Here is a 144179-nt window from a genome sequence, read left to right as displayed (position 1 = left end):
TACACCAAAGAGCTGAGTAAGATTCCACTGATTCAGCATCTGTCCTAGCTGCCCTAGGGTTCACTAGCATATATTTTCTAAAAAATAAATATTAGGGAAAGTATATGTGGTCAGATCCCATGCTGCATGCTGGGAGATACCGGTTTGGTCCTTGCCCTTGGAGCGTTCACTTTTCTTTTGGGAAAGAGAACATGTACCCAGATCACTAGGATCTGAAGGGAGTGTGAGATGGTATAGGCACAGTGTGCAGACAGTGAAGAGGAAAAGCTCCTTACCTGGCTAGGGGATGGGTGTGTTGTGGGGTGGGCAGTCAGGGACAGCTTGAGATCATGCCTGAGTCTTCTGTTTGTTTGTTTATTTGTTTAGAGACAGCATCTCACTCTGCTGTACAGCTTGGAGTGCAGTGGTGAGATCATAATTCACTGTAACCTCAAACTCCGGGGCTCATATGATCCTGTTTCCTTAGCCTCTTGGGTAGCTAGGACAGACACAGATACAAGTATGCCTGGATCTTAAAGGCTGAGTTACCAGGTTAGGGAAAGGAGGAGTTAAAAGTAGGGGGAGGAAGGGCATGGTAGTTGACGGAGATGTCAGGATAAAAAGTCAGTCAGGGAGAACTGTTAAGTAAGTACAAGAAATACTTTCTTCTTCCACTATTAAGTTCCTTCATTTAAGAAAGAACCCAGTGAATTGTGAAACGTTAAGAAATATAGACTTAATCTCTTTTAATTTTTTTTTTTTTTTAGCCTTTTCCACAGAAAAAAGAGAAGATGAGCTACATCATCATCAAGGTTTCTTCAGGGCTCTGATATTATGTGCTTTATATTTGTACAAATTTATAAGGCATATGTGAAAATTTGTTGCATGTATGTAATGCATAGTGATCAAGTTAAGGAATGTAGGGTGTATGTCTCCTGAGTACAAGACATTTTTGTTTAACTCTAATCACTCTACTCTACTATCAAACACTGAATTTATTTCTTCTATCTAATTGTATATTTTTACTCTTCAACCCATTTCTCTTTGTCTTTCCCACTATGTATTTAATTAACCTGAGATAACAGACCCTTACACTGTTTGTATTAATATATGGATATTATCTTCAGGAAAACAATAGCACTGTTTATTTCTAGACATAATTTTGTAAATCAAAACATGAGAATAGTGCACTTCTATTCCCTTTATGTACTCTGATTAAAATCAGTTTTACTGCACAAAGATTTGGTTTCAGAGGGATGTCCCAGGAAAGCCTTTTTTCCACACATCGAACTATGGTCCTGCTATCACATTCAGAGTTTGGGATCCTTTTAAAAACAGGAATAGAAGATTCAAACTTCTGTTACTACCAGTGAATGATAAATTTCCTTTGAAATGACTTTACACATTTAGGCTATCATTACTATGCTACTTTTAAACTATGATAGTAATTGAACCATTTTCATGATATGTCTTTGCCCCAAAGGGTACCAAGTAGGAATTTGATTAACAGCAACCAGCCAACGAAAGCCTAAAGTTCCAGCACTGGTGTGTTATTCCTTGTCTTCAGTGTGCCTCAGTATCCTTCGACATTTCTGCTCCACAGTTGTGACAAAGGAAGTTCTGTACAAAATGTGACCATTTTAGGCAGAAAAGGGAGGCAGAAAGGGCAAATACATGTGCCAGCGGAATGAGTCTCACTCAACAGCTTCTGCTTACATTTGTTGGTAGAACTTAGTCCTAGGGCTCCCTACCTGTAAGGGAGGCTGGGAAATATAGTCTTTAGCTAATTATACTGCAACCCTTAGCTACATCGAGTTCTGTTTATAAAAAAGAAAGAGTAAATGCAGCATTTACTCTTGCACTCCAGCCTGTGCAAAAGAGTGAAACCTTGTCACACACACGCACACACACACGAGTAAAAGTAAACAACCAAACAAACCAACAAAAAACAGACAAAAAATAGAAATGTGACTCAGTTTTAAATAAAAACAATTAAAAGTCTAAGTGTACAAAAGAGTGTAGTGTCTAAAAGTTAGGCTTATTTCCTAACTGTGCTACATTGTAACAGTGTCTTCCATATTTGTAGGCTGAATTCATTTGAGCTGCCATGAGGTAGAGAAATAAAACCTGGACCAGTAGTCAGGAGAAAGAGGTTCCACTCTCAAATCTGCTGCATTGTTACTTTAAGTGAATTTACCTTTTTGAATTCCAGACTGAATTAATGTTTTTCAAATTTTTCTTAAAGCTGTGAAACACTTTGTTCAAACAGAGGCCACCTGTAAAATACCCAGCACTACTTGGGTTGAAGTTGGATGTGGTGATAGTAGATCAGAAATCCCACTTGGTTGGCTGGGCACAGTGACTCATGTCTGTAATCCTAGCACTTTGGGAGGCTAAGGTGGGTGGATCACTTGAGGTCAGGAGTTCGAGACCAGCCTGGCCAACAGGTGAAACACCGTCTCTACAAAAATAGAAAAATTAGCCAGGTGTGGTGGCTCACACCTGTAATCCCAACTACTCAGGAGGCTGAGGCAAGAGAATCGCTTGAACCAGGGAGGCAGAGGTTACAGTGAGCCAATATTGCACCACTGCACTCCAGCCTGGATGACAGAATGAGACTGTCTCAAACAATAACAACAGCAACAATGAAGAAATCCTACATGGTTTCTGAGCCTTTTCCTGACTTTAACATTCCATATGTCATCATTAAGGCGAGACCAAACCCTAGCTGCCCTAAGAAACCATGTGGTACCACTTGGAGTACATCTAGGCATTATTAAATGTACTTTTCAAAACACTGTCTTTTATTTTGTTCAACAAATGAATTACATTTCCCTTTTCTTTCTGTTACTTATTTTTTATAGTCTCTGTTTGGTAAAACTTCCTACTACATTCTTTTCAAACTCTGGAAATAGTGTGTGGCTCCTGGGAAATTCTCAGAGGTTTAAATTTTTGCATTTTCCCAAAAATTTGTTTGGCTTCCTACATGGATTTTTTTTTTTTTTAAGCCCTCTGCCCAATACTTAAATCACATTTACAACATCATGCATAGCTCATGGGGGAGAATAGTAATGTTTTTGCTTCAAAGGTCATCATAACAGGAGGTCAGTGAAAAATCAAACATGACTTTAAAAACATAAGAGCAGAAAGACACCCACAAAACTGGGCATGTGGATTGAGTGCTAGATGGGTGGTCAACCCAACCCAGACACTCCAGCAGTAGTCCAACCACATAACAGACCGGAAAACTCCAAAGTTGCTAACTAAGAAGCTGGTTTTATTTTATTTAATTTTTTTCAAGAATTCTATTTCCAGTCACTGCTATCAAGAGGTAGAAAATGTGCTGATTTCTTGTGTTACTTCATATTGGTCTTTTATGTAAGGTGTTTTTATGAAGATATAAAATGCCTTCACACTTTGGGGTTTTATGAACCTAGAATAATACTCGATAACTCAGCATTTTCTTAGTGTACCAATTGAAATAATAAAAAAAAAACCTTTAATTTTTGCATACTACATGTTTATAAGTTAAAATAAAAATTTTAATGAGCTAGTAGTTCACATAGTTTCATTAGTTTAATTTTTACTATTCTGAATAGAATCTTATAAAATCTTATCACTTTAACGTTGCCTGTTAATTCAAGATTCAATGAAGTATTTTCTTTGTGTTGGAAATCAAAGTTTTGGAGTTAATCATATTTTAAACAATGAAATTTATAAAGTGTATGAATTGCTGAACTTTTTATATCCGTTCACATCAGAACATGTGGCAGGATGACAGTCTGGTTTTTGATCATTAAATTAAAAACCCAAATATTTGTTTAGTTATTGTAGCCTATTATTTGGAATATTTGATACTCACATCCATATATTTATTTTGGTCGTTCGCCTTTAAGATAGAGTTAGAGACAGTTCTTCTTTCACATGCAAAAAGAGTATGGGATAAAAAATGTCCTTTACTGTATGAGTTCATGTCCTTTGTAGGGACATAGATGAAGCTGGAAACCATCATTCTGAGCAAACTATCGCAAGGACAGAAAACCAAACACCGCATGTTCTCACTCATAGGTGGGAACTGAACAATGAGAACAGTTGGACACAGGGTGGGGAACATCACACACCAGGGCCTGTCGTGGGGTGGGGGGAGTGGGGAGGGATAGCATTAGGAGAAACACCTAATGTAAATGACGAGTTAACAGGCACAGCACACCAACATGGCACATGTATACATATGTAACATACCTGCATGTTGTGCACATGTACCCTACAACTTAAAATATAAAATAAAATAAAATAAGAAAAAAATATCTTTTACTTTGTTTTTGTTAATTGAGTTATAATTGAATATCTCTAGCTTAGATCTTTCCCCTTATTTCCAGACACACACATATATAGTAACTCCTTGGCATATGAAATGGAATTATTATTAGAGAAACATGAATAATCCAAATATTCACTTATCAAAATAATTTTACTGTAAGAAATTATGGCAAAGGACTTTGTAATATAGTTTTCAAAGCTGTGTGGCTTCCTGTTAATTTTCTATATGTTAACAGACTGAACCAAAACACCAAGGACCAGAGTCCTCCACTCCTGGGTACCCCTAGAAGAGAAGACTGACCCCCACTCCTCCTATTCTTACCTTCTTGGTATGCGCTGTGGAGCGCTGGCCAATAAACATAGCCGGGGGAAGGATTTCTCTGGCTTTTTTTCTGTCTCCCACCAGATTTCCCAGTAAGCAAGACAACTAGAACACATTTGGTTTTTTGTTTGTTTGTTTGTTTGTTTTTGTTTTGTTTTGCTGTGATTCAAGGCTAAATCAGAGTGGTTAAAATTCAAAAAGCAAATTTTGCAATGTGGAAAATTCAAGGATAGCCAACTATTTCAAAACTACAAAACTACAAGTCTAGAGTTAGCAGTAGCTTACAGTGCTGCTGGCTAGTTTACTATGTCTGCAGACCGTGCAGTGAGAGTGTGCCGCCCAGACTGAAATGTATGCTGTTTTGAGGGCTGCAAGGGTAAACTGTATACCATATAAACCAAGAAGTGTGCTCTAGTCAATTTTCTAGCAACTATCCCAGGTTACCCCAAACTGACCTCATCATGTTCTCTCCTCAACAGATTCATTTTTTAGTATTCCCTATCTCACCTGGATGACTGTAGTAACCTTCTGGCTCCCCTGAGTCATTTATACTTTGGCCAGAATGATTTTTCTGAAACACCAATCTGATGAAGCCACTCGCTAAAATGTCTAAAGAGGCTCTTGATTAATTTCAGGGTAAAAATCTAGACATGGCGTAAGAGGCTGTTGACCATCAGGGCCTGTCTTTTAGTCCAGCTTCTTTTCTCTCTTTACCCCTGTGTACACCCAGGCTTCAGCTGCATCTGAAGCCTGGAGTTTTCTAAAAGCACCTTCAGGCCCATGCTTTCATGCTGTAGCATCTGTGGTTCCTGCTGCTTAGAATTCCCTTCTCCATTATTTGGCCTGTTACTCATCTTCGAAAGCTTATTTGAGCATGACCTTTTCTGGGAAGTTTCCTAAGGAAACTTCTCTGGAGCCCTCTCATCCTCCAACATCTTTTAACATAGCATTTACCTTGGGGATTTGTAATCATGAATTCACCAGGGACATCTCTGAAAGCAATGGATGCTCCTTGTATCTAAGTGTTTACAATGTGTAGTTCAGTGCTGGACCCACAGTAGAAGCTCATTAAACAAATATTTGCTGAATGAGTGAATGGATGGTTAGAAACCATACGACTTGGCTTGGAATGGGCTGTTCAATAGTTAATCTCTTGGGGCATGTAGAATCAAGATCACAAAGTATATCCAGATGGACTAGATTTCTTGTTGTGTATGCAAGCCTTAAAAACTGAGGAGCCTAGTGTACATAAACCAACTAAAATTGATCTCTGGGATAGATAAGCAGATCCTAAGAGTGTCCAGCTACTAGTGGTAGTAACAGTGGTCGATGAAGAACCATTAATTACTAAGATGTATATAAAAATGAAGATATGATTGTAGTGCTAAGGATAAATTAATTTAAATATTTCCCATTCAATTATATTTAGGAATAATAAAAATTCTGAAAATAGTCTAAGTCTTTGCTTTTAAAAAAATGATCAAGTTTGAGGCTGGGTGCAGTGGCTCAGGCCTGATATCCCAGCACTTTGAGAGGCCGAGGCAGGTGGATTGCTTGAACTCAGGAGTTCGAGACCAGCCTGGGCAACATGGTGAAACCCCTCTCTACTAAAAATACAAAAATTAGCTGGGTGTGCTGGCATGCGCCTGTAGTCCCAGCTACTGTGGAAGCTGAGGCAGGAGGATCACTTGAGCCTGGGAGGCGAAGGTTGCAATGACCAGAGATTGCACCACTGCACTCCAGCCTGGGTGACAAAGCAAGACCCTGTCTCAGGGAAAAGAAAAAGAATCAAGTAAGAAAGTAATTTCATTTCAGCGGGGAAAGTATTTGGTTAATATTCTTCCTGAATGTTTATATATTTATATAAATTGTGTGAGTTTCCAGTAAGAGAAAAGCAGTCCTTGTTATTGTTTATCTAATATTTTTATTACAGGTTCTCTAAATATGAGTATGCCTTTGGGGGAAGACAGAGAAGCATGGAAGCCATGTGAAAAAACAAACGGATCCTAAGGTATAAACAAAGTGCAGATGATTGTCGGCCATGCTGCAGGGATTTCTTGTTTGTCTTCTCGGTGGTGTTAGCTAATTTTGTCTTCCAATCCCGGATTCCTTATAGGACCTGGACACTTTGAACCTCTCAGGACCCCTCAGATTCTAGCACATAAACTCGGAGCCAAATTCACAGCCAGCTCTCCTTCAAACTGCCTTATCTGTTTTAGAGTTAATCAGAAGGGCCTTTTAACAACTTTCCATTTGAGTCCTAAGAAAAGCCTAGGTCATTAGGCAATAAAGCCACAGTGCTGGCCCCTAATAAAGGTCAGTACATATCATTATACGACTGATCCAAATTTGAGTTCGTTCAGTTATTTAATATGTTCATTGTCCACAGTGTTCCAGTCACATTACCAGGTGCTCAGAGTGTAGTGTTAGAGACAAGATTCAAAGTAAGTAATTTTAAGACCAGTGTCATATGTGCCATTATAGAAGTATGGCTGAAAATGGAATTTATGTAAATAAGCATATGAGTTGTTCACTAAACAGGGGTGGGCAAGAAAGACCTTACAGAAGAGGTGAATATCTTAGCAAATATCTTAGCAGGATTTCAAAGAATGAGCTAGAGTTTTGCCGGCAGATGAGACAGGAAAGGGTGCCAGGGAGAAACAAAAGCATGGGCAAGGGCTCAGGAGGTGGGAAATAGTGTGATATAGTTTGAGGTACTGGAGTATAAAGTTAACAAGAGGAGAATATTTAGAAGGGAGGATGGAGAGGTAGGCAGACAGTGGATTATCAGGTTAAAGTATTAGAAATTAGCATTGAAGTTTCCTAGAAGCCAGCAGTACATTCAATGCAAGCAGGTGCCATGGTCATATTAGTTTTAGTTTAGTAATCAGTGTAGAAGATGGATGAAAGGGGGTGAGTCTGGAGGCAACAAGCATAGTTGGTAGTAGCAGTCTAGATGCGACCTGACAGGGGCCTTTACTAGCCCCGTGGTGAGCATTTTTTAATGCATTCGTCTTTCTTCTAGGCTGTGAATTTCTTATAATGAGGGTATGGTCTTTCTCACACTTGGTTCTTCATGCTTCTTGCCTACTATCATACCTGACATGCAGTAAATTATCATAGCAAGGCAAAAAATCCTTTAAACATGTACTCTCTATTACTCTGTTGGACTATGATGAGAGCATCTTATTGTATGACTATTTAAAATTATTTATGAAGATAATTTTTTTGTGTTGAAAATGCCACAATAATTTAATTGTGAGTTTCAATCAAGAAATTAAGAGGATATTTTGTCTATAAAAATAAGGTTTATTGTTCACATCTGTTTTATGTTTTCATATATATATATGATGAAATAGACAATTTACTCTGTAAGTCTTAAATATAAAAGTGATTCATTATTTCTTTCTGAGCCAGGAATGTACTTGATTATTTTCTCCAGCGGTAGCAATAGATGTATACAAATTAACATATATTTCTCATTCCATTCTTGTATAAAATAACATATGCAACCAGTTTGAACAGCTAGAGCATAATAAACTCAAACTCTTTATGGAATCACTCTTTCTCTACCACAGTTGAAATCTTAGGTAAGTTCTATATCTTTTTCATCCCCTTTTGGACAATGAAGGAAGTACTCTAGTCACTTATAGTCAGAACCCCATTTCAGTAATTAAAATGACTAGTCCATGCAATAATCAGTAATCTCAGTTTTCTGTAAATGCAAAAGCTCTCATTTCCCATATTGGTTCCACTGCCATTCCCCTAATCACTGGCTCTGGAGTTTTCACCATTCCTTGGTGGAGAAAGAGGGAAGAGAAGCAAGGGCAGGGATGCTAGTGGTCTGCATTGGCTTGTTGCATTAGGCTGGTGCAAAAGGAATTGCCGTTTTTGACATTACTTTAAAGTCAAAAACCGGAGTTACTTTTGCACCAATCTAATATGCTCTCAGCTGATGTGGGACACTCTTGTGGGTTTTGCAGAAATTCCCTCACTAGAACCGTCTAGTCTCTTTCTTTCTGTTTGGTTGCTTCAATAGCTCCTCAGCTTCTACAAATCAGTTAGTACCCCATAGCTTCTTTATGCCAAGATTGCCTCATCCTCAGAAACAAATCCTTTTAAAAGAAATTCTTACCCAGATGTCATCTAAAAAGCCCACACTGGGTCGTGGAAACACCAACCTGTGCTTTATTGTCCGTGGAAGTGCAGCTGGCTCCAAGGACAGCTGTATCTCTTTGCATTGCCTCTAAGTAGGCAACTCCAGCTATAGAGTCTTTTGCCTGAAATTTCTCAAAGGTAGACCAAACACATGGCTCCTTTGTCCTCCAAGCTTTAGGGAATAAACATGAAACTCTCTGTGAGGTGTTCTTGATGCCTCTCTTACAGATGAGGGAGATGGAAAGTAGCAACAGCCTCCAACAACATTCTGCAGAGAAATTCTTATGTCTCTCAGTTTCCTCAATATCAACTGTTTCAGACCCTTGAGTAGATGTTGAGTCATTAAGCAATTTCAGTCCACTTCTTTTGAGGTCTTGTTTAGGAGGTCCATCGCCTTATTTTAGAATGTGGGAGAACTTGCCACCTATTGTTTCCATTTTGATTTTGGGGTCTTCCCCCAAAACTTAGATAGAAAGAGTCTTTCCTTAATATCTGGTTACAGAGACAAGTGTAAGATATCTGTAAATCATGGCCATAAACTGGAATAAAGTGAGTTGGTTTATTGGAGATGCAAATGCTTAACCTAGGCATACAATAAGCACAATATCAATGCACAACAATACTGAGCATCATTTTAAAATGTAAAATCAAACAGAAATTAGTAAAATCAACAAAAATTGCTTACCGTCTCCTACATGCTGGTTTATTCCAGGTGTTTGATGTACAAAAATTAAGCGTATGATTCCTTTCCTCATGGAGCTAACTATTTAGCGAGAGAATAAAATGCTGAAATATGTTCAAAAGTAATCACAATACAGCTTAACATCACAATGGAAAGTTCTACAAACACTTCAGGGCACAGGGAAGATGGAGTATCTGAGTTTAAGAAAGTCTTTGCAAAGGACGTTTGAACAGGCTCTTGAATGAAGATAGGACTTCTCTAGGAAGAAAGGAGGAAAGGGCATTCCAGATGCACATTGGGTTATGTAAGGGTTGGATAGGGAAGGTTGGGATGGTGTCGTGTGGGAACTGTGAAGAAAGTGTAGCTGGTACACAAGGCTGGAGCAATTACAAGATAATTGGGAAATTGCAATGACTGTTTTAAGCCAAAAGGCTTAAACTTCCTACAGACAATAGGAAATTATAATTACTACTATTTTTTACTTTTCAAGTATTTACATAAAAATATCACATGCATTTTACATCAATATATAAAGATGATCATACATATTGTTTTTCTTCTTCATTTTTTAATTGACTCCTGCCTCCCACTTTTTTCTTTCCTTCCTGTCTTATCCCCCTTCTCTACCCACATCTTTCCTTCCCCAACTTGCGTTAACACTTATTTTGTATCCTTTCTTTGTTTTCTCCTTGGTTATATAATTATATTCAAGCATACAGTATACGTATATATTCAATATCCATATACATAGGGTTTTTTTGGCCATTGTTTGCTTTACAAAAGAATACTTTGCATATTTTTCTGCATCTTGCTTTTTTTACTTGACTATTCTTACAGGAAATGTCTCCAAGTCAACAGGGCTAGCTCATTGCAGGTTTTTAAATAGGGGACTGGCATAATCAGAATTTTATATCTGAGATACGATGCTAGAGTGGACAATAAGTTTAAAAGGGGATAGAAACTGGAGGAAGGAGATAAACTGAGACATTAATCAAGTGAAAAATGATGGGGGCTTTAGCCAATGCAGTCACAGTTTTGGCAAGGACATATCCTTAGCACCTACAAGTTTCAAATAAAAAATGATTTACTATATAATGCATCTCAGTAAAATGCCATTGCCCACCATCATCTGAGTCTAAACATTTGACATTAGATGCTCTAAGTGTGCTGCTTGAGGAGCATAGGTTCAAAATATTTACCATTAGCTTAGCTGGAGTTTTGGGAAAAGGTGCTTTATTATTCCATATACTTCCATATTTATTTCTCTACTTCCTCCTTTATTCTGCATATTTTCCTGCAAAATATCCCTAATCTCCAACTAGTTTTGAAACTCAATGGCTAAATCCACTGATGGTTTAGTTTAGAATTCACATCTACATTGTCTTTGAATAACAGCAACATTTTCCATCTTCCAGTTATACTATAATCCTTCTTTAGGTTGCTCAGTGTTGGATGCGATTATACTACTTTTTATCCAGATTGCAATTAATGCAATCATGTAACACATTACTAATGCCAACTAGTGGTCTTAGCATATTATAGTATAAATTTTCACAAGTTTTCTATATTTATAAATGCCTTTTCAACATCCAAACTGGGTAAATATTTCATTGGAACATCAAGTATATCACTATCAGTCCTGTTAAACAAGTCTGGTTATTCTGCGAATAAAACCCCGCTTGTCATAATCATGATAAAGATAACATGACCTTTCCAACCTTCTGCCCCCAGATATCATTTTCAACCTCAGTCTTGCCAGTAATTTTGTTTTGTTTTGTTTTGTCTTTGAGTTGGAGTCTCTGTCACCTAGGCTGGAGCGCAGTGGCATCATCATAGCTCACTACAGCCTTGAATTCCTGGGCTCAAGCGGTCACCCTGCCTTCGCCTCCCAAGAAGCTGAAGCCACAGGTGAGCGTCACCATGCCTGGCTAGTTTTTTAAAAGATTTTTGCAGAGACAAGGTCTCACTTTATTGCCCAGTCTGGTTTCTAACTCTTGAGCTCAGCTTGCTTTGATCGCCCACAATGCTGGGATTAAAGATGTGAGCTACTGTGCCCAGCCTGATAATTTGTTACTAATCATAAAGCACCTAGGATTCTAAGAATTTAATTGTTTTAAAAATTAATTTTAAAAATGTAAATATTTCAGAAAAATATGTAGAATAATAGAACATCTACGGCCAGAACTAATAATTGTTGACATTTTGTTTTACTTATTTCCCATTAACCACCAATGTTAATCCTAATCTACTCTTCCAGTCCCTATATAATCTCTATGATAAATTTGGTGTGCATCTTTCTTGTTCATGTTTATTTTGTATACACATAAGTATCATAAACAATTTATACCTTTTGGTTTTAAAATGTTTATAGTAGTTACATTACTACATTTATCATTTTCACCTTCCTTTCTCCTCAATATCATTTTCTGAGAACTAAACCATGTATAACTAAACCTATTTTAGTAGGACCAAGAGTATTTCAAGGATTATGTATATTTGTATATTTGTGTTTCTATGGACAAAAACTCAAAACTTGTCCACCATCAATGTTAGGGACTGAATGAATTTGTCCTTTTAAATTCACATGTTGAGGCTGGGTGTGGTGGCTCATGCCTGTAATCCCAGCGCTTTGGGAGGCCGAGGCAGGTGGATCACCTGAGGTCAGGAGTTTGAGACCAGCCTGACCAACACAGAGAAACCTCATCTCTACTAAAAATACAAAATTAGTCAGGCATGGTGGTGCATCCCTGTAATCCCAGCTACTTGGGAGGCTGAGGTAGGAGAATCACTTGAACTTGGGAGGTGGAGGTTGCAGTCAGCCGGGATTGCACCATTGCACTCCAGCCTGGGCAGCAAGAGTGAAACTCCGCCTCAAGAAAAAAAAAAAAAAAGCTCACATGTTGAAGTCCTCACCCCTAACATGTATTAGGAGGTAGGGTCTTCGGAAAGTAATCAGGTTTGGGTGAGATCATGAGAATGAGTCCCCCATGATATTATTAGTGCCCTTAAAAGAAGAAAAAGAGACATGACAAAGTTTTCTCACTCTTTTTTTCTCTCACTGCACAAAGAGGTTATATGAACAGACAGTGAGATGGCAGCCATCTCCAAACCAGGAAGAAGGTTTTCACTAAGAAGCAAATCCATCAGCACCTTCATCTTGGACTTCCTAGCCTACATAACTATTAGAAATAAATGTCTAGTGTTTAACTCATCCAGTCTATGGTGTTTTGTTACAGAAACCCAAGATAAGACAGCCAGGAAGTGGAATCACCAGATCATAGCATATGCCCATTTCCCATTTGAAATTTAACTGTATGTTGCCAAGTTACTCTTCAAAGTGGCTGTGCCAACTTACACTCTTGCTTTTTAGGATACCTATTATTTGACATTGTTATTCAGTAATGAGATGGATAAGAAGGCTGTCTTATTATTGTTTAAATTGTGTTTAAAAACTATTGCCAGATTGAGGTTGAAAATGTTACCTGGGGGCAGAAGGTTGGAAGAGGTCATGTTATCTATATCATGATTATGACAAATAGGGTTTTAAATTGTTTTTCTGATTACAAATGAATATATATGTGGATTTATATATGCATAATTTTTCCATGTATAAAATCCCAGTAGAAACTTTGATCTGAATTAATACTATATGATTGAGAATTGGAATTTACCAGAGATGGAATCCACAAAATTGGCATTCCACCATTTATCTCCAAAACATTTAAGTTTCCCAATTTGCCAGACAGTGTAAGTATTAGGAAGTCTTAGAGTTATAATTGACTATAACAGTGGTACTTCAGAGCTCAACTTGGGGAAGAAAAAATAATATTTAAGGCAGAAGACTATTTGACTATGAAATAACAAAATCATAATCAATTTGAATGGCAATTGAGAGAAGCTAAAGACAAAAAAAGAGATTAATTGCTTTTTTTCTTTTGAGTAATTTGTTTGAATTTGTATATTAAGTTCTTTGATACTGCCCAAATTTGAATAACTCTTTATGTGGTTATAAAGGAGAAACAAGAATGCAAAATACTGGTCTCAAGTGGTAACTGGGCATATCTGCATTACATCTTTGCTTTTCTTCTTACCACACAACTAACTGAAACAGGCACTGCAAAAAAAAAATTGGCCATTGTAAAAATAGTAAGTCTCCCATTGAATCAGTTCACATTCATGCGGAGTGCTGTGGACGAAAGGAAATAGGGTATGATTTGAAATGACATTTGAACTGCCCTTTAAATAATAATTAATTATTCTCTTAAATGAAACTTTTGTTTTAAGAGAACAATTTTTTTTTCTCCCAAGAAATAAAAAGAGCCTAGGGAGAATATAGGAAGTGCAGGGTGGTCCATATAAAATAATGGATCACTATAATTCTAAATGGAACCCATTTTTCATGAGCCCTACAAAATTGTTGCTGATTTCCAAATTCGAGTATTTCTTTCATAACGGAAAACTAAACCTTGGTGGGAGAATGCTGATTTTTGACTGATTTTGGATTTTAGGGAAGCATCATGAAAAAGAAATAAAGAAGCAAGCAAGAAAGAAAGAAAGAAAGAGAAAGAGAGAGAAAAAGAAAGGAAGGAAGGAAGAAGGAAGGAAGGAAGGAAGGAAGGAAGGAAGGGAGAGAGAAAGAAGAGGGAGGGAGGGGAGGGGAGGGGAGAGGAGGGGAGGGAATCCCAGAACTTTGGAGGCCGAGGCAGGCAGATCATGAGGTCAGGAGATCAAGGCCACCCTGGCCAACATGGCAAAAACCCGTCTCTACTAACAACAACAACAACAAAAACAACAAATTAGTTGGATGTGGTGGTGCGTGCCCATAATCCCAGCTACTCGGGAGGCTGAGGCAGGAGAATCACTTGGACTCAGGAGGCAGAGGTTACAGTGAGCCAAGATGACACCACTGTGCTCCAGCCTGGCAACAGAGCGAGACTCTGTCTCAAAAGAAAAAAAAAAAAAAGAATGAAAGGAAGGAAGGAGGAAGGAAGGAAGGAAAGAAAAAAGGAAGGATGGAGGGACAGAGGGAGGGAGGGAAAAAGAGAGACAGGGAGATGGGATGGGAGAGAGGGAGGAAAGGAGAGAGGGAGAAAGAAAGAAAGAAAGGGAGGAAGGAAAGAAGGAAGGAAGGGTGGGTCCCTGTGATTTTGGCACTGGAATGGCCTGGATTCAAACTGTGGCCCTGCCATTAATTTTTTCTTTACACTTGATCTTAGCCAAAAGTCTGAGAGGAAGAAGTTCTACCATTAGTTTTTTGGGTAAGTCACTTAAATAGCTCGAGTTTTTGTTTCCTTCATATGAAAAGTAGAGAGAACAATGCATATCTTATAGAGTTCTTGTGAAAATGAAATGAGGGACTCTATAAATTGAATAACTTATGCCTGCCACATGTAGTAGCTCATTCCCATCCAAATTTCCCATCTTTAGGAGTTTAAAAATATTTTTTCAAAAGTATAGAGTTAAAATGAAATATTTTTCATTGAATAAATTATTTTGTGTGAATTCTGGTACCATATCTCACTGGCCCCAAACAATAGTATTCAATCAAGTCATTAATCAAACTTCCTGCAAAATACATTTATTCCATATAGTTCAGACTTAACAGCATTTCTCAAATGTGCTTCCCAGAATTTTACTCTCATGAAATTCCCTTATAAAGAAGGTTTTCCTAATCTCATAAATTTGGAAAATGCTGTACTTTACCTCATTACTTCTCTGAAAAGTTCTCCAGTCAATATAGCTGTATAAATTTGTTTAAGCCTATGTTTTCCTATTTCATTTGGCCATGGAAATATTTTAGGTAATTTCTATTTATAGCGCACAGAATACATTTTGTGAATTGTTCATATAAATGATCTGATTTGTTCCGGCAATCCAGCATGCAAATATAGTCATACTTCTTTTGACGAAAACAATGTGAAGACTTGATTTGCCATTATTAGCAGGAACTTACTGTGTTTGGTCACCATGTTCATCATTTTCTAGCCTACTCCATTCTCTTGAGTTATCTAAGAATTCTGATATTTTTTACTTAATCCAAAATGTTTTTTTCTGCTTTCAAACACAAAGCAGACAATAAACTGAAAGCCTAATTTCCTTCTGCCGGAGGCTAGTGTTGCATAGTTCAACAGAAGCTGGTCGAGATGCCTCTCTTTACTAGCCTTGACACTGAATATGGTGCCTCATACTGGGGCAGTGATGTTAGAGTGTCATTGTAGAGTCACTGTGCATTCACTGCTCCCCAAAGAACAACACAGTCTGGAGGGTCTGGCTTCAGAATCAGCCTTGCTTCCTAACCACATAGACTCTCATGTTGAGTCTGGGCTGCCAGCTCAGACTCCCATTGCTCTCCTGGTGAGTTCCCTCTTGCAGCCTTGCTGTTCTTTTGGACCAGGAGACGATGTACAGAGTCAGCCTAGTCTATTTGACCAGTTTCTGTAACCTGAAATCTTGGGGAATAGAAGGTGGAGTCTTTGTAGCTTTCCTCACTGAAGGTCCCTCGTCTCCTGATTCAAATTGGTTGAACCACTCCCTAGAACTCTGAATGCTATAGGAATTCAGTGAGAATCAGACTCATTAAGTCAGATCTATTAATAGAACCTAGTATAACATTTCCTGGGACCATCGTTTATTCCTACACTTAATTTTCATAATTAAGAGGGGTCATTCACTGACTTACTAGATATTTATTGTGTCAACCATGTACCAGAAACTGTCTTAGGACTGGGATATAGCAATTAACACAACAGATAATGTTTCTGCTCTATTGGAACTTCTGTTGTAAGGTGGGGAAAAAGACAATGAACAAATCATATACATCAATTAGTGATGAATGCTCTGAAGGAAGGATAAGGGTATATAAAGTGATGGGGGTAGTGTCTTATATTACATAGAATGATATATAATATTTCTATAATCATTCTACATGAAATAAGGCACTACCCCCATCACCATCACTCTGTATACCTATATACCTGAGAAGCCTGCACTGAAGATGAAGGCTTCACTTCATCTTCAGTGAAGGCTTCTCAGCTAGAGTCTCATTTGAGCACAAAAGTGGCAGAGCAAGCCATGTGAACGTTTTGAGGAAATCTCTTCTAGGCAGAGGAAAATATGATTGCCAAGAGGCAGGAAGGTACTTGGAATACTTGAGGAATATCCAGGAATCCATTGTTATTGCATCAGCATTTGTAGGAGAATAATAGGAAATGAAATCAGAGAATCTGTGGGATGGGTCATAAGGAGATAATTTAGGGTCCTGTATGCTATGGTTAGGCTTCGGGTTTCATTATGAGTAATGGGAAGCCAAGGAATGTCTGTCAACAAAATTTTGACATGATTTTATTTCTGTTTTATAAGGATTACTAGATACCATGTAAATACAGTTACCTGTGAAAGGGGCATGGTTAGAAACAGGTAGACTAGTTTAGCAGCCCATTGCAGTAGTATAGTGACAGATGATCAAGCTTTCAATTAGGGTGTTAGAAGTGTTAAGAAGTAGTTGGTTAGGAATATATGTTGAAGATAGAGCTTTATGGGATTTATCAATGAATTAAATTGGAAGTATTAGAGTGTCTTAGACCATTTGTGGTGCTATGACAAAATATCTGAGACCGAGTAATTTACAAATAACAGAAATTTATTTCTTACAATTCTGGAGGCTGAGAAGTATAAGATTAAGGTGCTCACTTTGGGAGGCCGAGACGGGCGGATCACGAGGTCAGGAGATCAAGACCATCCTGGCTAACACGGTGAAACCCCGTCTCCACTAAAAATACAAAAAATTAGCCGGGCGCGGTGGCGGGCGCCTGTAGTCCCAGCTACTCGGGAGGCTGAGGCAGGAGAATGGCGTGAACCCGGGAGGCGGAGCTTGCAGTGAGCTGAGATCTGGCCACTGCACTCCAGCCCGGGTGACAGAGGGAGACTCCGTCTCAAAAAAAAAAAAAAAAAAAAAAAAAAAAAAAGATTAAGGTGCTGACATTCATGTCTGGTGAGGGTCTACTTGCTGCATTCTCACATGGTAGAAGGGGTTAATGCTGTGTCTTCACAAGTGGAAGACAGAAGGGCAAAAGAGGGCCTAGCTAGTTATCTCCAGCCCTTTTATAAGGTTGCTAATTCCATTCATGAGGGCAGAACTCTAGTGGTCTAACTACCTCCTAAAGACCTTACCTCCTAATACTTTTGCACTGGGGGTTAAGTTTCAACATGAACACAGACATTTAAACCACAGCAGAAAGAAAGAGAGGAGCTGAGGATGCTGAATTTTCTGGCATAAACAACTGAAATTGTGGAGATACCATTTATTCAAACAAAGTAGATTGGAGGAAATGTTGGTTTTGGGTGGTGAAGGAGTAATCATAAGTTTGGATTTGGGCATATTAAGTTTGAAATGCCTTTCAGATATCCAAGTAAATATGTTAAGTATGCAATTGGATATATTAGCCTGGAGTTGAGGAGAGACATTAGTGATGATGATTAAATTTGAATCCTTAGCATTTAAATGGTATTTAAAGCCATAGCATTGGATGAAATTACCTAGATGGTGTCAGTAGAGAATGGAAGCAAAGAGCATAGACATCTAAGGAATGGGATATTCCAGTGATTCAAGTTTACAAGATGAGTAGGTGACAGTTGAAAGGAGGAGAATGAGAGTAAATGATATTTCAAGAGTGAAGTAAAAAACATATTTCAAAATCACATTGACCACTGGCTTTGACAACATGGAGCTCACTGATTACATTAACAAGAGCAATTGTAGTTTTAGAGGTGTATGTAAGGGAGGAAGTGGATTCAGAAAGTAGAGACAACTCTTTCAGAAGAGATTTATGTCAGGAAAGCAGACAAATTATGATATATTTGGTGGGAGTTATGATGTCAAAGTACTTTTTTTTTCAAGTTGATAAATATTAATTCATTACCATGGGGAAATGGGAATGATTTAGTAGATAGTATAATAAGTTGATGATACAGGAAACAGAAGGGAAAATTGTACTTTACATAGGTGAAAGTCTTACTTAAATAGGTGAGAAAGCAACAGCCTGGGCAACATAGTGAGATCCAGTCTCTACAAAACATTTTAAAATTAGCCAAGTGTGGTGGTGTCTGCCCATGGTCCCAGCCATATGGAAGCCTGAGGCAGGAGGAACATGTGAGCCTGGGAGGTAGAGGCTTCAGTAAGCTGTGTTCATTACACTGCACTCCAGCGTGGGTGACAGAGAGAGGCCCTATCTCACTTAAAAAAAAAAAAAAGATACGATGCAAAACTGGTTAGGCTGGTATTAGATGGGAGTTTATACTTCTATCTGGGGTATGGATGGACATCAGCGTACAAGAGTACCAGAAAGCAGAGGGATATATTTAGTTGAAGGAATTATTCATTCATTCATTTATCTAACAAGGAATTATTCATTTATTCATTTATCTAACAATTGCTTATTAAGTGTTAATGTACTAGGTGCTTTTTCTAGGTATTGAGGATACAGTGAGGACCACAATAGTTACAAATTCCTGCAGTTTATTTCTAATGAGGGTTGACCAAGAATAAAGAAAACAAATGCATAATTTAAATTATATGGTATATTGTGCTAGGTGACATGGATAAATTCTAACTTAAAGTGAATAAATTAATTTGTAGACATACATTTTGCTATCACTATTATTGCAATATATTTTTTGAGATAATTATGTTAATTAAATAGAAAAATATGTTTAAGGTAAGTGTATGGTGACTAAACCAGTGCCCAATCAACATTCAATCCATGAATGACTTAAACTTACAAATGGCCTCCTTCATTACGTATTTACCAACATCATAGAACACTACTGGAATCCCAAAGAGAAGCAGAAGCCTGATCATTTTTTTTGAGTTCAGAAGTAAAATAGAGGAAGAATCGGTGGAAAATGGAAACACTTTAGGAGCACCAGGGACAGATTTCCAAAATAACATGTGAGGCGTGGTTGACCTAACTCGCTATTCGACATTTTTTTTTTTTCTCTCTTTATTTTTTAACATACCTGGATCAAATAAAAATTTGTTTGGGTTAAAAATGAAAATAACTCATATGTACAATACTGAGGTCAGAACACACAGCAAAAACCAGGCAAATTGAGAATCCTGCATTTTGGAATAATAATAGCTTTAAGCCAAGAGCCAGAAATCTTGGAATCCGTACTCAAGGCTGCTGTTGTCTACATATGTAACTTGTATAAATCTCTTAAATTCATTGAACTTTACTTTCCCTATGTTCAGAATGTGGGTAAAAATAACTGTATTGTCTAGCTCAAAAGGCTGTTAACCTCTTTTAACTAGAAAGATCAGTATGTTATGCACATCTGAAGATATATAAGGAATACAGTTAGATAGAATGAATAAGAGCTAGCATTTGGTAACACAATAGGGTGACTACAGATAAGAATCATTGTTTGTATACTTTAAAGTAGCTAAAAGAGTAGGATTAGAATGTTCCTAACACAAGGAAATGACAAATGCTTAAGCTAACAGATACCCCAGTTCACCGTTTGATGATTATACATTGTATGCCTATATCAAAACATTACATGTACCCCATAAATATATAACTGTTGTATACCCATGATAATTAAAAATAAGTAATTTACAAAAATCAAAACATGAGGAAATTGAATCTTAGGTCAAACAACTTGTCTAAAATGACATAGTACATAATGTTAAGACCAATGTTGAATCCAGGCTTCTCTGATACTAAAACCTAAGCTATTAACATGTTTTGCAGCATCCAACAAGCAAGGACAATCAACTGAGATGAAGAAGATATGAAAATACTTGGTAAATAGCTTTCATCCTCCTGTCAGCTTTAGTGTTCACTATCATGTTCACTGTTGGTTGGTTTCAGAGGAAGGGTAAAAAATAATCCCTTCAAACATTCTTCCCATGCAGCCAATGCTTCATTCTCCTCTGGATGCTGCCTTACTTTGAATTGCTTCATTCACCCGCTTTGCAGGCCACATATAGCAGAGGATGAACATTTAGTGGTTGATTACCAATTTCCTGTGAGTTAAATGGAAAAGCTGAATAATAAGAGTTTTTTTTTTTTTTGTCTTTTTCTATTATGCAAAAATCTGTGAGTTATGCAGGGTATAAGTTAGGTCATAGCAGTGCACTTAAAGTTTGCAAATATGCATTTACAAGTTAGCTTACTGCCAAAGTCACTTGTATTTGTAAACATCTAATGTTTTTTCTACTCAGCCTCTCTGTTACAGACGAACTTGAAAGACAGAAGTAGTATTTTCATGCTAATGTGCCGTAAAATGTCTTTGCTAAATAAGCAATCCTTCCATAGCAAGGTTTATTTGCAGTGATATGATTTAGAGATGTCCCTGATGACAACCTTTTGAGCCATATTAGTTAAATGATAGAACATCTCCAGTGTCAAATCTATAGCAATATATTATAATGGGGAAAAATGCCTGAGCAGCAGGGAGCCTTTAATACAGAACTCCATAGGCTACTTAAATAGTGTAATCTGGCTTTCAAGTAGAGCATTCTAAAGAATCTCTATGAACCTTGCTTTGGGGTTTCAGAGAATTGGAATGATATTGAGGACAAAGCTCTGTTCTGGATCTACCTGTCACTGAAATGCTCATGCTGCTCTTCCACAAAGCCAGGTTGGATCATTTTTCTAGGAAACATCAATTACTTCTGCTTTTGCTCAGAAATGGCACAGTTATTTTTAGATATATTTTCCACTGGTCTACAAAGTATTACAATTGCCATAACATATTGGGTAATGTCATAATGGTGTAAGGATTCCTGAGCAAAATATGCCTCCCCACGATACTGCCATACACATCTTTGAAAAACAGCAGGATAATATATCCTATAACTTCCTGTACCACTAGCAATGTGTCAATGTGAGTGGCGAATGAATGAATTAGAATTTTATAGATTTCCAACATAATTAAATTCATGGATACTTTTTTTCTGAGAGTCACCTGTGAAGTTTTGGGTTTGAAATAGCCTTATCTGAATAAAATGAACCTTGTTCTTCTAGTGGCTCATAAAATCCCAGGTAGTAAGTCAGCCACCTTTGGAAGTTGCATTAACACAGCAGTAGCTTAATAAATTATACTCTGCTGATTTGACTTCCACTGGTACTTAATTTACAACAGGAAGTGATCCTGGTGTATGGAGAATCAAGCTTATCACGATCTAGTTACTTGTTCTTATGCAATGCATATATGCAGCCGAGGAGTTTAAAATAATAGTTTTGTAAAAACATATATATGTAAGTAGAGTCTCGTGAGGGTAAACTTCTTGACTGAAGAATTAATGCCTAGAATCATGACAACTGTTTCTTTCTTGGAATCTCTTCAGTTTATCTTCCATGGTAATAGCTATGATATGCAGAAAATGAATCGTTGTGTCATTATAGCCTCTTAAGGAAAAATTTTCCCAATTGCTCCCTCAGCTGTCTTCAACCTACTGGTACATTTTCAAACCAGCTATGATAAAGAAGAAAGTCAAACACTTTGGTCTCTTGTTCAAAAACTATTTTGTAAATTGCCATCTTGGAAAGATTCCTCTATCCATCCATCTGTATATTCAGTTATCCATCTGTTTATTCATCAATTTATTATTTTATTCATTTAATAAATAGAGAACTCTCACTTTAGTAGTTTTTTGTAGTTTCCTGGACTTCACAAAATTTAAACCAAAAGTGGTCTACACCATAAAAATTACTAAATTTCAGCTTCAGCAGAAATATTTGTTAAAAATAACTTGCTTCAAATAGCTACATTGGGTCAGCCATCTCTGTTACTTTGTATCTAGTTAAGGCGCACATTGAATTATTATTCTGCAATAAAGACTGAAATTGGCAAGCTCATTTAGGTACTCTACATTTGTACTGTGACTGAATGCACTGTATCTAACCTTTGGATAAACAGAAGATTTTGGTTTTCAATCCTGTTGGTGTTTCAGCTGTAAAGTACACATGTATTATCTCTTTCATAAAACTGTAGAATTTATGTTCAGAATTAAACACCATCAATCAAGGATGGAGTTCTCAAGTCAAACTGAAAATAGCACACAATTTGGCAGGGAGATGGTGACATTTAAATTATTTATTAAACTTTTTGGTAGACTTTCTAACCTCAATCCCCAGCTCACTCTGTCCCTCTTGGGGTTTTCATTTTTAATAAGAAAAGCCATTGAAATAAAAGCAAAATTAATTCAAATTCTTTAAATTAAATTGTGAAAGGTGTTTAATTAAATGCATGGATGCAGTTTACTCAATTGATACACTTATTTATTTGAATTCACTGAGTAGGGGATTTTAAAGTCAGTTTTATTGAAGTGCATCAGGATATATGAGTCCAAGATTCCAAGATACTAAAGATTGTGCCAGGAGGAAGCAAATGTTGATATCAATTGCTCTTTAATATCGGGAGACAGTTTTCCATTCAGCTGATGTGAGGCAACTCATGTCCATTAATGAGTCTGGCTTAAACTCTTCCAGAGTTGTTTATTATCGTTGTCTGGACTTAGGAAATGATTTGAGATATTTGATTTCAGATCTCCATCAAGTTCTCATGGTACAGAGTAACATCTGATCATTTGATGTCGTCATCTTAGGCAAAGGACGATTAAGTGGAAAAGAAGATTCTATCCCATACACCCATATGATGTATTATCTTCAACTTGTAAAATATTTTATTTTTCATGATATTATACTGTGTTCCTTTAGAGAGTCTTGTATGTTTTGCAATAGCTTTTTAATTTCAGTCACCTAAGGGGGACAAATTTTTTATTTGCATATTGGTTGAACAGATACTGAATGACAATCATGAAAGTGTTTTGGATATTCTATATGTTTTTAATTAAGGACAATTACACAGAGATGTAGACATTGTTATAAGGCAGCTGGAGTACTGTGGATTGGTGGCATTCTGTGTTCAGTGTGGAACTTTACGTGTCAGTTTGTGATAAAACCCCAAGGCATCCATCAAAAAATGTTTAACAATCCACTGCTTCTGGAGGCCAGATAGTTTTCCGGAGGATTAATACCTCAAACATCTTAAATTGATGACTTCAACTATTTAGAGATGCAGATCTTATTTTTTTAGTTGTTGACTTTCAAAGGCATATTCTTTCTCTCTTCGGATAAATTCTTCAATAACAAAAAGACTTACTTGTATGGAAGGCTTATGGAAGGCTTACACATATTCTTTAAAGAGTTGGGCATTTAGAAACATGATCATTTGCATTTTCTTTGAAAGCTTAACCCCTAAATTATTGCCCTTTAGAGATAAAAACTTTTAGATTTATCATTTTTTTCTCTTTTCCTTGAAAACTGGAGCACACTCTTCTTTTTAGCATGTAGAATCTAAGGTAATGAGGAACACACCAGCACATTAAAACAAATGTGTGTCAAATCCCCAGGGAAAACAGATGTCATGCGTGCAATATTTCCTGCAGACATCTGAAGTCCAGCCTCATTGTTCTTTCAATCTGTTTTCTAAGCAAATGAAACAATGGGGAGTATATGTAAATCTTTCTGTATTAGAATTTAAGATATATTTCAACTGGAGAAGTTCAAAGCTTACCTTTGGTAAGTCAAGATATAGAGAATTTAGAATTAGGAAAACTGGATTAGGAAATGTGCATATTTCCACGATTATTCCACAACTCTACTTTTTTCCCATTCATTTTCACAATCTGTGAGGAAATAGAAGCCTGAAACGCTCTAAATAAGAATGTCATTTTATGAACATTTTAAACAACACGTTGAATATGAAAGATCATAAACTTAATGTAGTTTTCCTAATTTTGAGTATGATTTATGAGTTCTCCTATTGTAAGAAGACTTCGTGGTCAGCAATAATTTTGGGCTATTGAAAAGTCCAGACTTAAGACAAACATTCATATTTTATTTACAAAAAAGTGTTAGTGTGTGCTACTATGTGTGTATGAAAGTGTGTGTTTATATGTTGAGAAGAACTTAGGATTTGTTGAATAGAAAAAAATGTAACTAACACAGAAAGGTACAGTTACATTTTGTCTAGCCTCATCTAATTTTAGATTATGAAAGGCTTTGACTTGCAGGCTCATTTCTGTCCAGTTTTGAGCCAAGAGAACGAAGACTGAAAGAGAAATGAGTTTCACCCTCACCAGTGCAGGACGTTGGCACTAGTCTTACTGTCCCGAGCCTGTCCCATGCTTGGACTGTCCTGGGTCTGAGCAATCCAAGCGGCAGCCACATCTCTTGATCGGGTTGTACCTTTCCTTAACTGTGCTTGCTTTACTGAGTATCACCCAATTCGATTTGCTGGAACTAGGATCCTGCCACAAAACTCCAGGCCACAGGCGGTGTGACTTCTTGGATAGCTCTTGCCATCCCTCAGCCAATCTTTGCTGCTAAGCATAAGCTATCTCGTGCTTCCCAGATGCATATCTACCGTATATGAACACCAGTTGGGATTACATCTGAGATTGTGATGCTCTCTTAGACAAAACATGTTGGTTCCTGGAGGGCTGGATCTATAGCTAGTTTAATTTTCTTAGCCTCAGGTTAACGTCATTTCAGTTGACTTCACATTCCATGTCAGCCCAACCAAGGAGATCCTAGTATGCCTGTGGCGAAGCTACACAGGTGTAACAAAAACCATGCTAAATAAGAAAGCTTACACACATTTTGACTTACAATTAAAAATTACTCCTAAGGTAATTTGGATTATTATTCCTCTGTGAAACCATCATTCTGTGTGTAAAGTTTAGTTGAGATGTACCACTCAGAGGCCATTTGTTGTTGAATGTTTGCTGTTCCCTATTTGGGCACTGACAAGATGAGATAATGGGCGAGGAGCAGGTGTTTTTCCACCAGAAGGAAAAAAGCAAATAATAAGTATTTCATAATACCACATCCCTAATTAAAACAGCTGAGGTTTTAACAAGTTTTTGCTACTTTATTTTCCCTCTCAAATAAGTCAGGTGTTACCTAATCTAAAATGCCTAAACCTGGATGTCTTCTACATGTCTCTTATCTGACCAAAGACCAATTAAATAGCTAATTATTTTTCATGATTAACCTGCTTACACTGTAGCAGAATCACTTGTAATTTAAGGTGCTATATAATATTTAGTACTTATAAGTGGTCCATTTTAGTTTTGGATATATATGAAAGAATGAATGATCTGAATGCCATAAAATTATTTCTTTTTAATGTAAGTTGCTAGTAATCAGCAGATTTATTTTAATACAGACACATCATTTTCACTGTAAGTATTTATGATGTTTTATGTTACATGTAAAAGTAAAAACCCAGCAAAAAGTGAAAAAGTATATCTTATAATGTTTTAAGTGAAAGATACTTCTTGATACCTGTTTATGTGGGTCTTTTACAAAGAATAAACATGACAAATATTAGTTTGAAGAATAAAACTTTTATTTCCATAAAAATGTGAACACTTTTAAATGAAAACAAGTCTACAAGATAATCCTTTTAATTTAGGTCATGTATTTGAAGTCTGATGAAGTGTATTGAACAATGCTTGATTAACTTGAGCTTGCAAATGTACTCTCCAGTTAGCATTGAAAATAAATAGTTTTGGGTGTAGTGGCTGATGCCTGTAATCCTAGCATTTTGAAACACTGAGGTGGGAGGATTGCTTGAACCCAGGAGTTTGAGACCAGCCTGGGCAACATTGTCTCTACAAAAAACAAACAAACAAAAAAATCAGCTAGGCAAAGTGGCAGTTGCCTATAGCCTCAGCTACTTGGGAGGATAAGGCAAGAGAATTTCTTGAACCCAGGAGATGGAGGTTGTAGTGAGCTGAGATCATGCCACTGCACTCCAGCCTGCGCAACAGGAACAGGAGTGAAAACCTGTCTCAAAAAAAAAAAAAAAAAAAAAGAATTAGTTTTGTATTTTTCTTTTTCTGCAGGGATTTTAGAAATGTATCATTAATCTTGGAGAGTAGTAGTGTATGCTCTTTTAAAGCAATGTGCTCTTTTTAAGTGGACAAATTGGCTCAGGTAAAATAAGAGCCCGAAGAGCAATCCTCCGTAATTCAAATGTTGACCTTCACTTAAAAAGTCCCATGACATTTACATTTCCTGCTCCTTCTTACAAGAGTTTAATGTTGGAATTTTGTCATAACTTTGTGTGTGTTCCCTTGTGACAGATCCTGATGCTGGAGATCTAACTTCTTGTGGAGAGATGCAATTTGTGGATTCTCCTGGTATTCTGATGGTTTCTGATGGTTACCAACAATTTTTGAGTTTCATCTTTCTTTGACTTATCTTTAAACTCTCTTACTGTGCTGTGCATATGGATATGTTGCTAATGTAGGGTAGAGAATATAATGTGTGAGTTGGCCTTATGTTTCTCTATACTGATGGTGTGTTTTTCATGTCTTATGAAATAAGGATCAGAGAAAGTAAATTTATATGATTAAAACAGTAAACGTCTTCCACTCTTCCAAGTGTCTACTCCCTCCCTACTTTCCATCCCCAGGCACCAAAAGTTGAATGGGTGTAAGTAAAGGGGAGAGAAGGGTAGCAAGAGTGCCCTCCCATTATCAAGTTATTTTTCTCCTTTGGGTGAACTCTAGTTCTACTCAGATTTCCGTAGTTCTTTATACAGAAATAATATTGTTTTGTTTTATTTGTTTTTGTGGTCAACATTGCTTGTCTTAACTCTTCTCCAAAAAAATACCCTGGACACACAGGAAAATGGAACCTCCCTTAATTTTCTCTGTGGTTGCTGTGTTGCACACCGTGACCTTGGAGTATGGCCTAGTTTGACTGAGGAGAGCTTTTTAAGAGGCTTTTCTGTAGAGAGGGGGCTGGCATAAAGAGTGCCAATTTTGTGTTTATGTTTGGAATTGGGTGTAGGGAAGGATAAGAGCATATACAATGAGAGAAAGTGATTAAAAAGAAGTTTTTTTAAAAAATATGTAAGTGGTTAGAATGCTATCATGCTAGCCTTCTTTACATGGCTTTGCTGAATTGTCCAATCAATAAGTATATATCAAGGAAAACCTTAACAATGTAATCTAGAAAAGTTTGTTTTTGTTTTTGTTTTTGTTTTGGCATTGCCTTTAGATTGAATAAACCACACTATGGTGCGGAAGCAAGAACATAAAGATATTTCTCCTGAGGACTGGAGATACCCTCATGATATCCTAGCTCAGGATGTGTCCACATGAAGCTAATGAATTAACTATATTATTTGGTTACCTTTCTTCACTATCTGTTATTTAAACATACTGGAAAAGCAACCTGGGCAATTATGTCTTAGCCATATACCTTTTTGCTATATATAAAGAGCATGTAGATATTTCAATCCATGTCCCAAACAGACTCATCCTCAAATGCAATGTTGTCCTCTAAAATGAGGCAAAAGGGTAACCCAATATCAAATTGCAGTGCTGATATGGTTTGCCCCTGTATTCCCACCCAAATCTTACCTTGAATTGTAATAATCTCCACATGTCATGAGAGGGACTTCATGGGAAGTAATTGAATCATGGGGGCGGTTTTTCCCATGCTGTTCCAGTGATAATGAATAATTCTCACGAGAGGTGATGGTTTAATAAAGGGAAGTTCCCTTGCGCATAACCTCTTGCCTGCTGCTGTGTAAGAAGTGACTTTGCTTCCCTTCTCCTTTGCCTTCCACCATAAGTGTGAGACCTCCCAGCCACATGGAACTGTGAGTACATTAAACCTCTTTCCTTTATAAATTACCCAGTCTCAAATATGTCTTTATTAGCAGCATGAGAACAGACTAATACCAGTTCATATATTCCTCTCACACTTTTTCAATTTGATTGTAGTTGGGAAACATTCGAGGTAACAGCAAAATTAAGCAAATGACAAAGAATTGCAGATATAACAAGTTTTTTGGAATTTTATGGTGACTCTGAAAGCCAAATCTTGGAAATTTGATTTTTGATTTGTTGAACATATCATCACTTTGATATAATGTGCTAATGCTTTATATTATTTTCATGGAGTATTTAGGATAATTTTGTGGTATAATTTAATAACAATATCTATTGCAAATATTCATTCCCAATACAGAATTCAGTCTTTAAGCATGGTTGTACACTTGTAGAAGGGTCTTGTGTTTTATCCATTATTAGGAAATATTTTGTTTTCAGATTATTGGCTGCTTACCTAAGAACTATCCAGTCTTGTTGATATCCTAGCAAAACACACCCTGTTGGGTCTTATTGCTTAAATATTCCCACTTCTAAAATTACTACTACACCATTGGGGGTGAATGAATACACGATTACAATTTCAATTTGACAGTTTTAAAGGAAATGGCATAAGGATTTAATTAGACCCTCTCCATGTGCTTCATTGATTCTCAGATGGGTTTTCATTCTAGCATAAGCAGATGTGGATTCTAACATAGAAGTCAGAGCTTCTTGTACCTGGCTGGGTTATTCAAATCAATAAAACAGCCAACAGTTGCTTGAATATGCAAAATCTGAAAGCAAACTGCTTTGGGAATGCTGAGAAGTAGTTTCACCCTTTGTCTCCTTTCCTTTTTGAAATAGGATTGATGCCATCAAGAAAATAATGAGTTTTGTGGCTTTTTTTGTGTTTATGGTGTGTATTGAAAAGGGAAATTAGGCTTGAGTAAAATATTTTTATTTTCAGCACTAGTAGAAACTTCCTGATTTTATTAGAAGAAAAATATTATAGTTTTTTTCAACTAAACAAAATAACAACTGAAAAAGATATGAAAGCCATTGTTAAAATAAGTTTCTAGAGATTTTAAGATGGACGTTTATTACAACGCTTTAAATGTTGTCTTTGAAATATCTCTTATAATGCACATATCCTCATTTCAAAATTCTAGAAATTCCAATGTTTATCCTAACAAATAAAAGGTTAAATTTTCTGAGAATGGAGTTTGGATACAAATGAATAGTAGCAAGAAGATAATTGAAGTTGATCACAGATGTATGATAGGGCTTGCCACCATGAGTTGCCTCACTGAATGTGCAGTAGAGAGTGCCATCTTAGACTCCATAGTATGTCCAATGAGAAATATGATGTGGAAATTGTCCTTTCTTTAAGCTATCAGGCACTCCACACTTGGACCTATATAAAAGGACAGCTGTGACTCAGTTGTGTGGTGTTGATGCCATTTTCACCAAGCCTTCTAGTCCTTACCCTTCTATCTCCTTTCCTCCATTTATTTTATGGTTCACCTCCTTATGTGCACCCCAATAGCATTTTGTCTGCCTTTTAGAACCATAACTCTTTCATCTACTTTTCCTCTCCCTTCCTTCTGGCCTAGCTGTGTTAAGTGAGCTTGGGTTCTGTCAGGCTCTAGGCTACTAATAAATAGGCATCATTTCTCACCCCGATACCACACAGAGTTTGTCCATTAGTTTTATTACTTAAGGGGAATCTAGTGAGAAAGTGGTGTCATGCATTTTTCTGTAGAAAATATTGCATAGTATTGTATTGTGATGGAAATACACAGAGACACTGGAGAAAATTCTCAGGCAGAAATGATGTTACTGTCTGACAAGTTATGTGTGTAAGTATACGTTACATTTAGCTACATGTTTAGAGCTTCCCTCTCTCTTTAACTTCACTGGTATGCCATGATTGACTTTTATAGAAAAAGCTTAAAACAGTTACACAACATGAGAGTTCTAATTTTTAGCTATTTGCTTCTTAATCTACCCATTATTATTATTATATTCTTTTTGAAATATTAAAGAAAGTTTGTGCTTTTCCTTTGTAATCTGTTTTCTAGACATTGTGTAATAGCTAACAATTAAATAGAACTTCCAGTTTGTACCTTACAGTCTTAGGTGATACTTGTTCTCAGGGCTGTCTAATTCTCTCTCCTCACCCCTGTCAACGGTCAGTGTCCTCCCTCGTGGCCTTTCCCTTCTTGCCCTACAAAAATACAGATTTGCACCTTGATTTACAATGAGGTTGTATCCCATAAACCCATGATAAGTTGAAAATATCCTATGTCAAACATTTATTAACTGTAAATTAAATATGTAAGTGTAAAGACAATGTAAAGAATACATACATGCAGAGAAAACAGACTCATTTGTTCTCTAAATGTCCTTTTTACTTAATCTTTGTTCTACCTTGTATATTGTATGGTTATATGGTAGATATTGCTTACATATAATCTACTGTTTTAACCGTTTTTTGGTAAAAGGAATTCTCCCTTTCCTCTCTCCCTCCCTCCTTTCCTTTCTCCCTCCTTTCTTACTTTTCTCCCTCTCTCCCATCTAATTCTTTCTTTTTTTTATGTTCCTGCAGATCACATTTATTACACACCTACAATTATTTAGATACAATGCTGAATTAGCTCTCTTTAAAGAAAGGTGCTTGAATCATGACAACTGTGGGACTGGACCTGTGCTTACCACTTATAAACTGTATACCTGTAGTAAAGTAACTCAATCCTTAGGCACTTTTCACTTTTGCATCTCTAAATTTGTTATAATAATACTAATGACTACCTAATAGAATTGCTTTAAAGAATAAAAACAAGATAGCTCATAAAAGCCTTCCCAAGAGCGTGCAGATGGTCCCCAACTTCGGATGGTTCAACTTAGAAGTTTTTGACTTTATCATGTTGCAAAAACAATGTGCATTTAGTAGAAACCATACTTAGGATTTTGAGTTTTGATCTTTTCCCAGGCTAGCAATATGCAGTACAATACCCTTACATGACCTATTTGACACTTTGTTGTAAAATAGGCTTTACATTAGATGATTTTGGCTGAGTGTAGAATAATGAAAGTGTTCTGAGCACGTTTAAGGTAGGTTAGGCTAAGCTAGGTTACATGTATTAAATGCATTTGTAACTTAGGATATTTTCAACTTACCATGGGTTTACGGGGTGTAACCTCATTGTAAATCAAGAAGCATCTGTATTTTTGTAGGACAAGAAGGGCGAGGACATGAGGGAGGACAAGGATGATTGACGGGGTGAGGAGAGAGAATTAGCACTGAAGACAAGGATCACCTATGTCATCATGTTGCTTGAAAAATCTCTCATAAAGGTTTTTATGATTTTAGGTCCAACATTTAAGTCTTTAATCCATCTTGAATTAATTTTTGTATAAGGTGTAAGGAAGGGATCCAGTTTTAGACTTCCACATGTGGCTAGCCAGTTGTCCCAGCACCATTTATTAAATGGGGAATCCTTTCCTCATTTCTTGTATTTGTCAGGTTTATCAAAGATAAGATGGTTGTAGATGTGTGGTATTATTTCCAAGGGCTCTATTCTGTTCCATTGGTCTATATCTCTGTTTTGGTACAAGTACCATGCTGTTTTGGTTACTATAGCCTTGTAGTATAGTTTGAAGTCAAGTAGCGTGATGCCTCCAGCTTTGTTCTTTTGGCTTAGGATTGTCTGGGCAATGCAAGCTCTTTTTTGGTTCCATGTGAATGTCAAAGTAATTTTTTCCAATTCTGTGAAGAAAGTCATTGGTAGCTTGATAGGGATGACATAAATCTATAAATTACCTTGGGCAGTATGGCCATTTTATGATATTGATTCTTCCTATCCATGAGCATGGAATGTTCTTCCATTTGTTTGTGTCTTCTTTTATTTTGTTGATCAGTAGTTTGTAATTCTCCTTGAAGAGGTCCTTCTCATCACTTGTAAGTTGAATTCCTAGGTATTTTATTCTCTTTGAAGCAGTTGTGAATGGGAGTTCACTCATGATTTGACTCTCTGTTTGTCTGTTATTGGTGTATAGGAATGCTTGGGATTTTTGCACATTGATTTTGTATCCTGAGACTTTGCTGAAGTTTCTTATCAGCTTAAGGAGATTTTGGGCTGAGACGATGGAGTTTTCTAAATATACAATCATGTCATCTGCAAACGGGGACAATTTGGCTTCCTCTTCTCCTAACTGAATATCCTTTATTTCTTTCTCTTGCCTGATTGCCCTGGCCAGAACTTCCAACACTACGTTGAATAGGAGTGATGAGAGAGGGCATCCTTGTCTTGTGCCAGTTTTCAAAGGGAATGCTTCCAGTGTTTGCTCATTCAGTATGATATTGGCTGTGGGTTTGTCATAAACAGCTCTTATTATTTTGAGATACTTCCCATCAATACCTAGTTTATAGAGAGTTTTTAGCATGAAGGGCTGTTGAATTTTGTCGAAGGCCTTTTCTGCATCTATTGATAATCATGGGGTTTTTGTCTTTGGTTCTGTTTATATGATGGATTATGTTTATTGATTTGCATATGTTGAACCACACTTGCATCCCAGGGATGGAGCCAACTTGATCGTGGTGGATAAGCTTTTTGATGTGCTGCTGGATTCGGTTTGCCAGTATTTTATTGAGGATTTTTGCATCAATGTTCATCAGGGATATTGGTCTAAAATTCTCTTTTTTTGTTGTGTCTCTGCCTGGCTTTGGTATCAGGATGATATTGGCCTCATAAAATGAATTAGGGAGGATTCCCTCTTTTTCTATTGATTGGAATGGTTTCAGAAGGAATGATACCAGTTCCTTTTTGTACCCCTGGCAGAATTCAGCTGTGAATCTGTCTGGTCCTGGGCTTTTTTTGGTTGGTAGGCTATTAATTATTGCCTCAATTTCAGAACCTGTTATTGGTCTATTCAGGGATTCAGCTTCTTCCCGGTTTAGTCTTGGGAAGGTGTATGTGTCCAGGAATTTATCCATTTCTTCTAGATTTTCTAGTTTATTTATGTAGAGGTGTTTACCGTGTTCTCTGATGGTAGTTTGTATTTCTGTGGTCTCAGTGGTGATATCCCCTTTATCATTTTTTATTGTGTCTATTTGATTCTTCTCTCTTTTCTTCTTTATTAGTCTTGCTAGCAGTCTATCAATTTTGTTGATCTTTTCCAAAAACCAGTTCCTGGATTCATTGATTTTTTGAAGGGTTTTTTGTGTCTCTATCTCCTTCAGTTCTGCTCTGATCTTAGTTATTTCTTACCCTAGGCTAGCTTTTGAATGTGGTTGCTCTTGCTTCTCTAGTTCTTTTAATTATGATATTAGAGTATGAATTTTAGATCTTCCTGCTTTCTCTTGTGGGTATTTAGTACTATAAATTTCCCTCTTCACACTGCTTTAAATGTGTCCCAGAGATTCTGGTATGTTGAGTCTTTGTTCTCATTGGTTTCAAAGAACATATTTATTTCTGCCTTCATTTCGTTATGTACGCAGTAGTTATTCAGGAGCAGGTTGTTCAGTTTCCATGTAGTTGAGCGGTTTTGAGTGAGTTTCTTCATCCTGAGTTCTAGTTTGATTGCACTGTGGTCTGAGAGACAGTTTGTTATAATTTCTGTTCTTTCACATTTGCTGAGGAGTGCTTTGCTTCCAACTATGTGGTCAATTTTGGAATAAGTGCGATGTGGTGCTGAGAAGAATGTATATTCTGTTGATGTGGGGTGGAGAGTTCTGCAGATTTCTATTAGGTCTGCTTGATGCAGAGCTAAGTTCAATTCCTGGATATCCTTGTTAACTTTCTGTCTTGTTGATCTGTCTAATGTTGACAGTGGGGTGTTAAAGTCTCCCATTATTATTGTGTGGGAGTCTAAGTCTCTTTGTAGGTCTGTAAGGACTTGCTTTATGAATCTGGGCGCTCCTGTATTGGGTGCATATATATTCAGGATAGTTAACTCTTCTTGTTGAATTGATCCCTTTACCATTATGCAATGGTCTCTTTTGATCTTGTCTCTTTTGATCTTGTTGGTTTAAAGTCTGTTTTATCAGAGACCAGGATTGCAACCCCTGGTTTTTATGTTTTCCATTTGCTTGGTAGATCTTCCTCCATCCCTTTATTTTGAGTCTATCTGAGTCTCTGCATGTAAGATGGGTCTCCTGACTACAGCACACTGATCGATCTTGACTCTTTATCCAATTTGCCAGTTTGTGTCTTTTAATTGGAACATTTAGCCCATTTACATTTAAAGTTAATATTGTTATGTGTGAATTTGATCCTGTCATCATGATGTTAGCTGCTTATTTTGTTCATTAGTTGATGCGGTTTCTTCCTAGCATCAACCATCTTTACAATTTAGCATATATTTGCAGTGGCTGGTACCAGTTGCTCCTTTCCATGTTTAGTGCTTCCTTCAGGAGCTCTTGTAAGGCAGGCCTGGTGGTGACAAAATCTATCAGCATTTGTTTGTATGTAAAGGATTTTATTTCTCCTTCACCTATGATGCTTAGTTTGGCTGGATATGAAATTCTGGGTTGAAAACTCTCTTCTTTAAGAATGTTGAATATTGGCACCCACTGTCTTCTGGCTTGTGGAGTTTCTGCTGAGAGATCCGCTGTTAGTCAGATGGGCTTCCCTTTGTGAGTAACCTGACGTTTCTCTCTGGCTGCCCTTAACATTTTTTCCTTCACTTCAACTTTGGCGAATCTGACAATTATGTATCTTGGATTTGCTCTTCTGGAGAAGTATCTTTGTGGCGTTCTCTGTATTTCCTAAATGAATGTTGGCCTGCCTCGCTAGGTTGGGGAAGTTCTCCTGGATAATATCCTGAAGAGTGTTTTCCAGCTTGGTTCCATACTCCCTGTCACTTTCAGGTACACCAATCAAATGTAGATTTGGTCTTTTCACATACTCCCATTTTTCTTGGAAGCTTTGTTCGTTTCTTTTTACTCTTTTTTTCTCTAAACATTTCTTCTTGCTTCATTTCATTCATTTGATATTCAATCACTGATACCTTTTCTTCCACTCGATCAAATCAGCTACTGAAGCTTATGCATGCATCATGTAGTTCTTGTGCCATGGTTTTCAGCTCCATCAAGACATTTAAGGACTTCTCCACACTGTTTATTCTAGTTAGCCATTTATCTAATCTTTTTTTAAGGTTGTTAGCTTCTTTGCAATGTGTTCGAACATCCTACTTTAGCTTGGAGAACGTTGCTATTACGAATTGTCTGAAGTCTTCTCTCAATTTGTCAAAGTCATTCTCCGTCCAGCTTCATTCCACTGCTGGCGAGGAGCTGTGTTCCTTTGGAAGAGAAGAGGTGCTCTGAGTTTTAGAATTTTCAGCTTTTCTGCTCAGGTTTCTCCCCATATTTGTTGTTTTATCTACCTTTGTTCTTTGATGATGGTGACGTACAGATGGGGTTTTGGTGTGGATGTCTTTTCTGTTTGTTAGTTTTCCTTCTAACAGTCAGGATCCTCAGCTGCAGGTCTGTTGGAGTTTGCTGGAGGTCCACTAGGCAGTACCATTCAGGCCATAGGCATGGACAGGGACTTCATTACTAAAACACCAAAAGCAATGACAATAAAAGCCAAAATTGACAAATGGGATCTAATTAAACTAAAGAGCTTCTGCGCAGCAAAAGAAACTATCATCAGAGTGAACAGGCAACCTACAGAATGGGAGAAAACTTTTATAATCTACCCATCTGACAAAGGGGTAATATTCAGAATCTACAAAGAACTTAACCAAATTTACAAGAAAAAAAAAATCAGACAACCCATCAAAAAGTGGACAAAGGATATGAACAGACATTTCTCAAAAAAAAAAAAAGACATTCATGCAGCCAACAGACACATGAAAAAATGCTCATCATCACTGGCCATCAGAGAAATGCAAACCAAAACCACAATGAGATACCCTCTCACACCAGTTAGAATGGCACTCATTAAAAAGTCAGGAAACAACAAGTGCTGGAGAGGATATGGAGAAATAAGAGCACTTTGCACTTTTGGTGGGACTGTAAACTAGTTCAACCATTGTGGAAGAGAGTGGCAATTCCTCAAGTATCTAGAACTAGAAATGCCATTTGACCCAGCCGTCCCATCACTGGGTATATACCCAAAAGAGTATAAATCATGCTGCTATAAAGACACATGCACACGTATGTTTATTGTGGCACTATTCACAATAGCAAAGACTTGGAACCAACCCAAATGTCCATCAATGATAGACTGGATTAAGAAAATGTGGCACAGTATAATAATAATTTTAAAAAAATGGAAGAAAAAGAAAAATATCTCATAAGAAAGCTGTCTTAGTTTATGTAATCTTTGTATCTTTCCATGTTTTGGGGCATAATTCATGATGTAGCTACGCAATGTCTTGAAAAAGCAGTGGACTGAGAGTTGGAACATTGGTGTTCCAGTCTTGACCTTGCACTGACCAGCATGTGATACACCATTTTACTTTCTGAGACATCATCTTCCCTCTCACTAAACTTAGAGAATGAAATAAAATTAATGCATAGGACTCTTACAATTTTTAAAATGGTATATGATTCTAAGTTATTAAAATATCCCTGACTGGTTAAAGTATAATATTTTAATGTCAGTATTTCCAGATCTGATACAAAGACCATATAGACATTTTATCTATGTACAGTGGCCAGAGGAGTACAGAGAACAATTTGAAATATTGTGGTAGAATTGAGCTCTACTTTCTTAAGACTCCTCTGAGACCTGGGCTCGATTTATAGGTTCAGGCAAAGCTGTCAAGAACCACTGTATTCTATCATGTTTTGGGAGGGAGGTAGTCTTTTCTCCTCTACTGAAGAGCATTGCATTGGAAAACAGAAGTACTGGGATCTACCCATGGTTTTATCACTGTTTAGATGACTATGGACAAAGCCAATGACCGTCTTCTTTGGACATCATTTTTCTTGTCTGTAAAATGAGCCAGATATTCTAGAAAATCTTTGTGTTCTTCTCTTATCAAACAACCAAATTATAGTCCTAGTTAGGAACATCTGATAGATTTATGAGTTTAAAAAGTTTAGATTGGAAGCCTCTCCTTAATGTGTGAAAGCAGGTCAAATTACAAATTTTCAATGAAAAAAATCCTGTTGCTATCTCCGCTCCTAACCACATGTAATCATTTATCTTTCATGAAAAGAGTAATTGTTATATTATAGATATGGACTTAAGGTCTCTAATGTGTTTTGAATTACTTAGAAACCAAACAGACACACACACACACACACACACACACACACACACACACAGTGATCTTACAAACAACAAATTCTCTTCCAACAAGGACACTAAATTTAGTCTGGGGAAGCATTCCACATGCTTTTAAACATAGATCTAATGTCCAATATGCCTAATAGCTAAGACTACTGTATCATAACGCAGTTTTTTTTTTCTATTTTTCCTCCTTTGATAAGGTTTTACAATATGAGGGTAGACACTGGTTCACTTTAAGGACCAGTAAAAAACAGAAGATTTTACTCTTATTATATTTGGCCTTATATTTTCAATTGAAATATATTGCTCATTTACTCAATGTGAAAAAGCCACTCATTGTTTAAGAATCACCATTGATTAAATAATAATCAAATTACAAGTAAATAATAAGTTTTCAAAAGGGAGGAAAGAAATATTGACATACTAAAAGTGTATGTTAATTAAAAATTGCTTCCTGACTTTGGAATTCATAATTGTGAAAAATGAGTGTCTTGAATCAAGGAAATATGATCAATCACTGAAGTAACGGGGTAGGCATGCTTGAGATATTATCCCAAATTCCCTGATTCTCCTGGGAAGCTCTTCTGCTGGACCTTCCCTTTGAACTCTGGGATATTCTGGATACCAAGAGGCAGCAGTGCCTCACGTGCAGCATCTCTGCATTCGTATCTTGAGCTGCTTCGATGAGTTCCTCTGATTAAATGCAGTTTCACTATCCTACTCCCTGAAAACTGCTGGTGGAAATACTAAAACAATCACTCAGTTTCCCATGTTACAAACCCCCAGATCTTATTGTGTCGTGTAAATAAGCTGCTTCCCTCCCACAAAAAGTAAGACACAGAGCTCTTAGAAACAGAGCTGGGTTGAAAAATTTTTGAGAAGCAAAAAATCCCCCCCCAAAAAAGAAAACCCACAACAAATTAAGAAAAATCGTGATTTTGCCAATTCACCGGCAGAAACTTATTGCTACATTATTGGGGAAAATTAAATAATAATAGTTATAAGTATGAAATTAAAATTTGGAATCTACATAATCTTGGATTAACTAACCAAAAAGTGAAATTAAAGATACATTCTGACACAAGGACCTTATTACAGATTTGAATTCAAATTCTGGCCACTTTGGAAATAATATTGTAAATCTTAAAAGTACAGAATTGACTTGGTCTTATACTTGCTTCTATATTGATTGTTCAAGTTGCTAACCAAAAGCTGTATTTCCCATCATAGCTACATTGTACCCTGAATTTATGATACAAACTCAGAAAGTCCTGTTAATTTGCTTTACTTCATGACAATTACACTTACAAGCTACCTAGATACATGAGAAACTTCATCATCTCCTATTTCCTCACACTTACTTACTTGTAAATATTCAGACATGGTTAAGGGTGTTCTTCTTACCCATTTTTGCAGTTTCTGCTAACTGTTCATCTCCTTTCTCCTGAGCCTAAAACTTTCCCTTGAGATCCAGCTATCAAGCATTCTACCCTGACAGTGTCCTGGCCTTAAAGTCTTGTGCTGTCTGTTCAAGTTGGTTAATTTAAACAGATATTCACTGGATAATTATTATGGCCAGGGTGTTTGGGGAGATGACTTATCTTTTCCTTACCCACTTCAAACTCAACTTCTCTAATTCCTATTCTGCTATGAACCCATTAGAAAGCCACAACTGATCTTTTATAACTAATATTATGTAACGATGACTTTGTGTATTACCCCTGCCAGATAACTTCTGTCTTTAAATGGTAGTTGTCAAGGCCTTTAAACTAAAGTCTTAAAGTCTTAGATACCAGGAAACAAGGCAAGGAGAGTTGAAGGTGCTCAATGCTTCTCAAATTACGTCATGAAGAACTTTTTTCGTCCAACAGGAACAAAAGTGGTAGATCAGGAGCTAAAGTTAACTTCACTTTAATTTAAAAAATAACATAAAACAAAATAAGCAAGGGTGTTTAAATATTAACTTTATTTTCTATTACTAATTCTACCTTCTCTCTGGTTTTTTGAAATTATTATTTTTATCAAATGACCACAATAAACTTATTACATGTTTTTCAGAAATTACCCTTGAAACAACAAAAATGTGTCTAGAAATGATTGTTTAGCACATTAAACTTCCAAGTTAGGATTATATTTGTATACCTTTAATCAATCAATCTTTATCAATCTGCAAATGATATCTACAGGAGATTTTTCTATAAGTATTTATCAAATGCTGTGTTGAAAATCAGATGGAATGAAATACTGGCATTTGGTTGAATTGATCCAGTAAATCCATGTACTATAATAAGTCAATCCATTTATAGATGTTTAGTTGACACAAGAAATTTTAAAATTGTGAATGAGAGACTCATCAGTAAGAATTGGGGAAGTATGAAATACTTCTCTTTAAACAAATGTCATTTATGTCATGATTGAAGATTTGTTTAAGGAGAATAGTTTGGAGAATTTTCTTCCATGCATGAAGTGAGTTGATTGTTTGTTTCAACTGCTACCCTTAAAAGAAGTAGAGCTACATAGCTCTATAGTTCTTTTCTAAAACATAAATTATTGTGTTATGATTTATAAAGTCTGAAATAATACAATTTCTCTTTAAAATCGCAATGCATTGTGCTTCAGTGTTCAAGCAACAGATGAGAAAACCAGAACTGATTTGTTTTCATTTTCAAAAAGTACCTTGAGAAATCATTGATTTTGTTTATAGGATAGTTTACCTGATTTTAAAATTAAATTCAAATTATACAGATGGATTTCTTCTCTAAACATAAATATTTCTTATAGTTTGCCCTTTAAAATGGAATAAAGTATTTGTATAGGCAAAGAAGCAGACAAGTTGAAAGAAACCCCAGAAAACTCCTCAAAGCATTTTCCTTTCATTGAGGAAACTGAATATACCTTACCATTGCTCAAGTAAATGCTTGAAGATTTTCCTAAATCAACATGGTTATGAATTGTCTTACTGAGAATAATAGCACTTTTTACCTTCTTTTTTTTTTTGTCATTTTACATTTTGTGGGAAATTTTAGCTTCTCGGTAAAATGTATTTTCATTGGAATAAAAATGGGACTTTCGGATGCCTGTCATTTTCTAAAATGCTTTGAAGTTTAAGTTTTATATGTATATTAAGAGAGTTAAGTCCCTCTGAATAGAGTGCATTAATGATAAATTTAAGATTTCAAGAATCAACCTACAAAAACCATACTTGTTACTGACATCACACAGTCAGCTTTTGTGCAAATTTCATTTGTGACAACTATTTATTATACTTAAGTGGCAGGAAAAAGGCTCCAACACTGAGTTTTAAAAATAGTGGCGGGCACTGAATATAGATGGCCCTGGACCAATCAGATAAGGTGATAAGGCAGTGCTAAGAGGCCAAAGCAGTTGTGGCAAATGAAAGGAGTTAAGAAAGTACTCATGGCTATTCAGCAGCTCACTTTTTTTTTTTTTTTTTTTTTTACAAGAGTACAACACCTCTGTGGGAAGCCTGAGAAAAGGTGCTGTAGTAGACAGAATTCTAAGGTGGCCCCTAAGATTCCCTCCTTCCAGTGCATAACCCCTTCTCCTTGAGTATGAGCAGGACTAGTGAATATGATGGCATATCACTCTGGTGATTATGTTAAATTATATGGCAGAAAGGATTTTGCAGATGTAGTTAAGGTCCCTAATCATTTCACTTTGACTTCTTCGGGGGAGATAAACCTGGGTGAAACTGACTAGTCAGGTGAGCCATTAATAGAGATCAGAAAGATGTGAAGCATTAGAGAAATTCTCCTGCTGTCCTGAAAGAAGTAAGTTTCTGTGTGGTGAGAGGGTCTATGCAAGAGACTGCAGGAAAAGGAGCTGAAGGTGGGTTCTAGCAGCTGAGTATAGTCCCTGACAAACAGCTAGCAAGAGAATAGGGTTAGTGATCATATAACTGCAAGCAACTAGTGAGCTTGGAAGAGGACCCTGGAGTTGAAGGTGTGATTGTAGACCCTGCCACTACCTTGAGGTGAGCCTAGTGATATCCTGAGCAGAAGACCCAGCTAATTCGTGTCCAGACTTTCAAGCAGGAAAACCTTGAGATGATAAATTTTGTGTTGTTTTAGGCTATGAAGTTTCTGGTAATCGTTTACATAGCAATAGGAAAATGAACATAGGTGAGAATGAAGCTTTTATGTGGACAGTACAGTTGTAAGGTCAAAGACAGGAGTATGAATGGCACTGGACTCTAGAGGCTTCAGCTAGCAGTAATCTAGAGTGCAAATCAGTTTCTCCTTTTCATGCTTTTCTCCCTCTCATCAAGTTTATGTATATATAATAATATATTTTGTCTTTCTCAATATGTGTTATATCTTTGTGTATTGCAAACTCTTATCTATAACTCTTTATTTATTATTTATTTTTGAGAAGGGTCTCTCTCTGCCACCCAGGTTGGAGTGCAGTGGTGCAGTCATGGCTCACTGCAACCTTAACCCCGAGGCTCAGGTGATCCTCCAACCTCAGCCTCTCAAGTAGCCGGGAATACAGGCAGGTGCCCCACACCCAGCTAATTGCTGTAGAGACGGGGTTTTGCCGTGTTGCCTAGACTGGTCTCAGACTCCACCTGTGTTGGGCACCCAACGTGTGGTGAGGGTGATCCTCCCACCTTGGCCTCCCAATGTGTTGCTATTACAAGGCATGAACCACCACACCTGGCCTATAACTCTTAATCCACCTTCTTACCCATATCTGTGTCACAGATTAAGATTGGGTGACATGAGTCTTCCATTAAATTAAATTACTGAGAAAAAAAAGTGTATTCAAGGTAAGAAATAATTGAGAGGGTACTATGATAATTGTTTACAGTTACCCTTGGGGTAAAAGGGATTTGACTTTCTCCATGCCTATGATGGGAAATCCATTATTAAAATTTATTTAATTTTTAAGACTTTATAGGTTGATAAACATAAAGGAACATCTATAAAGTGAAGTGCTACACTAAAAATTGGTAACACTTTTTTTTGCGAGAAATAATTTGACATCTTAAGTTAATAGCCCTAGGAATGTGCACAACTGTTAGCATATTACATTTTTTGAATATATACTAAAAATTTAATATGTGAAAATTGTTATGCAGGAAAGTGTTATCTGCAATATTTTATGCAATATTTAGATTTACCCCGCCTTTGGAAATGAAAACCTAAATGAGGTTGATTTAGCAAACTTTTAGTATAAAAGCCCCCAGTGGCATATTATGCAACCATTAAAAATATGTTAAATGAGATAGTAAATCATATGTAGTAATTTTGAGTATAACAAGTTAAGGGAAAAAGAACTATACAGAATGTATATATAATATGATTACACTGATTTAAAAATTATAAAATGCAAGTGTGGTTCAAATTCTGGATGGAAATGTATATTTGTGTTTGGATTGATGGGACTATGGTATTTTTATTTTACTTTTTGTTCCACATTTTTATTATTTTAGAAATATCTTTAGTGAAATATCTGTAATGAATATAGATGATTTTTTCTTTCTTTCTTTCTTTTTTTTTTTTAAGATGGAGCTTTGCTCTTGTTACCCAGATCCGGGTATAGTGGTGCATTCTCCACTCACTGCAACCTCCACCTCCTGGGTTCAAGCAATTCTCCTGCCTCAGTCTCCTGAGTAGCTGGGATTACAGGCACCTGCCACCCTGCCCGACTAAATTTTTTGTATTTTTGGTAGAGATGAGGTTTCACCATGTTGGCCAGGCTGGTCTCGAACTCCTAGCCTCAAGTGATCCACCTGCTTTGGCCTCCCAAAATGCTGGGATTACAGGCATGAGCCACCGTGCCTGACTGATGATTTTTTAAGTAATTGAAGCACAAGCCTTGCCCAGGATTTTTTTTTTCCCCAAGAAAATAATATCTGAGACCTTTTGCCTTCTAAGGATAAATCCATGGTGATGATTGTAATAGGCCGAATAAAAGCTGAGGGACAGTTGACCTGCTGTGATATAGAGGCACTTATTTCACATGTGCTGAGGAACCCTGTGGCAGAGAGATCAAACTGATGGCCTGTGGGCCATAGTCCATCTGTAGATATGCTTTGCACTGTGTTTTAAGAAAATTTAAGACCACATTTAAAAACCAGAAAGCCATGCAAAAATCATATTTTTCATATTTGCTTACAAATTTGGGTGATCTATTGTCATCAAGCTCATGTTCTCACATGGCAACAAAGGGCTGGAGTTGAGAATCTCATGCCTGCCACCTTACCACAGTCCATGGCTCCCAATGCCCTGCCTGATACTGAGACCCAGTATCAATTGCAGTTCATCATTGCACTTGCTCTCTTGTTATCTTTAAAGTGGAATAACATTTTTTTTTCTGTGCTTGTTTCTCTATCAAAAGTGGAAAATGAAAGATGGAGCTCAGAGGGCTCCTTGTTTCTGAAGCCCACTATGCTTTTTTCATTTATGAGCTTGTTGGCATTTGTGATTGTGACCCCCGGGAGATTAAATAAATAATTGATTGAAAGCACCTAGTATAACCCGGGCCAGATACTTAGCATATGTTAGTTTCCTTCTATCTATCCTTTCTTGTAGTTGTTTTGAAACGTTTGGACATGGAATAAAGTGGTTATTGCATTCCCGTGGACTCTTAAGTGGAGCAAACATCACAACAAAATGTTGAAATCAAGCAGGAAAGAACTAGATTACATTTCTAATAAAGCTGAAAATATAAAGAGGGAAGATAGTATGATAACCATGTAGGTGACCCCAGTTTTCTCTTTCTATCTCTACTGAAGTCAATGAAATTTCTCCCCAGAGCCAGGAAGGGGAGAAAACCATCCCCTGCTGCAGTGTCGGGTTTCAAATGGCTGTGTGTCCCTGGCCTCGGGCTGAGGTTAACTGTGCAAAGGAAAGTCACATTTCAGAACAGTTAAATCTTTTTTCTTGCTAAACCACACTGAAGACACTAATTCCATTTATTTCCTGCCTCTATAGAGGTGAATGAGCAAAAAACCACTCCTGCATTTTCAGTCTTCATATAAAGCCTAATTAAAGAAATATATAGTTTTTATTGAACTGCAAGAAAAAGGGACACGGTACACAATTAAGTTCACATTAATTATTAAAGTCATACATTTATTAATGTAACAAATATTACACATTAATAAGAAATATATTTTGTCACCAACTGCTGCATGAAATCTCTTTCATAATCTATAATCCAAAGGAGAAATGGAAAAAGAATGTGTAAAAAACATTATGTTCTAGCCTTAAGTTTATTACTGTTGGTACTAAGATATTTGCCATATTTCAATACTATTATTTCTAAGATGCAATTGTTCTGAATTAGTTAAACAATGAAGTGGGAGAAAAAGGTATAATTGTGATAATAATTGCTTATATGTAATGAAGTTTTACTAGGTAGCTAAAAATATTTGTCAGTCTGCCCAATGTTTTCCTCTGATAGAAGACTACAAGTTCAGTATGCAGAGAGGAGAGGGACTTCTTCCACCCTCATTTCCTATCTTCCCTGGCTGAGCTTGAGTTATTTTCCTCTTATTCTTTTTGGAGTGAGAGAGATGACATTAAAGCCAGCTTTCTGATTCATGGATCGCCTACTCAGAAAAGTCCCATACTCATTAAAAGTCCTTTGGAGAATAAGAAATGATTATTTATCCACCCCCTCATCCCTGGTCCTATTCTGTACTTCTTATCAAAACCCAATAACCTGCTACTGCAATTGGCTGTTCACTTCTACGTATGCCATAGGCTTACACAGTACACAGCATATCATAAGTCTCTTGTGACTAAGGTCACAAGAATGCTGTTTTGTTCAAATCAAGATTAAGATTGCATGATTTATAAGTAACAGTTAGATCTTATTGGTGAATCAATTTTTAAAATGTTAGTAATTTCATCCCTGAGAGGTTTGAAAAAAGAAAAAGTTAGTTAATGTCTACTGTTGAGGATGATAAAAGGTGAAGGAGGTGTTCTACTTTAGAAACCAGGAGCAAAAAGAGAGTGTGTAAGTAGAATAGGAGCCAAAAGAGAGTGTGTAAGTAGAATATGCAATCTGCCCCAGGAGGAACTATCAAAATCAAGCGGGAGTTCAAAGGTGAAAAATTAACACTTAGTTCGAAGAGTTAGGATCAACTTCTTGGAAAAGGTGACATTTAAGATGTGTTAATGAATGGGAGGAGTGTTAAGCAGAGGAAAGATTCTGGATGTCTGGGTGGTTAGAAGTTCAAGAAGGCACGTGAGCAAACAGACAGAGGGAAAGTGTAGCCCATGCTTGGGAATAGCACGTACTCCAACTTGGCTGAAACAATTTCTACCGAAGACCTGGGAATTAGACTCCCAGAAGTGGGTTAGAGTTCTGTCAAGGTGGCCTTGATAGGCCTTAAATGACAGGCCTGGAAGTTAATGATAGAGGTCTGGGCGTTATCACTCTACATGGAGTGTGTTTTTAGGTTGGTGCTACGTTAATTTAAAATTGTTTTATATTTTATTTAAGTGTATTGTAGTCCCATTTAGCAACCAGCTCTGTTAGATTGAATTCTCTGACTTCAACTTTTTTCTTTTTTTTTTAAAATAAATTTTATGTGTATATTTGAGGTTTACAATGTGATATTGTAAGATACATATGGCTGGGTGCAGTGGCTCACACCTGTAATCCTAACACTTTGGGAGGCTGAGGGGGGTGGATTACCTGAGGTCAGGAGTTCAAGACCAGCCTGGCCAACATGGTGAAACCCTGTCTCTACTAAAAATACAAAAATTAGCCAAGCATGATGGTGTGTGCTTGTAATCCCAGGTACCCAGGAGGCTGAGGCAGGAGAATCACTGGAACCTGGGAGGTGGAGGCTGCAGTGAGCCGAGATTGTGCACTGGAACTCCAGCCTGGGTAACAGAGCAAGACTCCATGTCAAAAAAATAATAATAAAAGACACATATCATATAGATAGTAAAGTAATTATTATAGTGAAGAAGTAGATTAACATATCTATCATTCCCACATATAAAGCACGTTTTAATTTGCACTTCCCGTATGATTAGTGATGTCAAGCACGTTACTCTTCTTATGAAAGGACCAGCCAACATCTACTTATTTAACAAAAATCCCTAATACATTTTATTAATTTTAGTTGTCATGTCTTAAATTCGATCTCTGAACTTGTTCATCCTGCATATCTGCTATTTTACGTCCTTTGACCTGCATCTCCCCATTTCCTATCCCCGTCCACCTCCGTGGTGGTAACCCCTGTTTCATTCTCAATCACTGTATTTGAGCTCTTCCTAAAATATATTCCACATATAAGTGAGTCCATGCACTTTGTGTATGTGTGTGTGCCTGGCTTCTTTTACTTAGCAAAATGTCTTCTGGTTTCATCCATGTTGTGGCAAATGTCAGGATCTCCTTCTTTTGTAAGACTGAGTAATATTCCATTGTGTGTGTGTATGTATGTGATCTATGTATCTATCTATCTATCTATCTATCTATCTATCTATCTATCTATCTATATTACATCTTTACCCATTCATCCATTGATCAGCATTTAGGCATTTAGGTTATTTTCATATGTTGGCTGTAATGAATATGGGAGTGCAGATATTTTTATGAGGTGGTGATTTCATATCCTTTGGGTGTATACCCAGAAGAGGGATTGGTGGATCATCTGAAAGTTCTATTTTTTTTTTTTTTTTTTTTTTAGACAGTGTCTCACTCTTTCACCTAGGCTACAGTGCAGTGATGCGATCACAGCTCACCGCAGCCTCAATCCCCTAGCCTCAAACGATTTTTCTGCCTTGGACTTCTTAGGTATCTGGGACTACAGGAGTGCACCACGACACGTGGCTTTAAAAAAAAAAATGTTTCAGTAGAGGCAAGGTCTCGTTATGTTGCCCGGGATGACCTTGAACTCCTGGGCTCAAGCAATCCTCCTGCCTTGGCTTCCTAAAGTGTTGGGATTACATTTCTGAGCCACCACACCCAGCCTGGAAGTTCTATTTTTAAGTTCTTTAGGAACCTCATACTATTTTCCATAATGACTGTACCAATGTACATCCCTGCCAATAGTGTACTAGGGTTTCTTTTTCTCCACGTCTTTATCAACATGTCTTTTTGTCTTTTTGTTACTAGTCAGCCTTATGGGTGGGGTATGTGGTGATATCTCACAGTGGTTTTAATTTGCACTTCCCGTATGATTAGTGATGTCAAGCACGTTTTCATAAACCTATTGCCCATTTTTATGTCTTATTTGGAGAAATATCTGTTCAGGCCCTTTGCTCATTTTTAAATTGGGTTATTTGTTTTCTGGAATTGAGTTGTGGAGTTGCTCAAAAATTTTGGATATTAACTGCTTATCTGATAGGTGGTTTGCCATTGTTTTTTTTCTAGTCTGTAGTTGCCTTTTAATTTTGCTGATTTCTCCTTTGCTGTATAGAGCTTGCTAGTTTTAAATAGTCACATTTATTTATTTTTGGTTTTGTAACGTGTGTTTTTGGTGTGATAGTCAAGAAACAATTGCTAAGGCCAATATCAAGGAGTTTTCCCCTATGTTCTCTTCTAAAAGATTTATGGCTTCAGGTTTTACATTTAGATATTTTATCTGTTCACGTTGATTTTTGAGCATAGTATAAGATAAAGTCCAATTTCATTCTTTTGCATGTGGAGATCTAGTTTTATCAGCATCACTTATTGAAGAAACTATCTATTCTCCATTGTATCCTTTTGGTGGCCTTGTTGAACATTAGTTGACCTTATATGTTTAGATTTATTTCTGGGTTCCCTATTCTGTTCCATTGGTCTGTGTTTCTGTTTTCATGCCAGTAGTATGCTGTTTTAATTATTATTGCCATATAGTATTATTTTATTTCATTTTTTGAGATGGAGTCTCACACTGTTGCCCAGGCTGGAATGTGGTGGCACCATCTCAGTTCACTGCAACCTCTACCTCCTGGGTTCAAGCGATTTCTCGTGCCTCCCCCACCCAAGTAGCTGGGATTACAGGCATGTACCACAACACTTTTTGTATTTTTAGTAGAGACAAGGTTTCGTTATGTTAGCTAGGGTGGTCTCGAACTCCTGACCTCAGGTGAGCTGCCCGCCTCGGCTCCCAAAGTGCTAGGATTACAGGTGTGAGCCACTGGGCCCAGCCGATAGTCCTATAATTTTAAATCAGAATTGTAATGCCTTCAACTTTTTGTTTCTCAGTATTGCTTTGCTATTCAGAAGGTGCTGTAGTTCCATTTGAATTTTAGAATTATTTTTTCTATTTCTGTAAAGAATGCTATTATAATTTTGATAGAGATTGAGTTAAATCTGTATATTGCTTTGGATGTTATGGGCATTTTAACAATATTAATTCTTCCTGTCCATAAACATAAGATATCTTTACATTTATTTGGATCTTCAGTTTTTTATCTGTATTTTATAGTTTTCACAGTACAAATCTTTCACCTCTTTTGTTAAATTTATTTATAGGTTTTAAAAATGTTTTCGCAAATTGGATTGTTTCCTTAATTTAATTTTCAGTTAGGTCATTATATGTGTGTAGAAATCCTACTGATTTTTGTATGCTGATTTTGCTGTAACTTTACTGAATTTATTTATTAGTTCTAGCAGTTGTGTTCTGAAATCTTTGGGATTTTTTACATATAGGATCATGCCATTTGCAAGCAGACATAATTTCAATTCTTCCTTTATATTTTGGATGCCTTTTTATTTGTTTTCTTTTGTGATTGTTCTTGCTAGTACTTCTGTTACTGTGTTGAATAGAAATGGTGAGAGTGGGCAACCTTGCCTTTTACCAGATCTTAGTGAAGAAGTTTTCAGTTGTTCCTCAATGATTATGATGTTAACTCTGAGTTTTAAAATAAATGGCCTTTATTGTTTGTGTTTTTGAAATTTTTATTCTGTTGAAGAAGTTTCCTTCTATACCTAAATTGTTAAGACTTTTTAGTAAGGAAGAATGCTGAACTTAGTCAAATGCTTCTCCTGCATCAGTTGAGATGATCATGTGGTATTTAATCTCTCATTCTGTTAATGTGGTGTATCACATTGATTGATTTACATATGCTAAACCAGCCTTCTATGGCAGGGATAAATTTCACTTGGTCGTGATGTGTAATATTTTTACTTTGCTGTTCAATTCAATTTGCTAACATTTTATTGAGGATTTTTGCAATGATATTCTTCAGAGACATTGGTCTGTAGTTTTCTTTGTTTTGCAGTGTCTTTGTCTTGCTTGAGGTATCAAGGTGGCTCTGGTTTCTTTCGTATGTTTCATGGTTATTTGCTTATAGTAAATGATAACTACCAATAATCAATGTATCCATTGACTTTTTATTTGATTGCTGAATTTCTTGGTTGTTCTCAACCGCAAGGTATCAGTAAGTATTACTTACTATATTAGCTCTTAAGAGCATCATGGAGTAAGTATGCTCATTTTATAACCAATCAGAATTAAGGTTGCAGAGATTAAGATGTTTGCTCAATTTCTTCCAATGAGATCAGACCCACACATTTTGATTTCAAGTCCTGAACTGTTTTCCACTGTTGTGATTTCTAGAACATGAAGGCTTTAACACTTTGTAATATCAAGTAAAATGAAAGAAAAAAGATGCATTTTGGTGATAATAAGAGAGAATCTCAAAAGAAGTTCTCTTCCTACACAAATCTAAATTTCACTTGGATCCAAGTGTTCAGCATGAGTCAGTCAATCTTTCTCATAGATTTTCTTTTGCCCATATACATTTTAAGATCTCATCTCATCCTGGATTTCCAGACAAAGATATGTGAAAAATCCTCTTTTAATAACAATATTGAATCATTATAATAGCTATTATTTATTATTTTATCATTTAATGTCTGCCAGTCACTTTATAGATGCTTTACACATATTATGTCTATTTCTACTGCAATTCCACAAACCCATTTTACAAAGAAGTAACTGAACTTTCTTCCCCTACCACCCCTTGGCTTTATTGTGGTATAACTGACAAAAAATGTACATATTTACAATATACAATGTGATGTTTGGATGTGTGTACACATTGTGAAATGATTACCACAGTCAAGCTAATAAACATATTCACTACCTCACAATCACACCCCACTTTGTGTGTATGTGGTTAGAACATTTAAAATCTACTTTTTTAGTAAATTTCAAGTATTTAATACAGTATTATTAGCTATAATCCCCTTGCTGTACATTAGCTCTCCAGAATTAATTCATCCTCCATAACTGAAACTTTGTACCCTTTGATGTACCTCTCCCCATTTCCTCCACCCTCCAACCCCTGGCAAACACCATTCTAGTGTCTGCCTCTATTAGTTTGACATTTTTGGTCTTACATCCACCTGAGATTATGCAATATTTGTCTTTCTCTGCCTGGTTTTTCCAATCTACTTCTGCCTTCGGATTCTGAGACCTTTCCTCCTGTCTCCAAAGCTACCGGTTTCCAGCCAGGAACATGCTTACTGAGTATATTCTACTACTTTTTCTTCTGAAAACATGATTTAGATCAAGCTCTAATCCTATAGCCTTAGGGAAGAAGACTCCTTCGAAATCGTTTCTATTTATTGCCTATCTTTTAAATCTCCATTGTCTGCCTGATTTTAGTCTAATTTCAGAGAAGCTATTGAAAGACAGCAGTGTAAGATATGCTTTTTATCTTGCAGGGATGTAAACTTCAGTTAAATCAAACACAAAATCAACTAAACGGGGAGTGGAGTCAATATGGGCCCCAAATTATGCATTCTAGAAGGTTGGTAAAGGGAAACAGCAGATGAGGATAAAATTGAACCTTGAAAGTTGGGTAGAATTAGGATGAGTGGAAAGAAGCGGGCATTTGGTGAGAGTGATAGAAAGCACTGTGAAAAAAGGTGCTGACCTGTGAATGCTGTTGTTTACTAAAATGCTTCTAGCTCTTCTTTGAATTCGCCCTTGGTTCTTCCTAATGACCAATCAAAAAAAAAAAGAGCAAACAATAAAAACCTGTTTTTGAGCCACTCTCTGTGGTCATGGTTTGAAAGACTGAATAGCTTAGGCACTTCAATGTCAGAAATCAAGCAACACACTAATAGGCCTAAAGGTAAAAGCTATTGTTATTGGCAGTTCAAGGACATACTTGTGCAAGACAGCCATTCTATCATTCTAACCTAAAATGCTAACCTCCATCTGGTTTGGGCTAATTTAATGTGTGGGTGGAGATGTGAGATTTACAATCCTTTGAAGAGTGTGGGGCAGTTAAGTATTTAACCTCAAGAGGGTGTGATTTCTATTGCATCACTTAAAAAAAAAAAGCAGTGGTAACACCACAAACATGTACATCACCTATAACTCAATTCTGGCTTGATGATAGTATCACATTTTTTAAAGCCGATGATACAGATATCTTGTGCTCAATCACCTGGGACGAATCTGTTATGAAAATGTTGAATTGCTTCAAATTGTTTTCACTTGTATCAGGTAGTTTTACATAAAGGTAGTGGAGAATCGAGAGAACATAGATTCACCACTCCTGAAAGAAATCCCCATTCCTCTCATTCTTTTTTTAGCTGCCTGCAGATTGCACCTAAGTCTTTTCTAATACTTTTTCTCACATTATTTACTTCAGCTTGTAGAGTGGTGCCAACAGGGTTAGGATTCAAATAACCTGGGGTTCTGTTAGAAATGCCAGTGTCCAGGCTTTCTTCTCAGGGTCAGATTGCATTGATATGAGTTGGGCACAGCCATGGATATTTTTTTGAAAGGCCTCTAGGTGAATCTAATGTGCATATAGGGTTAAGAATCATTGATTTAGGATCTTCATATGTAGAAAGGTGGATGGGTTTGAGTCATGTTATAAATAACATAATAGAAAAGGTTATCAAGTTGAGGCATTATGAAGCTTTCTAGGGAGAATGAGAACTATCCCAATAGACTACCAATTCTACACTGAAAGGTAGAAGGCTTGCAGGATCTCGCCTAATGATCATTAAAAAACCTGTATCTTGTCTCCTACTCCTGTGCCTTTCTACCAAGTGATTCAATACCTGTGATTATGTATGATTTACTCAAATATCACAACCTTGGGAGAGGTTTCTCTTGGCTATCCAATCCAAAATAGTCTTTCTCCATCCTTATTTTATCTTATTTTTTTCATAACACAGTATCCGAAATCAATGTGTTTATTATTTATTTATTAATCTGCTTTCTCACACTGGAAAGTGTGAGAGCAGGGATCTTAGTTATCTTGTTAACTCCTATATCACTAGCATCTAGAACAGTGATTTGTGTATGATTGTTGAATACAGGAATGATACAGTGAGAATTAAGCATTCCTACAAATATGTCAATCCCATCATGTGGTCTATGTCTAGATGGAGGCGTAACAGGGACACTTTTAATAGGATAGGAGGTTTCTCAGAGCAGCAGCTGCATTTGAGGCAGAAAATCAATTTCGACCCTGGTTGACATTTTCAAAAGAAGTGTATCTGGTAGCATGGAATCTTCTATCTGACAGGGCTTATGTCAAAATACTAGGATGTCTAGATGAGTGGCCCACTTTCTGTAGAGAGGGTGTGCCATTCAAAGATGCTCTGAACTGTACACGCAATTTAGTCCTTGTTCTAACAGACTTTCTGCTTGCACAAAGAAGAGAGTGACTATGGCTTTGTGAGTATACTTATGTTCAGCAAGGAATTTGCATGTGAATGCATATATGCACTTTTTATAAACTTGCTGGAGAAAGAAATGCGGAATGCAGATTCCCAAGTTAGCTAGTATGTGTAATATTTTTGGTAGTTGGGTGGAGGACGCCTATCTGGTATGTTCTTAAATATTTGAAATACAACCATTGTTTAAGACCTAAAATCCACAATAAGATGGAGACAATTTCAGAAAAAATGTAGACTGCTAATCACAATTTATGCAAAACATGTTAAGTGAATGAACCCAACCATTTGTCATGTACACACCATTGTGCTAAGGAATGCCTTTCCTCATGCTATTCGTTACTGAGGAAAATCACTGCCAAAGCAGTTTAGCTCATTCATTTCCATGTTTGGAATTAAGCATTTTTAACAGTTATCTACTTCCCATTGTCTGCTTGGGACAAGCCTTGTCTTGTCAGGACTTAGCTGGCTGCTGCCAGAATTGAGATAGGGACATCAGAATCGTGTTGTAAACTCAGGAAGATATAGACAAGGAAGCCTGCCTCTGCCCAGGAGTAAGAGGGGAGAGACAAAGAGGCAAGGTTAGTTTTATGTGTACATGGAGCTAATAACTGCTTGCTTTGTGCCATTTCAGCACCCTAGAAAGTATGTGTGCTGAAAAGTATGTTTCCTCTACTTCTTCCTCTCCACTCCCCATCCAAACACATATACAGAAACTTATAATGTCTTTAATAGGGAGATAGGCTTTTATTTTATAAATACAGAAGAGATAATACTGCAGGTAGAAGAAAATTATTGATTGATATTCTCATGGATTGAAATAACTGATAATAGATCTTTTCCTGAGCTGAAAAAATAAGGGAGCTAGTAAATTTTGGACTTGTACTATGTGCTCAGTTCTGTCTTAGAAAAATTAAGCATAATTTAAATATTTCATTGAACATAAAACTTAGATAAGAGTTTGGTAGGAAAATGATCTCAGGTGCTTGAAATCAGGTTGGCAATAGAAAACCCACCTAAATGGGAGCCCAGGCTTTTGTAGGCAAAATATGCTCACTTCAGAAATTTCCTTGGGGCTGGATTTTTTTTCAAAATGGGAACAGAGGATTAAAATGTGTGTAGGCTTCTATCCTTGAATCCCAAGAGAGTTTATAGTTTAAAAACATTAATAAAATTAAAACTAAAACTGTTAAAAATAAGTTAAAGTAGTAACAGTATGCCATCAACAAGTTAATGACTATTGCAATTATAAATTAATAGAGGTGGCTCCCTTTGACCTGCCCCACATGTCATATCAATTGATTAAATGTTCTGAGACAATGAAATGGAAAAAGACATCTTTATTATAATGCTTCAGGCAGGGAATATTTTTATTTTGCTATTAGGAGCACATCCACATGTCAATGACCAATTTCATTTGGAAAAAAGACACTTTTTAGGATATGCACAATTAGGAAAAATCTCCAAGGTGAACTTTAGGTCTGAACTAACCACCTCTGTTATTTTTAGTTGACATTAAGAATCATAAAAGATAGCATTTTTAGACTTTATTTTGATTCAGGGCAGGAGAGTTGTTGGTTCCATATGCTCAGAGGTGTCATGGGGTGGCACAGCCCTGCTGGGCTGACATTCTCGGTAGACATTGCTAGGAGCATGTTCTGTGCTGGGTCTCTGCACCTCAATGACAAGAAATAAAATGGAAAAGGTGTCAGCGAACTAGCAGATTTTCTCCCACGTTCTGCTAGCCATTCTGAGTGTGCTAGGGATGCTGTCTTCTTGAGAATGATTCAGCAGCCATGGACCTGCCTTCTGAGACAACTGTTTGAGCCTTAGCTTCTGTCTGGTGATGGGGTAAATCTGGAAGGGAAAGGTCTCATTTTCCCTTTTACTAGAAAAATATATTTCTATAAAAAAAAAAAAGCACCAATTTCCATAACCCCAGATAGGAAATGCGAAGCCCTGGATGAATGACAAGTATATTTGATATTAGAAATAGTTGATGATAAAATAAAATTGACCACATACCTGTAATTTGATTGGCCATATAAAAACTGGTTGCCTGGCAGGCAGAACTAAATCTGTAATCACTTGAAAAGTGATTGTTGAGTGGACCCGTAGACACATAATCTCATATCTTGTAGCCCATTAGGTCAGAAAGCTGTTACTTCTGGGGCCTAAACAACTTTGCAATGTGCCATGGCTCTGTACTTTTGAGGAATGGGGAGAATTTTCTTTGTATTCCACGAGAGCATGATTAATGTAATATTTAGCACATCTGTTGCAGGTTAACAATCATATTTCTCTGACTTCTGGATTTTTATTCTAGTCATTCTTTTATTGCAACATGTCCCTTTCAAATGTGGTAGATCAAAATAGAACATAACGTTTAAAAGTATTTATAATGTTGGGCATAGGAAGGGAACAGAGTAATGACCTTTGAATGTTCTACTTTTAAAATATACACTAATTCACTGTCAATTTCAGTAATCAAATTTATTGCTGGATCATACTTACAACTAAGATGATGTATTCCCACTTATACTAAAACAGCCTTTCAAAACCAGAACATCATTCATTCACACATACATTATGTCCCAGGCAGTCTGCTAGACTCAAGACTGGAAGTAAGGAGGTCCTTATATGGTCAATGTGGGATGTGAACAGGAATCAAGCAAACAACCCAGTTGCATTTGTTTTTCTGCTAAAAGGAGGAACAGGGTGGTAAGAATACTCTAGGAGGTATTCCAGTGGTCAGGGAAGCCTTCATGGAGAAAGTATTGTCTAATTTGAGGCCTTCAAGAACTACTTGTGGAGAGCAATGGATAAATGAGATGTAATTAAGGTGACGACAGTCACCAATTCTGCCCAATGATGTGTGATGTGTTTTGCTCTAACTTTAAAACAGAAACAGTAAAAGGACACCAAGTGCTAATAGATGATGTGATTTTCCTTGGTCCCACCTATTTTACATCCTGCCCTTTAAAAAATTACTTTTTGGACATTTGTGATTTTATCTTAGTTATAATTTGGGGAAATATTGACCCTCCCATTCACAACATATTACAACAGCTGCATCATTCTTTTAAAGATAAATCAGTGTCTTTTCAACAAATACTTAGTATGCTTAATAAACAACTTGCTATTATTTTTATTATTATTTATGCTAGGATGAAGCATCCTTAGGAGATCACTGAAACATTTTTATCTAGAAAGAACAATGTAGAGAAGTAAATTGGCAAAGAATTATGGACAGAAATACAAGTATTTACAGTATTTATAAGTTTCATTATGACTATATAAAATACAGCATCATTTGTCAGTAAATCAAAGCTTATACAAGTGGCAATTGTGAATACAGTTGGTTACAATATTAGAAGAACAGGGATTAGGAGTGTAACTGAGATTCCTTTTATGATAAATTATCTAGCTCCTGGCTACCATGTATGAGCTCTATTAACTGCCTATAAATTGTTCATCATAAAATCTAGTTCATTCTTGTTAATTAGGCCAAGGCTTTTATAAAGACTTTTTTCTCCTCTCTATGAAAGCCTGAGCTGGCAGGAGAGTAGCTACACCAGAACACTGAGGAAAAAAGGGACCCTTTGCTAAGCATGTTGCTATGCTCCTTAAAAACTAGTAATTAAAAAAGAAATTCCTGAATTAAAATTACTTTAAACTAAAATTACTTTAGCTTTTCTTACAAGTGAAAATAGAATCATTCTATTGTAGTCACAGAAGAGGGTTAAATACAGCCTAAATAATTATATCGTCTTACTGCAAATTCTCTCAATCAGTAATATGCAAGAAAGAAAGGACATATGCATAAAAGAACTAGATACACCCACTAGAATTGATTAATACCAAGCAAGTTCCAGAAAGACAAATAGACATATCATATTCTGCTGGCATGTCATTGCATGTCATTTTATTATGCATTTTACCCATGCAACTGAACTTTTATGCAAAATTATCTTTGAGGAAATCTTGTATTCGTTGCTGATCACCAATTTTTTTTTCTGTTGTGTTTTGCTCTTCGTGGTGCTCACATAAGTGATCAACTGGCAGGCAGTGAATGTTATGTTTATATTATCTCATATTTTGCATTGCTAACTGGCTCCCTTGATACCATTTAAGGTGCATCCCTAATCAGCTCTCACGTTTCACACTTCCCTTGCTATCTCTGGATTTTGTGAAGAGTAGACATGCGGTGCCCCATTATAGGATGCCAAAGTGGTTGTGACTTCAGGAAGTCCCAATAGTCAGAGTCACAGGCTGAGTCAAGCCGTGTGATTGCTCCCCTGAGATGCAGTTAGCAAGCCTTCCTGACAGAGGCCAGAGGCAAGGAACAGTCAAAGGCTGGAAAACTCTATATGTTTGCCCACACTCCCATGCTTAACACCCATTAAGGCACAATTAAGAATGGTCAGAAACACTATTATATTTGGAAACCCCAACAACAGCAAAAGTTGGAGAAAAGGGAAAATCAGTTCAAACCAAGAAAAAGTGGTTCTTGTATTTTTTTTTAAAACAATGAGATTGTAGCTTATGCAACGTTTTATTTTCCCTTGTAAATGCTAATATTAGCTAACATTTAGAGAAATTGTAGAACAATTAGGTAAAGCATGCTTCATTTCCAAGATCTTTTGGATACATTGGGGTTGTCTCACTCCTTTCCAATTCACGGGATCTTAACTCTGTACTCTTCCCTGGTTCAGCTTCTGGGTGATGTTGTCAGTTCCATGAGACCGTGGTGCAGAGTTCATTTGAAGTTAGCTGCTTAGGAAGACAATGCAATTCTCTGGACTGCATAGTAGTAAGGCCAACACAAGGGGCTTATTTGAATGGACTGTGGTTTGAATCAGTAACTTTAAAACCAGGCTGCAGTAATGCCCTGGAGGCCTTAACAATGAATGCCTTGGGGAGAATAAATTGCAATAGGCTTAAACGATCTTTCCTTTCTGATGCCATAGAGATTGCTTAAATTCTGCTTAGCTCAGTTTTAATTGAAACGATTTTTTTTCTTTTTGAAATACTTTTAAAAAGCCTTTATAACATGGTGTTTTGAATTTCTTTAAGAATCTCTTTTGTAAAAACAAACAAACAAACAAAAAACCTTTTACTTTTCATTACTGTCATCCCCATCATCATTATTATTATTTTAATCAAATGTTGAATTATGACACATAGCTAGTGGTCCCAGTTTTCACCAGATAATGGGGTTCTTTTATAGGCCTCTCTTTAAGCTTTGAATTGGCTAATGGAAATGAATAAATATCAGGTTTGGGAAAAGAAATCTTACCTTATGACAAAGTCTCTTCCAACCCACTGACCAGAAAGTAGCAATGATGAAAGCATGCAAAGGAGAAGAGGCTGGGCAGACAGGAAAAGACAGACTGCAGAGAAAGTGCAAATGGTTTTTAACCATTTCATTCCCCGAACAGCCTATGCCACTTAGTCTCATTTTTCTTTGACAAGAACTAGACATATGGCATCACCTAACTGTGAATGGGACTGGAAATGGTGTCCCTGTCTGGGTAGTCACCTTCTAGCAACAACTTTCACTATGGAGGGAGTAGAGGGGAGTATTCTTCTTTGGTGAACGGTTGGTGGCCCATGGCACAACATTTTGTATGTTACTTTAAGCTTAGAAAATCCATTTTACAGCTATAAACTCTTCAACTTCTAAGGCCACTTTGAGTTATGAGCAAATATTTAGTCAGCTCAATCAACTGACCAATTACTTGAGTGGTCAATCCACCTGGTTGGCTGACTGAACTAAGATTTGCCTGGCTGAATGAAATGGTTACTTTTGCATAAAAAGTTTGTGCTGCAGTTCTATACAGATAAAATCACGACTGGGCATGGTGCCTCGTGCCTGTAATCCCAGCACTTTGGGAGGCCAAGGCTGGCAGATTACTCGAGCCCAGGAGTTCAACACCAGTCTGGGTAAAATAGTGAAACCCCATCTCTACAAAAAAATACAAAAATTATCCCAGCACTTTGGGAGGCCGAGACGGGCAGATCACGAGGTCAGGAGATCGAGACCATCCTGGCTAACACAGTGAAACCCCGTCTCTACTAAAAAATACAAAAAAGTAGCCGGGCGAGGTGGCGGGCGCCTGTAGTCCCAGCTACTGGGGAGGCTGAGGCAGGAGAATGGCATGAACCCGGGAGGTGGAGCTTGCAGTGAGCTGAGATCCGGCCACTGCACTCCAGCCTGGGCGGCAGAGCGAGACTCCGTCTCAAAAAAAAAAAAAAAAAATTACAAAAATTAGCTGGGTGTGGTGGCATGCGCCTGTAGTACCAGCTAGTCGGGAGGCTGAGGTGAGAGAATCACCTGAGTCTGGGGAGGTGGAGGTTACAGTGAGTCGTGATTGTGCCACTGCCTTCCAACCTGGGTAACAGAGTGAGACTGTCTTAGAAAAATAAATAAATGGAAAAAAATAGAATAAAATTTCACCTGGTGTAAAATTTATCATTGTCACCACATTTATTTTTCTATATACTGTCATTTTCCTAATTTATTTTCCCAAATTTCTTCTAGAATGATCTTTCTGGATTACTCTTTCAGGTTGCTTCTTTCAGAGTTTAGCTAAGAGTATACAGACCAGCTTTGTCTCAGCGTCTTTTCATCACTACCTAATTTGCTTATTTTATTTTAGTTGTCAATACCTGATGAGATCAATACTACAGATCGATATCTAGCTCCCTTAAAAAAAAAAAAAAAGCAAAAAACAAAAACAAAAAAACTCCTGTAATGCTGTGTTGATGGTCAGACAATTAGCTATATTAAAAAGATGTCTTAAAAATCAGAGTACATTTCTGCATATTATTGAAGGGATTTTTTATTTTATCTCCAATTTATTTTTTAGGCTTTCAATCTGTATTTTACTAAGTTAGATTTTATGGTGCTATCTCAGGCTTACATGAAGCCTAGTAATATGCCTTTTATAAAGCTAACCTCAAGTTGGCAAAGGTCTCTATAGTTAGAGAAATTTGAAGTTGAACATCTAACATTGATTATGCACTTAAATTTTTTTTTTATTATACTTTAAGTTCTAGGGTACATGTGCATAACGTGCAGGTTTGTTACATATGTATACTTATGCCATGTTGGTGTGCTTAAATTTAAAATGCAGGAATTCAATAAAATGATCCGCTGACAAATATAATGAGTGCTTTTTCTAAGCTCTATAGAAGTTGCATGGAGAAATAGTGATTGCCTCCAATTACCTTACAGTCTGAGACAACCACAGCACCTGGTATAGCTGAATGACAGGACACATGTAAGAAGTGTTAACTAGCAACCAGAGATAGCCTACAGTAAGAGCTCAGTGGATAATATGGAAGATCAAATCTCTAGGTGATCAGAAGAGAGCTGGATCATCCTGGTCTGGAGAAGCTGGGAAGGAATCATAGATGGTATGAATCTTTAGGAGCCTCCAAAGGGAGAATACTGTTTAGATAAGTTGAGAGGCAAGGGATTGGACATCCCAACAAGAACATGCATTTAAATGGCATTGTAGAACCTAAATCCATATGATGTTTTAAAGTAACAGTTAATAAATTTTTCCAAAGGAAATGAAGGTTAATGAATGAAAATAGCAGTTGAAACATTAAAAAGATTGGTTGGTATCTGATTGTGGAGAGTATTAAATGTCAGTTTGGTAAGTGTGGCCTTTTTGTGTATTCACTGGGAAACCATTGAAACTTCTGAGATAATCTATTTATTGATAGCATCTTGAATCCTGAATTTGTCACTAGCTTCAGATTTATTCCCCAAGCTAGGATTTCAGAAGTTATTACAATTCAAAGCACATGAGGTTGGTCATTCCCTGGACTCCACCTTCTGTTTCAACTCCAACATAAGAGTAGAGAAGAAATGAGCTGCCATTGGGAGACTGCTTTCTTCTTCATTATCAAGACAGAGTAATGTATATTCATTTCTTCTTTTGGAACATGTGGTCCAAGAAGAAACAAAGTCCCACTTCAAAATGAATCTGAGGAGTGGTGTGGGAAGTATACAGATAACTCTTCTTTATACTTTAAAGGAAATTGTTTGCTGTTAACATAAAAATAAGACTCCTCACAAATTATTAACCTTTAAGAAGAGTGACCTAGACATCATTAGGTGCACTATCTCTTGTACGAATATGAAAAGAGTTGACTCCAGCATAGCACTTGACTAAAGAGAGCCAATGAACAGCTACCTGTGAAGTGTGTTGTACATCTGAGTTGTATGTATGGTTTATAATCAGCCATATGTCAAATGCAGTGGGTTAGCCATATTCGTTCTGAGTTTATCTGCACCATCTGCTATCATATTGACATCTACTTTCTTTAACATAGCACCCTATTTATCTTAGACATGTTCCGTTATTTCTCCTTTTCCTTCTTCATTTTACATCATTCCCATTGATATCTGCACCATTTCCCAATATCAAGCAAGGAGCTTTCAGTGAGAGAGTGGTAGATGGCAGGGATAAGTGGTCAGAGGACTCAAAAAAAGTCATAAGTTGTGGATCCTGCAAACCGTGTAAAAAAGTGAGCCTGGAGGTTACAAAGTATATGAGTGAAACAGGACAGAGAGTGAGAGTTTAGCATTAATGAAAGTATCAAAGGAAATGACGGAAAGCAGAGGGGAGAATGAGTACCATATGCGTATAGGATAATGGCAGAGCATTTCACAGAGATTAAGATGGCATTAATGTGATCATTATAATGACACTACAAATTTTTGGCAACACATTCCAACAACAGTAGTTCCATGTAGCCTTCTGAAATCAGGGGCAATAGGTGAGGGCGTCCTTTAACTTTGTTGTCGAATTGCAGTCAGGATTAATTTGCATAAGCCTCACTTTTTATGTGTTTGTTTGTTACCAAATAAATATGCCAGTTCATTTTTTCACTTATCCTCATAAGGTAACTGCAAGTTAGTTTCTTAGCATCATCAGGCAAGTGTCCTGGCTCCCAACTCTTAGCTAATTCCATTAGAAAATACTGACTTTAATTGTGAATTAAACATGAAATTTTTTTCTATTAAAAAGTCACCAGATTTTTAAAACAATATTAAGTTCACGAAGGACTTGGACTTCTAAAGAATAGAAAGGTGTAGAAAAGAGTAAAAGCATATAATTAATCAGGGTCAACAGAATTAACCTGGGTATTATTTGAGCCTTTGGTTCCTAAAGCTATGAACCAATGATGCAGAAACAAACACTCAGCTCTTAGAAAGAAAATGCATGGACACTGGAATGGGAGGACATGATTCCTTTTCTTTCAATCCCAAATCAAATTTAAACCTGAGATTTTGGAGCTTACTCATCAGAGGAGAAATATCATGAGCTATTTGCTCTCTCCACTGTAACACAGCTCTGGCAAGCCTGAAAGTTATGTTGAGATCGTCAAATCCATAGTCAAGGACCATCTTTGTGAATCATGAAACCATATGCCACTGGTTGTCTGAATTGAAAAAAAAAAAAAAAAGACAACAAAAAAACCCCAACTCTACACCAAGGAAGCCGGTGATATGATCAGACCGTGCCAAGGGCCATTTGACCATCTTACACCTTCTCAATCTATGCATTTTTAAAAATCTTTGCTACTGCTTGAACCATGTAAAATACCAGAACTCCTATAGTGCTAACAAGGAATAAAGATCTTGCACCAGATGGTGCCTCTTGTCTCCATCTATCTCTAGCCCAAACAATCTGCCAGAGTTTTGAAGAAAAATGCGATGTGATCGTGTTGCAAAGTATATGAAGAAACAGTATGAAAAGTAATCTGGCTCAAGCAATGGAACCCAGAAGGAAGGGGATTATTATCACTCTTTGAGCCTATGGATGAGGGCAATACTTTCTGCATTTTAGTCTATAAAACAAATGGTATATCAAAGTACAGCTGTAAGGTGAGTATCTCACTGAAATGCCTCTTCATATCTCTGCAACATATTAATATCAGTCAATATGGTTGAAATTTCAGAAAATCATCTGGATATTTTGTTTACATCACACAAAATAAATAATTTGATGATTTTTAAAAACCTTACTAGTTGTAAAGGGATAGTACACTGAACTTTTTATTTCATACTTTTTTTCTATATTGCCTTTTAGCACTGAATTTGGCCATCCTAGTGATGAGAACTTGGATACATTTTGTATATCCCTTTTGCAGAATATTCTTAAGAATTTCTTTAATATGCTTGGATGAGATTTGTGTGTATGCATGTGTGTGTGCGTGTATATGTATGTGATTTCTCTGCGTCTTTTTCAGAGTTTAGTGGCCATAATATTTTTAAGTATTTTCCTGCCCTCTCTTGCTTTGATCAAGGTGTTGGTACTTCTTTGTCACAAGCTGTTTGACAATTTTATCTAACATCTATAGGATTTAAAGTGCTTTAAGATCAGAGGATATTTAATGGGAGAGAAAAGACCTCTGTGGGTTTTTTTTCTAGATTCAACCCATCTCAATAAAAATTTAGTTTTATGTTTAATTTTGGTGCTTGTACTGTAATAATATAAATGTAAAGGCTAAAAAAAAGTAATGATAATCAGATAATCAGTAGCTTATTGGTGCTAATCAGAATGTGGTCTTCAGACCTGTACTTATCAGGAAATGGGTAGAGGTCTAGGATGAGACAAATCTAAAGATTGAGAGTCAGAATTTAGAAACTTTTATAGCAATATGACATAGCTGTGACATCAAAGCATGTGTTCACTTTTCTAGTGGTTCATTTTAGTTTTGTTTACAAAAGCATCAGTTCATGATGGATTGAAGGAAAGAAAAACTCTGTTCTCTACCACGGATAGTTTAAGAAGCACTGGTTAGAGTCCACAGTTTCATCATTTTATTTAAATGGATTGAAAGAGAGACAATTGATTCAACCAAGAAGTTATAGCAGTCATTTAGTTATGCTTTAACCATGACTCCAGAGCTTTAATGGTAGTTGTTGAAAGAAATGAATGCATCTTGGAAATATATAAAGGAGATGGAATAGGGTGCAGTCCTGAATCGAATGGGCTGTGTGACAAGGTGACACATGCTGCCCCAAAATCTTAATATCAGCCTGGACGGTGGTGTCAGCAATACACATAGAAAAGCTTCTTTGGAAAGAAGGCCTCGAAAACACTGTCCCAGAAAAGAATTCTAGTTTTTTAGTTTTGAGTTAGTGATGTCAAAACATCTATTTAGAAATTCACAGTGAACCATGAAAGACTGTGGACCTCAACTGAAGAGTTCAATAGTAGAAATTTAGAACAGATGGGAAATTCTTCCTGATACTTTTACTGAGAAAGAGAAATTCTCCTCTTCATATTTTTGGATCCTTAAGATAACACTATTTGCAACTTTTCTTCTTTCTCTTTACTAGGTAGATGCAATACATGGGAGCGGATGAAGTACAAGTGCCCAGACCACTCCCACTTTTGCAGATTATATTATCATATTCCAAGCACTGAAAAAATGCCATAGCTAATATTAGGGTTTGCTGCTAATAAAAGTAGCAAATTCCTGCCTACATATGATGTTTCTAAGTTAAATAAGTAAAACTTTTTTTGGTATCTCAGATTTGAAATTTCCCAGAGAAACAATATGAGAAATGAGTACTGTGTAACTCTCCACTTTACTTCCATAAAACCTTTTTTCTTCATTAACCTCTTTGTATAGTTTAAATAATGTTTTTAGTGCTAACAATAGCATAGTGTCACTGTGGTTTCTAATTGCACCATTAGTTGATTTTATTTCAAACTTTTTGTAGGTTATAGGATTTTTATGGATTGTGACATTGTTCCATATTAATAACTGTGTATATTTTTGTTTCTCTCTCTCCCTTTCTGTCATTGGCAGAGACAGACAGACAGACAGACACACACACACACACACATGCATACACACCTAACTACCAGATGATCTCTTTTGATTCCTTGGTCACAGGTAGCAAAACAAATATTGTTGATTCAGGTAAAGATTTCTGTCTCCAAATCTAGGAGATGCTGGGATTCACCTAAAATGTAGTGTATAATGTTTGTTTTAAGATATATATCATAGATGTCCTGACCTCACAATTGGAAAGAAATCCTTGTTATTATATCTTATTTTATCAAATACCTAAGTCATTGCCGTTTTAGCCTTACTGCCCAAGGAAGACACCCATTTCTACTTGCTACTGGACTGACTCTGAGAGGGTGGAGAGTAGAATGGTAGCTCTCCCTGAGTTTTGAAAAGCATGTTGCTTGCTGAGTGTGACCCAGACATTGAACAAATGGTAGAGGCCAAGACAATGTCTGCCAAATAATTTTCCCTTATAGCTCATTAACACATAGAAAAATTATAGGCAGAGTTATAATTTCTATTTTTTTCTTCACTTTCTTTTTAACCATCCTTCTAATACTTCACATTGCCTCTCCGTTTCATGTCTTTGTGTTCATCTTTCTCTAGGGGCATCATTTGGTGGGCAGAGAGTGCCTGCTTACACACTGCACGTCATTTGGACTGTCGTGTAGTGTGCTGAGTATTTCAATGCGATTGCATCTCTATTCATCTACTGTCAGAGGTGGCAATGTTGCAGACAGGGATATTTGTTATTGAAACAAACAAAGCATGTGGTGCTATAGATTTGTGTGCAAAACCTTCACAACAAAACTAAGTAGCTATTTACTTTAAATATGCCAATTAACTGTTACTAATGTACAGTGCACTTCTAGGTTAAGGATGATTGATAGTAACACGCAGTGAAATGTTCTTAAACTACAGTCAGGAAATGTAAATGTACAAAATGGAAAGAACCAGCAGCTGACAGCACTAGTTACATGTTTCAAAACAACACTTTCAAATCATTCCTTTATTGTTCTTTAAGCCTTTTTTCTATTCTGCACTTGTATAGCCTGGTAGCCAATGGTATACTAAAAAAGTTTTGGAAAAGAGCAAATGTTTTAGTATGAAGTAAACATTATGGGCCTAATCTCATTTGTTTCACTCAGGCAGAACACTTAGGAACTGCAGTGGGAGTTTTGCTTGAGTGAAGAGAATAGGCTTGTCTCTTTTAAATGTCTGACATTGAATTTGTTGCAATTACAAAACTAATTAAAAGGAGAGATGACTTCTCCTTTAGCTGCTATGTCCTGTCTTAGCAGACAGTCACTTCTTCATTTGCTCTAGACCAGCATTCTCCAATAGAAAGACAAAGAGAGCCACGAATACTAGCATATATTATTTCATAAATGATATATTATGTATCAGACATATATATATATATATAGGTTAATTTTCTAGGAGCCAAATTTAAAAAGTAAAAAGAAAGAGTACATTAACAACGTTGTATTTAACCTAATGGGTTCACACTATTATCATTTTAGCATGTAATCAATACAAATATTAACAAGATATCTCACATTCTTTTCTGTATAACTAAGTCTTTGAACTTTCATATGCATTTTATGCTCACAGCATATGCTAACACAAAGGAGCCTCACCTCAAGTGTTTAGTACCTTTCTAAGGCTAGTAATGTATGGGACAGCATAGCTCTATACGTCACCATTTGAGAATCTGTCTAGTATCTGTGATTAAAACATTTACTTTGGACAGTCAGGAAAAACGGGATATGAATCCTGATTTAACACAATGATCTGATTGCTGTTCAATTTTGCCAATTACTGTTAAAACCTACCATTTTGTTAGGGAGATTAGCTAAATTCATGAACTCAGCCAGCTGACTGATGATTTTATAAAGCTACCGGCTGTTAAATGTAAAAATGTTTGTGCCAGGCACACTATACAAACACTCTTTTAGTAAAATCTCAAAAGAGAAAAATGGAATTACTTTAAAAATACAAATATGATATTGATATGCATCACTTAGATGTCAGTTGAACATTTTCACAATGCATTTCATGTTTCTCACAATGAAAGCTGGGTGTGCATTGTTAGACAAATAATCAGTAAGTGTGGATATTGTCAAGTGAACCCTCTGAGAAGGAAAACTGGATCTACTTAACTCCAGTTAACTATCTGTTAACACCATCTATAAACTAAAAAATGTAATGCAAACATGATTAAGCAGAAATTAAACAGCAAACAAGAGAGGAGATTAAAAATGAGTAGCTAGTTTTGGAGCATAATTGATTTTTTTCCAAATCAGACAAATTGTGTTAATTTAGTGTCCCATGTGCTAGACTGTAAATGCTGTGGAGGTTAAATGACAACACAAAGTTGTGTCATGCTTGCTCAGACTTGGGAAAGACATTTATGTGAAGAGCAGTGTGTTAGTCTGTTCTCATGCTTCTGATAACAACGTACCTGAGACTGGGTAATTTATAAAGGAATGAGGTTTAACGGACTGACAGTTCCACATGGCTGGAGAGGCCTCACAATCATGGTAGGTAGAAGGTGAAGGAAGCACAAAGGCATGTCTTACATGGCAGCTGGCAAAGAGAGCATATGCAAAGAACTCCCCTTTATAAAACCATCAGATCTCATGAGATTTATTCACTCTCAGGAGAATAGCTTGGGAAAGACCCACCCCCATTATTCAATTACTTCCCACCAGTCCCCTCCCATGACACATGGGAATTATGAGAGTTACAACTCAAGATGAAATTTGGTTGGGGACACACACAAACCATATCATTCTGCTCCTGGACCCTCCCAAATCTCATGTCCTCACATTTCAAAACCAATCATGCTTTCCCAAGAGTCTCCCAAAGTCTTAACTCATTTCAGCATTAAGTCAAAATTCCACAGTCCAGTCTCATCTGAGACAAGGCAAGTCCCTTCTGCCTACTGGCCTGTAAAATCAAAAGCAAGTTAGTTACTTCCCAGATGCAATATGGATACCAGCTTTGGGTAAATATAACCATCCCAAATGGGAGAAATTGGCCAAAACAAAGAGTTCAGTTTCCATGCAAGTCTGCGATCCAATAGGGCTGTCATTAAACCTTAAATTTCCAAAAATGATCTCCGTTGACTCCATGTCTCATATCCAGGTCATGCTGATGCAAGAGGTGGACTCCCATGACCTTGGGCAGCTCCGCCTCTGTGGCTTTGCAGGAGCAAAGCCCCTCTCCTGGCTGCTTTCATGGGCTGGCATTGAGTATCTGTGACTTTTCCAGATGCGTGGTATAAGCTGTCACTGGATCTACCATTCTGGGTTCTGGAGGATGGTGGCTTTCTTCTCATAGTTCCACTAGGCAGTGCCCCAGTGGGGACTCTGGGTGTGGGCTCCAACCCCACATTTCCCTTCCATACTGCCCTAGCAGAGGTTCTCCGTGAGGGCCCTGCCCCTGCAACAAACTTCTGCCGGGACTTCCAGGCATTTCTATACATCCTCTGAAATCTAGGTGGAGATTCCCAAACAAACCTCAATTCTTGACTTATGTGCACTCATATGCCCAACACCATGTGTAAGCTGCAAAGGCTTGGGGCTTGCACCCTCTGAAGCCACAGCCTGTGCTGTACCTTGGCTCCTTTTAGCCACAGCTGAAGCTGAAACAGTTGGGATGCAGGGCACCATGTTTGGAGACTGCATAGCGCAAGGGGGCCCTGGGCCTGGCCGGGGAAACCATTTTTCCCTCCTAGGCCTCCAGGCCTGTGATGGGAAGGATTGCTGTGAAGGTCTCTGACATTCCCTGGAGACATTTTCCCCATTGTCTTGGTGATTAGTATTTGGCTTCTCATTACTTACGCAAATTTCTGTGGCCGCCTTGAATTTCTCCCCAGAAAGTGTATTTTTCTTTTCTACTGCATCATCAGGCTGCAAATTTTCCAAATTTTTGTGCTCTGTCACCTCTTGAATGCCTTGAAATTTCTTCCACTCATTACCCCAAATCATCTCTTTCAAGTTCAAAATTCCACAGCTCTGTAGGGCGGGGCAAAATGCCACCAGTCTCTTTGCATAGCAAGAGTCACCTTTATTCCAGTTCCCAACAAAATCCTCATCTCCATATGAGACCACCTAAGCTTGAACCTTATTGTCCATATCACTATGAGCATTTTGGTTAAAGCCATTCAACAAGACTCTAGGCAGTTCCAAAGTTTCCCACATCTTCCTGTCTTCTGAGCAGGGAAGTTCCAAACTTTCTCACATTTTCCTGTCTTCTTCTGAGCCCTCCAAACTGTTCCGACCTCTACCTGTTACCCAGTTCCAAAGTCACTTCCACTATTTTGGGGTATGTTTACAGCAGTACCTTGCTACCTGGTACCAATTTACTGTATTAGTCTGTTCTCATGCTGATAATAAAGACATACCTAAGACCAGATGATTTATGAAGGAATGAGGTTTAATGGACTCCCAGTTCCACATGGCTGGGAAGGCCTCACAATTATAGTGGATGGTGAAGGAAGAACAAAGGCATGTCTGACATGGCAGCAGGCAAAGAGAGTGCATGCAGGGAACTCCCCTTTATAAAACCATCAGCTCTTGTGAGACTTATTCACTCTCATGAGAACAGCACAGGAAAAACCTGCTCCTGAGATTCAATTACCTCCCACCAGGTGCCTCCCACAAAATACGGGAATTACGAAAGCTACAATTCAAGATGAGATTTGGATGGGGACACAGCCAAACCATATCAAGCCACTTCTAAAACAAACCATAATAAAATAAGTGATATAGTAAGCTATCCTCCAAAGTACTGAACTATTCAATAGGCCTGTAGCCTTTGATTAATCATGGAGAATTGTGGAAAGGCCAAAATATCTGCCTCTCCCTGCTTTGTCGTGGCCCCTTTGCTGGTGCATTTCCAGGCTACTGTATCCTCTGGCTTTCCAGTGGGTTCAGCCAGTCAGAAAGACCCTGGAGCGTAAAGGACTGTGGAAGAGAAAAGCCAGATTACTTGTCCTGTCCCTCTGTGTCTCAGGTGACATCTCTGAAAATGTTTCAAGTTGTGTCTCCTCTGTAGCTGTGACTCCTGCTCTACACTCCTGTCATAGTGCAAGCTTCACAGGGTGACCCTGACTCCTGGCCCTAGTTATCACCGGTTCCTCCCCTTTTCTCCTTCAGCCTAAGAAGTCCTAGTGGCTTCTGGTGATTTCTAATATCTAGTTTGCCCCAGTACTTCCTGATACAGTGAGCCCTTCTTCTTCTGTGTAATCAGTTCTCTGTATTGTCTCCCCTAATGGTTTAAATACTTAAAGTGGATTTCTCTTACGTCTGGTTGAACCATGAGTCATACAGAGAGAAAGATGGATTCACAAACAAAAATGAACATAGCTTCAAATGAATTATTAAACACATTGCTTATGTGCACCCAGAAGTAGGCAGTGATCACTAAGAGCCAACATGAATTTCCTACGAGCAATTATGACCAATTCGCTTTGCTTATTTAATTGGTAGTTGAAGAAATGCTGGCATTAGTACATGAGCAAGGCCTTTGAAGTGATTGCTCATGATGTCTTTGTGGTTAATAGACACATGTGGGTTGGATGATACAGATTTAGTCAGGTTTATAGGCTGTGCTGGAAAATACCTAGAGGGAACGATGGCTGCCTTTCAGTATTTGAAGAGGGATTAGATTAAATCTTTGAAATACTAAAGGCTAGAGCCAGGATCAATGTTTGAAGTTCAGGGAATCTGATTTTGGCTCAATAAATAGAAGTGCATTCTAAGAATTAGACTTCTTCCGAAGTGGAATTGGCTCCCTGTGAGGAAGATGATTTCTGTCCCTGGTTGTATCCAGATAGATTTAACCTGTGAGGAATGGGGGAAAAGGGATTCTTGCATTGGTAGAAACCTGAAATAGAAAATCCTGAAAGTTCCTGTCAATTCTGAAAGCTTAAGAATTTATGAATATGGTCATTTATGTCTGATAATAGCATGGCACTAGATATAATTTTGTCATTTGACAAGACCTCAGAAGAAGCACAAAAACTTATCCTGCCTCTGGGGGATCATTGTTCACATAAATGATTACTGTCTCGGTGAAGAACTAACTAATCCAGTTTCCTGCTTTACGGAAGCACAAATATACTAGCATTTAGTTTAAAGAAAATGTGTTTTCCTCATTTCAAGAAAATCAGCAAATGACAGGGCCGTAAAGCTTGAAGAAATACTACATGATATAATCATTGATGGATACATATTTTAAAAATAAAGATATGCATGCAAGAAATGTGGAAGGTTTAAGTGAGGAATGACATCAGTCCTGTGTAGGTTAGTTATTTGTCAGGCTGAAAATTGACTTTATGTGAAAGTTTGTATTGAAGATGATGAAATTTTTAGCAGATATTTTTATCACCTGCTTTGACAGAAAACAGTTGGACTTCAGCTATATCAATCAATCATTCAACAAGTTTCATCAAGCACATGCTATACGTTTAGCATCAGAGATAGCCATAGGCAAAATGTTTAAGCAGTATATATATGTGTGTGTATATGTGTGTGTGTGTGTGTGTGTGTGTATATATATATATATATTTTTTTTTTTGCTATTTTCTCTGCTCTTTTCCACTGCTTATTGTCATGTATTTGAGAGATTTCCAGTGGCCTCTATGTCGCCACCCTCTACTTCCTCTTCCTCTTCTTCTTCTTCTTCCTTTTTTTTTTTTTTTTGAGATGGAGTCTCACTCTGTCACCCAGGCTGGGGTGCAGTGGTGCGATCTCGGCTCACTGCAAGCTCTGACTCCCGGGTTCACCCCATTCTCCTGCCTCAGCCTCCCAAGTAGCTGGGACTACAGGTGCGGGCCACCACGCCCAGCTAATTTGTTGTGTTTTTAGTTGAGACGGTGTTTCACCGTGTTAGCCGAGATTGTCTCCATCTCCTGACCTCGTGATCTGCCTGCCTCGGCCTCCCAAAGTGCTGGGATTACAGACGTGAGCCACTGAGCCCGGTTCTCCACCCTCTACTTCTGAGGAATGGATCTGAGAGACTATTTTGCACTAAGATGCAAGCTACCACTATGTGTCACTTAACGATGAGGATACGTTCTGAGATATGCATCATTAGACAATTTCATCATTGTGCAAACATTGTAGAGCACACTTTCACAAATATATCTAAACCTAGAAAAGGTACAGTAAAAATTCGGTATTATAATCTTATGGGATTATTGTTGGTACCATAAGATATACACCGTCCATTGTTGACCAAAATGTCATTATGCAGCACATATCTCATATATACTAGGTAACTACTTGTTGAGTTGATGTATGAATGAGTGAATGAAGTATGAATGAATGAATGAGGTATGAATCAGTGAATGCATGAGCATATTTCTAATAAGAGGATGGTATTCATTTATTTCTGATGAACATTTTTGAGTACCTATTATAAATAAAAAGTTGAATGAATTACACATTGTTCCCACTTTCAAAAGTCTCCAGGATTGTGATGATAGACCCATGCACACAGAGCTAATTATAACACAACAGAAGTGCTGTGCTACTTAACACAACGCTATGGTAACACAGTGTATTAACACAGGAGTGCATGATGAATTCGTTAATTCTACTGCAGTGGAGATTGGGCAAAAGGAAGAAGCTGATGGGGGAAAACTGTCATAAAAGGAATGACATTTAAACTGAGAGAAAAAGAAAAAAAAATACTTCTATTGCTGAAAGGAGTAAGGGGAAGGACATTGTAAGCAGAAGAAAGAGTTTGTATGAAAACTCAAAGGTATTTGTGTTTTAACAGCTACAGATTTCCACTGACGTTAACTAGAAGTTAAAGCATCATTAGTGGGAATTTAGGGAGACCTTTAGACTTTGCCTAGGAAGTTGCTTATTCTCTAGTATAGGGTTAGCCTGGTCCATTACTTTGTTATATGCTAATACATTATAATGTTAGTGGCTAATAATTACTCTTAGTGGTCTGATAAATTCAAATAGTAGTGCACATTTCAAAACAGAAATATTTAACTTAAGCTATATACATTAATTCTTTCTTTTAAAACCAACTTCTGCTGGGTCATTTTTCAGCAAAGTATTCAGTTTGTAGAAGCAAAGTCATCTACAGCATGATATATAATAATATTAATGTATTGCTCTCAGGATTTTTTCTTTAAAAGCATGTATTTATAACTTCAGCTGTAGTCTCTCAACATTTAGATCTTTTAGCACCTGACAACTTTTATGACAACTCACAAAGCAAAGGCACCTCCCACATGACTAGGTTTGCTTTTTCTCTCTTAGGCAGAAGCATTGAAAAGAACAACTTTCAAGTCAAAAGAATCAAGGTGAAGAGAATGGATACACATGCCCATGTGAATTTGCTGCCCCAAGTCTACTGGAGGATCAAACTGTAGGTTTCAATAGCTATAGCCTGAAGAATCTCTGTAATGAACTAAAATAATTAGTAAGAGATCAGTTGCAGTGGAAGACATTATACTCTAGATTTTTCTAGGATTATTAAATTTGAAAATAATTTATTCCAAATTTTAACTTAGCTTTTAATTTTGATAGTGTCAAAATGTTGTTCTACTTTGGACAACTGATTTTTCCATTAGAGAGTCAATACCATCTTTGCAGGGTGGTTTAAAAACCAATAATTTAATCCACATTCTACTAAAACTTTTAATATAAGCATTTTACCCAGATGTGTTTTTTTCTTGTTTTAGAAAATCTGATTTTAATTGCTAAAACTCATTTTAAAATATTAATTCAATGAAAGAAATGCTTTGGTTTTCTACTTTTTTTATTTCTTAAACTCAAGGGAAAACATGGATGAAAAACAAAACATTGTTCTGCATAGTCTTCTTTAATGTCTCACTTTGGTGATGTATGAAATAAAAACCAAATTGTTTGAACCAGCTAAAAGTCTTAGGTTTGAATTATCCAGAATGCTTGTGTTTTGCAGTCATTTCTTGTGATGATTTTATTTTGTTCCTCTGGTATGCACCATCGTATTAACACATGCTAAGTAAGGGGCCGTTTTTAAACATACATGCTTTTGTTGCTAAATCTGCTTCTAGTTTTGTCTAGGCAAAAAAACATTCTGGAGTTTCTGGTAAGAATGGTTAAGACAGGATGAGCGGAGAAAGCAACTCAAAGGGAACTACAGGAGACAAACTGGGGTTTATTTAATACGTAAATGTCATCTTTTGTGACTCTGCTCTTCTGGTGGGGGTGTGTAACATTTTCTCATTTGAATGTCTCTGTGGTGCAAATATAGGCAATTTAATCAAACCCATCAAAGAGTCTTAGTCATTTATCTGCTTATTAAGTGTACTTATTACAGTGCAGTCAAGTGGACTGCATTTGACTTTTGGAACTAACTGAAATGATTTGTCATATAGTCACTACCAGTAAATGATCACCAGAAACTGAACAGTTCATGGTTACTTATTGGAAAGCGTTTTTAAGGAGACATTTCTTTCCAATGTTGCAACTGTATTAACACTGGTTGTAACAGGGACTCATGTCAGATTAGCTTCATTAAAGCATAAGAATTTATTATGAGGATACCTCACAGAGCACCAGGGCAGGAGATGCAACAACTGGGCCTCATGAGGGACTGCATCTAGGAATCTGGATAGGACCTCTCTTTCCCTCTCTCTCTCTCTTTTTCCCTCTCTGCTTCTAGGTGCACCCCTGCTTCAGTATTCTCTCTGCTTCTTCATCCTTCATTCCATCTACTTTCTCACAGCATCCAAATGTACATGTTCTCTCTTCTCTTTAGCCAAGTAGTCTTCAGCCTAGATTTCCAAGAAAGAAAATCAGATTGACACTGACTTGGGATAGGTGTTGACTCTTGGTTGACAAGACCATTCCAAAGATGACCCAGTTAAAAATGGAATCAATTCAGTACAAATACATACACACACACGCACACACACACACACACACCACAGCCTCTAGATTTTCAACAAGTACAGTATACTCACCAAAACTTTACTATGTAAGGCATTTAAAAATACTTTTGCAATATATTTTAGGAAATTTAATATAGAGAGGTAACTTGTATTGGAAAAAGAACAAGGGCTTAAGGAAATGACAGCTTTGCTTAGGCTTTTTGCACTCACATGTAGTAAGTTATGGGGCTATCGGAAGTTTTCCAGTTTTCCAGTTTCAGCTTTCACACCTGCAAATTGGGTATAACAATACCTGTCTTACAGGAGTTCTTCTGATAATGAACAATAGTATGTATGAAATGACTAGAACAGTGTATAAATTCATGCTAACAGTCAATAAAAGGAGCTATTACTACTATCTTTATGTTTTGTGTCATTTAGAGTCATACAATCAGCATTTTAAAATCAGCTGAGGTCATATATGTTGTTGGCTCAAAGAGGCTACCTTGAGGCACTCCCTGAGGAACTTCAAAATAAAGAAATGCATACTATTTTCTCAAAGTTAACTAAAAAATCAACTCATAGTGAAATAAAGAAAGATATACAGAGTCAGTTTAAAGCCATCTTTTCCAAGCTTCTTTTCTTTTCTTTTCTTTTTTGAGACAGAGTCTCACTCGGATCACCCAGGCTGGAGTGCAGTGGTGCAAGCTTGGCTCACTGCAACCTTTGCCTCCTGGGTTCAAGCGATTCTCCGGTCTCAGCCTCTGAGTAGCTGAGATTACAGGCATGTGCCACCATGCCCAGATGATTTTTGTATGTTTGGGAGAGATGGGGTTTCACAGTGTTGGCCAGGCTGGTCTCAAATGCCTGACCTCAAGTGATCAGCCTGCCTTAGCCTTCCGAAGTGCTGGTATTCCAGGTGTGAGCCACTGCTCCCGGCCCAAGCTTCTGTTATTGGTAAACTTTTTCCACAAATTGTTGATATCTGTGTCATACCTAAACAATTATTTAATGTTTTTCACTAAATTAACTTTATATAAATTCATCATTTTAAATTATTTAGCCTCATATTTGTAATACTATTTTTAAAATTAGGATTTGATACACTGGTTATATATATTTTCCTAATAACCATGATCATAAATGTGTAACTATTCATGTAAAAAAGAGTTCATCCTTTTACCATATAAAATGAACTTGAGGTAACACTGACTTCACAAGATGTCTTCAGAGCCAATACAATTGAGCTAAATCAGAATTAAGACAACGTATTTAAAGAAATAAATATGTCATTCAGAAAAAGAGAGTTGGTCCGCCCTGTAACAGCAGAAATGAGTCACCATGGTGACTATCAGCTGACAGCCTCAGCACTCTCTGGGCACCCTGCAGGCCCATGCAGTCAGCTCCACCATTTGGCAGGTCTTTCTATCTCCTGGAGACAGACATATCACAAGCCACTTAACTTCCCTATGATTCAGTTTATTTGTTTGTGAAATAGGGATATCATATAGTTCTCAAATATTTGACATGAGAAAGCATTAAAAGAATGTCCTTGCTATGGACTGTTTGTGTCCCCTCCGCATTCATGAACCCAATGTGATGGCATTTGGAGGTGAAGTCTTTGGGAGGTACTTAAAATTCTGTGAGGTTATGAGGGTGGGGCCCTATAATGGGATTAGTGCCCTTATAAGAAGAGGCACTCTCTGCTATGTGAGGATACAGCAAGGAAAATCACAGTAAGGGCCCTCACCAGGAACTGAATCAGCTGGCATGCTGATCTCAAACTTCCCAGCCTACAGAACTGAGAAATAAACTTTTGTTATTTAAGCCAGTCTGTGATATTTTTGTTATAGCAGTCCAAACTGATTAAGACAGTCCTCAATACAACTTTTTAAAATTAAAAACAAAACTTCTTACTCTAACCTTCTGTTGGGTAAGTCAACTTGACTTATTGGGCTTCATGAGTTATTTTTCTGTTGGCAGTTATATAAATTGGCAAAGAGGCCTTACATGTTCACCTTACGAGCTTTGTTAGATATCTCTGATAGTTAATTAAACTGCAAGTCCCACGGAAGACCCTCTTTAGTGTTAAAGGTGCCAAGGTAAATCCTATAGTGGTCTGGACTCCTGGGGGCTAATTGAATTTCTCAAGGTATCAGTGTGCAAATGCTTCTAACACTTGTAATATGCTATATAGTATATTAATCAGCTATTTACAGAAATCTAGCTACAAATATGACATTGCCAATAGGAAAATAAAGAGATTCCTGGGTCTCACAGTTTATCATCTCACCAAGGAATTCACAGGTGCATACACAATTTTTTTATATGTATGAGTACTTCTCCATATATTATCTCACAATAACCCTATGTAGTAGTTGAAAAAACTGAGGCAAGAACTTAAATGACTGACTGAAAGTCCACAGTGAATGATTAATGGTGGAACTAAGATGAGAGTTCAAAGTTCAGCATTCTTTACGAAGTGGTTGCAAACCCCAGGATTGTCTTCTTACAGTGCAGGTACTCAGACCCCTTAAATAGATATTCTACATTGGGTGGATTTTTTTTAAATTGAGTTGAGGTCTCTCTCTGTTGCCCAAGCTGGAGTGCAGTGGCATGATTATGGCTCATTACAACCTCAAACTCCTGGACTCAAGTGATCCTCCCACCTGAGCTTCCTCAGTAGCTGTAACTAAAGGGGTGCCTGCCACTGCGCCCAACTGATTTTTAAAGACATTTTGTGTGTGTGTGTGTGTGTGTGTGTGTGTGTGTGTGTGTGGAGACAAAGTTTTGTTATGTTGCCCAGGCTGGTCTTGAACTCCTGGGCTCCGGCAATCGTCCTGCCTTGGCCTACTAAAGTGCAAGGATCTCAGGCATGAGCCATTGCACCTGGCCAAAAATCTGCATTTTAATGAAACCTCAGGTGATTCCAATGTGGATCATCTGCTATGATAAACATCACATTAGGTTATGCAATGTTCTTATGAAGTAACTTGGGAGCAGTTGCAAAACAACACACAAACGTTTAAATTTTAGAGTATGGAGTTAATGCTGAGACACAAGTGATGAAGACGAGAGTGAGGGAGAGGACAAGATCTTCGTGCAGTCTGGCGCTGACTATGCACACAAAGGGGACATTTAGGTTGTCTGGAATTTCTTCAGTGATTTGGACAACGTTTGCTCATCACTTCTTTCAGCTCACACAAGAAATCCCAGGAGCATTTTGCCTTAAAATTCTTCTTATTCCTTTATTTAAAAAAATAAAAAATTAAAACTGGACTCAGTGTCTTAAATTAGGAAAGAATTCAGCATCAAATGTTTCTTTTTGCCCTTATATGGATTTTTTTTTAAAGCTCTGTCTAAAATACCATGTTCTTTCCATGTCATCTTCATTGTGAATGCAGGCAACAGGATTCTGCCCTTGGATGGCTTTCAGGGGAAGAGACGGAACAAAACAACAAAACATTTGTGTTTCTTTTCGATGGCACAGATTTTTATCATGTGAGGGTCAGGGTTGAGTTCAAAATGTTGCTCATTTGGGAGCAATGAATTTCTGTTTTTCAGATGATATGAAAAAATCATAGAGTAAGTGAAGCATAGGAAAACACTGACAGCTACTTTGCAACGATGTGAATTGAAAAACTGTACAGATTGCATTATATTTGAGTGAGCATTTTAGCATGAATACACATCTGTAATTCATCTCTTACCCTCAAAGTAGAAGCCTATGACTCTGGCAAGCAGGCATTTGTTCGGAACCCTGGCTTTCAACATAGCCATCACTGTGTACTGGGAGCCAGTATGGGATTCCCCCTCAGGGGATGGAAAGTGGCAGGAAGTGACCTCTCAATTGGACCATTGTCTGAGGAAATGTTCTAAACATCTTTCCCTCAGTCTGGTTGGAGACACATAATCAACATATTTGTGCCATGAGAAGGGAGTCCCTGTCAGGGCCAGTCCTTCTGCAAACAGCTCCTCCTTATTTGTTCTTCCCTTTTGTCTAGCTTTGGGGAATCTCTGTGATTCAGCACTTAGGTGAGTGGTTATTTCTGTCCCCCAACTCCTACATCCCTTCACCTAACTTGTGAATTGCCCTCTGATATCTTACTGATGACATTCCAGAAAGCAGCATATCCAAGACTATTACTGACTAGATACAAGGCAGGGACATTTGCTATCTGTGGCCTCTGCCATTTCTCACTGTATTCCTTCATTTTAATATAAGCATGTCTTTTCTGCTGGGTCGAGCATGTGTGTCTGGAGGATATGTACGTCACTCATAATTTTAAAATGGCTATTATTATCATTATTTGTAGAGACAGGATCTCACTTTGTTGCCCAGGTTGGTCTCAAACTCCTGGGCTCAAGTGGTCCTCCCACCTCAGCTTCCCAAAGTGTTTAGATTATAGGAATGAGCCACCACACCTGACTGAAATGGCTTTTAGTTCAGAGCTTCATGTACAATGGTCCTTCAATGAATGAATGAATACATAAAATAAATAAATAAACTTTGCAGTGTCAGTGATTATAGGGACAGTCCCTTTTCCCTCTGCCCTTGCTCCAAGAGGTCTTTTGAGTTACCTGTCCTTGAAACTAGATCTGACTTCAGCCCTGTGTCTTTGCTTCTGGCTTAACTGCCATCATGCCATTTTGTACACATTGTAAACTAAATGGAAAGATAAGAGTGTGTGAAATAAGTCATGGCCAGAGCTACTGGTCAAGATCATGACAAAGGCAAAATTTATGTTTAGTGTCTTCCACCATTTCTGCTCATGGTCATTGACTCCCTCTAAGCCCTGCTTTGACATCAAACTTTTACCAGGTTTACCAAAATACTCACTGAGCTTAGAAGTCACCACATCCAAATCGTTCTTTATCTATCATCATCAGAGCTTATCTGTATTCCATCTCAAATGCCCTTACTTTCTGCTAAGTGACAATATTTGGTAATAGATGAATGAAATAAACCAATCTTTCCTGTTGTAAGAACTAGCCAATATGGTACCCTTCTCAAGAATCAAAATGTCTCAACTTGGTTTAAAGACCCTTTAGTATTTGTGCTAAGTATATTGATTTGCTTTTAATAAAATCTCTTTTCTTTTCTTTTCTTTTTTTTTTTAAGAGATGGGGTCTCACTCTGTTGCCCAGGCTGGAGTACAGGGGCATAATCATAGCTCACTGCAGCCTCAAACTCCTGCGCTCAGGAAATTTACTTCTGCCTCCAGAATAGCTGGGACTACCAGCACACACAACCACACCTGGCTAAATTGCTCTTACAATCTCTTAAATTCATTCCTTCTTCTATATTTATTTACATGGTTGCTGTCTTGGTTCTGGCAATGCCGGTTCTGGTTTTCTTGCTTAGTCTCTCTCAGTAGCCCATCCTATGATCTGTTGCCAAATTGATCTTTTTAAAACATATCTTTTATCGTGTTACTTTTTCGCTAAAATTGCACTCATTGATCCACATTGTTTATATTGCCTGCATGGTGGACTTAAAACATATAGGCCACCTCTTTCCCCTTCCTCATGGTAGACATTAGTAATCAATCATTCTTTGTTTGCTTAAGAGCCCATGGTCTAAGAACACAGATTTCTAATGAACCACTATCAATTGCTGGGAGATAGTTTTCCAGATGAAACTTCTTTCTGACACCTGGATCACAATGGGAAATTCAAAGCCAAAATCCATACCCAGGAATTCAACATAAGCTAATCCCATTATGCCTTTCATTGAATGTAGGTACAAAATCTTCCTCCTCTGCTCCAGCAAAATTCTGAACATAACTATCTGCTGAATATACTCTATTCTGACCAGACTCTGGGCTACTCTTTCTCAAATTCCACTGCTGGTAATGTTCACTCTACTTTTCTAATCTGATCCAAACAGGCCCGTGTTTCAAGGCCAAGCTTTAATTCTTCTTACTCCCTGAATACTTCCTAGGACATATCAGGCAGGGGTTGTCTTAACTAAAATAACCATCTACGCCACTCATTTAGCCGACAAGTATTACAGGTTTGTGAATGGGCCCTCACGTGGCTATTATTCACTTGTCAATTGTGTGCCTTCTTTTCTAGATAGATTTCAGAAGGGAGGGATTACATTTCTATCTCTTTCCATTTTTCATAGTGCTAATTTACAACATCATATGAAATGTGAGCATTTATTACTTGATTTCAGACATGGAGGCAGGTGAGTATAGGATAGATTAAAATTACACACACAGACACACACATTTCCATATTTCTCATACTCTAGAATAAAATATTTCTAAACATGGAATTGTACATCTGGGTGACAACCCTCAAACTGCAGTTGGGAGCTAAGGGTATAATCTTTAAAACAATTTGGTATAGTTTTGTTTTGTAACTAGTATTTATTAAGGACCTATTGTGTGCCAGGCACTGTGCTGAAGATTTACACACAGGATCTCTTTTACTTTTCACAACTACCTTATGAGGCAGACTGTCCTGTCTTCAATGTGTAGATGGAAAAAAATGAGGCTCAGAGAGCTTATATAATGTACCCAAGGACACAGAAACAATGTATAGCACAGAACCAGGATTCTACCTGGCTGCCTGCTGTCTGACAATTGGGTCTTTTCTCATCATCACCACTAATATAGTGAAATGCAATACAGTGAAAAGATTACCTCACAGATGGATTTGTTGACTGCTTTTAGAATTTCAGTGAGTAACATGAAAACTTGAAGAAGACTGATAAATATCAGGATGCTTCTGTGGAAGAAATGTGATTGGTTTGTCACAAGTGAGCAAAGGATGCTCAGAGACTGGACTGGTATTTAACAGTATAAATCTGAAATCATGGGAACAGACTAAAGGAGTGCAATAGAGAAGGGAAGAGAGTGTCTGGGAGGCTGCAATATGGTAGGTTTGAGAAAAATAAGGGAAGGGGCTGAAAGCCTTCTGGAATAGGCTACCCTAGAGAAAAAGGAAGAGGGATAGACTAGCCTATTGTAAGTGAGGAGATGCTAAGAGAGAGCAGAGAGCATAATGAGAAAATGGGCGACGTGCAATGACTGTCTTAGCTATCGTAACTCAATGGAGTGTAGTTCTTACATTCTCTTACACTAATAAAACTGCTCTTCCCTATACTGTGTTTGCTAAATGGCAATGGCTAAGAAGCCAGAGGGAGCTGGGGAAAGATTGGAAGCCATGAACGCTCCCTTTGATGGGACAATTCCTTCCAGTTTCAATCTTAGGCATTTACACTTATGAGGGTAACTTGAGATGATCCAGCAATTGTCAAATGAGTGAGTTCTGTGGTGTGCCTCCAAGTTTTATCTTATCCTGTAAGTCCACAAGTCTTCCTATGCAGAATTAGTCCTTAAAACAGTCCTCACTGGGGAGAAAAAGGTGAGGATGTGCCGCCTCTTCTCTGTGCTCGTAGTTTTAATTGAGCCTCAAGTGAGTTTCCTTAGAAGTCAATGGTGGCTCCATGTCCCAAAGGGGACAGGAAAGCGTGTGAAACAAAATGAGAGGTGGGGCCATAATTCCCAGAAGTCTTCTGACTTCTTTTTAGACCCCGGTCAAGGATAGAGTTGTTTGTTGTAATAAAAAACCCAGTAGCAGGAAGTTGAAATGGAGGTTAAACTTAAAAAAAAAAAAAAGAGCTAATTTTAGCTCCATTCAAAACCTAGGGAAAAAAATCAATGTTTACAAAATTAAGATTAATGGGCTGCCAAAATTCAACTCATTAGTTAGCAACACTACAGTGTAGTGTTGAAGTTTGTGCTGGTTGGACTTACAAGGAATTAAAACTATATCATTGGGAATGCTTTTCCCTTTGCATTTGACTTAATGATTATGGACCTTTCTACTGAAAGGAGTGGGTCTAAAAATCCCTGCCTAAGAATTTACCCATCTCACTTGACATAGTTTACTCATCTCACTTGACATAGAGAGGGGTCTTGTCAAAATATATTGAGTACTGAAGATCATGGTTATTACGGCTTAAAAGCTTTTGCAGATATTGATCTAGATACTAGAGTGTCCCTCCTTGTGTAGATAAAATACTCCTGGAGACTTGAAATACACCAAGAAAAAACAGAAAAACACTGAGACTTCTTTTCTTTTTGACAAATATGGAGTTCTTTTCCTTCCACAGGGAGGCAATCAATTGAGATGATGGTTTGTGGAAGGCCTTAGGGTGGACAAGAGCTGATTGGGTGTGCCTATGCATAAAGGTCCTTTCTCATACAACATCTCTGTGCAGGAGGTGGGCAGATGGCAGGCCAGCTTGGGGGATAATTGGAGAACAGAATGAGAGGACAGAGCGTGTGTATAATGCTGCGCTGAGATAACACATGCAGAAATCCCTAACTCCGTGTCTGGCACAAAATAAGGACTAAAATGTTCATTTGGTGTTTCTATTGTTGTAATCATATATATTCATTTTAGTTCAACTTTTAGAGTTGCTTTATTGCTTCACCAGGGAATCTCAAGTTAACCTCTGACTGGTAAACAGTGTATCAGAAAAAATTATGTTTCATGTAGGTATTATAACTAACATCGACCCTGCGAGAGTTCTCTTGATTTCAGAAAAGTGTGTCTTTGAAAATTCCCTTCAAGTCCCATGAAGTGTACATCTGCGTTTCTTTGAGTCTGATTCCTCCACCTTACATCTATACAGAAGTTAGCAATTAGTCTTCAAAAGGGATAATGGAAAATCTGTCCCTTCATAGAACCTTTAGAGGTGGAAGAGGCCTTAGAAATTCTGTGGCTTAATTTTATGAGAAGACACTGATTTCTATAAATCCACAAAACTAGTTAATGGCAGAGAAGGAGTGAGAGGGTAGCTCTTTTGAATTCTAGGCCAATATTCTCTTTCCTCAATAGAAGGTTAGAGAATTATTTCTTGTCTAAGTTTTCTGAGTAGAGTTCTTAGGCAACATAAGGTATAAGCTGGACAAAACACAGGTTGTCCTGAAATGGAACCTTCCCTTATGGGGTGGTAAGAGAGGAGTCAGTAGGACTGAATGCATTTTTATTGCCATCTCTCCAGCCCACTTGCTGGCTGTCACAGGCTGTACAGTTGTGCATGATTGGGGGCATGTAGGTCTCTCTCCGGGCCAACTATAACCTCAGGTGTGGTTTTCCTTATATTACAAATCAGCTAGGAAGAGACTGCTCCCAGTGGGCACAGCATTTCCTTGAGGAGATGAGGAAGATGGGAAATATTTTAGGAGTTGTCTGAGACAGTGGAGTATGACAATACTTTCCCCCTTTTTGGCTCATACTCAGTCTACCTTTGGTTCTGAGAATACAAAATTCAGGACACAAAAATAACATTAGACCCTGTGTTTGCCCTCTTCAATGTATGTTTGCACATGTTTGGGAAGGAGGGAGAAGAAGGAAACTCCTGTATTTTAAGTGGTGATTGGAGCGTTTTGCTGGGAGAGAGTGAAGAACAAGTAAATGGAAGAGGAAAATAATAAATAATAGCTAGAGACAAAAATAATTTTAGGTTGCTAATTATTGCTATGCTGATTAACTTAAAAGAAATTAAAAGAGCAGATATGATCCCGGGTAGCTACATCATCATCACATCTTTGAGACCACAGTTTCTAGTCACTATTACCAGAAGAGTTAATTAGCCCAAACTATGGCTGCTGGTTGCTTTAGCTGTCTTCAACTTGAATTTTTTTTTTTTTTTTAAGTTTAAAACTAATTAGGATACACCTGGGGCTCATAGTGAAAGCCAATACAGCTTTCCCCCAGGAGGTTATTTTCTTATATGTGAAAATTTGAAAAGAGGAAAAATATCAAAGGAAAAATATAATTTACATATTTAGAGAAAAAGAAGAGTGTAACCATTTCAGCTCAGTAGACCACGAGGTCAAATAAATGTTGGCTGGAATTGAACGCTGTGTGCTTCTGTTCGAAGAAGGAGGATGCTTCCTAGATGTGTCTGGAGGACTACCTGCCTCCTTCCTTATCATCAGCTGTAACACAGGATGTGGTGCTGCTGGCTGGTAATCTGGAAATGACTTGTTTTTACAGATCTGTAGAAGAGATTCAACAGTTGTGAAGGATGGAAAGACTCAAAACAGTATGGGACTCACAATAAAGAAAACTAGGGGGAAGAAAATTAGATATAACAGCTTGTGACCATAGAATCTGCTCCAGGTATCTGTTGGACAGAGGTGCCAAATGCATCTTCTTGTTTCAGAGAAAAGCCAGTTCTCTCCCCACACCCTCCAGCACATGGCCTTAGAATATCCAGACCCCTCACCCCAGCACCCTTTTTAAAAAAAAAAAAAATTCAGAAAACCTTTGTATTCTTCTAGATACTAGATCTGGTTTACTTACGGGTTTCAAGAAGAAAAGGCACTTCCCCTAGAACTCCATAGGCTTGTGGTTCTCTGTTTCTACCAGGCGTTTCTGGATAACATCCCTCAGATTAAAGTCCCATTACACGCTGGAGAAAGAGGATTTTCTAATGCACAACTGTGATAATGTTACTGTTCAGTTCCCGATTCCACTGAAAAGTTATCCTGAGTTTAAAAATCCTCTTTTCTCTTTCCACAAAAGTGAGTATAGGGCACCCACTGAGAGCTCCTGTCTGCTCTCTAGAAGATGTTGAAGTTGATTCCTGTTGAATTCTCTTGAAGACTGAAATTTACTTGCCATAAATCAATGCTTTATAACAGAGTCAAAGGCTGAGGAGATTTGAGAAAAATACTTTTTCCCATCTTCAGGAAATAAGTGAACAAACAAATAAGCCTTAGTGCCTAGTACCTGAAGAAATATGAAGTGAGGAGTAATGATTGCCATCGAGAGTTAGGAATTTAGACGTCGGTCTTTTTGCTTCCAGTTTCATGATCTTCCCACCACCTGTGAAGTGCCACGTGGCCTCCCATATTGCTATACTGGAGTAAGGAAGGAAAAATCTTAGGCAGCACAGACAATGCTCTACTGTTGGAAAGCTTTGCTTTGCCTTGTGTAAGCACAGTCAGCTTGTATATTGTTGACTTATCCCAAAAGGGAGTTCAGGGAAGCCAGGGTGTGTTTATCAGCTCTATCTTTTTCTCCCCTGCCTACCCTATCCCAGAATGAGGGTATGTGGTTGCTGCCTGGCTCAGGGAATGCTTGGGTATGGGGGACCACCCAGGCTGTTTGGCCTGTGACTGCTGCAGAGTCACCGCAGAAGAAGAAGCAGGGAGAATGGGGCTGACTTTGAAGTTTGGGGATGGGAGAACCAGGGCTATTTTAGGTTTGGCCTGAGGTAACTCACACTTTGTGTAACCTCTCCCCCAATATTTGTATACAGGGAACATCAGACTATCTTGACTACATTAAAAAAGAAATAAAAGATCACAAATCAAACTAATCTGCAGTGGGAATATGCAGGAGTCCTAATTTTTTTCTTGTTGCTGGAGGTGATGGCAAAGGGTGAGAGTTAGCAATCAGGTGCATGTTTGCGAACATTAAGCCTCTTGTACCACCTGAAAGTGAGCAATCTGTTTCCTCATTAGATTCTTTAGGAGATGCTGGCCAGTCTTCACATGTTGCAGCGAAGTGAAGCTTCTTACATTTTTAAAAGCAGGGATCCTAGCCTGTGAAAGCCTCAAGTTATGGCAGAACAGTCTAAGAACCTGCAACAATCTGAACATAGCTGATAGAATCAATGGCATACCATTTGCTAGTTCTGTGATCTTGGAAAAGTTCTGACTTTCCTAATCTGTAAAATGAGGTTAAGGATACCTCTCTCAGAGTGTTATTGTGAGAATTAATTCACACACTACATGTAAAGCCCTAAGCACAGTGACTGGTTGATAGAACCAATCCAGAAATGATGATTCTTGTTACTTGTTAGATAGGTGGCTTTATTATTATATTAAGCCTTTTGTGAGAGTAGATCTTAATATGTGGAAGTCACTGAAAGTCCAGCCAAGCTTGAGTCCAACCAAAGGGATATGGTTTGGCTTTATTATCTAAGCTCTGAGCCAAGCTGTCAAAAGAGACTGAACACATATTAGGAGAAAAAAATATATTAAGTGTTGAGGTGGGTCTGAGTGAGACTGTAAAGAATCAATGCCACAATATTATTATTGGTTTGGCTCTTCCTCATTTATAAACACTGAGCCTGGTTTGAGTGGTTCAATTTCAGCCCCATTGACAGGTTCTTCATTTTGTTTGTAAAATATTGGGCACATTAGGGAAAAGATTTACATACTTCATGCCCTGTTTTTGTCATTCTGCGTGGATCATATGTACTCTATATCTTTGTACTATATGGTGTGAAGCAATTTCAGGTTTGTTTTGTTTTGTTTTGTTTTGTGTAATAAGCACGATGTTTTTCAAATCAAACAAAATCAAACAGAGTTTGAGATTGAAGTCTATAATAAATAATGAAATGGCTTGACCACATTGTACCAGGAACTCAGAGAACGGAAGCTTTGCCCCCTTCTTCACTCTATCCCCAGGATCCATGCTCCCCGAGCTTAGCAGTGTCCACCAGAAAGCTGTCCTCTGCCCTCATTTGTGTTTTATGAGGAAACACAATATTATGATGAAAGAAATCCTAATACTTTCCTCAGGGCAGAAGCACTGAGTTTACGGGACTATGCATGTCTTCTTTGGGTCAATAGATCAAAAGCACTGAGCACAGTGGTTCACACCTGTAATCCTGGCACTTTGGGAGGCTAAGGTGGGAGGACTGCTTGAGCCAGGAGTTTGAGATTAGCCTGGGCAACAAAGTGAGACCCGGTCTCTATGAATATAAAAAATAAATAAATTAGTGGAGTGTGGTGGTGTGCACCTGTGGTCCCAGCTATATAGGATGCTGAGGCAGGAGAAACACTTGAGCCCAGGAGGTCGACGCTGCAGTGAGCTGTGTTCATGCCACTGCACTCAAGCCTGGGTGACAGAGTGAGACCCTGTTTCAAAATCGATCAAGCAAGCAAGCAAGCAAGCAAACAAAAGCTAGTTACAAAAAAGAAAGGTACCAATGATCCTGACCTTGTAGGAAAGTTAGGCAGTGTCTCTGAACAATGAAGCAATCTAACAGGAGACAGACAGGAAAGTGAAGACCCAGTTTCACACTGGGAAGTTTAAAAAAATATTGAACGTTCTTATGGAATATTTATTTATTTCTTTTTAATGCCTTTATTCATATTTCTGTTGTTTCTACCACTATCCTTTTACTATCCAAAGGATTGATATCCAACACCCATGAATAGATTTTTATTAGGGTGGAGCCTACTTATATTTGTACTTGTTTAGGGCCTAGCTCAATGCTTGATATTTGCTAAACTCTGTAATAACTAAATGTATAAACGAGCTTTTTCAGTGATCACAAGCACTCTCTGAATTATTGTAGGAGTTTGTCCATACTCATCAGTCCTTGAATTATGAACAAATATTTTAGTACTTGATTTTATATTTTAGTTTACTGATGCTTCTTATCATATTTTAAAATCATTCTGGACAAGCAAAAACCTTATTGTCTAACTATAGTTTTGTTTTATAAGATTCGCAAATCTCTCTTCAAATCTTTAGTTTTTATCTTTAGAGGTGATTTAACATATTAGATAAATTTTAAGTATCAGGACAAATCATTCATTTCATTTCAGTTTAGGAAAACGCTATCACCAAGTTCCCTTGCTGCCAAGGCATAGAGTTCATGCTGTTCCATGGTCGTCACTACCAAGGGGAGAATATGTACTCAATTGCCAATGCTCCAGTGGGACTCCTGACAAAGTCATTTTATTATGCCCATTTTTAAATTGCATGCAGTTAGACTCTTGCCAGGAGCACGGCAGTGTCCATTGCTCATGTTCCAGAATTGCTGTGTGGTCAGGTCAGGACTTTCTTCTTAATACTCACTGGGTCATACTTGCTTGTGGGTTTTTATGTGGGAAGCAAGGCAGACACTGTGTGTCAGGGCGAGGCCTTCTGCCTCTTGCCTAGGGAAATTACTGCCACATGAAGGTAGGGCAGGATGCCAGAGGCTGTCCCAAAGCCTTTGGACAATTTGCCCTTTTTCTTGTTTACATGTACACTTGTGCTAGAGTGAGAGAATTGTGTTCCTGCAACATGTATCCCCACATTTGCAGGATGGCTGCTGCATGAAGTTGTGTATTATAACGAGCTTTCCTAAACGAATTCAACCAGTTGAAAAGGTTGCTTCACTTTGCTGAATATTTAAGGTTACCAATCTAAGTTAGGGGTAAATGTTTTCGTTAAATCTAATCATCCCCACTTGGGCATACAGAATCATTTCAGCATGAATTATAACCTATATCACGTGTTCAGTGTGAATTGCATGTTCTTGTTCCTACTGCAAAGAACCCAGAAGCTCTGGCAGTGTCCTTCAACGGATGGTAAAAGTCCAAATTCATGCCAGAAATCCCCCATACATGTGATGAAGACTGACTAGATTAAAGATCATTGATACCAATTTCGAGGGAATAGCCATGTTAAATATAAATAGGTTAATACTGGAGGCAAGAATAAATACAGAGGCTTATACATATTAATTTTAACAGGGAGTATGCTATACAGAATAACTGGTTAATAAACTCAGCAGTTTTGTTGGATCAAACCCATCAGCCATTAATAGGTGAAAATAATCATCCTCCCAGTTGAAAGACCAAAACATTTAGTTCGGAAATTTAGGAATCATATGCCAAGAGTGAAAAGTATCTCTTTAGCAAAGAAATCAGGCGATTCTCTTGTACATGTGACCAATGCTTTCATCCATTGGTGCTTGATTTTGAAACACATAAAGAAATAATAATCAGATAGACTCTGCATTACTGGAAGAATCTTGAAATTAAGAATGAGCTATGCTGAGGATTTCTATTGCTGGTAGGGAATAATTTCCCCTGCCTTTGCATTATTCATCTCATGTAAATTTTGCTGAAGTTCATCACTGTGATTATTATTTCATTTACCACATTTTATATGTTTGTAGCACCGTTTTCTAAAATGCTATAAACCACTATAGGATCTTTTTCCTATTCCAGAATAATAGAAATGTGTGTGTTCTTGATAGAAAAGGGAGCCTTTTTAGAAAATTGACATACATCATCATAACTCACTACATTGAACTTACTGCAATAAAAGCATCCCTTCCGACCGTGTCTAAGAGTGGGCTTTTTAGGTCATAATACCTATGTATTATGTCCTTCTCAGCTGCAGCAATAGACACCTAATGCATACACCGGGCATATTCAGGTGATTTTTATGCTCACAACTATCCTATGAGATGGGAATAATAATCCTCACTTTTATGACTAAGATTCTTTAGCTCAATGATTTCCTCAAATTTACACGGTGAATAAAATGGAAGAGCCAGGATTCTAAACCAGGGTTCTCTGATTGTAGAACTCATGTTCTTTTTATGATAATATTCACTGCAGGGAATTCAGATTCCTTGACAGAAATCCTAGGCTTAGAAAGGATCAAACAAAAATATGCCTCACTGGGGTGACTCTGATTTGACAGTACCCTGATACTTCTCCAGGAGCACAGGTGAAAACTCCCCGAATGGGGATGGTTTTTTGGATTCACACAAATTCAGCAATGAAAAAGGAGTCAAAGGCCTTCTAGCCCAACCTCCAAAAGGCCATCTACCGTATTCTTGGATGCTGCCTGGGGTTTCTTGAGACAGTTATTTTCTTCATGGTGCAGCACAACTTCTAGAAAGTATTTCATATTCAGCTAAACTCTACCTTATGGTGCTTTCATACAAAATAAGCCTAATCTACCCTGAAAGACAGCATGACAGTCTTTCAAGATCTACTTAAAGTGGTGAAAGAAAAAAGATTGTGAACTGCAGGACAGTCTTTCAGATATTTGAAGGGGGTTCCAAATTTCCTCTATTTTCCTCTAACCAGTCCCAGTGCTTTTAACTGCACTCTGTAGGATACGGCTGTGTTTCCCCTATAACCTTATGTTATTATTCCTGAATACTGTGTAGGCTTACAAGGTAGCATTAGAGAAGCTCAGTGCAATGTATCCAGGATGGATTCAACCAGTGAGGATTAGAATGGCACTGCCATTTAGGAATTTTAGATAATGTACATTTGAGATTACACTTGTCACCCACACTGAAGTGTAATTTCTTAATTCTAGCTGAGTCTCCTTCACAACATCCCACATCTTAATGAATGCATGTCTCAGGTTCCAGTCAAATTCTAAAGTTCTGCGATCTTGTCATAGCTTCAGGAAATAATCTTCAGGGAAGAGAGTCAAATATACACGTCTGTTTCCAAGAAAATAGGCAAGGAGGTGGACGAGCAATCTTGAACACAGCAGGCATTTGTTACTTAAGCTGGCACTCTGAATTTGTGCCTGGGTCTCAGTGGGGATAAGGTGTGGTGTGACTGGTCAGAAGTAAGTGGATAGAAATAATTGTGTTTCCCCAAATGTCTGGGAGATATTAAGAGACAGAAGACAGTGCTTCTTCTAACAGACTCTGACTCCAACGTAAGGGTCAGTGATTTAGCTCATTTGTTAGTTCTTGCAGTACCTGGTGACAAAATTCACCATGGCCGTTAATGGATTTGTGTACTATATATAGGAGTGTTCTTTCTAACCTGCCATGTCTAAAAGTATATGGGAATCTAGGATGGAGTGGAAAGAGTTATACATTGCTGGCTCATACTCAAAAGGTGGGGAACATATTATTTGTGTCCTTTGGAGATACATGTGTGGGTATTGCTGGAATGACAATGAATTTACTATTACTTTTGTGAAAATATAAAATCAATAATTTTCAAAAGTGTAAATTGAAAACAGAAAGAGCACACTATGTTCCCTTTCAATTAACAGAGTAGGTATAAAATTCGTATGAAAATATAATGTTTATTCATTGCATTCGTTTTAGATACTCGTAATAGGCAGCTGTAGGGTATTCAGTGCTCTCTGTGTCAGATTTGAATTATTGATCTACTTGCAAAGCCCTCTGTTCCATGTCCATCAAGCATATCTTTTAATTTATATTTCTAGTATATTGAAAAATAAATAAATTCTGTTTTCACATTTTAAAGAATTGTTTTAATCCTTTGTAACAGGATGCATCTTTCAACATTGTGAGAATAAATGTAAGAAAAAGGTTTACAAGTACTTTAAAACATCTGAATTTTGGATATAATATTTTCATACCTTATATTTTATATATAAAACACACTCACACTAATACAGACACATACACTGTCTCCATCTCTTTCTCTCTTGATCTCTTCCAAGCTGTACATAGATATGACATAAGAAGACATACAAACACCTGTTTACATTGACAAATTTCAACATATTTTTAATGCAGAAGAAAAATAATTGGGGCCCTTAAAAAAAGACTTGATATGTTTATATCCTGAAAAAGCCTGCAGTGTTTCCTTACCTGGACTTGCTAAAAATGCCTATATTTCTCACTTTCTCAACATGCATCAGTCTCACACCCTCTGTGCGCAAACACCCATGCACACAAAGATTCTGAAAGGGAAAATTCTTGAAAGACACAGAACAAAGAAAGAGAGGAGGAATCCTTTAAATGTAAAGCCATAGTTTATTAAGTGTCTTTAGGATTCAGGTAAAGGGCCTCTCTCTTTGCTCCTCTATTCTTAGTCTCTAAGTCCACTGATGACAGGGAAATCTTCTATGGTCCCAGAGAGAAACTGCTGGAAATCCTGCATATTTATCTTCGAGAAGGAAGTGAAGTAACTACAAGAGTGATACCTTTAGAGAGATCTTCCCTCTTAAAATACTTTAAAGGATTCTACATTAAATTATACCTTGTCCAGGACCCAAAAGTGGCTCAGGAGCGGGAAGGAGCATTTGGTTAATGTCAGGTGATTTCTAAAGTCTCAGATTCTAAGAGGAGAGAAAAGTTAGGGAAAGGAAGGAGATGGAGAATGCGTTTTGAGAATCTACCAAATATCAGGATAACTCTTCAACTCCAAGGATGTTCTATTTTACTTTGTACCTTTCAATTTATTAAGAAAGAACAAACTTGTCTTTTTAAAAAAGATATATTTTTCTCTTTAATATTCTGTACGTAAAATCTAAGTATGGACCTATCATTCATTCGTTCTAGGTTAGGTCACAGCCTAATTTACAAATTCAAAAGAGTAAGTTAGATAAACTAAATTGCTTAAGACCGTATATTTGTAAGTTGGCATATGCACTAAAAATTTCCTGTCCTTGAACTGGCATACTGGTAAATGTATTCTGCTTTTCTGTCAGAATTTATTGATAGTGTGAATTTTATACTTTTACTTATCAGTTGAGATTGTTTTACCTACATCCACTCATGCAATATAATGTGTAAAAATAAGGCCATGATCTAGAAAATTCAGGGCAAAGTCATTTTAAATCATCTGGATCTTTCTAGAGATTCTGATATTTAAAAATCTGAGAAAAAGGGTAATGACTCAATAGCCTTAGCTCTAAAATATATCTGACAGGTTATTTTTATTTGTTGGGTCTTCAGAAATCATACCCAGGTCTGAAGTCTTTCGTAAAATGAATCAAAGCCACTCTGTATCCAAAACTAACACCGGTGTTGTCTTTAAAAAAAAAAAAAAATTGGAGGACTTTACCTCAAGTGCTATGCAGTAAATTTACAGGGAAAGAAAAATTTTATTAAATTATAACTGAGAGTTGCTGATTTTTTTACATAGCAAACAAAAAATTCCTTCATGAAAAGCTATAAAACCATATTATTTACCAGAGAGACCTTTCCTGTCTCCCAGGTAAACACTTACAGTGTGTAGACTTGTGTAAATACATATTTAGGAGTGGCTAAATATGGCGAGTTATTTTTAAAGGCATAATTACAAAGCTGAATATATATATTGGCATTTTGGTATGTGTAAGCTAGGTATACTGCTCTGCTATTCAGAACCCTAGTGGGACTATGGTAGATACACGTTGTACACAGGGACCAAGTTTTGAAACATTCATCTTTAATCAAAATTACTAAAGACAGGTTCTTAAATTGTTTCAAAAAAGTGAAAATTTCCATCTAATGGAGTTCAAGTCTTTCTTGCCAGTTTGACTAGAGGAAACTTGTTTCAGAAATTCAGGCATCGTTGATGGAAGTAAATCTGTTTCCTGGATATCTTTGTGTATAAAGTAACCATCATTTCACATTCAGCTCAGAATATTACCAAATACTCAAAGATACAGTCCATGTGATGAGTGGATCAACTAGGAAATTTTAGTGAAGGGGGAAAATGCCATTAAGACATTTTTAAAATACTTTAAAAAACATATGAAAATGTAAGTGAAAAAAATCTGTTCTCGATGAGATGGCAGGAAGCTGCGTATGGTAATGCTCTGAAACTCCGTCTAGAGGATGCACGATGTCTTTGTGCAGCCTTGCTTCTTGGGAAATGTGTTCTCTATGAGGAAAAGAATGAAATGGGAACCCCTAGAGAGGTTGTGGATGCATGAAAGAGCACTATCTGTGTCTCTCTTCCTGTCTGCTGTACCTCGGAATGAAGATTCAATTCATGTAAGAACCCTTTCTAAGATGGAAAAGTCGGGAGTCTAAACTGTAGAGCTTGAACTATCTGAAGAGTCTTTGGCAAAGAAATCTAAACAATGCTTTTATTTCATTTCTAATGCAGTACACAGCTATTTCTAAATGCTCTCAATATCCTGCTATAAGATAACTGAAAATCTTTTTATGGTAAACCATATGGGGACAAAGAGTATTTATTCAGTAAAATGATTTCTCCATTAAAATTTCCACTGGGCTGAGTTTTTAACTTTACAAAAATACATACCATATGTACGCATTTTTTTTCCAAGGTACAAACACCACAAATTGTGCTTAAACATTCTAGGTTCTAAAACTTTAAATATCACCTTAACTTAAAATATTATGCTGCTGCTATCATGCCTCTGGAATGTAAGAACTTCCAACACAAGTGCTGACAGTTTAGCTTTAGGTGTACTTTATACACACTATTTGTACCAACCTTTGAGACTTGGAAAACAAGCTTTCTCAGCAAGAGACAATCCTCTTAAAAAAAAAATTAAAAATATGAACTGGCGCAAGTACCTTTGCATTACACTTTTTACTAGTTTATCCCATCTTTAATTTTATTCTGTGACTAAGTATCTCATTTCCATGTAAACTTCCACTAGGAACACAAATTGCTGACACTACATCTACCGACAGAAATGCCACAACATAAATTATGCCAAGAAAATGCCGCTTTGGGTGGGGGGCAAGAGAGGGGGAACTAAGCTAGATAAAAAGCCACTGTGTTACTGCCCAGCCTGCAACCCTGTCCCGCTGACCACTGATAAAATTTATCACAAGGCCACACGCGGGAAGGCAGCCTAAAGAAGAGTTGTCTGTGGTAAAACGTGTAACAGCAAAACAGCTAATGGAGCATTATTACTTTATTGGAAAGCAATATCTTTGGATACTTCACTTTTCTAGCCTTGGCAAGAGTATGAATTGTTCTTCTATATGCAGAAGAGCTGATAAGAGAAGGTTGTCAGAACTCTGAATGACAGCAATAGGCATCTTTAGGGCTTACCAGTTCACCACTCTCTGCCCAGTACTCTTAACTAGTAGAGGAGTGAACAAGGGCCAACAACATTAAAAGCCAATCTGAATTTTCAGTCTTAGAAAAAGTGGTTTGTTGATCTATAATGCAAATGGGATCTTTGCAAAGAAGCAGTCTTGGAAATTTCATGGTTAATTACTGTTGTCATAATTCAGTCCTGGCATTAGTAGAAAGGAAAAATATTCAGATTACACAAATAAAGGGAATCTTATTTGCTAAGAAATTTAAAAACCTTGTCATTGGATGGGGCTTATTTATTCTTTACAAGTTGAAAGGAAGGAAGTTGGGTCAACTTACGTATGCTTTAGGCAGTCACAATTGCATGCTTAGAATTGTTCTAAATAAAACTGATCAGCATACCAGAGGATTTTGTTGTTCTTAGCATATTTTCTATGCCCTGAAGTCATTACCTAAAACATAATTAGTTGGACATGAGAGCTGCAGCTATATTCTGCCCCCCTACTCAGCATGCATCAGAGCCTCTGAACTCTGTCCATTGCTACATGTGCATTAAATACGTAAGGTATTTTGGATAAACTGCCTCCCGTTAACATAAGAGAAACTGCTTTGCTACCTAATGAGTTCATTTTGTGCTAAATCTGCTAATAACTGAAATAAGTATTAGTAAGAGAGTAAAGTTTGCATTTGTTGCTGTCAACCTCAGAACTCAGCAACCTCTCAACAACCTTCTTTCTTTTTTGTCCAAGTCCATTGTCAATGCCATATTTATATAACCCCTTCATGAAGCTACTTATGTACCTGGACTCCACAGTTTCTTAGGTTAATATTTCATGTTTACTACTTGCAATTTAAAGCAGTACTTTATTTTATTTTTCCTAAATACACCTCATTCAAGCTGTAAGAGAAATTATTTAAAAGTTGAAATCACCGGAGTTTGGTGAATAACAATAACTACTGTTTATTATTGAATGCCTACCATGCTAGGCACTGTTCAGGAGCTTTCTGTATGTTAATTCATGTAGTCCTCAGAAAATTTTATAGAAATATTTATAATTTTCTTCATTTAACAAAAATGGAGTTTGAGATTTAGAGAAGATGGTACTTCTCTAAATTTACTCCAGGCCTCATAGCTGATAGACTTGTTAATTGTAATATAATATTTTGAATTTTCTGTGTAGATGAATGTTTTTCACAATTGCAAACTTATGGATAGCATAAAATGGGCCTTTTTACTTTGTCTTTCATTAGCACAACGAATGCCATACGGTGCCATGCATATAAGGTGTGCACTGTATGTTTTCTTTCCTTATGAAAAAAGTGAGACTCCATCTCAAAAATAAATAAATACATAAATAAATAAAATGACAAAGAAAAAAATCACATGTGTGTCAGGATACGGAGCCCAGTCACCAGAAGTCTACCTCAGTCTCTGACATTATCTTGCTGTTATAGGCAACACTATAATGCAACTGAAAAACAGTAGCTTTATCTACATAGATAAGTAAAAGTAGAAAAAAAAGCAAATATCTAATGAACCTGCAAAGAAGGCCAATTATGATAGAATCAGCATCAGCTGACTCCGGAGTCTTCATCAATATGCTCACCTAGTATCTTTGAGAGTCTCTGTTTAGAAAACAGAGGAAGAATTTGATGATGGAACATTTAGCTTCTGTGAACCCAAATCGATTATTAATTGTAGAGAATGTCGACTTTGGAACATCTGCTTTCTAGTTGCCTATATCATTTCTGGGGAAAAAAAAAAAAAAGACTTCATGCTAACTCTCATTGCAATAACTAAAGCCAGTTTAGGTTTCTGAAGAAAGATTCTGATGAGTAAGATTGAAGGCTACTACTGAGGAAACTAAAAGGGTAGACTTTCCCTAATGTAAGAAGAGGCAGATAAAGTCTAGGAGGCAAAAAGTTAAGTAGCAACTCCTCACTTATGAAAAACTAACATCTAAACACATTTTTCCTGTTTTTCTCACATTCTCATGTTCCTTGTGTTCTTTACACATCTCTGTAGCTTGGTCTAATAACCAAGACTTCAGTCTTTTATCAGCCAGAAGAGAAAGGGAATGGAAAGGTGTGTTGAGTGAGGATACTTGACTCTGGAATGAAAATGGTGGAGTTCGTTTTTATCTAGGCTTTAGTGATAACCCTTTAGAAAAAGGCAAGTGCAGTGCAAGTGGTTTTTCTCTGTGTTCTAGGTAGTGAGAGCTTAGAAAAGGCAGATGTCCATGTGGTCATTATCCTTGAATTTATTGGTCTGAACCAAAGGATTGAGGTACAGATATCGCTTTATCGCGTAACCACAGTGATAATTCTGAGTATTTCACATCTGAGAAGAGACAGGTTAAGACAAATAGGAAAGTAGGAAGAGGTGGTTAAGAGAAATTTAAAAATTCCAACTTAGTATTAGTACAGAAAAACAAAAATCAAGAAAGCACGGAGGTATTCCCCAGTTACTTACTTGCACTTTTTAAATATTTCATGGCTTTATTTATTCCTTAAGATGAGAATCTTGTGAATATCCCAGCTATATCACATTCTAGAAACAGAAAGAAGAAAAGCTTCCTCCTCTCCCAACTTCTCTCTCACACTCAATATTCTGTAAATTTGACCCATGTGTCACTTGAGGTATGGTTTCTTATTGAGAAACTTAAAGGATCTTATGTAAACACCTGGAGTCAGTACAAGGGAGCACTCACATTACCTGTCTGATTCTTCCTTTAATTCGGGAAAGGTGACCTTTAAAAATCAGGTATTCAATGCTAAAATAAGGTCTGTAGTATAGGGCTACAGCCCCTAATGTGTCTCTTATCAGTGGAGGAGGGCACTGTAACCTCTCTCTGAGCTGACATGTGAGACTTCATATTTATGAGAATGGTGAGGTCTGGAGCAGAGCCTATTAGACTTTCAGGGTTGTCCTAGGGACAGTGTAACCTCATTTTGACATGACCAATGTAACATATCAAAATACTGAAAAAGGAACTTATTTTCTTCTAAAATTTTGGCTTAACTAAGTATTATTATGCTTCTTATGGTTAAAACCAAATCATTGTTTTTTCAATTTCATATTCATTGTGTTTAGCATTCCTTAAGTAATTCTTCATCTTGGGGGAGAATAGAGCATCTTTAGCCAGTCATTCTGACAATAAAGTTCATGGGACTGTATTGGGAAATTCAATTATGGAAAGTGGGCAATTGTGGGTAAAAAAAATCTTAAGGCTACTGCAAACGTTTCTGGTTTTCATTTTTAGAAATGAAACTTTTGTTTTTCTTTTAAGGAAGAGATGGAAAGCAGAACCAAATTGAAAATTGGAATGATAATGGCAATTGAATAGACAGTCTCCTAAACTTTCCAAAAGTTACCGATCTACCATGATGTTAACAATTTTATTTAAGTATATTTTTTCACTTTTTTTTAACTTTTGGAGATCACTCTGTGTTTCCAAATATCATTTAAAAATAGGTTTTCTAATTATAATTATCCTCTCACTCATATTACATATACTAGAGTAGTAAGTCATGCAAATAGCAAATATTTCAATGTGGTTTCTCATTCAACAATGGCTTATAATAATGGCTTCTCATTCAACAATGGTAGATGATGAATGTGGCTATGCAACATTCCTAAAATATTTGTAAATGAAAATTAAATTATTAAGAATTTCTTCTTTTATTCTACACAAATCAGTGATATTTCGGTACTATTAAAAACTCAACTTATTTGACAATTTATCGTTTAATGAATTTCCCATAGTGGAGCAGATTGACCAACTGAATATATCCTGGCTTCAAAAAGATGTTTCTGGAAGGACAATGACTAGACAATGCACATACAAAATGGGTACTTCATACAGACATACTAAGAGTTTAAAATACAGTGTATGGGACTCTAGTTACATTGGTAGATCCCTTGGGAGAACTTTGTTGGAATCATTCTTGAAGTAGTGTCACTTAAGGTTACCCTTGAATTTCAGGCTTAATGGGCAACAATAAATAGTGGATTGTTGTCAAAGCTCAAGGCAATTGTACATTGTAAAGAAAGGGTTTTTTTTTTTTTTTTTTATGTTGTTACCACTGCTACTTGAACACACAGTATTTAAGAAAAAATTATTTCATAAGCCATTTGTTTTCTCTTGGGTTTCAGTCAGCCATTTGGATAGTAGTCCTCAGATAGCTTGCACCTGATGAGCAATCATCCCAGGCAAAACTCCCCGAGAAAATTACAGCTATACTGCCGGAGAGAGTTATTTACACTCCCATTCTCTGCTTCTTTACTTCCCATTCAAGTCCTCAGCCTATTTCAGTTTCTAACTTTACTACTTATTAATTGTGTGCCCTTTGTGTCTCCAGTTTCTCATCTGGAAAAGAGGATGATAATAGTATGCACATCATAATATGTTTGAATGAGAGTGTATGTATACATATGTGTGTATATACTTTGTGAAGATACAAACAACATATATATGTACATACACATATATGTATTTATATATGCTAATGGGAACTTCTTAATTTGTTATGCTATTCTATATGGTATTTTAACTTCTGTCCTATATTACCTTGAGACTATGATCTCATATGTCACCAGATGGCCTGTACAAAGAGAAAGGACCCCCTTAGTCCTTGTATTGCTTGATTTCTCAGCCCCATTGGACACTATTGAGCACTTGCTTTTACAGGAACTTTCTCACTCTTCCTATTTCCATGAAGTTTTCTCTGCTGTCTCTTCCTCAATCCTTTCCCAGTGCTTCTCTCACTCTTATTCCTTAAATGTTAGGCTTCCTCCTGGTTCAGCCATTGGCACTTTGCTCTTTTGCTTTACCCATTTTCCTTGCCCAATGTCATTTGGTTTTATAATTTGCATTATTGTAAAATATATAAGCTGATGATGTCCACATTTCTATTACCAGCTTAGATTTTATACTAAGCATCAGACCTCTGTATCCACCTGCCCGCTTGGCATCCTATGTATACCTCACATTCAACATGTTGAAACTGGGCTTGTCATCATCCCTGTCCTATTCTCACTCCCCTCATTAAATGGTGCCTGTATTTACCTAGTTGTTCATTAAATGAACATAGTGTTACATTTGTTTCCTCTATTCCTCCTCCTGACTCACTCCTATGTAATATCAAGTCCTACATATTCTTTATCTTAAGGAATCTCTTAATCTCATTTTATCTCAACTGCCTCTTCCCTAATTTGCCTCTGGCCTGACCTACTAAAACAACCTTCTAAATAGCTTCTCCACTTCTAGTGTTGTCTTCATTATTCTATATAGAAGATTAAAAATAGTTCTAGAAAGTAAATCTCATCATTTTATTTCTCAGCTTCAGAAAATACAGTCTCTTTAAAGTGATATATAATCTGGCCTCTGTTTATCTCTCTAGTTTCCCCACCTGCATGGAATCCATGCTTTCTACCCCTGGCATTTTGCACATGCTGTTTCCTCTGCCTAAAACATTTCCCTAATTTCCCGACAGTTTTCTGGTTCAGTTGATAATGATACAGTAGACCTTAGCTTACACTTTACTTTCTCTAGGACGCCTTCATAGGCATTGACTCCTCCAAGACGTTTCTCTTGATATTCCTCATGATGCCTTTACTTTTACCATCATAACATATATCACATTGCCTTGCGATTGTCCATTTACCTCTCTTTTCCTGTTAGAATCCAAATTTCAACAAGGTAAAGGTCATGTCCACATGTTTCAAGGTTATATCCCCAGCATCTAGATTAATGTTAGTAATTGAGAATGTATAGGATAAAGATTTGTGGATGCAAATATATTAGTCAATAAGTCTTTTCAAGCAAGAATAACTGAGAAATGGGTCAAAGCTCATAATCTGCTTTTATTAAAAAAAGAAATTTAGAATATCATTAAAACATTATACAAATGAATTTATAAGGTTCTATAACTATAAGGTTCACACAATGAGAAGTAATATTTTAAGGCATGAAATATGTGGTCTAGGGTGATGCCAAATTTAATGACATCACAACTTAATTTGAGCCTGGCATAATTACCATCCCAAATATCTAGGCCTTGGGCAGCAACTCAAGTCTTGTCTGGTCACAATTATGGATGTTATATTTTATTCAGCCAATTTATTTTAGTAATTCAAAGACTTCACATTTTTACAGTTTGGAAGGGAGAATTTTTCTTAGTTCTTTGGGTCTTTGTTCATATTAAATTTTTGCATTGTATAACCTGTTATTTTTTTCTGCCTATGTTTTAAAGCACCTGTTTGTCCTTTTTCCCCCCTACTGCTCCACAAGGTGAAAACAAACTCCCCAATTCCATAATCTTTTATGTTCATTTAGAGCAAGAGTCCTCAGTAATACAGCTTTGAACTAGTGATAGTATGATTCTGTTAGATTGGTTTACCATATCACTTGGTTTTAGTCTCAATACTCCCATTTCTAACCACAAATATAGATTTATCTTCACTTTAGTATTTTAAGATATACTTAAATTACAGATTTCTCTACCTAGCTACTTGCTTAATCTTCCTGTCCTATCAAATCAACTTTCTTTTTCTTTTTTTGAGATGGAGTCTCACTCTGTCACCCAAACTGGAGTGCAGTGGCGTGATCTCAGCTCACTGCTACCTCTGCCTCCTAGGTTTAAGTGATCCTCCCACCTCACCCTCACTAGTAGCTGAGATTACAGGCATGTGTTACCATGCCTGGCTAATTTTTTTGCATTTTGGTAGAGATAGGGTTTCATCTTTTTGGCCAGGTTGGTTTCTAACTCCTGACCTCAGGTGATCCACCTGCTCAACCTTTCAAATTGCTGGGATTACAGGCATGAACCACCACATCCGGCCCTATCAAACAAACTTTTCAAAGGAGACAGATTTTAAACATGTTAAATATTTTGAAGAGAGTTACTTAAAAACAGTTACAAGGTAAATTTTTTCTTACGTGTATATATGATTTTACCCTTAAAGTTTTCCATTTGCTCTCAAAAGCTTTTCTGGTCAGTGTTTTGTGAAACATTTTTAATGAGAAGTATATAGGATTTGTTCTTTTTCACTGGATATACTTGATATTTGAAAAGAAGTTTGAAGGTTGTGAACATAAAGCATATAGATATAATCCCTGATTACTTGGTATGTATACATATATATGTATGTTTGTGTATGTGTATGTGCATATAAATGTACATACACAGAAATACAATCTGTATTTACTGTATTTGTATATGCTATATGATATATAATACATGTATAATGAATATGTACACTGTCTATACATACATACTATAAATATTGTGTTTACATATACGTAAACATATATATTTCATATACGTAGTATTGTCCCAAATAATTTATAAATACTTGATGAATTAACTTTCTGAATTAAAAAGTGTAGTTATTTCTCTTAAGAAAATTGGCAATAAAAATAATGTCTAAAAAAGAATGTCAATTATAATTTCTGTTGTGCCTTAAAGAAAACCAAGCTACTCTGATCAGTACAGCAAAGAAACAGAATTTTCAGCATAATATCTAAAGACTTCCTTATATAAGGGAAAACACCTACAATGAAAATACATTAAACTGTTAAGTCTCCATCCCTATCCTCTATCATGCTGCCCAAATGTGCTTCTTAAGATGCAATTTATTGACATTTCTTGGAGATAACACAGATTTTTATAGCTCAATAGCTTTGCAAATGAGGGTTACATGTTAAACTCCTTTACTTAGCCTACGTTTTTTTAAAGTTTCCCTTGCTCTTTATATTTTTTGGCTCTTATAATTCATTGCAGATATCTCTATTATTTATTTGCCACATTGTATCACTTTCATCCTTTACTTTTCTTTCTTTCACACTGGGACCAATGTACTGTTAAATTTACAGGCATTGACCTGGGCAAAAATTTCTGAGATTGTGGAAAAATATGTATATTCTGACTATAAATTATGAAAAACTGCATCAAAATTAATAAATGTTAAAATGCCGATAAAAATAATCTCAAGCAAATATAACTTAACTCAGATGTGGTTATGTGAATTATATTTAAAGTCAGATGTGAGTGCATTTTAATGTTTTATATGATGTCAGGCAGATCTGCAAAACTCTAGATCCTGAGAATGTATCAAGTTGGCTCTGTGGTGCCACCACACTTTGAGAGCAAGAATTGTGTTTGACTCATTTTTATAATCTGAAGACTAATAGTAGACACTGATATGTGGTAAGTACTTAAACACTGGCAAAGAAATGCCTGGAAATTATAAACATTCTGTAAGTATCACATGGCTGAGTAATGGTCCTTAGTAAATGAATGTAGCCAGAGAGGCAGTATATCATAGTTGTTGAGAGAGTGACATTGAAGTCCCACAAACCAGAGCTGGAGTTTTGGTTTTGTCACTTATTACGAAGGCAATTTATTTATTTTATTTTATTTTTTTTTGAGACGGAGTCTCGCTGTGTCGCCTAGGCTGGAGTGCAGTGGCGCCATCTCGGCTCACTGCAAGCTCCGCCTCCCGGGTTCCCGCCATTCTCCCACCTCAGCCTCGGAGTAGCTGGGACTACAGGCGCCCACCACCTCGCTCGGCTAGTTTTTTGGTATTTTTAGTAGAGACAGGGTTTCACCGTGTTAGCCAGGAGGGTCTCGATCTCCTGACCTCGTGATCCGCCCGCCTCGGCCTCCCAAAGTGCTGGGATTACAGGCTTGAGCCACCGCGCCCGGCCACGAAGGCAATTTAGAGTGAGTCATGTATCTCTCTAAGTCTAAATTCTCTCCTCCATTAAATGGAATAGTAGTAGTATTTACCTTTTAGGATTTTCATGCGGATTAAATGAGATAATGTATGTTAAACACTTAGAATGGTTCACGGAATGAGATAAGATTTTAACAAAAGTTGAATCAATATTATCATTATTACTATAAACCAGGTAAAAGGTAGCTTTAACAAAAATTGCTACATCTATAGTATTTAAATTTTCAAATAGCTTTTGTTCTTGTTAGCCAAATTTGAGGAGAGTAGAGTAAGAGGTCATAATGAATAACTTTCTCCAAATTCTCAATTCTCACCAGCAACAGATTGTAAAACAAAAAAATGCTGGAATAAGTCAGATTTTGAGGCTCTATGCAAAATTTAAAAAGTGATGGTGATAAAAGCTTTCTTATTCTCAAGATAACATGCATGAAAACAATTTGTGATTCAGGATAGCAATACGGATATGTCTTTAAGCCAAGTAACTCTTTGTGACACATTGTCCTTGCTTTCTAAAGTAGTCCTCATCTCACTTTTAATGTGTGAAAGGGGAGATTATTCAACACAGTGGTAGACACATTTTTGTTCTCAAGAACACTGAGATATCATTAATCTTCTGGCATGCCTGCAAAGGCGGGTTATGTGAATGCTAGTCTTTTGCAAGGCTATAAATAAAGTTTAAAGAGAGAAAGAGACAGAAAGAAAAGATGTTTTCCTGAATCTTCTATTGCCACAGTACGGACCACATTAAGGGTGCAATAACTTACCAGTAATAACATTTAAAAAATCCTCTTTATGGGTTTTCAACATCTGTCTAGAAAAAATCCAGGCTAAAAATAGAATCTGGTCTTGTAATGCAGTTTTCTCAAATTGGGTTATCCTAAATACTGTCTGCATTGAATAGTCACACAGGACAATTTAGGGTCTGATTTGTGGCATAGCAATGGTTTGTCATATATATCACATGCTTAGCATCCTGTAAGATGCTGCCATACACATTCATGTATTAGGGTATGTGTGTATGCGTGCGCGTGTGTGTATGTGTGTGAAGTAGTTCCTTGTGAATGGGAAGGCTTTAGTGAAAATAAATTTTGCTTCATTGGCTTCTGAAATGCAAAGCAAAAAATGATACAAATTTTTCTCTTTTTTTATGTTAGGAATTTCATTCTGTTTGATAATCTAATAGACCTAAATTTCATAATTATCCATGTTTGAAAATACTCTTAAGAATAATGCTTGTATTGCTAAATGCTGTTAGAGCATGCTTATGTGTTATTATTACATGCAATATAGACTTAATTTTCTCATCAAATTGGAATAACTGGTAGCATTTTTGGTTCCAGCAAAGGCCTCTCTCCTATGGTCCTTCAGGGAGCAAAACTTCTGCTGACTTCATGAGAAGATATAAAGCAATTAACACATCACAATTATTATTTAGGGCTATTTTTATTCATATCTGTAGAGTTAAAAAACAAAAATAAATACATTTCTTAAAACACAAATTTCATTGTACTCGAATTATATTTTGCCATACATCCTTGGAAGATTTTTTATTTTCATAATGTTTTGGAATTTGGGACTTCCAAACAGTTTGTATATGACAAATTAAATACACTGCAATTAGAATCTCTTTGTTATTCAGTTTTTAAGGAGTTTGTGTGGCTAATTAAGAGTCAACATTTCTGGCAGTTTTTCAGGTTGAGCAAACCTTTAGATTCAGGACAGTCTTGCTGACGTGGCAGTCTGATCACCTCATCACACTCATAACTGAACTTCAAGGGAACTCCTGGGTCTTGTGGCTGTTTGGTTTGCCCTCTGAATTTGAGAGGCCTCATCTGGGGGCTTGTGATGAGACAGCCATTTCTTTACTGGTCTTTGCATGTGGCTCCACTCTCACACAACTCACATATGGGGGGCTCATTACATTCTGTAACCGATTAGGATGGAACGGGCAGTTTAAATTCCTCATCCAAGATGCATAGAAGTAGAGTTTCCATGCCATGTATGTAAGAAGCTAAAACACAGGCCTGATATACTCAACACAGAAGGTAAAATCCTCAGAAGCCTGCATGGCTTTTGTAGATCTAGTCCTGACCATCAAGAGGGACGGTGATGGTAATCAGATATTTTTAATAGAGTTTGACAATTCATTGAAAATGTGAATTTAGAGAGTGCAATGTGACCCTAATTTACAGAAGAAAACAAAAAGGGAAAATAAAGAGAAAAGTAATGAATATTTATGAAATTTTTATCATACATGGTTAAATACACAATTACTTGGTCTGTTACTGAGAATATTTTCATGAAGTATATATTACTTTCCTATGGGACACTGAAGGAAATACGCTATTGTGGCAGGGTGGGTAACTTGTTTGTGACCTCAGAATTACTAGGTGGTAGAGACAGGATTTGAATCCAGGTTGATCTGATTCTAAAGTTCACATTCTCAACCAGGATCAACAGGATTCACTCAGGATCAGATGGTGGTCGAAGCAAGATTTCATTTGCTGGGTTCCTCCCTTCACCTTGAAGGAAGTTTCTCCTCCCTTTTGGTGGTCCGTATTCCCATCTACTGTCCCATTGTTCACAGGTCTTATTTTACCTCATCCTTGTCCACTTCCAATAAAAATGTGAACTGAAAATAATACTAGCTAACTGTACTTCTCTGACACATGACTGTATTTTGGTAAAAATTAATGCACAAAGATGTCTCTAAGATGAACAAAATGTACTTCAGACAATACGGCCATTGGAGAATGTTGGAAGACATGTAATGAATAAGAAACTGTGTCTTCCTAGAGAGGGACTTGGGGTCTGGGGAAACTCAGTGCTTTCTACTCAAATATTTTTACACAGGTAAAATCAGTGTAAAATGAACCCCAAGAGCTATTTGTAGGCAAAATAACTCATGAACTAAACAGTTTAAGGGGGGCAGGCGCAGTGGCTCACACCTGTAATCCCAGCACTTTGGGAGGCCGAGCTGGGTGGATAGCTTCAGGTCAGGAGTTCAAGATCAGCCTGGCCAACATGGCAAAACCGCTTCTGTACTAAAAGTACAAAAAGTAGCCAACCATGGTGGTGAGCACCTGTAATCACAGTTACTCTGGAAGCTGAGGCAAAAGAATCACTTGAACCCAGGAAGCAGACGTTTCAGTGAGCCAAGATCATGCCATTGCACTTCTGGGTGACAGAACGAGACTTTGCCGTAAATAAACAAATAGCTTAAGGGGAGAAATGTAGTCAGGGTGGGGAAGAATAAACCCTTTGCTTGGTGACACTAAGGTATTTTCTGAGGTTCTGAACTAATTATATAAAATCTTAGACTCTCTTGCTTCATTTCCATGCTATTCTATTCCAGTGGAAGAACTGAGTAGCTCACATGGCCTCCGAGCACTCACTTAGGAATGCATTTCTTCTCATTGCCCTTAAATAGAGCTGCTTCCTGCTCAAGAGGCAGAGATCTGCTGGCCCATGGTAAGATAATCCCAAGTCTGCTTGAGATGACTTTTTCCCTTTTGGTGATGATACAGAACTCTTTATTTTAAAGCTAATATTTACTGACACTATCTTAGAGAACCCTAATATAAACTTGCTAAGTTTTCAAGTGTATAGAGAAAAAACTGAAGAAATGGTAAAATAATTTCTGAAAAATAGCATAAAACAGAGAAAAAATTACTGTCTATAATCTCACTAATATACCAATTGATATGCTTTGTAGGTTTCTAAGTATTTTTCTGTGAATGTTTAACATATCTATGTTATGCAAATATATGTTTTTAACATGTATATTTTTATATGTTAAACATATATATATATATATATGTATACATGTATATTTGTTTCTTTGTTTTGAGACAGAGTCCCACTACATCAACCAGGCTGGGGTGCAGTGGTGCTGTCTCAGTTCACTGTAACCTGTGCCTCCTGGGCTCAAGTGATTCTCTTGCCTCACCCTCCTGAGTAGCTGGGATTACAGGCATGTGCCACCATGTGTGGCTAATTTTTGTATTTTTAGTAGAGACAGGGTTTCACCATGTTGGCCAGGCTATTCTCAAACTCCGGACATCAAGTGATCTGCCTGCCTCGGTCTCCCAAAGTGCTGGGATTACAAGCATGAGCCCCCGTGCCTGGCCGTTTAACATAATTTTAATCATAACTAGTATTTTTTAAGTTTTTCTTTCTTTCTTTTAATATTCGTCATAGTCATTTTCTAGGATACTAAGCATTCTTCATTAATTAGGCTGAGAGTTTTTTTTGGAGGGAAGGCTGGGTATAGCTCTTTTAAAAATTATTAATTAATTCTTATTTGTAATTAATACATAAGAATTGTACATATTTATGGGATATAGTGTATGTTTCAATGCATGTGTACATTGCGTAATGCTCCAGTCAGGGTAGTTACCATAGGTATTACTTTGTAATGCCAGTGTCATGCTTTTTCAGTTGCTACAGCTTCAAAGTACATTTTGAGGTCAGGTTGTGTGATGCCTCCAGTTTCATTCTTTTCGCTCAGGATTGATTTGGCTATTTAGGGTATTTTGCATTTACATATGAATTTTAAGATTTTTAAAAATTTCTTTGAAGAATATCATGGTGTTTTGATGAAGATTGCTTTGAATCTGTAGATCAATGAGATAATATCAACATTTTAACAATATTAATTCTTTTAATTCATTAATACAGAATATCTTTCCATTCATGTCTTCTTCAATTTCTGTCATCAAAATCTTACAGTTTTCATTGCAGGGATCTCTTATCTTCTTAGTTAAGTTTATTCCTAAATATTTTATTTATTTCATGCCTATTGTAAATGGAATGCTTTCTTGATTTCTTTTCCAGATTGTTCACTATTGGTGTACAGAAATGGTGCTAATTTTTGTATGGTGATTTTGTATGCTGGAACTTTACTAAATTGTGTTGCTTTTAGTGGCATAGATGTTCTATCGTACATCAAAATGCATGAATTACCTCCTTGTAGGCACTGCACAAATGACAACATAGTCCAGCTACAGATTTTAAATATTACTCAGATTTTCTACATGATACATTGTAACTCTCAGTGGATAGTTAACATAATCACATTTCGAATGTATCACAATCCTGCTATTTAATTATACTTAAAACTTGGATTCATCAAAACTAGTATTTAGAAAAAGAACAAATATAGTTGACATGAGACATCCAAGTAAATAATCATTGAATTTAGATATTTTTGAAGGTTACTTAGATTTCTGTTCTACAGTTTTGCTGAGAATTTATTTTACACTAAGGAATGTCTTTGGGTTATTTGCAGCTGTTGTGGCCTGGCCTTGCCCCATTAGTGGTGATCTGTGGGAAGAGAAGGAGACAAATTGTGACACTGTCCCTTATCAAAGGACCACACAGTTGTTCGCCACTTTGACTCCATGATGGATAGTTATCTTGAGGCTTGATGGACATAAGGCTAAAAGTTCAGAGGAAAAGAGTGCAGGATCCCAGTAGCTCCTTGCTATTGACACTTACTTGATAATGTGGGTTTAATCAATCTTCTCTATTGTCCTTAGCTTCAATTTTGTTTTATTTTCCAGCTTCATTTTTCCCACCTCATCAGATTGACATGCAAAAAAAAAAAAAAGTTTAAAGAGAAAAAAGACAAAAACTTCTGTTGTTGTGAATATACTGGAGACAGACGCAGACCTATATACATATTCTTTGTACATAACATTTTCTGTGCATAACATGTGAACATATATATTTGTTTTAAGTTTTAATCCAATGAGTGGTTAGAGAAAGAAAAATAGATTTTTATGATTAAAAGTTGAATAATAATATTCACCTTGAGGAAAGATATTGTTCTTAAAGTATTTTGTTTACTTATTTTAGTGACCAAATAATTTTGTTTATTTTAATGTTTATGGACATGATATTTTAAATTTTAAGTTTAGCATACAGTACATGAAGCCCATCTGACAAGGAATGAATAACCAGAATATCTAAGGAGCTCAAACAACTCTATAATAGGAAAAAAATCTGATAATCTCATAAAAAAATGGGCAAAATATTTCAATATATTTTGTTTGCTTTGAGAAGCAGCACATTATCAATTATTGATCATTCAATTTTACATGTTTCCTAAAAATTTTCTTTAGTTTAACATCTAGTTTATTAGATATTACATTGAAATGATTACTTCTGTATCCAAATATGGTGAGTTTTTATTTGATTGTCAGAGATTGACAAATTAACTTAAAACCCACTGCTTCTGCCATGCCTGCATTCTGCAAACATACAAGAATAGAATGGGGAAAGTCCCCGTGTTTTTCATGAACTTTTTGTTTGTTTTAATTTTTATTTCCCTATAAATTCTGGGGTACATGTGCAGGATGTGCAGGTTTGTGACTTAGGTAAATGTGCGCCATGGTGATTTGCTGCACCTATCAACCCATCACCTAGGTACTAAGCTTAGCATGTATTAGCTGCTTTTCCTAATGCTCTCTCCCTTCTCTCACTCCACTCCACAACAGGCCCCAGTATGTGTTGTTCCCCTACCGTGTCCATGTGTTCTCTTTGTTCAGCTACCACTTATAATTGAGAATGTGCAGTGCTTTTCATGAAATTTTATTTCCCCACTTAGTACATGGGATGGATGGGAGAAATAATATACTTTTTACAATTTTTTTTTAGTATTTTAGAACATTTTTTGTCAGCTTTATTGAGCTATAACTTACACAAAATAAAATTCACCAGTTTTGAGAGTACAATTTGATGAGTTTTAACAAATGTATACAGTCATATTACCACTACTAGAATCACGATATGGAACATTTCCATTACCACCCCAAACTTTCATTGTGCCCCTTTGTAGTTTTTACCTGCCCACATCCCCTGGCTGCTGGTATCTACTGAAAAATGTGGATGACTGTACATATTTACATATTGTCTATGTACAAATACCATGCTAATCTTCTCTGTATTATTGCTATTGTGCTGCCCATGTGAGTACTTAAAAAGCTTTTAGAAGTGAGACCCATGGCTATATATTAATTTGTTATTATTTTGTAGCATTCATTTAGTAAATCTTCTAAGATACTATTTCTAATAGTAAGTTGGAAATACACTGTCAGCCCTCTCAGAAAAGAAAAGTCAGCAGTTTCATGCCATGTACAGCATAACATAAAACTTGAGATACTGCCAGGTCTCATGTCCAACTCGTATCTCTTTTTGAAGCATTGAGGTGTTAATTAATAACTAGATTTACTTAGTCATCTAGTATTTTTTTCTTAGTCATCTAGTAATAGTTTTGTTGCTGAACTTTTGAAATGAAAAGTTGATTGACTCGATGCCTAAGTTAACCACTTTGTTGTATATATTTTTTTAAGTTTGAAGGCACAAAGAACTGATGAAATACAGTTTCTAAGTGTAGAAGAGAAAAGAAAGGCAATTTAATTTACTCTTATTCTGGCTTGGTAAAGGACTAAAAAGAAGGAAACAATAAATGTGTGAAAATTGCTGTGTGTACCCTCGGCTGAGAGTTTTTTTAATTTTTTTTCATTATAGGTGAAGAGATTTTAAGTGTAACAGCATTGTTCATTGTGTACAAATACAAAACATTCTTCTTGTTGGACATTATCAGTACAAATACACTACACTGTGTAGATAATTTTAGTCATAATGAACATAGCATTTCAGTTATTAGACTGAGAGGTTTTTTCAACTAAAAATAGGTGAGTATAAATGAAGCCAGAATACATGTGTGTGCCCATGAAATTGGAAATGAATGAGAATCTGCTATAAATACTGTGTTGTGCTCATATCTTAAAGTATGATTGTACCATTCAGTTACTTGCAGTCATTTGTGTCTGGCTGTTTTAAAGAAGTTTTCTACTAAGAAAATATTAATATATCAATATTGAAATGTTAATAATGTATGGATATTTTGCTGATGTGTTAAGGTTTATCATATTGCAGTAGAGACACAATTGTTTACAGTGTAGATTTCAAAACAAATTTATAATCACTTGCAAAACAAATTATTTAATGAAAGATGGGGAGCAGCTATGGAGTGAAAGCAATGATTTTTGAAAACGTTTTTTTAACTTCTACGCATTATTATTTTACTTCTATCTGTTTACCTCTTTCTATTTATAAGGCACATCCTACAAATAATCCCTAGAGATTTACGTTCTTTCTTTGGCAAGCACAAACAGGAAATGTCAGCAACACAAGAGTGAGAACCTATATTACCTTTCTGGAGTTATTTAGAAAACGAGTGAAATTTAATTTGCATTACTCTTTGTGTACATATTCTGAAAGAGCTTACTCCCTGAACCTCAAATCTCTAAACTCAGGATTTCCTAGTGATTTGAGACTTATAAGAAGCTCAAAGTATCTGAGAACTCCAGAGAAAGCCTACTCCTATTATTTTCTCATTAACAAGCAGGAGCCCCAAGGGATACAGTTTTATACAGAAAAATTTTGGATAAATATCTGAACTTCTGGGCATATTTGAACTCACATTATGAATCGTGCACAGTTCTGTCAACTCTTGTTAGAACCCAAAGTATGATATTTAGCTTCTCATCCGTATGCCTCTTTTCCAGAGTCTCTTTGTCTTTGCTTTAAGCACATCCAAGCTCAGTAGCACACATTGTAATCAAGCTCAGTGTTGTAAAGAATGAAAAATATTGAAAGGTGAACGTAACTGCTAATATTTCATGCAACACCTGCCCTCTGTAATAGCACTTGGCCACCCAGATCAGCAGCGGGGGTGTGAGCTACATCTGTTCTTCCGTCGCAGTGTCTTTCCTAAACCGAGGGGTTGTGCCTGTGGTTTATTGCTGCCACATGGTTGGCATTGTTATTTCATAAACTAAAGCCCCTTCTTATTTCCTGCTTTGCCCCTGAAACCTTCACTCCTGCATGTTTTCTTTCCTCTTACCCTGACTCTTTAACAGCTGAACTACATAAATGCCAAACAGCGACATGAATTCCTAAACAGAAGCTGCCACAAAACAACGCTGCTCCAACCAAAAAACACACATGTAGAGGCACATGACTGACAGGGCTCAAAAGGCAGGTTTTAGTAAATGACAAGTGTGAAGTTCGCATTGTTACTGTAGTTGATGGTAGCTCGTATTTACACAAAAAAGTCATTCACATTTCAGAACAATTCAGCATAACTGGCAGCTTGGGAAAGAAAAGACTTAAAATCCCTTAAAGATGAGGAAGACAGGAGGAGTACAGAATCCAAAGCATTCTCTCACTTTGGAATATGTTGGCATCTTTTGATTGGGTTTTAAAATTGGGATATTGGAGAAGCAGCAGGAAAAGTTGAAATTATAAATTATTTTTGTTATGAACAAGAGGGAACAAGAGAATGAAAAGAAAGAGCTGTTCATCTTTTATTTCTTCATAGCATAATTTCATTCGGTGTTAATTAAAGTCTAAAAAATACATTGTCTTTTTATATATGCTCACTCTCATTACTATAGGAATACCTATGGCATCTAGAAATACAGAAAGGAAATATCACGGAATGCTGATCTATTGTATGTGATCAGTGTTAATGATAATCGCTAATAAAATGTCATGAAATATATCATTTGAACGTGCTTTTCATCAGTTAAAACAATGTTATAAGGTGTTATCTTAAGAAAAAAGCATAACATTATTCCATAAATGTCCTATAATTCAAAGGTACAGGTTTTTAAAAAAAGATTTCTTTCCATTAGTAGAGTGGGTGGTCTACTGACCAGTAGTGAAAGAAAATATAGTAGAAGCCAGAATATTAATGTGCTAAATAAGGACAACGTCATCATCAAGGGTAAAAATTATGTACAGTCAGATAAAGTACAGTAACCGAAGGGAGACCTTTGAGGAGTGCCATCCTAAAACTAGTGGCATCAGTCATTTTGCAAGAGTAATCCATCTTAGACTTGGTTCAGAGGGGCATAAAGAAAGGACAGGTCCATGTGGTGACCTTCACTCTGTTCAGAGCTAGGATGGTTATGAAGATGTGATCTGTCAGCACTAACGAGGAGACTGTTTGTGAGATGACCAGTGAGATTTTTATTTCTTGGTATCCAGCTATAAATCAGCATTGAAAGAATCTTTGTTTCAGTCCAAGTATCTAGAAAATAACAGCTTTGCCATGTAGTGGATACAATGCTTTTAATATATCATCTGGCTTTGAATTGTTTTAACCAAAGAAGGTCATAACATTTCATTAACACTGTCTGTTGCTTTTGTGACAGTGGTTCATGATTTGTCAAAGGCCAAGCTGAATCTAGCTGTAATTGGAAGAGTATCTTCTTAACGAAAATATTATAATATGAAATAATCAATGGAAAAAAATCATAAAATATATTCTGTAGATTTTAAAATGGAGGGAAGAAAACATGTCTAGTGTTTTCTTTATTGCTTTAAAATGCTTCTATCCAAATAGTAAAAAACTTCAACTGAATCTCAGAAAGTACCAAATCCAAACTTGTCATTATATAGTTGAGAAAATGAGCTCAAAGAGGGAGGATAAATGCTTATACTAGTATGACCAGCTGGTTGGTTGGTTATAAAATTTCTTTCTTCTTCCACCTTGATAGTTAGGTATGACCTCGTGATGAAGTTCTACTCAATAAAAGGTGGGCAAATGTGATGCGCTCCCCCTCCAGATGGGGCTCATCAGAAACTCTCTGTTTGATCCTCCAGGCTTTTTACCTGTCTGTTGAACTGAGTGAAGGACCCAGAGGCCCTATGATGTGGTGTAGCTTCAAGAGAAGGAAGCCTAGATCCCTGAATCATTGTGGAGGGCATACTTATCCTACAGTCATATAGGACTATTATATGAGTAAGCGCTGAAGTTATTTCTTAGGTTATTGCACTTTTGAAGTGTATCTATTATATTAATTAGTGTTACCTCAATAAAAGCATGTACATCACAGAACAAGCTTTCCTCTACTTTTTTTTTTTTTTGGTCAAAGAAATGAAATATAAGTCACTGTTGCAACACCAGGAGAAGGAATACTTCTGCCAACTGCCTAATCACTAGCCTCGTCCTTGGAATGGTGAATTTCATTCCTCCTTCTTGTCTGTTCCCTCCACATCTCTCAGGTGTTCCTTCCTTTGTAGTCTCACTGCTAGAACTCTATTCTGTACTTTATCATTTCAACTTCCATTGTAGCAAGAACCTCTTAACTGGTCTCTGAGCCCTTGGATGTTTCCCTTTTATTTCCTTCCATATGCTAACATAAGAATAATCTTGCTTAGGGGTGGATCACCTGAGGTTGGGTTTCAAGACCAGCCTGACCAACATGGAGAAACCCTGTGTTTACTAAAATTACAAAATTAGCTGGGCGTGGTGGCACATGCCTGTAATCCCAGCTACTTGGGAAGCTGAGGCAGAAGAATCACTTGAACTTGGGAGGTGGAGGATGCGGTGAGCCGAGATCACGCCACTGCACTTCAACCTGGGCAACAAGAGCAAAACTCCATCTCAAAAAATAAAAAAAATAATAATCTTGCTCAGGAAAACTCGAATGGCTCCTATTTAAAGCAGAGGTAAATAATGAGAGATCCTGGGATATCTATGGCCTCTAAACATGTTTTGCTTGGCTGATGAGATGTGCTTATGCTTTATTTAACTTTATTGCCAGTATTTAAAAATTGAGATAGTAAAAATCTTAGATTTCTGTATTTTTTTGACAAATTATCTGGTAGCATTGGGTCACCATTCTTGCAAGAAAGCTATCAGCTGGAGCAAAGCATGCACTCTACAGTTTGCCCTCATTCCCACCTGTATTATTCAGGGTTTTCCAGAGAAACAGAACCATAGCATGCGTGTATATATCACATGCAGAAAGAGAGTGAGCGATAGTGAAAACAAAAAGGTTAGGGCATGGGAGGTTATTACAAGGAATTAACTTATGTGCTGTGGAGGCTGACAAATTCTAAGACCTGCAGTCAGCAAACTGGAGACCCAGAAAAGCTGAAGGGGGAAGTTCCAGTCTAAAAGTTAGCAGATGAGAATGACAATTATTAGTAATGAATGAAAGTGGGAAGTGTACTAATTAACCTATAGCAATCAAGATGAGTGAATTTAGGACAAATGTAATCTATTTACCATATAAATTTCATTGAAGTAATATTTGTTTCCCTCTTACCATATACCAAGTACTATGCTAAGTGCTTTGTGTACATTATCTCATTTAATATTAAAGCAACTCTTTGAAGGAATTACTGTGATTACCCCCATTCTGCTGAGAAAACAGGTTTAGAGAGGTTAGGTTTTGTCTATGGCCCCAAAGCTAGGACATGACTGAATTGGAATCCAAATTCAGGCAGACTGGCTTCAGAGTCCAAGATCTTACTTAAACATTATGCTAGACTGTCTTCCCAGATTTACGTGTGTTTTATAAATATGGCAGAAGATGATAAGTAAGTCAAAATTTCAGTGATGGCAATAAATACAGCAAAGCAACGAGAGTAAACTGCAAAGTGAATAGTCAATGTTGTTGTTCAATGAGTGGAATTGAGTAAAATTCAGGAAATTATGCAATACCAAAGTAACATCATAACAGGAGATATTAAAAAATACAGCACACAATCATCAGCACAAAAGTTGGGACACAATAGGAGAAAAGATAGCTGAGATTGGGCGAAAACTCATAATTATAGCGAAGAAGCTGTTGCTGTCTTAGGTAATTATGTATTGTGGGTATACAGTTTCTGTTGCATTGGTTCCCAAAGATTCCCTAATCACTTCTATAGACAAGCCAAACACATTGAGGTGTAATACCACGCTATGAGATATTACAGGGCTATTTGGCACATTGTAGGTGCTCAACAAAGTTTTGAGAAGGAAGGAAGGTAGGCAGGCCAGCTGTGACCTCATAGAAAATGAAGAGAGTAACATCAGGGTTTTTTTTTTTTTCAGAATAACTTTTTCAAATGTAACAGGAAACTATGATGAGAGGAGGCTTGGTTTTAATTTGTAGTGGTCCTACAACTGACAGTCTAAACATTGAAGAATCTAAATGTTGACTATTTGATATTTTATGATATCTGGCTGGCTAGATGTGACTGATATTTTGCTCTTTCACAAATGTTTTATTTTATTCATCTAGCTCAAAAATCGATATTTGACCTAATGTGGACACATGTGGGAAGGAATGTTATTATGTTGCCTGGCAGATGAGTACTAAAAATTGCAGAGGGATATGAAATATTTTAAAAGGGCACATTTTTTTCTCCACACGATATACCATGATTGATTGTTGTCTTTCCTTAGTCCTGGAGAAGGAGTGTTATCTCTAGCTAATTATTGTGTCTTTTAAACGCCTGTCTTGGCAAATTTCTTTCCCCTTTAGCATCTATCCCACAAAATTTTTCACTTAAGAAATCGAACAGTTAAATATAACATTATCATGTTTCCTGAATAATATAGTGTAGAACAATTAGATATGCTACAGTGAGATTGTCAGTGATATGGTCACAGTTTGGACTGGATGGAAATTTAGCCTCTGAGCGGTAAGATACAAGGTCTTGGGTAGTTTTAGTGGCTAAAGCTGCATCTCAACCTTTCTGCATGGTGTGGAATCCAACTGAAGTGCTCGGTCTAAGAACATTTTATACCTTATATTATTGAAAACCATCATGATAAAAACTCAAGATGCCCATTTATTATATATGCATATATAACATCAACGTCTATATCTATGTGTACATACACATGTGCATATGTATGTATGTATATTATTATGAAAATTTGTTTTCTTTCCAAGTGATTTAGAAAATAGAAAAATGTAGAGTTGAATCTCTATAAACAAACTAGGATAAGAGTGGGTGGGCATTTGTTTCTTTGCATTCTCTGCATAAGGGGCTGGATACATAGTAACAGCTTTACTTAGTAATAGCTCTTTCAATATGCTGAATGATTTCAGTTAATTAAATCTCTATGTATCTGTCTATCTATCTACCAATCTTCTAATCATTAGTTCTGAAAGTTTGGTCTGTGGATCCTGAGAGGGGTCCTTTTGACTTTTTAGGGAGACTGCAATGTCAATGCTATTTTCATGACAGTAGTAGGATGTTATTGCCTTTTTCACAGTGTTGACATTTACACGGATGCTGCAAAAGTAATGATTGGGAAAACTGCTGAAATCTTAGCAGAAAGACAGTGACACCAAACTGTAATAGTAGATACTGCCACACACTTACAAGAAAAATAAATTAGTTTCTTCTAAATACAGTCCTTGGTAAAGCAGTATAAATTATTAATTTTATTATATCTTTATCCTTGAGTACATAACTTTCTAACACTCTGTGTCACAAAATGGAAAGCACATGTAAAGCACTCCCACTGCATCCTGAAGTACCATGGCTGTCTTGAGGACACATAGTTGTGCTGTTGACTGAGTTGCAAGTGAATGGAACACCATGTTACTTGAAATGACTGATAAATACACTATGGTTAGTTAAGACTTGAGTATTTGACAAGTATTTTCTTATAAATAAATTTCACGGAAATATCAAGTTCCAGCACCACTTGTTAAAAAGATTTGCCTTTCCCCCATTGGAATGCTTTGGTGCCTTAATTGAAAAACCAATTATCTGTATAAAATTACTTCCAGGTTGGATTCTATTCTCTATTCTGTTCTATCATTCTATTTGTACATCTTTATGCCAGTACTATTCTGTTTTTTTACTGTAACTTTATAGTAGGTATTAGAATCAAGTGGTGCAAGACCTCCAATTTTTAAAATCTTTTTCCAGTTGTTATGGTAATTTGTAGTCATTTGCATTTTCATGTAAGTATTAAAATCAGCTTGTAAACTTATATAAAAAACCTAATAGGGTTATGATGGAGATAGAGTTAAATTTATAAGTTAATTTTAAAAGAATCACAAATATTAAATCTTCTAATCCACAGGCATGTTAATGGCCTTCTTATTTATGTCTTCTTTAACTTCTCTAAGCAACATTTTTTAGTTTTCAGTATAGTCTTATATATCTTTGGTGAAATTAATTTCTAAATATTTTATGCTAATATAAATAGAACCATTTTAATACTAAATTTCCAATCATTTGCTCCTAGTAGATAGAAATAAAATTGGGTTTTATACATTGGCTTTTAATATGAGACTTGCTAAATTCACTTGTAAGTTAGTTCCAGTAGTTTTTTTTCTTTTCCTGTTGATTCTTTAGGACTGGCTGTGTAAATGTGCATGTAATCTGTGAATATAAATAGTTTTATTACTTCTTTTTCTGCCTTTGCTTTTCTTCACCTTTTTGTCATATTACACAGATTAAGACCTCTGGTCCACTATTGAATAGTAGTTGTGAACGTGGACATCTTGGCCTTATTCTCCATCTTATTGGTGAAGCACCCAGTGTTTCACCATTAAGTATGTTGTCAGCTGTAACTTTTCAATAGATACCACTTATCACATCAAGTCATTATTTTTTAGACGTAACTCAATTTTGACCCAAAATGTTATTGCTTACTTCTTACTTAAATTTGTCCTAAATATATTTGGATACTTAAAAAAAAATCAAATTCATGCCCAAACAATGATTTGACATTAAAGGTTTTTAAAGAATAGTTTATTTAAGATTGGTAGCAAGGCATGTCTTTGAAGAGGGGATATGAAGGATTAAGGGATAGAAGTGAAAAGGGACATAAGTTTCATTGTGTATCATTTTATATACTATTTATTCAAATGACATAGTCATATGTAATCTATTCAAATTTCCATTTAATGTTACTTACATACTAGCTGTAAGGGTAATTGAAAAATGCAGATTAAAACATTGGAAAACAATTTGGCCTTATTTTGTGAGGCTTAACATTTATCTTGTGACCCAGATATTCAATTTTTATATGTTCTTGAATTCTCATAGTGACGTGTCACAAAAGCAAAAAAAAAAAAAAAAAAAAAAAAAAAAAAATGGGGAAGAAAACTTGAAAGACCATTAATGGAATAATAAATAAAAAATTATTATATAGTCACATAATGGGACATTACACAGCAGCAAACATTAACTTGATCTATAGCTACATACAATGGCACAGACAAATCTCACCAATGTAATTTTGATTGAAATAAACAAGTGTCCAAAAATGCAGACAGTATGATGCCTGTTTATAATGTTCAAAACTAAGTGGAAGCCAACAATGTATGTACATGTGTGGTAAAGCAGGCAGATAGGTAACACACAATTCAGAATAAGAGTGACCTCTGAGGAAAGCGTAAGTAGGGGCTGGAAAGGAGGATGTGCCTTGCCACAGATGTAGAGAGACGAGTTGGTGCATTGTCAGAAGTCTGAAAGAACTCATTGGTTTTGCAGAATCGTCAGTGTACTGAAGCCCAGACACCTTTATAGGGTTGCTCAAAATATTTAACATCTTTGTTTATTCATTGTACTTGTCTTCAAAAACTCATTAAAAGATGTCTAAGAATCTTAAAAATATAGTGGTTCTCAAGATGAATGTATATGTGTATACGCGTGTAAACACATGTACACAAGTCATCTGGTTTTCCCCCAACCCCTTCATAGACAAAATATTGATGTAAAGCTGATGAAATTTGCATATGAGAAAAAGCTAGGAGAGATAGCTTATATTTTAGGTGACAAGTAAACACAAACACCCGAAAGAATCCTATGCACAATGCTGATAACAAAGTGGATGTGATCAGGCATATAAAATGTGGAGAACTGTTGAATTATGACTATGTGGGACTCCCACATTTAACTATAATCAAAAGTTAAAATTAATTATGTTGTTCCAATATGCTATCAAGTCTATATCTTTTTATTTTTGAGCCTTGATTCTTTAGTTCAACTGGTGACTGCTAAATATTTAAAACAAACATTTTTGTATTGCATTTTGTAGCACTGGAGGTGGATTGGATTAAAATAGAGATCTTTTTAAAAACACCAGTTTCTTTGCCTTAAAAACACTCAGTCTGCATGAGTAACTACAGTAAACATCTAGTATTCCTGGAACATATCTATGTTTTTTGAACAAAGAAAAGACAACTTGTAAGAAAGGTAAAGAGAAGAGTGTCTCAGTGGTGCATTCGATTGAAACGCAGAAAAGAGAAACAAGAAAAACTAGGGCACTGATAGAGACCACAGCACAAATTTGCTTTCTGTGCAGTGATGGGGGTAATCAGTTTGCTAAAATAACCAGCCAGGTGAAAAAGAGCCATGCTGCCGCCTAACAGTTTCCTGCAGGGTTTTTTCATGTTGTAGGCCATGTTATCTATGACTGAGCTTATATAAAAATTTGAACTCTGTTTTCCTGAATGGATCAAAGCCTTGAAATCCTGACAGAGATAACAAATAATGTGGTTCCAAGTTTATCTTGTGGATTAGGCACCGTTCAAAGAAAGCTTGAGCAACAAGTAAGGCTTCTCTCCTATAAGTGATTTGGTGGTCTCTTTAGAAATTGTGACTGTGACTGAAATATTGTAATGCCTCATGTATACAGAAAAACATATCTAATTATATTCCAGAAACATATAGAATAATTTAGAATGCCTTAATGGAGACCTGTAGAATAATTTGACGGGTCTCCTTTCCTGAAAAATTTAATCAAATTTCACAATCCCATGGATAATTTATTAATTTTTAAATAATATTCACCAGATTAGTTGAATGTTTTGGATCTCCTGTTCATAATTTTAATTTTAATTTTAAGCTAGCTGTTTCTCAGAAGAGAAGACCAACAAACTAAATAAGGCGAGCTCATGTTTAATGGCATACCTCCCAGAGTTCAGAGGGTATGCTTTACAGAAAGCGTTTGCACATTTTCCTGTAAGAATTGTATTTTTCAGCTCTTCTATATATTAATAAAATCAGAAAAATAATACAAGTAAAATAACACCAATAGAAATACATTTCCCCCACAAGAAACTTTGCATATTAAAACCAAAATTGTTCTTTTAGTGAAAATAACATTAAATAACATAAGATGTAGTACATATATTGTCCTTTTTCAAATGGCAGAATTTTCATTGATTCACTCTTATAGCACTATGAGTTTGAGGTAGCAAAACATTTATAGTGGCATTTAAGATTCATATTAACAGTATCTATAAAGATTATTCTCCATATGCTTTATGTTCATTTCATATATTGCATGCATAATTATATGATGATTTATAATGATGCAGTCTTGTAGAGTGATTTTTCAGTCCCATCGCTTTTCAGTCAAGTTGGCCTCTAATTTGTAGAGTCCCTCTCCTTTCTGTATCAGTGGCTCCTGCACAAAACACCATTTCTCATTAAAGGTTCCCATTCCCTTTGGCAGTCAGGATAAAATCTCTAATCAAGCTCGAGGAAAGAGCCAGAGTTCAAAGATGTCATTGGGTCCCAAGGCTGGTCTTGTGTAGCTTGCTAAAGGTTCTCAGGCTTAACATTCCATCTGTGAAGAGAACTGCTAGGGTCAAATACTCCAATCAGCAGTCAAATAAAGCACATTAAATGAGTGAAAAAGGAGAGTGAGAGTTTTATAAAAGAGAACATAAAGCTTCAATACTTGTCTCAGTCTGTAATTTTAGCAATCGCTCCCCATGAGTACATCAGGTTATGCTAACCTTAGAATCCCATTGCTTTTGGAAGCGTCCAGTTTTTACACCTAGTGACCTCTTCTTTTCACAGTATATCATTCTTCATCCTCCTCGCTTCTTCCTTATCTTCCCCCTTCCTGCTTTCTCTTCTTCTAAGTAGCACAAAGTTTATGAATGTATATGTAGGGTAAAATGATGTTACTCAATATATTCCCATGGGATTAATGCTTTCAGAGACTTTCTTTCTGAAAATTAACATCATTTCTGAGACTGTAAAAAGACAAACTCTTTTCTAAGACCTCAAGAGAACAATAAAAAGCAAGCTTGTATTTTGAGTTGGGACAAAATTCTACAAAGATGTATATTGCAGATGTCAAATCCAATATTTTGCTCCTGATAAGTATGTAGGACTCCCAGGAGCCTGTCTTGTAGGAGGAAAGAATAACAGGCTTAAGTCCCATGATGCAAATGTGAGAAAAGAATTTTGCCCATAATTTTAGCTTAACATTTGGAGAAGGAAGTTTCATTTTAATCTTAGAAAGTGGATTCTGTCTGTTCTCCTTTCACAAAACAGCAGTACCATTATGAATTACATTTGACTTCATAATGTCCACAATGAAGTTTTTTTTTGCTTTTGATATGTGCAAATAAAAACAAAGGAGATACTTTGCATTTTAGCACATTTGAATCTTTTACTCCTAAGGGACAGTTAATGCCCTTTTACAGACAAAGTGTGGCCACAATTCATGGGTGTATAATGTATTCTAATGCTCACCATCAACACATTCTTTGTTGGAATGGTCTTGACTGCATGAATTCGTCAGATTATAAAATATTAAGGCTACCTTTGTTCATATGTTTCTTAAAAAAAGAATATCAAACTACTTCAAAAAATGGCCCAGAATTTATTCATCCCAGAATGACATCAGGAGGCATTTGACCCTTGCCGTCATGGTTTCTGATGTCAGAATCTTCAATGAAAGTATTCCTTTTTAAATCTGCAGTCCATCTATTACCCATAGTATTTGGATGAGTCAAATGGCTTGTTTATGACATGTCTAATGTTTTGTGAATCCTGCCTCCTGATTCACTTCAAGTACTTTATAATTATATTCCTTGAAAACAGATGCTTTTAATATTCAGCTTGAGTGTTTTAGAAGCTATACCAATATTTTGTTTGTGGTATTTTCTGATGCTCACAGCCAAAATATGCTAGTCAACTTCTCAGAAGATCATTTTATTATGCGAGAACCTGGGGCAGCTTCTGAAGATTTTCCTCCAAAGTGAGATGTCTAAACTATATTGCTCTATGGCAGAGGATCAGCTCCCAGCATTTTATTTCTTTGAATAAAAATTATGATAAGATTTTTGTCAGATACTGACAAGCAATTTCAGAAAAATGATAATGTGACTCTTGTCCTGGTTTCCCCTTCCTTCTGTTGGGCTGAAGAGTTTTCCTCAAGCCTTCTCAGGAAGAAGGCCCAATTAAAACCACTCATTCTTGTGCCAAAAAAACCTGCACAATGATTTGAAAAAACACCCCTAATTTGAAGCTGTTAATACAACTGTAATTTTATTTCTTGAACATTACCTCTTGTAGGGTACTGCCAATCTATGAAAACAAACCAGTAATAGCACCATTTGAAAACCACCCAGGGTCAATTGTCCTCTTTCTTTTTTCTAAATAACCTATTAAAAGACTCCTAGCAGCTATAACAATAACTAAAGAACTAGTAGTGCCTATTATGCCTGGGTAGTAGTAGTGGTAGCACAGCACGAGTCCCAGAAATACTCCACACCAATAGTCTAGCAATTTTTCATGCCCAGGGTACTCAATCTGAGAAACAGTTTGGCTGTTCATAGATGAAGAAGTGAAAGGTTTTCATATCTATGATTTTTCAGGATGCAAAATTTTAAAGACCATGTCTTTCTACTATCATGAGATGCATACTTTTAATACTTGATTTCTGGAATATTTTTGGCCCTGACCTAGGACATACTGTGTGGATGTGTGCTGAAACTGGACTGAAGAGTGAGCTGTGCAAAGTCTGGAAATATATTGACAAGGCACATATACATTTGTATACTCACTTGTGAATTACCACAATTTGTAGGTACTGTTGGTTTGAAAACAATAATGCTGCTAGTAAATAAAACAACTATTTTTTCCTTTCCTTTCTGGACCAGTGTCTCTATCTGCTGATTTGACTGTTTATATTGCTTAGGTGTTATATTTTATGCTCTGATTACATTCTGTAGTGTGCTTTTCTTTGGTTATTAATGTGAATATCTGATGTATGTCAGAAATTTTTTGAGGAAAGGAACAATGCCATGTGTTTCTTAGGTACTCTTTGATATATTACAAGGCACATAGTAGATACTAAATAAATACTTAATAAATAAGTTAATTAATTCAATATTTCTAAGGTTTTACATATTAATGTCTCTGCTCAAGATTTTATAATTTAGCTATTCTTGGTACATAATCTAATATTACCATCTGTCTTTTCAGGGCATTATTACAGAAAAATGTATTGTCTAGAATAGTTGGGCTATGCATTATTCTGTTTAATCAAGTATTCTAATAAAGATTTATTCTGAATATCATTAATGGATTAATAATTTTCAAGAAATTTTTCTGCTATAATATGTATTTTAATGCTAAACCTAAATTAAACAAAGTTAAACCTCAGTGACTCAATAGATACCTCTTGGGTCTAGGTTAAACCATTACAAGTAAGAAATATCTGTTGATAGAGATTTTAATTGTCAAATGATGGGTAGGTAAGCTGCTAATTATGTGAATTGATTTAAAAAGCTATTAAGTTATATGGAAGAGAAAACATCCAGAGGAATATGGCTGTATATTTGTGTTTATGGATGAATCTATTCTGTAAAGTATTCTTTTTTTTTTTTTTTGAGACAGAGTCTCGCTCTGTCGCCCAGGCTGGAGTGCAGTGGCCAGATCTCCGCTCCCTGCAAGCTGCGCCTCCTGGGTTTACCCCATTCTCCTGCCTCAGCCTCCTGAGTAGCTGGGACTACAGGCGCCCGCCACCTCGCCCGGCTAGTTTTGTGTATTTTTTTAGTAGAGATGGGGTTTCACCGCGTTAGCCAGGATGGTGTCGATCTCCTGACCTCGTGATCCGCCCGTCTCGGCCTCCCAAAGTGCTGGGATTACAGGCTTGAGCCACCGCGCCTGGCTTAAAGTATTCTTAAATCCCAGAATGTCAAAATGACACTCATCTTCAATACTGTTCAAGAGTAATTAAGTAGCTCAAATTAAGAAGTTGCCTTGTTCCATCATGGACAGTAAACCTTTTTGTTGGTTTGTTTCTCTTCACATCTCCCTTTATTTTGCATATCATATAATTCACCCATAATTTCTACTCCATGCTTCAGAAGAAAAGGTGAAGGGTGGAAAAATGTTATCGTCTACTAACTTAGTTTCCAGGGTCAGACAGTAATCTCTCTCCTCTCAAGCTTCAAAAGAGCTTCTATGTAAAGGTATGCATTCCCATAGAGCCTGCTGCCCTCTAATATAGCTCACCCTCTTCAGAAGAAGCTACCTGCATCCCCTAAACATTGTCTCTCCCATCCACATTCAAATGTTCCTTAGTCTCCTGACAAGGGAGAATCAAACTAAGTTGAGAATTTGTCCAACAGGACTACAAATTATCTTCGATATCTTTTTCTGACCATCCACTTTACTCCTAAGGGAACCCTCTATGAATGAAATTATCCCAGGAATTTCTATCTCTGAAAGTGGAAATAACAGGAGGAGTATTACAATGCAGACATACGTAGTTATTATTTGAAACATTGGCAGGCTAAGTCAAGGATTTTTTTTCTTTAAAGCATAGAGGGAGATGGATGTGTAATCTCATTCTGTCAAGAATGCTGAAGATTTTCATACATCACTGTGTTTCAAAATAAATTACGTGCATAGTAGTGCTACATTAAACCAACATTCAGCACTGAATGTTTCTTCACCGTTGCAATGCTTTTTTATCTCTTGAAATAAGAAACACATTTAACTTGGTTTCTATGATCATCTTGAAAATAATGCTCTCTTGTTTTGGCATAAAGTAGAAACACATATTTTTAATCAAGAAGTATGCTTTTCATTGAGAAAGGGGGAGAGCCAGCACCTCGTGCTAACTTTAAAGTGGTTTTATAGAATTGTGGAGGGTGGACATGGCCCACTTCATTCGTTGGTTAACATGCTCACTGCTGACATCAGGGCTGGCTTCAGAGGAATATTACTGAGTGAGGTTTCACTCACTTCTGTCAAGTCTTCTCTCCCACCTCAGGATGAAAAAAGGGAAATGTCATTTCTTTTAAGCTTGGATGCCATGTTCAGACTTTTCCCACAAGCTTTATTTTAGACTTTTACCTCCTGCACTGCTAATGGGAAATTGCCAGTAGTGTTGACTCTCTCTCTTACCCCATCAAATTTTCTTTTTTAGCTAAATATGTACAAAAAGTTTTATTGAAACATGCCAAGTCACAGCTCGGTATTCCCTGATACTACACAAAATGAGTTGCAATAAAAATAGCACTGAAAATCTGAAATTACTGAATGCACCCATTTCTGTAGTTAAATACCATGAAAGACAGAAGGGAATTTACAATATGCTTCAAAGGCGGGGGGGAAACACCTCTTCTCAGTCTAATAAAACTTAGTAGCTCGGGGTCACTTCCTAATAGGTGCCATTTCCTCTATTTTAATAAAGGTATTTTAGCACCTGAATTCTATGCCAGATACCATTGTCATTTTTTCCAGTGACTGGCTCAACTAAATGCTAGTGGGGGCCAGACACTCTTCAAACACTGCTGCTTAATGCCAAACACAACTAACATGCATATGGAAGAAGCCAGGAAAAGCAGTAACCTCCCTAATTATAGCCAAAGGCTCAGAAGTCCAGAGACCATACAGGAACCTCTAGCTTCTGGGGTGGACAGGGGTCAGGAAGCTCCTCCACCACGGATCCCTGAATTGGCAGCTATCCTTCCCCACCCCATCAACACACAGTCATTTTTTGCCTGCCAAATCCTTGTCCAACCCCAATTCAAATCTATTTATACTCGCCTTTCCTATTTCTGGGCTCAGATGTTAGCCCATACGGTGTGTTGACCGGCACTAAATGTTACTGTGCGAGACCAGCGTTTGCCAGCTTCCTTGGTTGCTGACAGCAGGGAGACAAAAGTTCTGAATATTCGGAGGGACCTTAATCTTCTTAGCATAATCCTGGCCTCAAAGTGTTGGTAAGGTTCAACTTAAAAGCACCAGTCTCCTGAAATGGAAGAATTTAAGAGGTTAAGAGTTGATGCCAGCTGGACTCCTTTGGCCACAGTGATGGATGCCCAGCAGTGGTTCTTAAACTGTGGTGGATGCAAAAGTCACCTGAGGAATGTGTCAGTGGTGCAGGTACCGGGCCTGCCTACAGAGCATCTGATTCAGTCAGAGTGGGACGTGCCTAGGAATTTGTTTTGAGTAAGCACTATGGGTGATGGTGATGCAGGTGGTCTGAGGCTCCCACTTTGAGAAGCAATCCTAGGTCTACACTGCTTTCCCCCAAAATGCCAGGCCCTGTTTCAAGCGTAAGGGGATTAGCAACCCAATTTAAACACCTTAGTGATGGAGTGCTGCTTTAATTCAGATTTATTTAAAGCTTTGGAACACTAAACTTTGTTGTAGAAGCTTTATTTAAAATTCTGAGGTAGAATAACCTTCTTTTCTGAGTTCAATTTTAACAAGGAAGGCTATTTGAAGACTGCAGTCCTCGGTTTGTGAGGTCTGAGCATAAAAAGAAAATAAAATCCTACAAGTTGGACCTTCTTATGTAAAACTAGACCTCATTCTTTTTAAAAGGTGTGACCTTGGATCATTAAAATTTTTCTGAAGAGAAGAAATCTGGGATAGATAGCTTTCCTGATAAAATGTGCAGTCGAAATTGTAAGCAGCTTATGTGGTGCTCTATCCTTTACGCTGTTTAAGGGAGCACTTAAATGAAAAGGAATGTTTTAAAGTTAACTCAGCTGAATTCTATGTAGAACAGAATAAGCAATCCCCAGGGTGCACAGCTTTTGATGTGTTCTTTTGCTTCACTATTTATGGATAACTTAAGAAAACAGTGCCACCTTCCATTTTGAGGGGAGTGGAGTAGGTGGGCGATTCTGTGCTGTGCAACCATAGAACAAAAGACGTAGCACATTTAAATGAAAATAAAATAAGCAAGTATTATTCATACAACAGTGCCAAAAAGAGTGAGCTCTTTGTTCTAGTCAGCAGAGTTTGTGGGTCTGGGTTTTCAGGGTAGAAAAACACATAAGGAAACACCTTTTCTTTTTTTTTTTTTTTTAAAAAAAAGAGGTAAATAAGTAAATAGAGGGGAAGACATTTGAGGATATGAGCAGGGCAAATAATAATAAGACGTTTAAAAAATCTTATATTTGTATTAACAGTGAAACTTAATGATTGCTTTAGGAACTTCTGTAAGGATGAAAGACTAAGTAGGATTAAGTGAAATTGTTTCTTTCAGAGAAAATAAGCATGATATTAAATAAGGTATAAACTCACATGATGTGAATTTTCTTTTGTGGATATATGTAAAATATTAGACAGCTCTTAAGCAATTGGACATTACAGGAAAAAGACTTTTTAATATAAAAAAAGTCAAATATCTTTGCCAATCCATAGCTCTTTGTAAAGTATAATTCCCTCTTCTTATTCTTTAAATACTCATTGGATTTACGGAACAATGGACGGTACCAATCTATCAATACATATAGTACCCTGTGTGATGAAATTTGGTCAGAAATGAAGGTATATCTGGGAAAAGTGAGCTGTTAGATAACCAAAAAATGTTAGATAAAACAACAGCACATTGGCAATATAAATACCAAATCTTTTTTTAGGATAGTAATAGTGATTGAAGATTTCTGAATATCTTTATTAACAGAAATGCTACCCCCTTCCCACCACAGGGTGTTGAAAGACATGAAAATGAATGACCCCTAAATTTCACAGTACTCTCTAAGAAATATGTTTGGATGATACACTGTTAAAAATGATCAGAACTTTTTATACTTGATTATAATCAAAATCAAACTCATTTCCTTCATGCAATGTTAGCCTATATTTCTAAAGGCAATATTAACATAATTGCCAATGGAATTTGTCCACCAATTTGTAGTTGTCAATAAGATTTCCATTTTGATAGGGAATTTATAAACTCAACAGTTCCTAGTCATTGCAGTGATGTTGTTTGTAGCACCTGGCATGCAGTATGCTCACAGTAATGAGCCCATTCGGTAACTTACTCTATCAGAACTCTGCTATGGGCTATCACAGATATATAAAATATTTAAAGACACCTATTTTCCCCTCCATTTAGTGTGTATTATAAAATAGCTGGATAGTCTACTAAAAGCATATCTCTCTGCCTTCATAAAGAGTTCTGGAAAGAAAGCAAAAGACATTTAAAGCATCAAAGAGGCTGATGAATAGGGATGCCAGGATATTCAAATACATTTAGAGACAGTATTGTCAAGCTTGTTTTCTGAGCCATGATACTAAAGATAGTAGGAGCCAGCAAAGAAAAGAACTCTGTAGAAATGCAAATCTCTTCAATGTTGAATCTATTAATCCATCGCACACTTTCTTCTGAATCATACTTACTCAGATGTACAGGCAACAAAAAGTATTTAGAATATTTGCATAATTTCAAACACCCAGTTCATAAATTATTTATTGGTTGTGGTCAAATGAATGTTAGCTATTTCATAATTATCTTTTGTGCAAAAGGTTGCATGGTTTACAAAAATATTTCAATGGCAATTGAATATCTCTAGCTTGCCTAAACAGTGCAAAGAAATAAATGGTACTTAATTATGTGGCACTGATGTACATTTTTCTCATGTTCAAAAACTCTGAGAAAAATTACCCCTAATTTGTACATGTATTTTAAATGAACATCAGATATTTACACTAAAAAATCCATAAACTACATTTTAGGATTAGACCAAAGCATTAACAAATAACATGACAATATGTGATATAAGTCAAATAATCAGGCAACTATATGTCCTAAGACTTAGAGTCACAAATTCATAAATCCATAGAACAAGAAGTGGCTTCAGGAATCACTGGTTTGACATCTCACTTTGAAAGCTGAGAAAATCATGACCATGGAATTTTATTGCCTTACCTGTGATTCAAGTGCCAGGACTGTAACTATGGTTCTTGATCTAAACCATTTTTTCCTGCACCACATGAGCTCTATGATTTTAAAAATCATATTCCTTTGTATTATAATGATTAAAACCTTAGGACATTCTTGAAGGCAAAATGGCCACATTTGAATTTGCTAGATCAATCACTCAGACCAATATGCTAAAGCGAAGGGGTAGGTGGTACACCTTAAAGAAAGGATCTGTAAACGCAGCTTGTATCCATAGAAGTTTGGTTCAGAGAAAGACAACAATTCAAAACCAAAATCAAAATGAATCTTTTGAAGGATACAATTTATAGTATGTGACTAGTGGGCAGGTATTTTCTCTTCGGATGCTGGATTTTGGAGCTTTGTAAATTTTACTTAAAAATAAGATATACTTCATGCTGAGAGAAGGAGAGATAGCAAGCTCTTACTTATGCAACAAACTTTAAAAATGCATTCAGCACTATGCTAGGTATGTGTATTAGTGGGCTAGGGCTGCCACACAAAATACCACAGACTGGGTGGCTTAAGTGACAGAATTTATTATCACACAGTTCTGGAGTTAGGAAGTATAAGATCAAGGTATCAGAAAATTTGGTTTCTGATGAGGTCTGTCTTTTCGGCTTGCAGATGAGGTCTGCCTTTTTGGCTTGTCTTTTCTCACTGTGTCCTTACATGACCTTTTCCTCTTTTCCATTAGAGACTAGAAATCTCTAGTGTCTTTTCCTCTTCTTATAAGGACACCAGTCCTACTGGATTAGGGCCCCATTATTATGATTTCATTTAACCTTAATTATCTCCTTAAATGCCCTATCTCCAAATATAGGCACATAGAGGTGAGGGCTTCCACATATGAATTTTGATGGAGGGGGACAATTTAATTCATAAGAGTATGGAGTATAAAGATGCAGACATCATGGATCTGGATGTCACAGTTTGATTATCAAGGTTTATATTTTCACCCTGTTGAAAAAACAACAAATATTTTGGTAACATACAACAACAAACATTTACCTCTGTCTAATGTGTCTGCAGGTCAGTTGGGACAGGTGTGCTTTATACATTTGATTTTAAAGAAGGATCAGGAATAGAGTTAGGTAGGAGAGGTACCTAGGACACAAAATTTGTTGTTTGTACAATGTGTTGGTACAATGAGATATCTCAGATGTGGTGCCTTATGTGTAGCTTCTTAGATACTGTTCCTCAGGCATGACTTCTTGGGTAGCAAATGTTTGAAAACTAAAAATGTAGGTTATTTGCTCCACACATGCTTGATGCACAATGGGACAGGATAAGCACAGTAGAGGTTCTCATTTAAAAAGAGGCAGAAATGAAGGCACATAATAGTATTCTTCATGGCAATACATTTAACCAATCATACTGGGTAAGTGTCTTCAGTTTCCCTTGTTCTGGGACTTTGCCTTGATTAAAATTCAATTATGCATCTTGGTCATGGTTCTCCTACCCATTACTCATGGCTGCACACTTTTGATTCTTAGCTTCACCCTCTCAGCTCCTGGCTTTGCTTTCTGACTTATCTTTCCTTATTCATGAGGAATGGCATATTTTTGCAGCTGAAAAAAATTTCCAGCCTGTTTCCTGTCTGTAGAAAGCTGGGGGCCTGGGTACTATTTCTATCAAAAACTGATTCAACTCCTTTGAATAACTTATGGGTTTTCTATACATCAAACCATAATTTACTAAATTAGGTTGAAGCTACACTCATACATCTCTTCAAGACCAGCTCATCTCTACTTGAGGCTGCCTGCTATGGAACAACACCCTGAGAATTTTAAGATGCCTTATAGGCCTTTAAATCATTACCTTAAATCTCTTGAGGTTTCAACAAAGGATATTATATCTTCATCTTTAATTTGATCTTGACCCCAAAGTCATGTTTTTTTGGTGGCACTCTGGATTTTTTTTTTCTGCCCTGAAATAGTTTCTTAATTTTTTTTCTGCCTAAAGAAGCTGAAAATAAGAAAGATTTTCATTTTTTTCACCCACGGAGTTCTGGATTGGAAATATCCTCTCTAAATTATGTTTGGAAATCGACCAATTCTATCTTTAGTTCAACTATCGTTAACAATACCTTATCAGAAGGGGCTAAAGGAATCAATTGACATATTCAGCATTCTACCTGGAAATATCCATAAGTTTCTTCAGCATATTTTCTGTCTTCAAAGTTATCACAGGCAATAATCTCATTTATCTTTCCACTAACAAAAGGTTGTTCTTTCCACAAGCTTCATCCACACTTTCTTAACTGGTTTTCAAGCCTCTACCAAACAATCTCTTTGCCGCCTTCAGGCCTCTACTCATTTGCTGTTCCCAAGGTTAATGCCACGTGTTGTAGTTTTTGTTATATAGAATCCCATTTCTGGCACCAATTTCTGTATCAGTTATACATTGCTGCAGAAAAAAACATCCAAACCTATAGCTTAAAAAGCAGTGTTTATTATTTCTCATTTTTTTGGGGGGGATAGTTCTTTTGCTTCATATGATATAACTGGGGTCACTCAAACATCTACTTTCAGATGAGAACTCAGTGCCAGAAAGTCTAAGATGGCTTCTCTTCCTTTTGGGTTTCTCACTGAGTATGTAGCCCCAGTTTCTTTATGGTATGATATCTGTATGGTGGCTGCCTTTCATGGGGGAGAGTTCTGAGAGGAGACATGCCAATGTACAAATGTTTATCAAGCTTTTGTTTGTATTACAGGCAGTATTGAACATCTGGAGGCCTGATTTATTGGAGATTACAAATGTACAGTATAACATAGGTGTGGAGAGGTAAGGGAATAAATATCCTCCAATCAATAATTCCATCTAACACAATTTACGAATTATGCTGGTTTTCAATAAGTTTTTTCTGCCGTGTTCATTTTGATCATTTTACTGCTTGTTATCGGGAATTGGTCTACCTTATCAAAGAAGACAAAATTTGTACAATAATAAACCACCTGTCTGTGCCTAGAGGCAGGAAGTCTTAGGAAATCCTTTCCTCTTCTTTCTTACATTAATACAGTCAAGGCTGTCTTCTCTTAGTTGCTTTGTCAGGCAAAGGAAAATAAATGTGATGAAATGCCAGTCACTAATTTGTACTCAAGCAAAATATTTGATTGAGAGATAACTTAAAAATTAAACCACAACAAAACTTGTATGAGTTTTTGTCTTAAAAATAACTTAATTCTTACAATGGATATCTTTGGTGTCCTCATTTCATCCCCTTGGCCACATATGCTTGTGACCACAATTGCATTTCATGATTGGTTTCTTGTAAGCCCAGGCATAACTTCTCTCAGGATGGTGGTTTCCTATCTCAAGCACTTGGTTGGTATCTTTCAGCTTATATCCTCTGGGCTTTCTCAGCTGTGCTGGCATTTCACCTACAGCCTGAAATGAACACTGCTAACAAGTGTGGGGTATTTAATAACGGAAAATATATGGCTAGGCACGGTGGCTCACGCCTGTAATCCCAGCACTTTGGGAGCCCAAGTCCGGGGATCACGAGGTCAGGAAATCGGGTCCATCCTGGCTAACACGGTGAAACCCGTCTCTACTAAAAATACAAAAAATTAGCTGGACGTGGTGGATGGCGCCTGTAGTCCCAGCTACTCGGGAGGCAGAGGCAGGAGAATGGCGTGAATCCGGGAGGAGGAGCTTGCAGTGAGCGGAGATCTGGCCACTGCATTCGAGCCTGGGCGACAGAGCAAGACTCCGTCTCAAAAAAAAAAAAAAAAAAAAAAAAAAAAAAAAGAACAAAAGAAAAGGAGACTATATCGCCCCTGGGGACAAACTTTAAACAATGAGAAATAAGAACTGCCAACTCCTCTTCTTCAGGTGGACAATGTTGGAAGGCATTCTGTACGCTTCTTAGAGGTCTGAGCAGACTTGAGCCCTTACAGAAGTAAGGTCAATAACAAGCTCTTAACATTTGCACGTTTCCTACGCTGCCTCTCGCCACTGCTTCATTCCTGCTTACTGAGATGACCTCCAAACCAATCCACATGGTCTTACACCTTTGTCTGAGGCTCTGCTTTCATTGGAACAGAATTAAAATACTTTCCACAAATACATAAAAAGACCAATAATTGGGTGAATTTTAATCAATTTAAATTTAATTTTTAAATTTTTAAAACAAACCTGTCCTCAATTCTGTTGCTATCATTTTCATTACCATCGTAACCATTATCATCATCTTCATCACTCATGGAAAAGTAAATAAAATATGCAAAAATATTTAAAGGTCATATGTAAAGATTTTATGTCAGACTTGGAGGTTTAGCAAATGGCCTTTTATTTTGGGGAAATCAGAAAATAGAAGACCTGCATGGGACATTAGATTAAAGCTTGTGTCTGACTTTGACTGGAAGAGATTTAAAAAAGGGAAACATTGCTTACATAGAAAACATTTGCCCAATTAATTGCTGTATCTACTGATGATGTGTATTTATCTCTGATGCATATTTATCTGTTTGATCTACTGATGATCTTAGTATTGTAGGGAAAAAAATAGGGCAATTCAAAAAGGATGTTTAGATACAATCGTTATCTAAAGCTCTTAATCACAATAAATGCATTAAAAAATTTGAACTCCTAGGAGTGTAATGATAAAATACATGTTATAGAACTGTTTCCCTTTATGCTGTAGCTAATTTTTTCACTTACTTCTTACCCAGATGTTCCCAGATACATGACCAAATTTGGGCCTCTTTATAGTCTTTCTCCTGATATGATATTAAGGCAAAAACAGCCCTAACATTGACATTATCTCCATTGTGGCCTATTATTCAGGAAATGTGATTATATAATTAATGTATTACTATAAACTAACAAAGCTTCATTGTAATCTGCTTTCAGTGTCATCATTATTTCAAAATATGTTCATGAAAGGTACTGTGGTATAAATGGTTAATTTTGACCAAAAAAATTCGAAATCAACCTCTGTGCTCTAATGGGAGAAGGTAGGAATTCCCAAGAGTTTTTTGTTAATATGTTAAATATTACATTTCTTTTGAGCTTCCCCAGTGCCTTCTTATGGTAAATAGCTACTTGAACAGAGGTATAGTTTCTATTCCCGCTAAAGTATGAGTCATATCAAAATCTAATCAAGTACGTGAAAGGTAAAAATGTCATCACACTTCTAAAATTTGCTGTCAATATTTCACACCTGTATGGAAAGCAGATAGATGTCTAAGCAGAAGCTTGATAACATTCCAAACTGCAACCTCTAATTAACTCACCTTTTGAATTATTAGCGAGACTCCACTGTGACCCATGCAGCCTTTGGCAGGGAGCCTGACAACAAAATGCATGTTTAAAATACCAAGGAGGGGGAGAAGTGCTATATTATTTGGCACAAATATTATCATCCACCTGTGCAGAGGAAATATGCTTTTCCACTTTGCTTATTATAGATGATTTACTAGCTATATGCTCTTGGCTTCATCTCCATAAATTATACTATAATCATTCAGCCTAAGGGATAGTGGTAAAACTATTGTTGATATACTCAATATGGTAGGAAAAGTTAATTAAATTAGATAAACATATTTCAATGATATTTAAGTGCTCTCAATATTCAGAGTCTGATACAATCCATGAAATTTGTATGGAAGAGTCTATAGAGCACTGAGCTTGTATTATGAGGCTACAGTTGACTTGGTCACATCTGGAACTTGGAACAGAGAAACACATGTCATGTAATAATTTGATAATGCAAGTATTTGAATATTTGTCTCTTGATAAATGAATAAGGAGGTTTCACTATAAATACAGTGTGAGAAAATGATGATCATTAAAGTTTTATGAGGCTGATTATTTTAAACAGTTTAGAATGATAAAATCACTTACTTGAGGCAATGAACATCATGTAAGTCTTTTTGTAGTATTTTTCTTCAAAAGTGCTGGAAGATATTAAAAACAGGGAAACACTGCTTACATAGAAAACATTTGCCCAATTAATTGCTGTATCTACTGATGATGTGTATTTATCTCTGATGCACATTTATCTGCTTGATCTACTGATGATCCTAGTATTGCAGGGAAAAAAATTCGTATGAAGCCAAAAAAGAACCCGAATAGCCAAAGCAATCCTAAATAAAAAGAACAAATCTGGAGGCATCACAGATGCCTCCACCAGTAGTTATTCTTTTATTAATAAATCTATTAAAGGAAATCTAAGAGCATCTATTATATAGAGCAAATGTTTATTATGAGTGCTAGAGATTCAGTCATATGCCAAATATTAATACTCTAGTAACAAAATGTTTTACTAGTATGTATGAACATGATTAGAATGACAACCCCAGAGAAAACTAGCAAGGTGTTATTTTGATAGGTTTCTTTGAAAGGAGAAGGAGATGATGTAACCTAATATATTTTATAAGAAATGACACAACCTAAAACTATATATTCCTTTTTCCCTCCCAACCCGTCCCTCTCTCCTCCCTCCCTTCTTTCTTTCCCTTCCTTCCTTCCTTCCTTCCTTCCTTCCTTCCTTCCTTCCTTCTCTTTCCTCCCCCCTTCCTACCTTCCTCTCTCCTTCCATTCCTTCCTCTTCCTCCCTCTTTTCATTCCTTCCTTCCTTGCTCCTTTCCTCCTTTCTTCTCATCCTCCTTTCCTCCTTTCCTCCCTTCCTTCTTTTATTGTATTATCTATATAGCAATGATAACTATTATTATGATCATTTCTTTTTCTTAAGATTTTCCATTTTAATTTTATTTATTTATTTTTATTTTAATAGCTTTTGGGGTACAAGTTGTTTTTTATTACATGACAAGTTACATGGTATTGAATTCTGAGATTTTAGTGTACTAGTTACTCAAGTAGTGTACATGGTATCCTGTATGTAGTTTGTATCCCTCACCTCCTCCCATCCTCCCCCTTCTGAGTATTCAAAGTCCATTATACTACTCTGTATTCCTTTGCATACCCATAGCTTAACATCCACTTATAAGTGAGAATATGAGGTATTTGGTTTTCCATTCTTGAGTTACTTCACTTAGAATAATGGCTTCCAGATCTACCCAAGTTGCTGCAAAAGCATTATTTTTTTCCTTTTTATGGCTGAGTAGTATTCCATAGTGTATATATACCACAGTTTCTTTATCCACTCATTGGTCAGTGGGCACTTAGGTTAGTTCTATATCTTTGCAATTGTGTATTGTGCTGCAATAAACATACAATGTGCATGAGTCTTTTTCATGTAATGACTTCTTTTCCTTTGGCTAGATACCCAGTAGTGGGATGGGACTGCCAAATTGAATGCTGAGTTGAACAGATCTACTGTTTGTTCCTTAATGAATCTCCACACTGTTTTCCATAGAGGTTGTACTAATTTATATTCCACCAGCAGCATATAAGTGTTCACTTTTTCCTACATCCATGCCAACATCTATTGTTTTATGACTTTTTCATAATGGCCATTCTTGTAGGAGTTAGGTAATACCTGATTGTGGTTTTAATTAGCATTTCCTTGAGGATTAGTAGGCTGTTGAGCATTTTTTTCATAAGTGTTTTGTCCATTTACATATCTTCCTTTGAGAAATGTCTACTCATGTCCTTTTCCCACTTTTTGATTGGATTATTTGTTCTTTTTTTGCTGATTTGCTTGAGTTCCTTGTAGATTCTGGATATTAGCCCTGTGTTGGATATACAGTTTGTAAACCTTTTTCTACCATTCTGTGGGTTGTCTGTTTGTTGAGTATTTCCTTTTCTGTGCAGAAGCTTTTTCATCTAATTAGATCCCATTTATTTATTTTTGTTTTTGTTTCATTTGCCTTTGGGGTTTTAGTCATGAGTTCTTTGCCTAGGCCAATGTCTGGAAGAGATTTTCTAAGTTGTCTTCTAGAATTTTTATGCTTTTCTGTCTTAGATTTAAGCCTTTGCCCTATCTTGAGTTGATTTTTGTATAAGGTGAGAGATTGGGATCCAGTTTCATTCTTCTACATGTGACTATTCATTTTTCCCATCAGCATCTACAAAAGAGAATGTCCTTTCCCCAATTTCTGTTTTTATATGCCTTATTAGAGATCAGTTGCTTGTAAATATTTGGCTTTATTTCTGGGTTCTCTCTCCTGTTCCATTGGCCTATGTGCCCATGTTTATACCAGAAGCATGCTGTTTTGGTAACTATACGCTGGTAGCATAATTTGAAGTCCAGTAGTGTGATGCCTTGAGATTTGTTCTTTTTACTTAGGATTGGCTTTGGCTATTCGGGTTCTTTTTTGGCTTCATACGAATTTGGGGATTGTTTTTTCTAATTCTGTGAAACATACTGTTGGTATTTTGATGGGAATTGCATTAAATATGTAGATTGCTTTGGATAGTATGGTCATTTTCACAATACTGAGTCTTCTAATCCATGAGTATGGGATGTGTTTCCATTTACTTGTGTCATCTGTGATTTCTTTCAACAGTGTTTTGTAGTTCTCCTTATAGAGATTTTTCACTTCTTGTTTAAGTATATTCCTAGGTATTTTATTTTTATTTTTTTGCAGCTGTTGTAAAAGGAATTTGTATGTCCTGCCTCCTGAAAAAAAAAATAGAAAATCCTTTTTTGGTTATATGCTGAAGGACAAAAATTGCTGAATTTGAGGGAAAGGGACAGAAATCATTTAAAAAATATACACTGGGAGAGAGGAGTTAGAAATTTTCATTTACCCATATATGATTTCAGAATTACAATCTTAGAAGTTTTGTTGTTATTATTGTTTTTGTTTTTCTAGTTCAATCACAAGGTTATATAAACACTTCTGTCCTCTGTTCTGGGACTCTCTCTTAAGAGTACCCTGCTTCTCATCTATCAAATCTACAGATATGTAGTTTAAATCCATTGTTTTATAGTGAGGCTGCCTGGCTTGCTTACTTCCTGAATCTATTTTTTAATTTGCTATGTTATATACTCTTCATGGTCCCAAAACATTTCATGTAGCCTATATTTCACTATTTCGTTCTCCAGAGCACTAGCAGGTATCTACCATTTCACATTGAAAAGATTGTCACAAATTAAAAAAAAAAAAGTCTGGTATGAACATGATCAATTAAAGAACATGATTTAGCTAATGATGTCTAAGAATATGACATCTACTTTTATGGATAAAATAACATTATATTCCTATTAGGTCTTTCTATATTAATCTGGAATTTAAAAGCATTAGGCTTCATTGAGATTTCCCCCTTTTTAGAAGAGGATTGACTGACTTTTCCCAAAAAGCCATATTCAGTTCTAAGTCTTGGGCCTTTAAATGGCATTATACCCATGTTATGGTTTCTAAACCAAAGAATTTCTCTTTTCTGCTAACCTCTTGAGGTCACAGCAGTGGTTTGAAGTCTAAGCAGCAATTCTGTTCAAAGAGTAACTCACAGCGGGGTGTGTGCAATAAGGGTATTCGTGATTCCAGTATTCACATATATTCCACTTTACTTTTTCGAAAGTTTGGTTCTGAGGCTACTACAAAGGAAACACTCTTGAAACACGTCATTTTCTATACCTCCCTGTACTGAAATCCTTATATAATGACATTGGAGCTGTATTACTCAAATTTTCATTGCCCCAATGTCATTTTAGAGTGCTCATTGGAGTCCCTGATCCCTCATGTGCCCTTTGCTCTAGAGTGCCTTCCATTCACCCTTAAGAAGGGGTTCAAGGGTCACTCATTGAAGGGAGCTGGAAGATGAGATATTCTTCAAACCAAGGACCATCCCTTCAACATGGACATTTTTCTGAATAGTAGGTAGAATATAATAGGAGTTGTATTTTGTAGAGTGGACTTAAGAGCATGAATTCTGATTCCTGACTGCCTGGATTTGGGTCTTTTCTCTATCACTTATGCATTGCTTGAATTTAGGCAAATTTGTTAAACTCTTTGTACATCAGTCTCTTCATCTATACTAGCATCATAAGAGTGATGTGAGATTTAAGTTAATGGATGCAATGACCAATGTCTAACACATCACAGTACTGTATAACTCTTATCATTATTAGCATTGGTCTCATCAGAGTATGTATCTGCCTTTCTTAGTGTTTCCCAGATATTCAATGACCATATTTGATGAAGTTTGCAAAAATCTAGGACTAGGCTTTATGCAATTGAAAAGGGAGGGGAAGAATTATTTTGTTAAGATTCCTTCTACTGCTGATGTACCAGGTCAAGAAATGGTGACATAAAGTATAGATTTTTAAAACTTAAGAAGTGTAACAAATTTATTTTTAAGTTTAGCAAACATATATTGTGTTCACTGTGTATAGGACTACTGTTATTGCAGGGGAGGCAGACCAAGATGACTCAGATAGAAATTCTTGTCAGAAAATTTACAGAAAATAGGAAGGTATGATGTATAAATGCAACAATAATATGAAGGGAAAATTATGAATGCCTTCAGAAATAATTCATTTTTTTAACTGCGGATTTAGAAAAGAGAGAGTGAGTAGAGGGCATGTTTGAAGTGTGAGATTTCTTGGAGGAAATGGCATTTAAGATACTCCATGAAGACTGAATACAATTCCTACATATAGAGAAAAAGAACTCTGGTCATGAGGAAGACTACTGGAACAGTGGCTGGAAATATGAACTATGTACTTAGACCATCAGCTCAGTTTGCTTGAGCCAAGAATCTCTGATGAGAACTAAGTTTGAAGTGGTAAGCCAGAATTAGATCATGAATGGATCTGAATGTTAGGCTTTCTTTTGTGTTTACCAACATTAAGTTGTATACAACCAAGTATGAAGCAAGGTATCACAATAAAAATTAGCACCTTTGTTTTTAAGAATCCTAAAGTCAAGAGGCAGGTTTAAAAATATACACCAAACCATCCTTGGTCACTGACTCTCCCAATATCAGTAGACAGGAGCAGCCCTGGCAATGCCAGATGCTTCCAGGACGCTGGAGAGAGAATTAGTTGTAATAGTCATGTCCCTAAGGTCAGCTGCTCATCTTTGGCTTTTTGATTGGCTGTATCTTCTGAAGCCTTCATGATTTCCCACCTTTCTCTTTCAAACCGAATGTGAAATTTTTCTTGACTCTGCCTTGTTCCTTTGAAGTTATACCCTGGTACCGTTTGTATGTGGCTTATTGTTCTTGGATGCCATCAACAGCACAACTACCTCACAACTTGGGTTACATTTATGATGGTCCATCCCTCCAATAGAGACCACACTTGGGTTTACTTATTTTGATGAGGACATATTTTCCATTCACTCATTTCTCTTTCTCTTAAGATTTTTGTATGGCTTCTTCAGGAAAATAATTTCAGCATCCCAGGGAAAATGGACAGAAGAAAAGAGTCTAGAATAAGGTAAACCTGTTAGAAACTGTTGAAGAAAGCCAAGGGGAACTAACCTGGGATTGAACCAGGGCATAAATGGCAGAGGAAGAGGAATGATGGAAAGGAGAGAATAGATACTAGAGATGCTGCAAAGGAAAGGGCAACAACCAGTGCAACTGGTTGCCAGGATTCAGCAACAAGTTGTGTAGAAAAAGGGAGGGTGAAAGTGATTTTGAGCTAGAGTAACCAAAATATGCAGGGTGGAAGGTTTAGCTATTAAGAGAAAAAGGAAAATAGAAAACAGTATAGTTTTGGGGAAAAAACAGTTCAGTTTTGAACATATTGAGAAATCTGATGAATAACCAGATGAAGATCACTATGAAGCATTTGGAAACGAGGATCTGTAACTTCAGAGGGAGCTGGCCCGGAAATATATATTTGAGAATTATTTGAGGTTTTACTTCATGTTGAGATGAAATGATTGCCAAGATGATAATTTTCCAAGGAATGAGTTATTTGGTGAATATGATGAAATTAGGAAATAGGAGGATAAAGGTGAAAGAGAGAAAGGAGAGAGAGAGAGAGAGAGGGAGACAGAGACAGAGAAACACAAAAGCTAGAAGGAGAAATAACAAGGCCACATCCAACTTAGTCATAATGAAAAGTTCATTAATACATTTTATTAGTCAAAGTTCTCCAAAGAACAGAATCAATTATATATATATATATTTTCCTTTAAGGAATTGGCTTACATAATTATGGAGGCTGACAAGTCCAAAATCTGTAGGGTGAGCTGGCAGGATGGGGACCCAGGAGAGTCAATGTTCCAGTTTGAATCCAAAGGCCATTTGCTATAGAACAAGAATGGGCCAGTGATGTAGATACAGTCTGAAGGCAGCTTGCTGGAGAACTGTCTCCTGTCTAGAGGGGATTCTGAGAATTCTGGTCTTTTTGTTCTATTCTGGTCTCCAGCTGCTTGAGTGAGGCCCGCTCACATCATGGAGAGCAATCTGCTTTACTCAAAGTTCATTGATTTAAATGTTAATCACATCCGAAAACACCCTCACACAAATACTTAGAATAATATCTGGGCAAATATCTGGCATTCCATGGGCCAGTCATGTTTATACATAAAATTAATCACCAGAAGTTCACTTCTGTCAATTGGTCCCCATACACATCTCCTTAAACTGTAATTAATATTCAAATGAAAACAATAACAAGGTTATACCTCTGCCTGACATCATATGACTATGCAGCACACAACCAAAAATGCACTAACTTTTCCCCAGAAGAGAATACAAAGTTCTTGACTATTGTTTGCTCTTCTCTTTGATACTCTGTAACTTAAATACTATGATACAAAGTCAATACATTTTATGTTACATGGTATTAATACACACACACACACATATTTATAACAAAATGAGGAGGGAATACTAATGACAGTTACATATCTCCTTCCTGTAACAGGTCATGTGGTCATAGCTGGTATTTATAACTACCTTCTTCCATTCTGTATTCCCTTTACCTTCAGCAAGCATCTCAGCTGGCTGTGGCTTTTTAACCTGGTCACGTGACCCAAATCTTCATTCTTGAAGGGTCCAAGCCATGCCTAGCACTACCTGAATTGTGTTGTGGTTTTCCATTGACTTTAACCACAGGGAATAATAATACTAAGACATGGCCTAAGGGATTTCCTGTATTCCAAACACACCTTTCCTTACTTCCACTGTGAAATAACAGTTCAATTTCTCCTTGGTAGTCAGGATTAGTCACCACAGATAGCACAATAACTCCCTCCTTTGCTTAAGGTGTGAGGAGTCTAAAGCAGATAGGTGGCAATCCAGTTCAATTGAATCATCATTTCTCTCTTGGTGGAAGCATTCCTCCTTTTGGAACCAAACTTTCTAGGCCAGCAGAGCCTATGGTTGCAGGGACAGGAGGATAACTTTCTGCTAGAAAATCACTAGGATGTAGAGCTAAGACCTCTTGGTCAGCAGAGTCTAAGATTGCAGGGACAGGAATTAAAAAATACTTGTAGATAGCACAAAAAAAAAAAGTCATACTGTATCAACAGCGAGTGGTCCTACTTTTATTTCCATCTCTTGATCCTTGGACCCATGGACTCTGGTTATGCAAGAAACAGCATCATATATTGGA

Source organism: Trachypithecus francoisi, unplaced genomic scaffold (genome assembly GCF_009764315.1).
Source record: "Trachypithecus francoisi isolate TF-2019V2 unplaced genomic scaffold, Tfra_2.0 Lachesis_group2, whole genome shotgun sequence".
Taxonomy (NCBI): domain Eukaryota; kingdom Metazoa; phylum Chordata; class Mammalia; order Primates; family Cercopithecidae; genus Trachypithecus; species Trachypithecus francoisi.
The sequence above is the reverse complement of the archived record's forward strand: the minus strand, read 5'-3'. Positions refer to the sequence as shown.